Here is a 144,179-nt window from a genome sequence, read left to right as displayed (position 1 = left end):
TAGGGCCGCACCTGCGGACAGGGTTCCGCTTCTGCGATCCCGCTCCTGCGGAGAAAAGTCCGCATCTGCGGAAAAATGAAGTCCAGGCCTGGGTCGCATCTGCGGGGCTTTCGCTCTCACCTGTGACCAAAGGCTCGCAGGTGCAGGCACACAGATTTGGTGCATCAGCAACCTTGTTGAGGTTTGAACTCAACTCGCGCATCGCCCGAATGGCACCCGAGCCCTCGGGGCTCCAAACCAAACATGCACGCAAGTTTAAAAACATCATACGGACCTGCTCGCGCGATCAAATCGCCAAAATAACACTTAGAACTCTGAATTTACCACCAAATCAAATAAAATTCTCAAGAACACTTTAAAATTTCTATTTTCTCAACTGGACGTCCGAATCACGTCAAATAAACTCCGTTTCTCACCAAATTACACAGACATATCTTAAATATCATAATGAACCTGTACCGGGCTCCGGAACCAAAATACGGACCCGGTACTAACAATGCCAAACATCAATCAATTCTTAAAAATAATTAATTTTCAGATTTTTAATTTTCATCAAAAATTCATAACTTGAGCTAAGGACCTCCGGATTCGATTCCGGGTATACGCCCAAGTCCCATAATTCGATACGAATCTACCGGGAACGTCAAAGCATGGATCCGGGCATGTTTACCAAAAATGTTGACCAAAGTTAACTAAAATTAACTTTTAAGGAAACAATTATTATTTTTATCAGTTTTCAACATAAAAGCTTTCCGGAAACCTGCCCGAACTGCGTACGCAAATTGAGGAGGGTAAAAATGAGATTTTAAGGCTTAAGAGCACAGATTCGAGTTCTAAAACATTAGATGACCCTTTTGGGTCATCATATTCTCCACCTCTAAAATAACCGTTCGTCCTCGAACGGACATAGAAAAATACCTGGGCTGGTGAAAAGGTAGGGATATCTACTCCGCATATCGGACTCGGACTCCCAAGTAGCTGCCTCAATAGGCTGACCTCTCCACTTCACTCGAACTGAAGGGTAACTCTTTGACCTCAACTGACGAACCTGCTGGTCTAGAATGGCCACCGGCTCCTCCTCGTAAGTCAAATCCTTGTCCAACTGGACAGAGCTGAAATCTAACACGTGGGATGGGTCACCATGATATTTTCGGAGCATAGACACATGGAATACCGGATGAACTGAGGATAAACCTGGAGGCAACGCAAGTCTATAAGCTACCTCCCCCACTCTCTCGAGGATCTCAAATGGCCCGATATACCTAGGGCTCAACTTGCCCTTCTTCCCAAATCTCATAACACCCTTCATGGGCGATACCCGAAGCAATATTCTTTCTCCAACCATGAATGCAATATCACGAACTTTACGGTCAGCATAACTCTTTTGCCTGGATTGAGCTATGTGAAGCCGATCCTGAATAATCTTGACTTTATCTAAGGCATCCTGTACTAAATCTGTACCCAATAGTCGAGCCTCCCCCGGCTCAAACCACCAAACTGGCGACCTACACCGTCTACCATATAATGCCTCATAGGGAGCCATTTGAATGCTTGATTGGTAGCTGTTATTGTAGGCAAACTCCGCTAACGGCAAAAACTGATCCCAAGAACCTCTGAAGTCAATAACACAGGCGCAGAGCATATCCTCCAAGATCTGAATAGTACGCTCGGATTGCCCGTCCGTCTGAGGATTAAATGTTGTGCTCAACTCAACCTGCATACCCAACTCACGTTGAACTGCCCTCCAAAAGTGCGAGGTAAACTACGTACCTCGATCAGAAATGATAGACATGGGCACACCGTGAAGATGGAAGATCTCACGAATATAAATCTATGCCAACCGCTCCAAGGAATAGGTAACTGCCACGGGAGTGAAATGGCTGACTTAGTCAGCCTGTCCACAATGACCCAAACTGCATCGAATTTCCTCTGAGTCCGTGGGAGTCCAACAACAAAGTTCATAGTGATACGCTCCCACTTCCACTCAGGAATATCTAACCTCTGAAGTAAACCACTAGGTCTCTGATGCTCGCACTTTACCTGCTGGCAATATAGGAACCGAGCTACATAGGCAACTATGTCCTTCTTCATTCGCCTCCACCAATAATGCTACCTCAAGTCCTGATACATCTTGGCGGCGCTCGGATGAATAGAATACTGGGAACTGTGGGACTCCTCAAGGATCAACTCACGAAGTCCATCCATATTAGGCATACAAATACGACCCTGCATCCTCAAAACTCCGTCATCTCCAACAGTAACCTGCTTGGCACCCCTGTGCCGCATTGTGTCTCTAAGGACAAGTAAATGAGGATCGTCATCCTGCCGATCTCTGATGCGCTCAAACAAAGAAGGCCGAGCAACTGTACAAGCTAGAACACGGCTGGGCTAAGAAACATCTAACCTCACGAACTGGTTGGCCAAGGCCTGAACATCCAATGCAAGCGGTCTCTCCCCAACTGGAATATATGTAAGGCTTCCCAAACTGACTGACTTCCTACTCAAAGCGTCGGCCACCACGTTGGCCTTCCCGGGATGATATAATATGGTGATATCATAGTCTTTAAATAGCTCCAGCCACCTCCTCTTCCTCAACTTGAGTTCCTTCTACTTGAACAAATACTGTAAGCTCCGATGATCAGTGAATACCTCACATGGCACGCCGTAAAGATAGTGCCTCCAAATCTTCAGCGCGTGAACAATGGCTACCAGCTCTAGATCATGAACATGTTAATTCTTCTCGTGAACCTCCACCTGCCGCGAAGCATATACAATAACCTTGCCACCCTGCATCAATACCGCACCCAGACCAATACGGGATGCGTCACAATATACTGTATAAGATCATGAACCTGTGGGTAACACTAATACTGGTGCCGTAGTCAAAGCTGTCTTTATCTTCTGAAAGCTCGCTTCACACTCGTCTGACCACCTAAACGGGGCACCCTTCTGGGTCAATCTGGTCAACGCGACTGCTATGGATGAAAACCCCTCCATAAATCGACAATAATAGCCTGCCAAACCCAGGAAACTACGGATCTCTATAGCTGATGTGGGTCTAGGCCAGTTCTGAACTGCTTTAATCTTCTTAGGATCCACCTTAACACCCTCTGCTGATACAACGTGACCCAAGAAAGCAACTGAACTCAACCAAAACTCGCATTTTGAGAACTTAGCATATAATTGGCTGCCTTTCAGAGTCTGAAGAACGATCCGAAGGTGCTGCTCATGCTCCTCTCGACTGTGGGAGTAGATCAAGATATCATCAATACACACAACCACAAAGGAATCCAGGTAGGGTTTGAACACCCGGTTCATCAAATCCATGAATGCTGCTGGGGCATTTGTCAGCCCAAATGACATCACTAGAAACTCATAATGCCCATACTGAGTCCGAAAAACTGTCTTAGGAACATCGGATGCCCTAATCCTCAACTGATGGTAGCCAGATCTCAAATCAATCTTTGAAAATACCTTGGCACCCTGAAGCTTATCAAATAAATCATCAATCCTCGGCAATGGATATGTGTTCTTGGTGATGACCTTGTTTAACTGCAATAATCTATACACATCTTTATCAATCCATCTTTCTTCTTCACAAACAACACCGATGCACCCCAGGGCGAGACACTAGGTCTAATGAAGCCCTTATAAAGCAAATCTTGCAACTGCTCTTTCAATTCTTTCAACTCTGGCGAGGCCATGCGGTATGCCGGAATGGAAATGGGCTGAGTGCCCGGAGCCAAATTAATGCAGAAATAAATATCCCTGTCGGGTGGAATCCCCGACAGGTTTGCAGGAAACACCTCTGGAAACTCACGAACAACCGGCACTGAATCCATGGAAGGAACCTCCGCACTAGAATCGTGGACATAAGCCAAATAAACTAGACACCCCTTCTCGACCATATGCCGAGCCTTCACATAAGAGATAACCCTATTGGTAGAATGGCCAAGATTCCCTCTCCACTCTAATCGAGGTAACCCCTGCAAGGCTAAGGTCACCGTCTTGGCGTGACAATCTAATATAGCATGATAAGGTGATAGCCAATCCATACCCAGTATGACATCAAAATCAACCATATCGAGAAGTAGAAGATCTACACGAGTCTCAAGACTCCTAATGGTGACCACACACAAACGATAAACACGATCTACAATAATAACATCTCCCACTAGTGTGGACACATACACAAGAGCACTCAAAGAATCACGGGGCATAACCAGTTAGGTAGCAAAATAGGATGACATATAGGAGTAAGTATATCCCGGATCAAATAGAACTGAAGCATCTTTACTGCAAACTGAAACAGTACATGTGATAACAGTGTCAGATGTCTCAGCCTCAGGCCTGGCTGGGAAAGCATAACACCGGGGCTGGGCCCCACCACCCTGAACTACGTCCCTGGGACGGCCTCTAGCTGGCTGGTCTCCACCTTTAACGGCCCGACCTCCACCTCTAACTGTCTGGCTACTACCTCTGACTGTCTGACCCCTGCCTCTGGCTGGCTGAGCAGGTGGTGCAACAATTGGTGCCAGAACCATGGCACGAGAACTCTGATGCTGTGAGCTGCCCGTTGCCCGAGGGCAAAATCTAGCAATGTGCCTCGGATCACCATAAGTATAACATAACCTCGGCTGCTGTGACTGCTGACCTTGAAACTGACCCTGTCAACCTGAATGACCACCCTGATAACTCTGGTGTGGAGGTGCACTAATAGGAGCTGGTGGTGCACTGTAGGCTAGCTGATCGGAATAATGCATCTGAGGGCCACGACCACCTGAGGCACCGTGGGATGCCTGAAGTGCTGAATGAAATGGCCTGGGAGGATGGCCTCTACCAAAAGTACTCCTGCCTCTAGTTGAGGCACCGCTGAACTCACCGGAATAACGAGGCCTCTTGTCAGACCCCTGACCTCCTTGAGTAAGAACCATCTCGACTCGTTTGGCGACATTAGCAGCTGCCTGAAAAGAAATCTCACTCCCAGTTTCCTTAGCCATCTGTAATCTGATAGGCTGAGCAAATCCATCAATAAACCTCCTCATCCTCTCTCTCTCTCGGTGGGAAGCAGGAGAATGGCATGACAGGCCAAATCCACAAAACGGGTCTCATACTGAGTAACAGTCATACCGCCCTACTGGAGACGCTCAAAATGACGGCGACGCTCCTCTCTCAATGTGATAGGCAGAAACTTCTCTATGAAGAGCTGAGAGAACTGGTCCCAAGTAAGAGCAGGCGACCCAGCTGGTCTGGTCAACAAGTAATCTCTCCACCATTTTTTGGCAGAACCAGTCATCTGAAATGTAGCTAAATTGACCCTATTAGTCTCCACTATACCCATGTTTCGTAGAACCTCGTAACAGCTGTCAAGATACTCCTGGGGATCCTCTGAAGGAGTATCACTGAAGTGAACCGGAAAGAGCTTGGTAAACTTGTCCAATCTCCGTAAAGCCTCAAAAGACATAGCTGGCCCATCTCCAACCTGTGCCGCAATAACCGGCTGAGCTGCTGGAGCCTGATACTGGGGAGCTATCTGCTCCAGAGCGGGAGTGGTAGGAGTCTGGGCTCCTCATCCAGCCTGAGAGACTGCTGGTTCCATGGGTAATGCGCCAGTCTGGGCCACACTCTCCATAAGGCCCACCAAACGGATCAAAGCGTACTGAAGTACTAGGGTAGCAATGAACCCTTCCGAAACCTGAGCTGGTCCGGCAGGAACAGTCTGGGCTGGAATCTCCTCGTCAAGCTCTATATGAGGCTCCACTGCTGGGGCTGCTGCTAGGGCTCTAGGCTGCGCCCTACCCCTGCCTCTGGCACGGCCTCGCCCTCGGCCTCGGCCCCGCGTAGGAGCTGCCACTGATGGCTCTGGCTGCTGCTCAGCTGAGGAAGCGGTACGTGTTCTCGCCATCTCCGAGAGAATAAGAGTAGAAGAGTTCAATCGGCATTGAGAAAGCAAAATTGCACGACAGAGAAGAAAAGAAGTGAAACTTGTTCCTAAACTTCATAGCCTCTGGAAGATAAGCACAGACGTCTCCGTACCGATCATCCAGACTCAACTAAGCTTGCTCGTGAATTGTGAGACCTAAGTAACCTAGTGCTCTGATACCAACTGTCACAACCTGAAATTTCCCACCGATGGGACCGTGACGACGCCTAACATTTCATTTGCTAGGCAAGCCAACATTAGAGAATCATTTACCAATTCCTTATTTCCATTCAGTAATTAATATTAATTAACTACAATGAAATATAACAAGTGCGAAATATCATAAATCTGTATTAACTACTACCACCCGGATCTGGAGTCACAATTCACGAGCATTCTAGAATTTACAACAAGTAATAGTCTGAAAGAAATACAACTGTCTGAATAAAAGAAAACAGTAGGACATAAAGGATAGACAAGGACTTCAAGTTCTGTGAATGCCGACAGATCTACCTTGAGTCTCTGGATAGCGGACCAGTAGCAAATCTCGATCAACCTGAGCCGGTATCAAAATCTGCACAGAAAGTGCACAGTGCAACATCAGTACAACCGACCCCATGTACTGGTAAGTGTCGAACCTAACCTCGATGAAGTAGTGACGAGGCTAAGGCAAGGCACCTACAATCAACTTGTACAATTTAACAGTGTATACGCAAATAAAAGGAATGAAGAACTAAACAGGAAATGTCGGGAAGGGAGACATACTGAGGGGAATACAAGATAAAGAACTACAACAAAATGATCACCGGAGCAGTCGATATACCATGAATCAACAGGAATAGTGAATTCAGTAAAGAAGAATGCACGGCATCACCCTTCGTGCTTTTACTCTCAATCTCACCATAAAATTAATAGGAACGGCACGACATCACCCTTCATGCTTTTACTCTTATATCATGGCACGACATCACCCTTCGTGCATTAACACTCACAATATGGCACATGATCACCCTTCGTGCATTAACACTCACAATATGGCACGGCATCACCCTTCGTGCATTAACACTCACAATATGACACAGCATCACCCTTCATGCATTAATACTCACAATACGGCACGGCATCACCCTTCGTGCATTAACACTCACAATATGGCTCGTCATCACCCTTTGTGCATTAACACTCACAATATGGCACGGCATCACCCTTCGTGCATTAATACTCACAATACGGCACAGCATCACCCTTCGTGTATTAACACTCTCCCTTACCATAATGCAATGCATAAATAATAACAGGGAGAGAGAATAATAAGTACAAACCTTACTTCAACATTTGGTTCCATAATATCAATCTTAACTTTGAAATAAAAACTCAATTATCACCAGAAAATTCCGTAAACATGATAAGAACGATAATTTGAACAACACTAGTATAACAAGTAGCAATTTGGCATAGGAATGAGACAATATCAGAAGAACAGAGAAAAATGGAAAAACAGGTAAATTGGCGGCGCATAGGTACTCGTCACCTCACATATACGCCGCTCACATGAATTTCACTTAGCAAATAATCTAAGGTTACTAATTCCCTCAAGTCAGGGTTAGACACAACACTTACCTTGCTCCAAAGGCCACTTAATTCTCAATCACAGCTTTTTCTTTGGAATTCACCTCCAAACCACTCGTATCTATTCAAAAATGACTCAATAATATCAAATATTCTTAAAGGAATCAATTATATTGTATAAATTAAATTTTCCAAATTTTCCTCCAAAAAAGTCAAACAATCGACCCCGGGCTCGCTTGGTCAAAACCCGAGGTTCGAACCAAAATTTTTTAACCCATTCACCCCCAAGCCCGAATATGTAATTAGTTTTGGAATCCGACCTCAAATTGAGGTCTAAATCCCTAAATTTCCGAAATTCCTATTTTCTACCCTAACCCTTAATTCTACCATGAAACTCTAGATTTTTAGGTTGAATTCTAGTGAAATGAAGTAAAAGATTGAATGAAACGAGTTAAGGAATACTTACCTATGATTTGGGGAAGAAAATGTCTTTGAAAAATCGCCCTAGGCCTCCTATCCTTTTGAAAACGAGAAGAAAAAAATGGATGGAGTCCGAATTAAATGCTCACTGCCCAGCGACCTTCACACCTGTGGTGCTTTGGTCACACCTGTGCATCCGCATGTGCGGACGGGGTGTGCGCTTCTACGAAAAAGGGCTGGGCCAACTAGGGCCGCACCTGCGGACAGGGTTCCACTTCTGCGGAGAAAAGTTCACATCTGCGGAAAAACGAAGTCCAGGCCTGGGTCGCATCTGTGGGGCTTTCGCTCGCACCTGCGACCAAAGGCTCGCAAGTGCGGGCACACCCGATTTGGTGTACCAGCAGCCTTGTTGAGGTTTGAACTCAACTCGCGCATCGCCCGAATGGCACTTGAGCCCTCGGGGCTCCAAACCAAACATGCAGGCAAGTCTAAAAATATCATACGGACTTGCTCGCACGATCAAATCGCCAAAATAACACCTAGTATCATAATGAACCTGTACCGGGCTCCGAAACTAAAATACGGACCCGGTACTAACAATGCCAAACATCAATCAATTCTTAAAAATAATTAATTTTCAGACTTTTAATTTTCATAAAAAATTCATAACTTGAGCTAGGGACCTCCGAATTCGATTTCGGACATGCGCTCAGGTGCCATAATTCGATACGGACCTACCGGGACCGTCAAAGCACGGATCTGGACCCGTTTACCAAAAATATTTACCGAAGTCGACTAAAATCAACTTTTAATGCAAAAATTCTTATTTTTATCAGTTTTCAATATAAAAACTTTTCGGAAACCTGCCCGGACTGTGCACACAAATCGAGGAGGGTAAAAATAAGATTTTAAGGCTTAAGAGCACAAATTCGAGTTTTAAAACATAAGATGACCCTTTTGGGTCATCACAGTACATGGGCTATTTCTCGTAAAACTCCGTCCTTCACTAAGTACTAACCTGTTTTCTCCTTATTTGAGCTACACTAGCATATGTAACTATCATGTTTAGTTTAGAATAACATGCCTACGTATCTTAACTGTCTATCTGAACTCTGTGGAGCATGTTTAGTGAAATTTTCTGTTTTTCCTTGACTTGAACTTAGTCTCAATTACAGTTTTTCTTGCTGTAACTATTATTTCCGTTGGTTGTACTGCATATTTACTTTGGGACTACGGAACGGTATTCAGGGAGATCCCCCTGTACTGCATATTTACTTTGGGACTACGGACCGGTATCTGGGAGATCCCCCTGTACTGCACATTTACGTTTGGGACTACGAGACAGTATCTCCAGAAAACCTCTATTGTTATCTTTGTGTATTGAGTTGTTGTCTTCTATAATTTTATTTTTTTAAATTCAGTCTATATTTTACTGCGGTATTTCATTCTATCTTGTGTTTTTATATATATATATATATATATATATATATATATATATATATATATATATATATATATACCGATTGTGGTGTACTCATGCTACTCTCTGTACATATTTTTCATGTGCAGATCCAGGTGCTCCTTATCAGCCGCACTATTAGTGAGTCGGGACAGCTTTGGAGACTTCAAGGTATATTTGCCGCGTTCGCAGACCTCGGAGTCCCGTTCTACTCTTCCCCATGTTCATTATCTTGTGTATTTTCTTTTGATGGACTCTGATATATAGAGACACCAGATATTTATACTGGTTGTTGAGGTCAAAATTATGATACTTGTCCCTTTGTTGGTGGTCATCCTTGGTTGAAATGTCAAAACACTTATACAAGTTGTGCTATCTAAATAATACTATGTTATTTAAAGTGGATATCTCATGTATCATGTTAAAGGTTTTACCTGTCTTCTTAGAGGGCTGGTTCTGTTGTTTTTCTTGTTCAAAGTCAGTATACTTTGGATCTCCATTTAGTAACGCTCTCTTTTTGTTTCTTTTGCGGCAAAATTGTGAGTCTTTTCCTACGATCTCTAGGGCTTAATCAGTTTTTCATTTAAACTCTACTCACTGTTTTACTGATTGTTTTATTCTGATTTTGTTCTTAATATCAGGGGAATATTCCAAAACAGCTTGTTATATCTTTTATAACAATATGAGGCTTTTCAGTATGTTTTGGAAATCTTCTTCTTATTGTCCCTTGTTTATACATCAGAATATACCTTTAATTTTAGTTGATAGTGCTTACAGGTTGCTGCTGGTTTATTTGCTGTTTTTATTCTTTTTTATATTTATTTGCAGCTTCTCATACAATGTTGCGGTTTCATCCCTTCGCCCTTTATTCCATTTACTCTAATCAAAGAACTGATACATAAACACAACAATTGATGTCTCCTGAATTTTATCAACCTGTCAACTGCACTTTACAGACTTTCGTGCCTTTGGCATTGTTACAACTATAGCTCTATTAAAGATACTTATTTTCTACCTTAAATTTGTTTTCTCTTCTACAGTTGAGGAAATTACCAGCCTTTTCTGAGTTGATGGGTTACTATGCGCAGCGTGGTTATAGTTAAGTGCTCAGTATTGTCATGCCTTGCTGAAGTGAGACTGTTCCTGGGACTCGTTTGTCTATTTATTTGTACTCAGTTATTATCTCACAGGGATATTGTGATCATAATGTTATCTGAAGTAAACTGTTATGGATTTGTAGCAATCTGTTACTCAAAGAGTTCGGGCAGAATGTCATTGGTGTAGTAGTTAATTATATGTGTGTGATTATATTTCACGGCCCAAAAGTCTACTAAGGTCGTGATGACACCTAACCCAGCCCACTAAGCGAACCAACCAACATTCTAAACCAAGGAACAAGATAAAGTATAACAAAGTCTCACGAATTGTCACAAATAGATCAATTTAAGTGCGGAAATACAACAAACAACCTCGGAACTAGTTGACCACGTTATGATCAACTACAATTGAATAATAAGACAACCGTATTGTGACATCATATATTATTATCTGAATAGATAATAACTAGATTATTATCTGAAAGAAAACAACATTAATAACTAGATAAGAGAGAAGGTGGCTCTAAAGCTACGAATCCAAGTAAGACAGCTCACCGCGAAGTTTTCAAGTACCATCTCAACACTATCCTCTAGGCCCTGCGAGTACTAGAACTGAGTCTACACAATAATATGCACAAGTATAATATGAGTACGATAATCAACATGTATTTAGTAACTATCAAGTCTAATCCCAACGTAGTGGTGACGGTTTGACAAAAGATATTTACTTCTCATAGCCTGTGCAGTTCATAAGTATATAAAATATCATAGAAACAACCAAGGTACAACTGATATATATATAAGGTGCAAAATCAAAGAAGAAGATAATTAGCATGCTTTTTGAGATGACATGATCAAAGCATATATCAATACACCAAATTCGCATATAAAGGAGATATACACCAAGAAGCATTTATTCTAATGCTTCTCCATGAGTCTAGAATATCTATGCATGATAAAGACTCAAACTATACGTCAATCCGACACCCTCCAAGTGTCCAACAAACATGCTAACAAGTATCATGCATGTGTGAAATGCACCAAATAACACATGTAAATGATATGCACGAGTATATCATGTAAAAATGTATGAATAGGCATAGAGGATTCACTTAAACAGATAAAGCTTTTACCTTTATGCTCAAACCCATCAACCGGTATCATAAATAAACCAGAAACCCGTCGGTTTCTCACGAACCCGCGTATACGCACCAAGAGAAAGATGGGAGGGCAACTCTAGAGGGATGGATCCTTATCCACATGCAAAACTGGAGCGCAAATCTACATGCCCTAACTGATACCTCAACAAGAACGTGAATCCACACTCCCCAATTGATATCTCAAAACAGGAACGCGCGCGAATCCACACGCCCTAATTGATACCTCAAAATAGGAATATGAATACACACGCACTAACAGCTCAATAACTCACAAGTCTCAAATAAGTAATATATATATATATATATATGCATGCTAACAAGGTGCATATATGAAGTAGTGTATGACTACACAGTTTCTACTATGTAAAACAGGTAAATGAAATTCATATGTTAAACGAGCATGTGAAGAATGCATATAACATTATTCTAGCACAAACAAGAGATTCAAGTAGCCACACCACAAATATAACATGCAAGGACAAAAGCATGTAGCAAAACAAGGCATAATTAAGCCTAAGATTTTACCCCGAGCATGAAAAGCATATGGTGTCCGCATATATGCTCGTCACCTTGTATATACATCACCTCTAAACACGTAGCATATAACACGTAAGTCTATTTTCGGAAAACTTCCCTCAAGTCGAGGTTAGCTAGGATACTTACCTTCTTCGGAATAGACTCTAAACTTCAAGAACGCTATTTCTTTTCTCTATGGCTCCAAACGTCCACAGTCTAGTCAAATAATGCTTAACGAGGTTAAATAAGGCTATACAAATTGATCCCATGTGAAAAAGATTCAATTTTATCAAAATCTCAAAAGACAACAAAAAGTCAACCCAAGCCCACATGGTATAACCCGAATCAAAATCAAATCGCGGTGACCCATAACCTCCCGAGTTCAAATATGTATTTTGTTTTCAAATTCAGGACTAAATCCGTGTTCAAAACCTCAAAACTCACTTTCTTAAGTTTTGGTTCAAAATCTCTTTTTCCCTCCTTGAAATCCTTGATTCTAAGGCAAAATCGAAGATAAATTCATGTAATTTTCATAGATTCAAGTTAAAATAATTTACTCCAATGAAGTATATGAAAATTCCCTAAAAAATCACCTCAATCCGAACTCCCTAGCTCCCAAAATATTGAAATGAACTCTAAGTATAAAATGAGGTTATTTATACAAATGCTGAAAAGTGGCTGAATTTGCAGAAAAGGGCTGAAATGACTGCTGCTGCAATTTGCTGGTTTTTGCCTTAAAAACCTTCCCGGAATCCCCGAAACTCACACGGCCCCCCTCGTACCACCTCTAAATCATCCCGACAAGTCCCAATACCCTATATGTACTTGGCCAAGGGCTCAAAACACATGGAAACATCACAACTAAGATCCAAGGTGCAAATTGAACTTATGAATTTTAAGAAACCTTCAAGTTTCAACTTTCTCATAATAGTGCCGAATCACATCCGAGCCCCTCGGGTGCTAAACCTAACATACGTATAAGTCCATAATCATCATACGACCCTAAAGGAACCTTCAAATCATGAATCTAAATCCGTTTACTCAAAATGTTGACTTTGATTAACTCTAGGCATTTCAAGCTTCTAATGAAAGTGTTCCAAAACGCTCTGGAATCACTCGGGACCTATGCCATCCATGCCCGCAAGTCATATATCACCAAATGAACCTACAAAATGTTCGGGGTACTAGAATTCAACACGACCAGTTGGGTCGTTACATTATAGAACCTAAATATAGAGGCAATTGAAAATGCAAAAGTATTTTATATATATATATATTCAGTGGAACAATATAGAATGCAAGACTTAAATCTTTCTTCCTTGTATTCCGTTTTCTTCTAGTGGAGGAAATGAATTGGATGACTTAATTCTCAATGATCTATTCTATTATCTTCAAGGAGAGCTTGAAGGTAGACAGATCATTCAAGGAGCTGTACGTCACAATATCTGCTAGAGTCAGATTTTTTGCAAACATATCACGATGAGGACATTTTCCCTCAAACTGATGGTGTCTAATATTTTGTCTCCTACATATATTTAAGTCATTTGACCTTGCTGATTCTCATTCATATATATATGTGCTTTTGTCTTAAAAAAGCGTCGGCAACAATGTTATCCATGGTGATGCTGTTAGCTCCAAATTTAGTTGCATGTTCAGTTTTGTCGTTCTTGCTCTAGATCTCGGTCATTTACCTTACTGTGGGTTACGTTTTTAAATCCTATAATTAAGCTCTATAACATTGTATTTGTATGTACTTAGATGGTTGTTAGGAATTAATTATAAGTTTCATCATCGAGTTCATGTTCATTCAACTCGTTTACAAACTTTGGTGAGATATCATGGTTGGTGAAGCGGAAAAAAATGGCAAATACCCATTTTTAACACCTGCTACCAAGCATTAGCCACAATTTTAGAAGCTATTACCATTTAGCCACTTCTTTCACTCAAAAAATATTGTACAAACAATTCCCCCGACTACTATTTTGACAAGTGGAACGCCAATAAAATGTGTTGCAAGTTTAAAATAATTTCGGTTCAAACCCCATGATTGGTTCTTGGAGTTCAAAACTCAAGAATAAAATTTTCACAATCTAAGCGTGAACTATTGCTGGAGTTTCAAACCCCATGAACGATTCATGGATTCAAAACTTTATAATATCAAACTCCAGTAACGATGCATGGAGTTCAAATTGAAAACAAAATAAATATACATAAATGATTTATTGGTTGGTTTGAACTGCTGTAATGAACCAAATAGCTGAAAGGAAACAACAAAGAAACAAGCAAACAGAAAAATAATAGGTTTGATGGGTTGAAAATGCCTAAGATACAACAACGACAAACCCAATTTTATGTGGTCTGGGGAGGGTAGTGTGTACGCAGACCTTATTCCTACCTCTATCCGGTTAAAAATGCCTAAGATGTTAAAGGGAAAAAGACTGGGTTTTGTGGAGGGTTCTTTGAACAGGAACATATGGGAATCGTTGGTTTGTGCCTTGAGGAAACTCACTCAGTGACAAGAGCAGAGTGTATGAAGTTCAATTGCTTTCGGAAATTGTTGGGAAATTGAAATGAAAGTGAAGGTAGTGTCGTGATTTTGCACCAGATTTTGACGGCAACCTGGAGAAATTTGGGTGCTGGTTTGGATGATTTACTGCCAAGTTCAGCAATTTTGTCGTTGAACATCAGCTGAAAAAGATTTTATTGGGTCTAAGAGCTAATGTCGAAGAAGGGAAAGCATTGTTATTTTGTGAATATTTGAACCTATGAATCGCTCATGGTGTTTGAACCCATCAACTGCATGTGGTCTTTACTCACAAATCTAATAGCGTATTAAAATTGCAATTTGATGTTAATATATATTGTCATCAAGTAAGATTTTCAAAGGTATATTTACTTTTGTTTAAGAGGACTCAGATTTCAATAATTAACAAGTTATATATGTAGATAAGAGTTTCAGGATGATCTCAATGCTCACTTTTAATTTTTTTTTTTTGAAGATAATCACTTCAATAGTTAAATATCACCTTTATAAATTCTCACCAACAATATGGTTGAAGAATAATAAGAAGGACATCAACATCGATGATAAGAGCTCAACAAGATAAGCAGAAGCTAAAGATGATTCGTCACCTGAATGATACAAAGTAAGGAATTTGTCTTCTCTATTTTGACCAAAATAGTTGTGTCCTTGTAATGATGATACTTCTACGCACTCCAAACGAGTCCTTGAAATGCTAGGGTAAGTGCATCATAAGCTAGCCAGTGTAATTAACTCCAGAAATAATATTTTTTCTTTAAAAGAACCCCCGTCTACTTCTTAGTACTAAAGAACCATTTTTATCATGCTCTTGGACTAGATTTGTCATATTCTCAACAACAAACTTAGATAGTTAACTGAATTGCACACTGAGTTGTGTGTAGAATTCCAGAATACTTAAATTTACTTGGAAAACAGAATGTAAATAATAGCATGTTTGGCCAAGCTTCTAAAATCAGCTTATTTTGAGAAGTACTTTTTTCAAAAGTACTTTTCAAAAAAGTACTTTTGGTGAGAAGCAGTTTGTGTTTGGCTAATTAATTTAAAAAATACTTTTGAGCAGTAATTAGTGTTTGGCCAAACTTTTGAAAACTGCTTCTAAGTATATTTTTCTCAAAAGTGTTTCTCAGAAAAGTATTTTTGAAAAGAAGTTGAGGGCATTGCCAAGGTGAGGAAACAAATTCGAGGAAATAATGAAGCTTTAGAATTGAGCGGATTTCCAAGTTGGAAGCTATCATCATTCTGAAAAGGGGTACGCCGAATGATCGGGGACCGTTGTAGTTTTTATAAGAGCACTCCCTGCTAAGCTCTGATACCAATTTATAACAGAGCACTCCCTGCTAAGCTCTGATACCAGTTTATCAGAGCATTCCCTGCTAAGCTCTGATACCTGTTTAATAGAGCACTTCTGCTTAAGCTCTGATACCAGTTTATCAGGGCACTCCTGCTTAACTCTAAGCTCTGATACCAATTTTTCAGTTACTTTTTTCTGATTCTCAAAAACTGCTTGTGCTTCTCCTTAAAAGTAATTTTCCATCTAAAAACTTGGCCAAATACTTTTGGCCCAAAAAAAGCTTGGCCAAACAAGCTATAAGACTCAAAACATGTGATTCTACATTGTCTCCTTGAGGACACCAAGAATGTCATTTACTGGAGATCCAGCATACACTTTCCTAGATACTTGTCCAATTTCCGTAAAAACTCACCAACATAGACTTGTATTTGCATAGGCAAACTGCTAGCGTGAATGTTTTTAATCTTATTTTCAATTCGGCGAGCATAATCAATAGACGGAGCATCTTTTGCCCCAACCTCCAATATTTTCTCTAATTTTTCAAGACTGTCCCTCATATATTTTTCACTACGGCATGCAACAATAATATCAAACATAACTTCTATGTAGGAGACATCCACAAGTACCTAAAGCCAAAAACACAAGTATACATAGAAATTTAGTAAAACTATCAGCAATGTTAGAGAGATCATCACCTCGAAAAAGAGGTTACATACTTGATATGAGCATCATTCCCACTGGAAATAACAATATTCATTGTTGCAGCAACAACATAAATGATTTTATCTACTCAAACAGGGTATGATTTACCAACCTTCAGAGTTTGAATCAAATTGACCCGACTTTCTATAAATCCAGCCGCAATCACAGTCTGCTCACAATTACAAAATATTCAGATAAATGGCTATGGTTTTCATCCAATGAAAAGTCTCACTAAAAGAAAAAGAAAGAGAAAATTTGGGGGCCATTTCTATTCGAAATACTACAACCAACTATTTCAATCTCATATTTACCTATTCAACTACCCCAAGATCTCCAAAATCTGTTAAGACCTTGGAAGACATGAAGATAATGTACCTAAGAGCTGAATATTTTAGCTGTCCTAAATATTGAAGACATACCTCTATATTCTCATGCTGAACAATGTTATACATAATGCTGCAAATGCTGGAGACCACCTCTGCATCCTCGTTGTGGTTATCAAGAAGCGTCACCAGGCAACCAAGGTCGGCACGATTGAACTTGGTTGTGAAGTTAGTTGACGTTAATAAAAATCAAAGCAATATGCATGCCTCACACAATTACATTTTAACAATAAAAAAAAGGAAGAAAAATATTCCAGCGGTCTTTGCATAATGCACTCATCCAACAATTTTGGCACATAGAAGTTTACATGATGATTTTGTTTAAAATCTTGTTTGGTGGGCAACTTTAATGAATGGGTGGGTTCTACGGAAACTATTAGAAATTAACATGAGTGTAACATGAGTGTCTCCACTGGGAGGTATAAGGATTTCTTTCCACATGAAGGGCATATGTGGATGGGAGTAAGTTTCATGAAGATGGAAAGGTGGGAGGAGGGGTAGGGGTGTGTCGATTCTAAGCACAAGATTCGATAGTCATTTTGATCATATGTCTTGTTGCACAGAAAAGTCAACACTAAGGCAACCACTGTCGATAACTGTAGAATTACATAGGTTGTTGACTACCAGTACAATAACTAAAATAAAAAACTACAAACTAAGAGTAGCTGTGTAGGAAATAAAAATGATAATTATGTAGCATGCTAGTAAATGGGTCCTATGTATAGAGAACCCAAACTAAATCCAGTAGCGAACATACCCCCAGTGCTGTAGAGTCAAGAAATGAACTAAAAAGAAAAAGATCAAATTTGAAGTTGATTCAAGAGCATGCCGAATTATCATCTGAATGCATATTGTTTATAATGTTTCAACCTTTCAATCATTTTATTTTGTTTTGTTTTATTTCGTTCCTATTTTCATTGGTTAATTCATCAAAGTGTTTGGATTCAAGAACGAAAGCTTCTAAAAGCTCATTAAGACCCATGTACCTTATTAGACTAACTCTTCTCTCTTCGAACAATACTTACAACTATATTGAGGTCGGGGATTATTACTGAACGAGACTCGTGCCTGAAATATCAATTGATATACATATTAGATTCAACCATAAGTTAGATATGAAAAAGTAGGTTAAATGAGGAAACTAAAAAATTTCACTCACCGGAGGAGTCCAACCAGCCGGTCATAAATATCCCAGTTATTGTGGTGCTGGATAATACCATGTATACCATCAATACGGTAAGAAAGTGTACAACATACATATTTAGCACCTCATCATCATATGAACGAAGAACCTCTAAAAGAGAACAGACTGCTGAAGTAACCTGACAAATAAATAGTAATCAATAATGTAAAGACCAATAAGTTCTTTCTTTAATTTTTACCAGATTAGAGGACCTTTGAGGATTTTTTCCAATTTCCGGGAATATGAAATTGGCTCTCCATTTGGAGCAAGCTACAAATAGAGTCTTGAAAAGCACTTAAAATTGACAGACCGAGAGATATTTAGATTCAAGAACTCCAACAATATAGGAGGAATATTGAGGAAAGATATGATATAGCTAGTGTTGTCTGCTCATTTAAAAAATAAATAAATTATTTCTTATAAAAATTTCAAATCCAATTTATTTGACGATGTTTGATAGGTCCTGAATTTAAGATGTTAAATTTGACTTATCTATTACTATTAGTTATAGTAAAAGAAGAAGTTAAGTAACGACTGAGTTTGATAAAGGAAACATTATATCAAAGTTTAAGATTTGAATTGTTTAAAAGTTGTGAAAATTGCATAGAAATTGAATGACGCCCAACATTTTATAATGTTTCAAAAATAGAAAAGGTGTCACATAAATTGAGTAAATTATTTTTTTAAGGTGATGGCAGATGGTACACCCCACAGTGGTGGTATTTTGAATGCTTAAGGAAAAGCAATATTTTGATTTAAATAATTGCAGGCATAAGAACTTTTCAACAGTCATTAACCAACTTGCTCAGATGGAAGATCAGACTTGCTTTTTAAAACGAGTGACAAAGTCCTCGTGGCTTTTCTCTGCATCGGAAAATTATTGTTAGCCTCCTTTAACTTTTCCATCAAAGGAGTCAAAGCGCCATGGTTAAGAATACAATAACAATCAACGGCAACAATTTCTCCCACTACCAGCACATCCTATAGTTGGAAAGAAAATAAATTAAGCCGGCTAATCGTTATACAACACGTGGGGACGGGGGACATGGGGGGCTCTTCCAATTATAAAACACACCTTCTCACAAAGACTTTTATCTGGAAAGTCCAGAAGCTTTACAAGAACTTCCACCATCCCATATTCAACCATATCAAATATATAGGCGAGGTGGAAAGAGAAAATGAGTACGAGAATCCAAGTAGAATCGTCCTATGAATGTAAAACCATAAGGATAAAGCAAGTGTGAAGTTAGAACCGTAAGACGCTAAAGAAGGTGCAGAAAGGTAATCAATAACACATCACTGTCTACCTTGAGCTGCTGCGGGAAATCTGGCATTTTTATAAACTGAGCAAATCGAAGAATAACACTAAACTTCATAGCTTTGCAAAGACCAAGTTTCTTATATGTGAAAATAAATTAGCAAAGTAAGTGATATGCAAATTGAATAAAAAAATTAGCAAAAGAGCACTCGGAGCAGACTTAGTAATAATGATAGAGAGCAGTGTTCGGAATTGTTTGGTTGGTATGCCCTGCAGAATTCTATGATCAGACAAAATACCAGCGACCACTAATTCAAGATTTTCCTATAAACCAACCATTCAGAAAATCACATATCAACCTATAGTTGGAAAAAAAAAATACAACATGTCGTAGGGGTCTAAAACACACATGATTGGAATACAGTTTTTGAAATATTGGCTCCAGCAAATGGTCAATCGCAGGAGTCGAGCCACCAAAATCACTGGTGAGAACCCAAGCAGCTTCAACCTATGAATGCAAAACCATAAGGATAAAGCAAGTATTCGTTAAAAAGCTAATAACACATCATTAATTCTCTACCTGGAGCTGCCAAGAATCATTATTGCTCAGAAACTTAACAAATCGAGCAACATGAAGCCTAACTGCTCCAACATGATAATTCCTTATGATATCAACCAAGTTCCGGAGTCGTGAGCCTGGATCATGATTAGTCATACTCGTATCAACCATATTCCGGACTCGTGAGGTCCCGGCCAGCTGCTGATTGATAATATCCGACCAAACATCCTTGAACCATGATGTCTTCTGTAAACCAACAATTCATTATTAAATCAGCATAAAGAGTGAAACAACTAATGAATTTATATATCAGAAAATAATTAAAATCAACTAGCAAAATTCAGCATTGCAGACAAAGTATGTAAGCGAACACAAGACTCTCCATTATAATTTCTTACTAATCAAAAATTGATGTGCACAATAAATTGATAAAACAAGACCCAACCAGAAAAAGAAAAAGGAAATAAAAGCCCACCGGATGCTTTGGAGTTTCTCGCTTCGTCTTCCGGATCTTTCGGATCTTAACAGCCACACTAACACTTCTTAGTTTATCAAAACGCATCTTCGTAAAAACCCTAGTTAGGGCAATCAATGCAGATAGTAGTTATATACTACTACTTTACCTTTCTTTATAAAAAAATATATATCTCATACTATATTTACAAAAAAAAACCATGAAATTCAAATTTATTCCTTTTTTGCCCCTAAAAGTACCATGAAGTTATATGTGTAGATAAGAGTTTTTGAGGATGATCTCAATGCTCACTTTCAATTTTTTTTTTTTGAAGATAATCACTTCAATAGTTAAATATCACCTTTGTAAATTTTCACCAACAATATGGTTGAGGAATAATAAGAGGTACATCGACAACGATGAGACGAGCTCAACAAGATAAGTAGAAGCTAAAGATGATTCATCACCTGAATGATACAAAGTAAGGAATTTGTCTTCTCTATTTTGACCAAAATAGTTGTGTCCTTGTAATGACGATACTTTTACGTACTCCAAACGAGTCCTTGTAATGTTAGGGTAAGTGCATCATGAGCTAGCCAGTGTAATTAACTCCGGAAATAATATTTTTTCTTTAAAAGAACCCTTGTCTACTTCTTAGTACTAAAGAACTATTTTTATCATGCTCTTGGATTGGATTTGTCATATTCTCAACAACAAACTTAGATAGTTAACTGAATTACACACTGAATTGTGCGTAGAATTTCAGGGTACTTAAATTTATTTGAAAACCAGAATGTAAATAATAGCCTGTTTGGCCAAGCTTCTAAAATCAGCTTATTTTGAGAAGTGTTTTTCTCAAAAATACTACTTTTTGGTGAGAAGCAGTTTGTGTTTGGCTAATTAATTTGAAAAACGCTTTTGAGCAGTAATTGGTGTTTGGCCAAGCTTTTGAAAACTGCTTCTAAGCTAGGAAATAGCGAAGCTTCAGAATTGAGCGGATTTCTAAGTTGAAAGATGTCATCATTCTGGAAAGGGGTACGCCGAATGATCGGGGACCGTTGTAGTTTATATTAGAGCACTCCGCGCTAAGCTCTGATACTAGTTTATATCAAAGCACTCCCTGCTAAGCTCTGATACCTGTTTATCAGAGCACCCCTGCTTAACACTAAGCTCTGATACCAGTTTTCGAGTTACTTTTTTTTTATTTTTGAACTGTTTCTGCTTTTTCTCAAATGCATTTTTCCATCTAAAAGCTTGGCCAAACACCTCAATTTTTGGCCAAAAAGCACTTTTGGCCCAAAAAAAGCTTGGCCAAACATACTATAAGACTCAAAACATGTGATTCTGCACTGTCTTTTTGAGGACACCAAGAATGTCATTCACTGGAGATCCAACCTACTCTTTCCCAGATACTTGTCCAATTTCCGCAAAAACTCACCAACATAGACCTGTATTTGCATAGGCAAACTGCTAGCGTGAATCCTTTTAATCTTTTTTTCAATTCGGCGAGCATAATCAATAGACAGAGCATCCTTTGCCCCAACCTCCAAGATTTTCTCTAATTTTTTCAAGACTGTCCCTCTAGTTTATCAGAGCACTTCCGCTTAAGCTCTGATACCAGTTTATCAGGGAATTCCTGCTTAACTCTAAGCTCTGATACCAGTTTTTCAGTTACTTTTTTCTGCTTTTCAAAAACTGCTTCTGCTTTTCCTCAAAAGTATTTTTTCCATCTAAAAGCTTGGCCAAACAGGCTATAAGACTCAAAACATATGATTCTTCACTGTCTCCTTGAGGACACCAAGAATGTCATTCACTGGAGATCCAGCCTACTCTTTTCCAGATAATTGTCCAATTTCCGCAAAAACTCACCAACAAAGACCTATATTTGCATGGACAAATCGTGAATGCTTTTAATCTTCTTTTCAATTCGGCGAGCATAATCAATAGACGGAGCATCTTTTGCCCCAAACGGAGTCCGATTTTGATGAATTTTATATGGTTAGACTCGGGAGAGGACGAGGTTTATTATTCTGCTATTTTTGACTGATTTTGAGATGTGGGCCCGGGGATCGGGTTTTTACCGGTTTCAGATTTTTGGCATATTTTGTAGTTTTTATTGTGGAATTCGATTCGTTAGCCTATATTGATGGTATTAATCTGATTATGGTTGGATTTGGACCTTTTGGAGACCGAGTCCAGAGATGAGGGCATCCCGGAGTAGGATTTTACGTTGTTAAGGTAAGTAACAATTTTAACTCTGGCTTTGAGGGTATAAACCCGGAGAATTTGATATCGTGTGACTATTTGGAGGTGATACCCACGCTAGGTGACGGGCGTGTGGGTGTATACCTCGAGGGATTGAGACTTGGTCCGTTCCGTGACCATGACCATCATCTGTGTTTACGTAGTTACTTGTTGTTGAACTTGTCTGCCTTCATGTTAGAGATCATGCTTAGGCTTTATTCATGCTCACATTATTTGTACTCAGTCATAGAAATTATTGTACATGTTTACCTCAGTCTCTATTATTTGCTAATATGCTGTGATACTTGATGTGTGATGTGTTCCCTTATTTGTTGATGATGGCGAGGCTAGTAAGGTACATGATTGAGTGAGGCCGAAGGCCTGGTTGTGAGGATATTAATACCATAGCGCGTGAGTTATCCGCATAGCACATGAGTTAACCGTGCGGGTCCAGGTATTGATACCATAGCGCGTGAGTTGTTCGCGTAGCACATGAGTTGATCGTGCGGATCCAGGTATTGATGTAATGGCACGTGAGTTGTCCGTGCTTAGCGCTTGGGCTTTCGGAGCCCCTTCGGAGTCTGTACACACCCCTAGTGAGCGCAGAGTGTTGAGTGTTTTGAGTCTGCACTTTATTTGCAGATCCTGGTGAGTTAGAGCACGACGATCGTTGAGTTCATGCCAGCTATTTGTGGAGATGGCAAGGTAGATGCTAGCGTCCACAGGACCTTGTTACTCATTTTGTCATTTCTTCTTTTGGACAGTTAGACAGTTTATATATCTTAGTTTATAGTTTTAGACACTCATGACTTAGTGACACCCCAATATTTGGGGCTCATTTCCGTATTTTTCTATATTATATTTAGAGTTGATTTGGTTTATGAAAAATTTAAATGTTGAAATGTTTTATTAAATTCTTATAATCGGTTTAGTAGTAATATTTTGGGAAGTAGGCTTGCCTCGTAACACGATAGGTGCCAGCATGACCATGGTTAGATTTGGGTCGTGACAAGTTAGTATCAGAGCCTAGATTACATAGGTCTCACGAGTTATGAGCGGGTTTAGTAGAGTCTTACGGATCAGTACGAAGACGTCTGCACTTATCTTCGAGAGGCTGTAGAACCCTTAGGAAATTTCACATTCTTGGATTCTTTTCGTGCAGTATTGATTCAACTTGAAGTGTAACTCTTTGAATTCCTTCCATGCATTCGTATGCGCACATGAGCGCTCAATATCAGTTATGCCTCGACGTCTTGTGATTCCCTGGATTAGGTGCGAGATGTGATTTCTGTGTGTTGATATTGGGCCAGTTTGGAGGACTTGAGGCCGGGGTTTGACTGTAGCTTGAGCACTGAGGTATTGATTGTGTGAGCGCGTGCTTGTGGTACTTTTGGGGATATTTAAAAGAGTATTCAGCGGCTTATGAGCCTTAGGGCGGTGCGGTTTTATGCTTGGGTCTCGTGTGGTGAGTCTGGGTTGAGGATTGTGGTGTTATGGCGGGGAAAAGTATCAATTTGAAGGTAATTCAGAAGGAACTCGGATAGATAGGACATTTTGGTAGTAGGTTGGATCGGCATGGTAATGGGTATGATTAGTTCTTTGGATGTGTATGAGGTAATGAGTTCTACAGGTGTTTTGTGGCAATGTTCTTGGGTTTTTGGTGGTCTGCGTAGCTTGGTCGAGGACGAACGTTTGTTTAAGAGCGAGATGATGTAATGACCCGGCCAGTCGTTCCGAGAGTTATAGCCCTGTTTCCCCATTCCTAGTTCCTTATGTGTTGTTCAGCGGTGTTGAGTTGTATCTAATTGGTAGGTTTGGGTCTGGAGTAGTTTTGGAGTGAAATGAAAGCTGTCTCTTAGTTAGAAAGCTAAGTTAGAAAAGTCAACTGGAAGTTTACTTATGAGTAAACGAATTCGGATTTGGATTTTTATGATTCGATTAGCTTCGTTGGATGAGTTTAGACTTAGAAGTGTGTCCGGAATATAATTTGGTGGTCCGTGGTAGAATTAGGCTTGAATTGGTGAAAGTTGGAAGTTTAGAAGTTCTTAGGCTTGAATCCGAGGTTGATTTGGTGTTTTGGTGTTTTCGACGCCGTTTCTTCAAGCATAAATGATATCATATTGAACGAATGAGCTCCGATTTCTTTTTTGATTGAAGTATTAGATCTGTATTGTAATTACGGACCCGTAGCAAAAGAATCGTCGAATTTGGACATCGTATGAGGAGTTTATGGTAATTTTACTAAGAATTAGGTTGCCAGCTTTGTCAGTGTAATTATGAAATTGCCACTGACGGTGTATTTAAAAATCTATACGATTTGCAAATATTAAAACCTACATATCTCCTTCATTATAAGGTCAAATCGAGTGATTCAAAAGCCTAACTTGACTAAAATTTCACAAAAAATCCATTGGAGGCATAAAAAGTGAGTTTCGGGATCATTTGTCATGAGAAACGAGGCAGAATAGCTGGCAAAAAAATATATAAAATGAGGGTTTGTTCATTCGGTCATATTTTGAGTTGGGGAGCTCGGATTTGGGCGATTTTGGGGGTGATTTTCACTATATGGATTGGGGTAAGTGTTCTCTACTCAGTTTTGGTTATATTTCATGAATTAATCTTCGTTTTTGGGATTTGATTGATGATTTTAAAGTGAAATTGAGGGAGTTTGGGTTTGAGTTTTGGAGAGTTTAAGTGAGGATTTGAGGGACCAAAATGAGTCCGATTTTGATAAATTTTATATGGTTAGACTCGGGAGAGAACGAGGTTTATTATTCTGCCCCTTTTTTTTTTTTTACTGATTTTGAGACATGGGCTCGGGGTTCGGGTTTTGGCCGGTTTCAGATTTTTGGCATATTTTGTAGTTTTTATTATGGAATTCGATTCGTTAGCCTATGTTGATGGTATTAATCTGATTATGGTTAGATTTGGAGATTTTGGAGACCGAGTCCAGAGACGAGGGCATCCCGGAGTAGATTTTTACGCTGTTAAGGTAAGTAACAGTTTTAACTCTGGCTTTGAGGGTATAAACCCGGAGAATTTGATATCGTGTGACTGTTTGGAGGTGATACCGACGCTAGGTGACGGGCGTGTGGGTGTATATCTCGAGGGATTGAGACTTGGTCCGTCCCGTGAGGCCTCATGACCATCATCTGTGTTTACGTAGTTACTTGTTGTTGAACTTGTCTGCCTTCATCTTAGAGATCCAGCTTAGGCTTTATTCATGCTCACATTATTTGTACTCAGTCATAGAAATTATTGTACATGTTTACCTCAGTCTCTATTATTTGCTAATATGCTGTGATACTTGATGTAGGCTACGTTCCCATATTTGTTGATGATGGTGAGTCTAGTGAGATACATGATTGAGTGAGGCCGAAGGCCTGGTTGTGAGGATATTAATACCATAGCACGTGAGTTGTCCGCGTAGCACGTGAGTTGACCGTGCAGGTCTAGGTATTGATACCATAGCGCGTGAGTTGTCCGCATAGCACGTGAGTTGATCGTGCAGATCCAGGTATTGATATGATGGAATGTGAGTTGTCCGTGCTTAGCGCTTGGGCTTTGGGAGCCCCTCCGAAGTCTGTACACACCCCAAGTGAGCGCAAAGTGTTGAGTGTTTTGAGTGTTGAGTGTTGAGTGCGAGTGATTAGTGATGAAGTGATACTGCTGTGAGGTTGTATTTATTTGTGTTGTTGCTGCATTTATCAGTTAAACTTCTTTGTGGCATTTACTGAGTTATGAAATTTACCTGTTTATTTTTGTTTATATTTAAATTGTGAAAATAAATAATTGGACTGTTTTACTTAGCTCGTCACTACTGCTAAGTTCTTTAGTTATTTTTGTTACTACTCAGTCGGTTGTACTCATACTACAACCTGCACTTTATGTGCAGATCCAGGTGAGTTAGAGCGCGGTGATCGTTGAGTTCAGGATGGCTATTTGTGGAGATTGCAAGGTAGCTGCTAGCGTCCACAAGACCTTGTTACTCCTTTTGTCAATTCTTCTTTTGGACAGTTAGACAATTTATATATCTTAGTTTATTATTTTAGACGCTCATGACTTAGTGACACCCCGATGTTTGGGGCTCGTTTCCGTATTTTTCTATATTATATTTAGAATTGATTTAGTTTATAAAAAATTTAAATGTTAAAATATTTTATTAAATTCTTATAAACGGTTTAGTAGTAAAATTTTGGGAAGTAGGCTTGCCTTATAATACGATAGGCGCCATCATGACCATGGTTAGATTTTGGGTCGTGACATTGTGGTACTGGATAATGCCATGTATACCATCAATACGGTAAAAAAGTGCACAACATACATTTTTAGCACCTCATCATCATCTGAACGAAGATTCTCTAAAAGAGAACAGACTACTGAAGTAACCTGACAAATGAATAGTAATCAGTAATGTAAAGACCAATAAGTTCTTTCTTTCATTTTTACCAGATTAGAGGACCTTTGAGGATTTATTCCAATTTCGTGCAATATGAAATTGGCTCTCCATTTGGAGCAAGCTACAAATAGAGTCTTGAAAAGCAATTAAAATTGACAGACCGAGATATATTTAGATTCAAGAACTCCAATAATATAGGAGGAATATTGAGGAAAGGCATGATATAGCTAGTGTTGTCTGCTCATTTAAAAAATAAATAAATTATTTCTTATAAAGATTTCAAATCCAATTTATTTGACGATGTTTGATAGGTCCTGAATTTAAGATGTTAAATTTGACTTATCTATTACTATTAGTTATGGTAAAAGAAGAAGTTAAGCAATGACTTAGTTTGATAGAGGAAACATTACATCAAAGTTTAAGATCTGAATCGTTTAAAAGTTGTGAAAATTGCATAGAAATTGAATGACGCCCAACATTTGATAATGTTTCAAAAATAGAAAAGGTGTCACATAAATTCAGTAAATCATTTTTTTAAGGTGATGGCAGATGGTACACCCCACGGTGATGGTATTTTGAATGCTTAAGGAAAAGTAATATTTTGAATTAAATAATTGGAGGCGTAAGAACTTTTCAACAGTCATTAACCAACTTGCTCAGATGGAAGATTCGACTTGCTTTTAAAAATGAGTGACAAAGTCCTCGTGGCTTTTCTCTGCATAGGAAAATTGTTGTTAGCCTCCTTTAACTTGTTCATCAAAGGAGTCAAAGCGCCATGGTTAAGAACACAATAACAATCACCGGCAACAATTTTTCCCACTACCAGCACATCCTATAGTTGGAAAGAAAATACATTAAGAAGGCTAATTGTTATACAACATGTGGGGACGAGGGACATGGGGGGCTCTTCCAATTATAAAACACACCTTCTCGCAAAGACTTTCATCTGGAAAGTCCAGAAGATTTACAAGAACTTCCACCAGCCCATATTCAACCATACCAAATATATCGGCGAGGTGGAAAGAGAAAATGAGTACGAGAATCCAAGCAGAATCGTCCTATGAATGTAAAACCATAAGGATAAAGCAAGTGTGAAGCTAGAACCGCAAGATGCTAAAGAAGGTGCAAAATGGTAATCAACAACACATCACTTTCTACCTTGAGCTGCTGCGGGAAATCTGGCGTCTTTATAAACTGAGCAAATCGAAGATTAACACTAAACTTCATAGCTTCGCAAAGACCAAGTTTCTTATCTATGAAAAAAAATTAGCAAAGTAAGTGATATGCAAATTGAATAAAAAAATTAGCAAAAGAGCACCTGGAGCAGACTTAGTCATACTAATAGAGAGCAGTGTTCGGAATTGTTTGGTTGGTATGCCCTGCAGAATTCTATGATCGAACAAAATACTAGCGACCGCTAATTCAAGACTTTCCTTTAAACTAACCATTCAGAAAACTACATATCAGCCTATAGTTGGAAAAATATACAACATGTCGTAGGGGTCTAAAACACACCTGATTGTAATACAGTTTTTGAAATATTGGCTCTAGCAAATTGTCAATCGCAGGAGTCGAGCCACCAAAAGCACTGGTGAGAACCCAAGCAGCTTCAACCTATGAATGCAAAACCATAAGGATAAAGCAAGTGTTCATTATAAAGCTAATAACACATCATTAATTCTCTACCTGGAGCTGCCAAGAATCATTATTGCTCAGAAACTCAACAAATCGAGCAACATGACACCTAACTGCTCCAACATGAAGACTCCTTCTGATATCAACCAAGTTCCGGAGTCGTGAGCCTGGATCATGATTAGTCATCCTCGTATCAACCATATTCCGGACTCGTGAGGTCCCCGCCAGCTGCTGATTGATATCATCCGACCAAACATCCTTGAACCATGATGTCTTCTGTAAACCAATAATTCATTATTAAATCAGCATAAAGAGTGGAACAACTAATGGATTTATATATCAGAAAATAATTAAAATCAACTAGCAAAATTCAGCATTGCAGACAAAGTATGTAAGCGAACACAAGACTCTCCATTATTAATTCTTACTAATTAAAAATTGATGTGCATAATATATTGATAAAACAAGACCCAACCAGAAAAAGAAAAAGGAAATAAAAGCCCACAGGACGCTTTGGAGTTTCTCGCTTGGTCTTTCGGATCTTAACAGCCACAGTAGCACTTCTTAGTTTATCAAGAGGCATCTTCGTAAAAACCCTAGTTAGGGCAATCGCTGCGGATAGTAGTTATATACTACTACTTTACCTTTCGTTAAAAAAAAAAATCTCATACTATATTTACAAAAAAAATCATGAAATTCAAATTTGTTCCTTTTTTGCCCCTAAAAAAACCACGAAGTTATATATGTAGCTAAGAGTTTCAGGATGATCTCAATGCTCACTTTCAATTTTCTTTTTTGAAGATAATCACTTCAATAATTAAATGTCACCTTTGTAAATTCTCACCAACAATATGGTTGAAGAATAATAAGAGGGACATCAACAGCGATGATAAGAGCTCAACAAGATAAGCAAAAGCTAAAGATGATTCATCACTTGAATGATACACAGTAAGGAATTTGTCTTCTCTATTTTGACCAAAATAGTTGTGTCCTTGTAATGACGATACTTTTACGTACTCCAAACGAGTCCTTGTAATGCTAGGGTAAGTGCATCATGAGCTAGCCAGTGTCATTAACTCCGAAAATAATATTTTTTTTTTAAAAGAACCCTTGTCTACTTCTTAGTACTAAAGAACCATTTTTATCATGTTCTTAGACTGGATTTGTCATATTCTCAACAACAAACATAGATAGTTAACTGAATTATACACTGAATTATGCGTAGAATTTCAGGGTACTTAAATTTACTTGGAAAACAGAATGTAAATAATAGCCTGTTTGGCCAAGCTTCTAAAATAATCTTATTTTGAGAAGTGATTTTCTCAAAAGTACTTTTCAAAAAAGTGCTTTTGGTGAGAAGCAGTTTGTGTTTGGCTAATTAATTTAAAAATCACTTTTGAGCATTAATTAGTGTTTGGCTAAACTTTTGAAAACTGTTTCTAAGTGTATTCTTCTCAAAAGTGCTTCTCAGAAAAGTTCTTTTTGAAAGAAGCTGAGGGCATCGCCAAGGTGAGAAAACGAATTCGAGGAAATAGCGAAGTTTCAAAATTGAGCGGATTTCTAAGATAGAAGATGTCATCATTCTGGAAAGGGGTACGCCGAATGATCGGGGACCGTTGTAGTTTATATCAGAGCACTCCCCGCTAAGTCTGATTCCAGTTTATATTAGAGCACTCCCTGCTAAGCTCTGATACCAATTTATCAGAGCACTCCCTGCTAAGCTCTGGTACTTGTTTATCAGAGTTCTTCTGCTTAAGCTCTGATACCAGTTTATCAGAGCACTCCTGCTTAACTTTAAGCTCTAATACCAGTTTCCCAGTTACTTTTTTCTCCTTCTCAAAAAGTGCTTCTGCTTCTCCTCAAAAGCATTTTTTCCATCTAAAAGCTAGGCCAAACACCTCAATTTTGGGCAAAAAAGCATTTTTGGCAAATAAAAAGCTTGGCCAAACAGGCTATAAGACTCAAAACATGTGATTCTGCACTGTCTTCTTGAGGACACCAAGAATATCATACACTGGAGATCTAGCCTACACTTTCCCAGATACTTGTCCAATTGCCGCAAAACCTCACCAACATAGACCTGTATTTGTATAGGCAAAGCGTGAATGCTTTTAATTTTCTTTTCAATTCGGCGAGCATAATCAATAGACGGAGCATCTTTTCCCCCAACCTCCAAGATTTTCTCTAATTTTTCATGACTGTCCCTCATATATTGTTCACTACGGCATGCAACAATAATATCACACATAACCTCTATGCAGGAGACATCCACCAAGTACCTAAATCCAAAATCACAAGTATACATAGAAATTTAGTAAAAATATCACCGATGGTAGAGAGATCATCACCCCCAAAAAGAGGTTAAATACTTGATATGAGCATCATTCCCACTGGCAATAACAATATTAATTGTTGCGACAATAACATAAATGATTTTTTCTACTCGAACAGGGTATGACTTACCAATCACAGTCTGCTCACAATTACAAACTATTTAGATAAATATATATGGTTTCATCCAATGAAAAGTCTCACTAAAAGAAAAGGAAAGAGAAAATTTGGGGGCCATTTTTATTCGAAATACTACAACCAACTATTTCAATCTCATATTCACCTATTCAACTACTCCAAGATCTGTAAAATCTGTTAAGACCTTGGAAGGCATGAAGATAATGTACCCAAGAGCTGAATATTTTAGTTGTCCTGAATATTGAAGACATACCTCTATATCCCAAGCTGGACAATGTTATACATAATGCTGCAAATGCTGGAGACCACCTTTACATCCTCGTTGTGGTTATCAAGAAATGTCACCAGGCAACCAAGGTCGGCACGATTGAACTTGGTTGTGAAGTTAGTTGACGTTAGTAAAAATCAAAGAAATATGCATGCCTTACATAATTACATTTTAACAATTAAAAAAAGGAAGAAAAATATTCCAGTGGTCTTTGCATAATGCACTCATCCAATAATTTTGGCACATAGAAGGTTACATGAGGATTTTGTTTAAAATCTTGTTTGGTGGGAAGCTTTAATGAATGGGTAGGTTCTAAGAAAACTATTAGAAATTAGGCGTTTGAAGCTTTGGGGTGGTATTTGTAACAGGAGTGTCTCCACTGGGAGGTACTAGGATTTCTTTCCACATGAAAGGCATAAGTGGATGGGAGTAAGTTTCATGAAGATGGAAAGGTGGGAAGAGTGGTAGGGGTGTGTCGATCCTAAGTACAAGATTCGATAGTCATTTTGATCATATGTCTTGTTGTACAGAAAAGTCAACGCCAAGGCAACCACTGTCGATAACTGTAGATTTACATAGGTTGCTGACTACTAGTACAATAACTAAAACTAAAAACTAAGAGTAGATGTGTAGGAAATAAAAATGATAGCTATGTAGCATACTAGTAAGTGGGTCCTATATATAGAGAACCCAGACTAAATCCAGTAGCGAACATACTCCCAGTGTTGTAGAGTCAAGAAATGAACTGAAAAGAAAAAGATCAATTTTGAAGTTGATTCAGGAACATGCCGAATTATCATCTGAATGCATACTGTTTATGATGTTTCCACCTTTCAATCATTTTGTTTTGTTTTGTTTTATTTCGTTCCTATTTTCATTGGTTAATTCATCAAAATGTTTGGATTCAAGAACGAAAGCTTTTAAAAGCTCATTAAGACCCATGTACCTTATTAGAACAGCTCTTCTCTCTTCGAATAATACTTATAACTATTTTGAGGATGGGGATTATTACTGAACGAGACTCGTGCCTGAAACATCAATTGATATACATATTATATTCAACCATAAGTTAGATATGAAAAGGTAGGTTAAATGAGAAAACTAAAATATTCCACTCACCGGAGGAGTCCAACCAGCCGGTCATAAATATCCCAGTTATTGTAGTGCTGGATAATGCCATGTATACCATCAATAGGTAAGAAAGTGCACAACATACATTTTTAGCACCTCATCATCATCTGAATGAAGAAGCTCTAAAAGAGAACAGACTACTGAAGTAACCTGACAAATGAATGGTAATCAGCAATGTAAAGACCAATAAGTTCTTTCTTTCATTTTTACCAGATTAGAGGACGTTTGAGGATTTATTCCAATTTCCAGCAATATGAAACTGGCTCTCCATTTGGAGCAAGCTACAAATAGAGTCTTGAAAAACACTTAAAATTGACAGACCGAGAGATATTTAGATTCAAGAACTCCAATAATATAGGAGGACTATTGAGGAAAGGCATGATATAGCTAGTGTTGTCTGCTCATTTAAAAAATAATCAAATTATTTCTTATAAAAATTTCAAATCCAATTTATTTGACGATGTTTGATAGGTCCTGAATTTAAGATATTAAATTTGACTTATCTATTACTATTAGTTATAGTAAAAGAAGAAGTTAAGCAATGACTTAGTTTGATAGAGGAAACATTACATCAAAGTTTAAGATCTGAATAGTTTAAAAGTTGTGAAAATTGCATAGAAATTGAATGACGCCCAACATTTTATAATGTTTCAAAAATAGAAAAAAGTATCATATAAATTGAGTAAATCATTTTTTTAAGGTGATGGCAGATGGTACACCCCACGGTGATGGTATTTTGAATGCTTAAGGAAAAGTAATATTTTGAATTAAATAATTGCAGGCGTAAGAACTTTTCAACAGTCATTAACCAACTTGCTTAGATGGAAGAATCGACTTGCTTTTAAAAATGAGTGACAAAGTCCTTGTGGCTTTTCTCTGCATCGAAAAATTGTTGTTAGCCTCCTTTAACTTGTCCATCAAAGTAGTCAAAGCGCCATGGTTAAGAACACAATAACAATCATCGGCAACAATTTCTCCCACTACCAGCACATCCTATAGTTGGAAAGAAAATACATTAAGCCGGCTAATCGTTATACAACACGTGGGAACGAGGGACATGGGGGGCTCTTCCAATTATAAAACACACCTTCTCACAAAGACTTTCATCTCGAAAGTCCAAAAGCTTTACAAGAACTTTCACCAGCCAATATTTAACTATATCAAATATATCGGCGAGGTGGAAAGAGAAAATGTGTACGAGAATCCAAGCAGAATCGTCCTATGAATGTAAAACCATAAGGATAAAGCAAGTGTGAAGATAGAACCGCAAGACGCTAAAGAAGGTGCAAAACGGTAATCAACAACACATCACTATCTACCTTGAGCTACTGCGGGAAATCTGGCGTCTTTATAAACTGAGCAAATCGAAGAATAACACTAAACTTCATAGCTTCGCAAAGACCAAGTTTCTTATCTATGAAAAAAAAAATAGCAAAGTAAGTGATAGGCAAATTGAATAAAAAAAATTAGCAAAAGAGCACCCGGAGCAGACTTAGTCATACTAATAGATAGCAGTGTTCGGAATTATTTGATTGATATGCCCTGCAGAATTCTATGATCGGACAAAATACTAGCGACCACTAATTCAAGACTTTCCTGTAAACCAACCATTCAGAAAATCACATATCAGCATATAGTTGGAAAAATAATACAACATATCGTAGGGGTCTAAAACACACATGATTGGAATACAATTTTTGAAATATTGGCTCCAGCAAATGGTCAATCGCAGGAGTCGAGCCACCAAAAGCACTGGTGAGAACCCAAGCTGCTTCAACCTATGAATGCAAAACCATAAGGATAAAGCAAGCGTTCGTTAAAAAGCTAATAACTCATCATTAATTCTCTACCTGGAGCTGCCAAGAATCATTATTGCTCAGAAACTCAACAAATCGAGTAACATGACACCTAACTGCTCCAACATGAAGACTCCTTCTGATATCAACCAAGTTCCACAGCCGTGAGCCTGGATCATGATTAGTCATACTCGTATAAACCAATTTCCGGACTCTTGAGGTCCCCGCCAGCTGCCGATTGATATCATCCGACCAAACATCCTTGAATCGTGTTGTCTTCTGTAAACCAACAATTCATTATTAAATCAGCATAAAGAGTATGTAAGCGAACACAAGACTCTCCATTATCATTTATTACTAATTAAAAATTGATGTGCACAATATATTGATAAAATAAGACCTAACCAGAAAAAGAAAAAGGAAATAAAAGCCCATCGGACACTTTGGAGTTTCTCGCTTCATCTTTCGGATCTTTCGGATCTTAACAGCCACAATAGCACTTCTTAGTTTATCAAGAGACATCTTCGTAAAAACCATAGTTAGGGCAATCGCTTCAGATAGTAGTTATATACTACTACTTTACTGTTCTTTTTAAAAAATAAATATATATCTCATATTATATTTACAAAAAAAATCGTGAAATTTAAATTTGTTCCTTTTTTACCCCTAATATTGCGCTATCCCCACCCATCTTGCCGACAAAGCCCCTCAATTTGTTTAAAATATTATATTCCAAAGTAGTGACTAGTTAGTCATCAAATCGAAAACACAAGAAGAGAAAAGAAGAAATCAAGAAAGGAACATGTCTACTTTTTACTATATAATACTACTAGATGAGGAATGTATGTGCTAAGCACGGTCCCAATAGAGTCACTACAGAAATCAATGAATAACGTATAATAGAAACACATGTATTATAATCATGTTTACACTTTACACCATAAACAAACAAACTTAAATGTATGACTCTCATATATTGTATTGCAATTACTTTGCACCACTAAAAAATGCCACCTTCCTGTCACGACCCAAATCCTAACCTGTCGTGATGACGCCTATCGATGGTACTAGGCAAGCCGACAATATCCAAAGTGCTACCAAAATTTAACAGAAAACAAATCAAGAAAATTTGAAATAAGTAAGGTTTTCATAAACAGGGGTGAAACCCAAAACACAGTGCCGAAAATAACTCCCAATATCGGTGTGTCACTAAGTCATGAGCGTCTATACATAGTCAGTCTAGAAATGAAATGACTATAACAGCTTGGATCTAAATACAACGAAAGAAATAGATGAGGAAGGAGAAAACAAGGTCCACGAACGCCAGGCAACAACTACCTCACAATCTCCAATGGTCAGCTACAAGAACTATCAACACCCTTCGCGTCCGGAAACTCCTGGATCTGCACATGAAGTGCAGTGTGTAGCGTGAGTACAGCCAAATAAGTAAGTAACAATAATAAATAAGGAACTGAAAGATAGTGACGAGCTACACAGTTATAGTTCATTTTCAATAATCTCAGCAAGAAGTAGACATGCTTTCAAATTCGGCAATTTAAGTCAAATCAGTTTTATACAGTTTCAAGTTCAAGTAAAAATCGGATATAAAATCTTTCAGAAATTTCAAAACAATGATAGATAACAACTAACTGCAACAACAAATGAAAGCAAGTACAACCTCTTAGGGAAAAAGTCACTCAACTCTTCTCAACAACTCAATCACTCGGCTCTCAGCCCTCAGCACTCAATAGGTACATGCGCTCACTGGGGGTGTACAAACTCTGGAGGGGCTCCTATAGCCCAAGCGTTATAATCCGCACGGACAACTCACATGCTATAATATCATATCAAGATCCGCACGGACAACTCACATGCTACAATATAAATGTCTGGATCCGCACGGACAACTCACGTGCTATGGTATCAATATCTCACCATCAGTTCCTCGGCCTCACTCAGTCATCAACCTCTCTAGTCTCTCGGGCTCTCAGAAATAAGGAAAATTAGCCCAAATAGCAATAACATGATGTATTAATAAGAATAACAGAGACTGAGAAAGAAGTTTCAGTCAGATTGTTCATGTTTATGTTGCTCGTCCAACTAATACACGAGTAGATGCCACGATTGGACAAAGGATACTTGTTTTTGATTGTGATTTTGTTCAACTGCCTACAATCAATGCACATCCTCATAGAGCCATCCTTTTTCTTCACAAACAGAACCGATGCACCCCAAGGTGACACACTAGTCCTAATAAACCCCTTCTCATGGAGTTCCTGAAGTTGCTCCTTCAACTGCGCCGACGCCATACGGTACAGAGGAATAGAAATGGGCTGAGTGCCCGACACCAAGTCAATACCAAAGTCTATATCCCAGTCGGGCGGCATGCCCGGCAGGTCTGCATGAAATACATCCGCAATCTCTCGCACCGCTGGAATAGAATCAATAGTAAGGTTCTCTGCTCTAACATCCCTCACAAAGGCCAAATAAGACAGACAACCCTTTCCAACCATCCGTTGGGCCTTTAAGTATGAAATCACCCTACTGGGAACATAGTCTAGAGAACCTCTCCACTCAATCATAGGCAACCCCAGCATCGCCAGTGTCACGGTCTTAGTGTGAAAATCTAGAACAACATGACATGGAGACAACCGGTCCATACCCAAGATCACATCGAAATCAACTATACTAAGCAACAATAGATCAACCCTAGTCTCCAATCCCCCAACAGTCACCACACACGACCGATATACACGGTCCACAACAATAGTATCGCCCACCGGTGTAGATACATGAATAGATAAAACTAGAGACTCACGAGGCATATCCAAATAAAGAGCAAAATACGATGACACATATGAATAAATGGAACCAGGATCAAATAATACATAGGCATCCCTTTGGTAAACTGAGACAATACCTGTGATCACTGCATCTGTAGCAATGACATCTGGTCTGGAGGGAAGAGCATAGAATCGAGCCTGACCGCCACCTGATCGGCCTCCCCCCTAGGGCGACCTTTAGCTGACTGGGCTGGTGCCATCGGCCGAGAACTCTGATGTGGAGTCCCACTCAACAACCTAGGGCAATCTCTCTTGATATGACCAAGATCCCCGCACTCAAAACAACCCACCCTAGGGAGGAACTGTTGCTCCTGATACCCCGAGGAACTACCCGTAGAAACCTGAATAAATGAGGCATAGTGAGAACTCTACGCTGGTAGTGCAATGAATGAAGACTGGCCTGAGCGAGCAATGTGAGAACCGTGGCTGACTGATGCACCACGATGAGTTGGTCGAGTCGTCTGAGCATGCCTATAAGGATGACCCCTGTCGTGGTGGAACTGACCCCCGGAAGGAACACCACTAAAACCACCTGATCCCCGAGACCTCTTGGCCTCCCTCTCAACCCGCTCCTGGCTACGGACCAGCTCTATTTGCCGAGCAATGTCAACAACCTCCTCAAATGTAGCACCAGACACTCTATCTCTAGTCATAAGCACCCGCAGCTGAAATGTGAGGCCATCAATGAACCTCCTGATCCTCTCCCTATTAGTGGGAACCAACCAAACCGCATGATGGGCCAACTCATAAAATCTCATCTCGTACTGTGTCACAGTCATATCATCCTGACGTAACTGCCCAAACTGCCTGTGCAACTCCTCTCTGCGGGATTGCAGCATGTACTTCTCCAAGAAGAGAACGGAGAACTCCTGCCACGTATGTGGCGCTGCCCACCAGGTGAAGGCAGCCCCAGTAAACTGAAAAGTAGTGAACAAGACCCCACTGGTCTCTAGAATACCTGATGTACGGAGAATTCTATGACATCTGTCCAAGAAACCCTGGACATCCTCCGACTCTGCCCCGCTGAAAGATGGAGGCTGAAGTCTACCAAACCTCTCTAGCCTCCGATGCTCATCATCAATCATAACAAGGACCACATGGGCCTGAGCAGCTGCCACCAGCTGGACTGGTAGTGCCCAAGGTGTCTGGAGTCCCTGCATCACCTGCTCGGGTGTGCGGGTGGCGGGAGTCTGAGTACCTCCCTCAGCTTGAAAGGTGGCTGCTGTGACCGGAACTACGACCGCCTGAGCAAGACTGTGCACACGGTCAGAATCTGAGCTAAGGCCTCCTGAAGGCCTGGAATCACGATGGGCACAGGCGGTGCCTTAGCTGGCCCCACTTGCGCATCCACAACTGGACATGCTCCTGAACTGGGGCAACTGGTGGATCTGCAGGTGCTGCTCTAGCTGCTGTACGAGATGCACCTCTGCCCTTACCGTGGCCTCTACCTCTCACGACCCTGACTGGTGGTACTGGTGACTGTCCGTCCTGCCCAATAGTATGTATCCTCACCATGTGTGAGAGAATAGAACAACAGAAGTTTAGTTACCAGAATCAACAGATTCGCACGACAAGAATTCAAGAATGTGAAATTTCCTAAGGGTTCGGCAGCCTCTCGAAAATAAATACAGACGTCTCCGTATCGATCCGCAAAACTCTACTAAACCTGCTCATGACTCGTGAGACCTATGTAACTTAGGCTCTGATACCAACTTGTGATAACCCAAAACCTAACATGTCGTGATGGCACCTATTGATGGTACTAGGCAAGGCAACAATTTCCAAAGTGCTAACAAAATTTAACAGAAAACAAATCAAGAAAATTTGAAATAAGCAAGGTTTTCATAAACATGGGTGAAACCCAAAACACAGTGTAGAAAATAACTCCCAATATCGGGGTGTCACTAAGTCATGAGCGTCTATACATAGTCAGTCTATAAATGAAACGACTATAACAGCTTGGTTCTAAATACAACGAAAGAAATAGATGAGGAAGGAGAAAACAAGGTCCACGAACGCCAGGCAACAACTACCTCACAATCTCCAATGGTCAGCTACAAGAATTATCAACACCCTCCGCGTCCAAAAACTCCTGGATCTGCACATGAAGTGCAGTGTGTAGCGTGAGTACAACCGACTCAGTAAGTAACAATAATAAATAAGGATATGAAAGATAGTGACGAGCTACACAGTTATAGTTCATTTTCAGTAATCTCAGCAAAAAGTAGACATGCTTTCAAATCTAACAATTTAAGTCAAATCAGTTTTATACAGTTTCAAGTTCAAGTAAAAATCGGATATAAAATCTTCCAGAAATTTCAAAACAATGATAGACAACAACTAAGTGCAATAACAAATGAAAGCAAGTACAACCTCTTAGGGAAACAGTCACTCAACTCTTCTCAACAACTCAATCACTCGGCTCTCAACCCTCAGCACTCAATAGGTACATGTGCTCACTGGGGGTGTACAAACTCTGGAGGGGCTCCTACAGCCCAATCGTTATAATCCGCACGGACAACTCACGTGCTATAATATCATATCAATATCGGCACGAACAACTCACATGCTACAGTATAAATGTCTGGATCCGCACGGACAACTCACGTGCTATGGTATCAATATCTCACCATCAGTCCCTCGGCCTCACTCAGTCATCAACCTCCGGGCTCTCAGAAATCAGGAAAATCAGCCCAAACAGCAATAACATGATGTATTAATAAGAAAAACAAAGACTAAGATACGATATGCGAGTAAAAACTGAGACCGAGTACAAATAGCATTTAGCAGGCAATTCAACATGTTATGCGGCCTCTGTGTGTACCAACAGTACCAACACATAGCCTAAACATGGTTTCTAACATGATTTGCAGTCAAATTTCTATAACACATAGAGAGCATATGACTAACAAAAAGTTATTCAACTTAATAGTTTCACGGAACGGACCAAGTCACAATTCCCACGGTGTACACCCACACGTCCATCACCTAGCATGTGCGTCACCTCCAAAATAATCACATGACATAAAATCCAGGGTTTCATACCCTCAGGACCAGATTTATAACTGTTACTTACCTCAATCCGAGCAAAACTCTACTCCAAAATGTCTTTGCCTCTCAAATCAGTCTCCAAACGTCCTGAATCTACCCAAAAGCAGTACAATACAATTAATATAGGCTAAAGGGATCAATTCCACAAAAAACACACTAAATAATAGCCAAAAATCCGAATTCGGCTCAAATTCGGCCCCCGGGCCCACGTCTCGAATTCAGACAAAAATCACAAAACCTGAAAATCCATTCACTCACGAGTCTAACCATACCAAATTTACTCAAATCCGAAAACAAAATCCCATTCAAAACCTCAAAAATCTAACTCAAGAACTCTTCCTCTTTTTTCCCAATTTTCCACCCCAAATCACAAATTAGATGATGTAATTAAAGGCATTATCATGGAATTTAGCCAAAATCAAGTAAGAATAACTTACCCCAATCAACTCCTTGAAAATCCCTTCAAGAATCTCTGAAATCCGTGGTCTCTAGCTCAAAATAAAAAAAATGGGTTCAAACCCTCGTTTTTTGAAATTTAATATTGTTGCCCAGATTTTCCTTCATCGCGAACGCGGCCTCTCCCTCACGTTCGCGTAGCACAATAAATTCTGCCACCCAAAAACCTCCTTCGCGAACGCGTTCAACCAATTGCGAACGCGATGTTTCGCTGACCCCTCACTTCGCGAACGCGATTTCCCTTCCGCGAACGCATAGACCAAAAAGGCCGGGGTACCCAACTGCCTCACTCCTCTTCGCGAACGCGTTACACTTTTCGCATTCGCGATGCCTCCACTGACCACAACTTCGCAAATGCGGGCTCCTCTTCACGAACGCGAAGAACAAACTTACATCAGCCTCCAAGTAAACTCCGCGAACACGAGATCTCCTTTGCGAACGCATAAGAGGAAACCAGATGAGCCAAAACCCAGTAACTTCAGCTATAACACCAACTCAAAACCAATCCCGTTAACCACTCGACACTCACCCAAAGTCCCCGGGACCTCAACCAAACATACCGACCAGTCCTAAAACACGATATGAACTTACTCAAATCCTCAAATCATCTCAAACACGAATTTACACACGGATTCAAGCTTAATGAACTTCGAAATTTCCAAATTCTACAAATGACGTCAAAAGCTATCAAATCACGTCCGATTGACCTCAAATTTTGCAAACAAGTCATAAATGACACCACGAACCTACTCCAACTTCCAGAAATCCAATCCGACCCCGATATCAAAAAGTCCACTCTCGGTCAAACTTTTCAAAATCCAACTTTCGCCAATTCAAGCCTAATTATACTACGGACCTCCAAACACAATTCGGACGCGCTCCTAAGTCCTAAATCACCTAACGGAGCTAACAAAACCATCAAAATTCAAATCCGAGGTCGTTTATATATAAGTCAACATCCGTTCGAGTTTTCCAATTTAAGCTTTTAACTAATAGACTAAGTGTCTCAATTCACTCTGAAATCTCTCCGGACCCGAACTAACTAACCCGATAAGTTTTATAACAGCTGTATAATACAAAGGGAGCAGAAAATAGGGTAACAGGGCTACAACTTTCAAAACGGCCGGTCGGGTGGTTACATCCTCCCCCTCTTAAGCAAATGTTCATTCTCGAACGGGTCTAGAAACATGCCTGGAGTCTCAAATAGGTGTGGATATCTGATCCGCATCTCTCGCTCGGTGTCCCAAGTAGCCCCCTCCATGGGCTGACCTCTCTACTGCACCTTCACTAAAGCTATATCTTTTGACCTCAACTTTCGAACATGCCGCTCCAAAATAGCCACTAGCTCCACATCATAAGTCAAATCACCATCCAACTGAACCGTGCTGAAATCCATAACATGAAACGAATCACTGATATACTTCGGGAGAATAGAAACATGAAATACTGGATGCACACTCGACAAGCTAGGTGGCAAGGCAAGCTTGTAAGCCACCTCTCCAATCCTTTGAAGTACCTCAAAAGGCCCAACGAACTGAAGGCTCAACTTGCCCTTCTTCCCGAACATCATAACACCCTTCATGGGTGAAACCTTCAGAAGAACCTTCTCCCCAACCATATAAGACACATCACGGACCTTCCTGTCGGCATAACTCTTCTGTCTCGACTACACCGTGCGAAGCCACTCCTGAATTAATTTAACCTTCTCCAAAGCATCCTGAACCAAGTAAGTACCCAATAGCCTAGCCTTGCCCGGCTCAAACCAATCCACCGGAGATCTACACCGCCTCCCACACAAAGCCTCATACTGAGCTATCTGAATGCTCGACTGATAAATGTTGTTGTAAGCAAACTACGCGAGCGGCAAAAACTGGTCCCATGAACCCCAAAATTAATGACACAAGCGCATAACATGTCCTCCAATATTTGAATAGTGCGCTCGGACTGTCCGTCCGTTTAAGGGTGAAATGTTGTGCTCAATTCAACCTGGGTGCCCAACTCTCACTGTACAGCTCTCCAAAACTACGATGTAAACTGCGTGCCTCTATTTGAAATGATGGAATCTGGCACACCGTGAAGGCGAACAATCTCTCTGATGTAAATCTCAGCCAACTGATCTGAAGAATAGTACTCACTAGAATTAAGTGCGCGAACTTGGTCAACCGATCCACAATCACCCAAATAGCATCGAACTTTCTTGAAGTCTGTGGGAGCCCAACTACGAAATCCATGGTGATCCGCTCCCACTTCCACTCCGGAATCTCTATCCTCTGAAGCAATCCACCCGGTCTCTGATGCTCATATTTTACCTGCTGACAGTTGAGGCACCGAGCAACAAATCCAACTATATCCTTCTTCATTCTCATCCACCAATAGTGCAGCCTTAGGTCCTGGCACATCTTTGCGGTACCCGGATGGATAGAATACCACGAGCTGTGGGCCTCCTCAAGAATCAACTCCCATAGCCCATCTACATTGGGCACACATATCCGACCATGCATCCTCAACACCCCATTATCTCGAATAGGCACATCTCTGGCATCATCGTGATGGACCTTGTCCTTGAGGACAAGCAAATGAGGATCATCATACTAGCGCTCTCTGATGCGATCAAATAAAGAAGACTGAGAAACCACACAAACTAGAACCCGACTGGGCTCCGAAATATCCAATCTCACGAACTGGTTGGCCAAGGCCTGAAATCAACTACAAGAGGTCTCTCACCAACAGGAATGAATGCAAGACTACCCATACTCATTGCATTTCTACTCAAAGCATCGGCCACCACATGGCCTTTCCCGGATGATACAAAATGGTAATATCATAGTCCTTTAACAGCTCCAACCATCTCCACTGCCTCAAATTGTGAACCTTCTGTTTGAACAAGTGCTGGAGGCTATGATGATCAGTAAATACTTCATAAGACACACCATAAAGATAGTGCCTCCAAATCTTTAATGCATGAACAATGGCAGCCAACTCCAAATCATGAACGTGGTAGTTCTTATGGGGCTTCAACTGACGCAAAGCATAAGCAATCACTCTACCCTCCTGCATCAAAACACACACAAAACCGATCCGAGACGCGTCACAATATACTGTATAAGAACCAGAAGCTGATGGTAGAACTAGAACTGGAGTTGTGGTCAAGGCAGTCTTGAGCTTCTGAAAGCTCTCCTCACACTCGTCCAACCACCTGAAAGGAGCACCCTTTTGGGTCAATTTGGTCAAGGGCGATGCAATAGATGAGAAACCCTACACGAACCGACGATAATAACCAGCCAAACTAAGAAAGCTCCGAATCTCTGTAGCTGAGGACGGTCTGGGCCAACTCTGAACCGCCTCTATCTTCTTCAGATCCACCTGAATACCCTCACTGGACACCACGTGTCCCAAGAACCCCATTGAACTGATCCAGAACTCACACTTGGAGAACTTGGCATAAAGCTTCTCCTCCCTCAACCGCTGCAACACAACCCGCAAATGTTGGGCATGCTCCTCATGGCTACGAGAGTACACTAGGATATCATTAATGAACACAATAACAAACGAGTCGAGATAAGGCTTAAATCCACTGTTCGTCAGATGCATGAACGCTGCTGGGCATTGGTCAGCTCAAAAGACATCACAAGGAACTCACAATGACCATAACGAGTCCTAAAAGTTGTCTTAAGAATGTCCGAGTCCCGAATCTTCAACTGGTGATACCCTAACCTCAAATCAATCTTGGAGAATATCCTCGCTCCCTGAAGTTGGTCAAATAAATCATTAATACGCGACAAAGGATACTTGTTTTTGATTGTGACTTTGTTCAACTGCCTATAATCAATGCACATCCTCATAGAGCCATCCTTTTTCTTCACAAACATAATCGGTGCACCCCAAGGTGACACACTAGTCCTAATAAACCCCTTCTCAAGGAGTTCCTGAAGTTACTCCTTCAACTCCACCGACGCCATATGGTACAGAGGAATAGAAATGGGCTGAGCGCCCGGCACCAAGTCAATACCAAAGTTAATATCTCTGTCGGGCGGCATGCCCGGCAGGTCTGCAGAAAATACATCTGGAAACTCTCGCATCGCTGGAATTGAATCAATAGTAGGGTTCTCTGCACTAACATCCCTCACAAAGGCCAAATAAGATAGACAACCCTTTCCAACCATCCGTTTGGCCTTCAAGTATGAAATTACCCTACTGGGAACATAGTCTAGAGAACCTCGCCACTCAATCCGTGGCAACCCCGGCATCGCCAGTGTCACGGTCTTAGTGTGACAATCTAGAACAACATGACATAGAGACAACCGGTCCATACCCAAGATCACATCGAAATCAACTATACTAAGCGACAATAGATCAACCCTAGTCTCCAATCCCCCAACAGTCACCACACACGACCGATATACACGGTCCACAACAATAGTATCGCCCACCGGTGTAGATACATGAATAGATGAAACTAGAGACTCACGAGGCATATCCAAATAAAGAGCAAAATACGATGACACATATGAATAAATGGAACCAGGATCAAATAATACATAGGCATCCCTGTGGTAAACTGAGACAATACCTGTGATCACTGCATCTGTAGCAATGACATCTGGTCTGGAGGGAAGAGCATAGAATCGAGCCTGACCGCCACCTGATCGGCCTCCCCCTCTAGGGCGACCTCTAGCTGACTGGGCTGGTGCCATCGGCCAAGAACTCTGATGTGGAGTCCCACTCAACAACCTAGGGCAATCTCTCTTGATATGACCAAGATCCCCGCACTCAAAACAACCCACCCTATGGAGGAACTGTTGCTCCTGATACCCCGAGGAACTACCCGTAGAAACCTGAATAAATGAGGCATAGTGAGAACTCTACGCTGGTAGTGCAATGAATGAAGACTGGCCTGAACGAGCAATGTGAGAACCGTGGCTGACTGATGCACCACGATGAGTTGGTCGAGTCGTCTGAGCATGCCTGTAAGGATGACCCCTGTCGTGGTGGAACTGACCCCCTGAAGGAACACCACTAAAACCACCTGATCCTCGAGACCTCTTGGCCTCCCTCTCAACCCGCTCCTGGCTACGGACCAGCTCTATCTGCCGAGCAATGTCAACAACCTCCTCAAAGGTAGCACCAGACACTCTATCTCTAGTCATAAACACCCGCAGCTGAAATGTGAGGCCATCAATGAACCTCCTGATTCTCTCCCTATTAGTGGGAACCAACCAAACTGCATAACGGGCCAACTCAGAAAATCTCATCTCGTACTGCGTCACAGTCATATCATCCTGACGTAACTTCTCAAACTGCCTACGCAACTCCTCTCTGCGGGACTGCAACATGTACTTCTCCAAGAAGAGAACAGAGAACTCATGCCACGTATGTGGCGCTGCACCGACCGGCCTACGCCTCTCATAAGCCTCCCACCAGGTCAAGGCAGCCCCAGTAAACTGCAAAGTAGTGAACAAGACCCCACTGGTCTGTAGAATACCTGATGTACGGAAAATCCTCTGACATCTGTCCAAGAAACCCTGGACATCCTCCGACTTTGCCCCGCTGAAAGATGGAGGCTGAAGTCTACCAAAACTCTCTAGCCTCCGATGCTCATCATCAATCATAACAAGGACCACATGGGCCTGAGCAGCTGTCACCGGCTGGGCTGGTAGTGCCCACGGTGTCTGGAGTCCCTGCATCACCTGCTCGGGTGTGCGGGCGGCGGGAGTCTAAGTACCTCCCTCGCTTGAAAAGTGGCTGCTGCGGCCGGAACTGCGACCGCCTGAGCAAGACTGGTGCACACAATCAGAATATGAGTTAAGGCCTCCTGAAGGCCTGGAATCACGATGGGCACGGGCGGTGCCTTAGCTGGCCCCACTGGCGCATCCACAACTGGACCTGCTCCTGAACTGGGGCAACTGGTGGATCTGCAGGTGCTGCTCTAGCTGTTGTACGAGCTGCACCTCTGCCCCTTCCACGGCCTCTACCTCTCGCGGCCCTGACTGGTGGTACTGGTGACTGTCCGTCCTGCCCAGTAGTACGTATCCTCACCATGCATGAGAGAATAGAATAACAGAAGTTTAGTTACCAGAATCAACAGATTCACATGACAAGAATTCAAGAATGTGAAATTTCCTAAGGGTTCGGCAGCCTCTCGAAAATAAATACAGACGTCTCCGTATCGATCCGCAACTCTACTAAAGCTGCTCATGACTCGTGAGACCTATATAACCTAGGCTCTGATACCAACTTGTAATGACCCAAATCCTAACCTGTCGTGATGGTACCTATTGATGGTGCTAGGCAAGGCAACAATTTCCAAAGTGCTACCAAAATTTAACAGAAAACAAATCAAGAAAATTTGAAATAAGCAAGGTTTTCATAAACAGGGGTGAAACCCAAAACACAATGCAGAAAATAACTCCCAATATCGGGGTGTCACTATGTCATGAGCGTCTATACATAGTCAGTCTAGAAATGAAACGACTATAACAACTTGGATCTAAATACAACGAAAGAAATAGATGAGGAAGGAGAAAACAAGGTCCGCGAACGCCAGGCAACAGCTACCTCACAATCTCCAATGGTCAGCTACAAGAACTATCAACACCCTCCGCGTCCAGAAACTCCTGGATCTGCACATGAAGTGCAGTGTGTAGCGTGAGTACAACCAACTAAGTAAGTAACAATAATAAATAAGGAACTGAAAGTTAGTGACGAGCTACACAGTTATAGTTCATTTTCAGTAATCTCAGCAAGAAGTAGACATGCTTTCAAATCCGGCAATTTAAGTCAAATCAGTTTTATACATTTTCAAGTTCAAGTAAAAATCGGATATAAAATCTTTCAGAAATTTCAAAACAATGATAGATAACAACTAAGTGCAACAACAAATGAAAGCAAGTACAACCTCTTAGGGAAACAGTCACTCAACTCTTCTCAACAACTCAATCACTCGGCTCTCAGCCCTCAGCCCTCAGCACTCAATAGGTACATGCGCTCACTGGGGTGTACAAACTCTGGAGGGGCTCCTACAGCCCAAGCGTTATAATCCGCACGGACAACTCACGTGCTATAATATCATATCAAGATCCGCACGGACAACTCACATGCTACAATATAAATGTCTGGATCCGCACGGACAACTCACGTGCTATGGTATCAATATCTCACCATCAGTCCCTCGGCCTCACTCAGTCATCAACCTCTCTAGTCTTTCGGGCTCTCAGAAATCTGAAAAATCAGCCCAAACAGCAATAACATGATGTATTAATAAGAATAACAGAGACTGAGAAAGAAGTTTCAGTCAGATTGTTCATGTTTATGTTGCTGGTCCAACTAATACAAGAGTAGATGCCACGATTGGATAAAATTAAATTTTAACGCCTGTAGTTGAATATACATATTCCATCTGGAAATCCATTGGGAAAAGAAGAAGAAGAAAACCAAGCTAATCATAAGATAGAACACCAAGCTAAATATAGGATGATAAATGCCAAAGCAAAAGAGAGAGAGGGGGCTAGCCTGAAAATCAAACCAGCATGGAAAGAGTTCTAATTGTATAGAATGGTACTATGTCTAATAAATAAGAGTAGAAGAAGGCAAACATTCTTAAAGCACTTTGTATTAATTATCCCAAACGTTAAATATATGTAGAATAGATTATTTGTACTCTGTGACAGTAATTTTCAAAATATTACAGAAAGTAAGAAGCTCATACTACTAACCGCTCATAAATTATTTAGATGATCCAGATTTTCTAGAGCTGAGCTGCACCATTGCATCTCTAAGAAAAATTAGAGCTGCACCATTTTGCACTCTAAGAAAAATTAGATCGTCCAAACTTGAAGCGAGAAAATGACAGAGACATTCTCAAAAAGTATATTAATATCCGCACATCCAAGTAACATCAAATGAACAGAGGGCTAATTTCACCATAATTTTTGATAAATAAATAATCCTGTAAGAGTTTCATTATTCTTCAATCACTTGAGGACAAAAAACAGAAAAGGAGTTATCACTTATCACATGCCATTTATCCTTCAGATTAGACTATGATATACTTTTCTTCGTTTCAGTTTGCAGGTAAACTTTTACCTTAAAAAATAGTCATCTCCCTTTTAAGTTCTGTTTTTTGCTAATCTCTAGGATAATATGTACCCACGAACTTCTATTACCAAAACCTCAAGGGTAATATATCCAAAACCTAACTACAGGAATCCAAAAGACATGAAAATCTATTAAGTGATCAAAAACATAAGAGCCAGCAAAGCTGATAAGTTCAGCTTTATACTAATTATAAATGATAAATAAAAGCATTGGAAGCAATTCTACTTCACATAAAACCATGAATCAACCAGTCAGGTTCCTTATATCGTTGTGTATTTAGCCAAATTTAGGGAACTAAACAACAGTTTGCTTCTCTACGATCATCAACCTTGTCGTAGAAACATCATAAGAAAATTTTGTTAAGGGTTCACCAAATGAAGCCTTTCTGCTGTGGATCGTTGATTTCATTGAATTGCTCTTTGTTTCTGGGAAAATGATATGTTAACCTGAATATAAGCTATTACAATGGAACATAAGACTTTTTCTTTTGCTTAGGTCAAGAACATTAGAATAAAACTTTAGTCCGTAGTCTTATATATTCTACAATGTCTAAAAAAATCAGATAACATGATAAGTACCACAATCTGGCTGATAACTGAAAAAAACAACATAATATAATTTGAATTATCGTAATCCCACGAGCACAGTAGCTAGAAAAAAAGATGTATGTAGAGGTGACAAACACAAAAACAAGTTTTAGTGTAAAGTTTTTTCAGGTGAATATTTTTTCCAGATAAGACAATGCAATAAAGTTGTTTTTAAATGTTATGCCGGATACAAAGAGTACTTGTATACTGGTTATGACTGCTTAAATACATAACCGAGAAGTAATGAGATTATCGCTAAAAATACACTCAAGGATCCTTGAACCACTAATCATCATTGCAAGAACCTAGGGAGTTCCTACTCGAAGAGCAATCACATTGAAGAAAACCAAATTAATAAGGCAACCAATTGTGCTCATCTTTAAAGTATTCTAAAAAAAATAATGACAGAGAGCAACATACTTAAAGAGATGTCCAAGAAAACAAAATCATCAAAGACATAAAAGCATGATTGGAGGAGACCAGAGAATAATGTCAGCTGTGGACGGAAAAAATATAGAAAAGCAATTTGGTATTTGGTTTTCCATATGCCCATTTCCTCTTCCAGAGGATTATGAGACATTTGTGCAAGAATTCCAGTAAAGCGTTTCTAATTTTGGGTTTGATTCTTTTGACTTGTTTGAGATAATTCTTTATTTCTTTTTCCTCATTTGAATCTCACTGAATTTGAAATCTAATTAAGCTCTAATTCGTTAACATGTATATCTTCAATCCATCAAGCATCAAGTGGTAAGAAGTGCAACGTATTTTTAGAAATTATATCCAAGCAAAATTTAAGAATTCAAATTCTAGAGTTAGCCATATAGATCAAATAGTAGGAAGCCATATTTGAAGAGCTCTGTTTCTTAAAAAGTATAGTCAAGGAGAAAAATATTTGACCAACTATATATTAAAATACAGAAAAGACTTCTCAAACATTCAAGATAAGCAACACCACGTGAAAGTGTTCCTGTGGCATCAAGAAAATGAAGCCCGACATTAAGGTCCGCTTGGACCTCCAAAAATTTTCCCTCTTCTCAAAATCAAAAATTTAGTTTTCATTTCACCAAAATAACCTGTGAGTAAATCAGGCAAGTGGCATCATCGTCCAAATGGATAGTTGTAAAGAAACAATCTAATTCAGCAACTCAAGAAAATATGATTAGGATCTGCATTTTGTTTAACAATATGAAAAAAAAGAAGAAGGAATCATGTGCTGATTGAATTGAAAATAAAAATATCTAATGAGCATGAAGTTAGACATAGCACACAGTGTGCTCTGACCTTCAATCATGTTTGGCAACTTCTTATATCTCTAAAAAAACATATGTATTTGTGCATCTACAAATGTTAAATTTCATAAAATCATATACACATTAAAAAGATACATGTAGAAATGTAATTCAATATCAATTAAAATTTACTAAGCGCTAACTGACAAAAAAATGAGGAGCATACTATGTGGAAACTGCCATCACCTTGGCAATCAAACTACTATTTTTTTTCTGGGAAAACATCTAAGGTGTAATAGTACCAAAAACACCAAGATGAATCACAAAAGATCATAAAATGGTACATTACTCATATAAAGGATAAGCATAACAGTGTCTATGTGTGAGATGACCTCTTACTCTCTTAGCAAGAGCAATTGTAAGTCGATATGGTAAAACAACTTGGCGACACACTTATAAAAACAACTGTCTGTGTAAGAAGCACTTGCCCGGATCCACCTCAATACTTCAACAGATGAATCTCTCTGCATTTAAATGCTTCCTGAAATGTCCAGAAATTTTCCTACAAAAACAAATGATGGCATCATCCCTAATTCCAAGGCCATTAGACAATCTCCAATGCAAAGAAAATGGAGAGAAATCCGAACATATTGCACGAAAAGAGCAAGAAACCAAAAGAACCCACCAAAAGTTTTCCTACAACATAGACACAGAAGTAAGCACATATAAAGTCAACAAAACATAATGCACAATATATTGTTCAATAATTCTGTTACTGGAAAAAAGTAATGTACTACTGAATGAAGATTGTTTATATTATAGAACCCCTACAGAAGAAGAATAGAGTATAAAATTATTCAGCACTTTCAGGCATATAGTCAAACACCATTGCTGCATTAAAGTTCTTCACCTTCCATTACTCTATTTGTTTCTGATAGCAATTCAAAATCTAGAATGAAAAAGTAACCACATGCATGTTCAAAGTCCACCTAGAAAGCATGGAGAAAGAGGAAAACCAAACATATAAATATAAATCAATTCAAAATCATACATGTTGTACCAAAAAGAAAAATAAAGAAAAAAATACAAAAAGAATTTCATTGGCAAATGAAGATTAATAGTCTTTAAAAATAGAATCAAAGATTTACATACTTACCACGAAAGAATAGAGGAAAACTAAGCAGAACTCAGAAATTTCTCTTGCACCGTGTTTAGGCTCTCTGATTGTATCTCGCTAATCAGAAATTCAGGATGCGCGTGTGTTTTGGAGAGAGAACACTACACAAAGAACATGGAACACGGATTACAAGCAAATCCAATAAGAAATACATAAACTCAGAGGAATAATTGAACAACATAAGCTAAACAAGATATTCACCGGAACGCTATTGAACTTAACTCAAAATATAAGTTTCAACTGTAGAGACACCAGAAGAGTAATTAAACTCAAATAAAATTAAAAAAAGAACAAGAGCTCCTTAGGATGACAAATGGGCAGTGAGATGTATCACTCTAAACTACGTGGCGAATCTAATTGAACACGTATAGGCTGTTTGGCAGCTATCGAAATCAGAGTTTAGTTTGAGAGCTGATTTTGAAAAAAAGTACTTTTCAAAAATAAGAAGTGTTTTTGAAAAAGGTATTTTTGGAGAGAAGCATATTGTTTTTGGTTAAACACTCTGAAAAGTATTTTTGAGCAATAATTTTTATTTGATCAAGTTTTTAAGAAAGTACTTTTAAGTATCAAATTACGAATAAGGACATGAGTAGATTTACTTAATAGTTAATATTATAATTAAGTAAATAATCTTAAAAATCTGTTATTACAAGTAATAATTATTTTTATTTTATTTTATTTAAGTAAAATATGAAAATAAAATTTAAAAGTATTTAATTCTTTTAATATAAGTTAAATATATTAAAAATCATTCAACAAATATAAAAGCATTCACCCCTAAAGTCACTATATATTATAAAGCTATCCTAAAAATAATAAGAAATATTTATACATTAATATCCTAAGTATTAAGTTTAACAGTTATTTTGGTATATACTATATTTTGTTAAGAGTATTTTTGGTAAGAAGAAAAGTCAAAACTGCTTTTGCTTATGCTTTTGAGAAGAATCTACTTTTTTCTGCTTCTTAGAAACTGCTTCTGCTTCTTTCCAAAAGCATTTTTTTTTCCAAAAAAAGCTTGGCCAAACACCTTAAGCTAGAAAAAAAAAGTGCTTTTGAGAAAAAAAAAATACTTTTGGCCTCTTGAGAAGTTTGACCAAACAGAGTAGTCTAGCTTTGTAAGTTGAGGAAAGACACGTTTACAATTTACCCATAAAGTAGTTTCTATATTACGAAACTGTCCTTCGTCGTACTCAAAGGTTTCACTTATTATATAGATAAAATAGAAAATGGTCAAAATTGCCCCTGAACTATGCATTATGGAACACATTTGCCCTCTGTTTAAAGTTGGGGCCATTTATACCCTTCTCGATAATGAAAAGGCCTAAAAATGCCCTTATTGGCTAACGATTCTCACTGGAAAATTAATTTGGATTTTAATTAGCCTTATTAGCATAGAATTGCGACACGTTTCCTAATTAAAACCCCCCAAATCCCCAACCAGGGCCCATCTATTTTACCCACTCCCCTTTTATTTTTTACTACCTTTTAATCTAGTGAATAAAATAAAATCCTCCTCATTTGTATGACACAACCTAACCTCCTATTTCTTATTCCCTCAAAAATTACGCTGCCACTAGGATTTCAAATAAGAGGAGATTCCATTCGAAGAAAGGTTTTTCGATCGGGAATTAGTTTTTGTTCAAAGTTGTTGGGTTAAACCAATTAGTTTTTGTGGTTGGGTTGGGTTAGACAATTAATTTTGTGGTTAGGTAAACACCTGAATGTTATGATGGTTTTAACAATATTTTTTGTGGTTAGTTAAAGTGTTAACTAACTTTTTGTGGTTAGTTAAGGTACTAACCAGTAGTAATATTGGTTATGAATGCTAGTAAATGCAGTTTAGGAATGTCAATAGTTATGTAGTTTATGAATATCCTAAGAAGTGTAGATTTTTGTGAATGTAATTGTCGACGAAAGTGCAGAGTTTTGCCAATGTGAAGGTCATATTTTAGAGCTACTTGAGATGAGAAAATAGAATAGCAAATAGCTTAATGGTTCACCCTGTGCTCGTGAACCTATGTCTTCATATTCTAGGTGGTGTTGTAGTAATTAGCTCTACTATAAATATATTGCTTGCTAGAAGACAAGTTTATCTAATACCTTGCACAAGATAAAGAAATATGCTTCCCACTTCAACTTTAAGGGTCAAGAAGGTTTACCAATTCAATTAAATGTGCATATCAGTTAAAAATGCTAATTTTTGTCAGTTAAACGTGCAGTTTTTTGTTTCTGTTGCAAAGGTGCAGATTCTTTTATCCATACCTCTATGTTACTTGTTTATTGGTTAACAAGAAAAAATTCAATAATACAATCTTGAAGTACCAATCTCAAGAAAATGGTATTTTATTCACAACAATACAAGGAAAACTTAAGTTTAATATAACGTTATAAACTGAGTACAATCAAAATCACCCTTCTTCAGGATTACATAAGTTGCAAAGAAAATTACGTAAACTTAAAAATGAAAAGATGGTCATTTTATAGCCCAAGCTGCCATGAAAGACACGCAGCAACACACAAGACACCACAATTAATTTTAATTCTTTTTGACAATCTCCCTCTACTTAGCTCTGGCTTCGATCACTTGTAAAAACGTCTTCCGGCATTCGGTGGTGTATAAGCTATGAAATGGTGCGCAACTTCTCCTGTCACGACCTAAAAACAAACCGTCGTGATGACGCCTATCGTGGAACTAGGCAAGCTACTACTTAACCATTTCAACACAGTGAAAAGCTTGAGAATTTTATGAAAGCAGTTAATATTTATGAAACCTTTTAAAAACAGAAATAAATCCACAACGTAATACAAATTTCTCCCAAAATCGGGGTGTCACCGAGTACATGAGCATCTATACCAGGAACAATATACTACAATGTCTAAGGAATAAGAACTGAAATACAAATAAAGATAATGAAGGAGAGTCAAGGCCTGCGAACGCAATGCAGTTACCTCGATAGTCTCCGAAATCAGCTGCACAAATATCAACACCCGTTATGACCGGGAACACCTGGATCTGCACACGAAGTGCAGGGTGTAGCATGAGTACAACCAACTCAGTAAGTAACAATACTAAATAAGGACTGGAGATAGTGACGAGCTACACAATTATAGTTCATTTCCAGTAGTTTCAACAAGGGAAGATAGACATGCTTTCGAATCCAGCAATTTAAGTCAAAGCAGTTTATAAAAGCCAAATTCAGGTAAAAACGGGATATAATATCTTTCAGAAGTTCAAACAGTGATATATGGCAGTTATGTGCAACAACAATGAAAGCAAATATAACCTCTCAGGGCAACAATCACTCAGACTTCCTCAATAGCTCATCACTCGACACTCAGCCCTCAACACTCGCACTCAATAGGTACTTGCGCTCATTGGGGGTGTACAGACTCCGGAGGGGCTCCTACAACCCAAGCGCTATAATCTGCATGGACAACTCACGTGTTATAGTATCATATCAGGATCTGCAAGGACAACTCACGTGCTACAGTATCATATCAGAATCTGCACGGACAACTCACGTGCTATAGTATAAATATCTGGATCCGCATGGATAACTCACGTGCTATGGTATCAATACCTCACAAATAGGCCCTCGGCCTCACTCAGTCATCAACCTCTCTAGTCTCACGGGCTCTGAGTAATCAAGAAAAATCAGCCCAAAACAGAAATGATATAATATATCAACAAGGAATAACAAAGATTGAGGTATAATATGGAAGTAGGACTACGACTGAGTACAAATAGCAATAAGCAGGAAGATTTAACAGGTAACACGACCTCTGTGGGTCCCTACAATACCAACACATAACCTAAGCATGATTAATAGCATAATTTACAGTTAAATTTCTATAACACACGGAGAGTAGATAGCTGACAACAAGTTATTCAATTTTACAGTTCTACGAAATAGACCAAGTCACAATTCCCACGGTGCACGCCCAGACGCCCGTCACCTAACATGTGCGTTACCTCCAAAACAATCACATAACATATAATCCGGGGTTTCATACCCTCAGAACCAGATTTAGAACTGTTACTTACCTCAATCCGAGCCAAACTCTACTCCAATACGCATTTGCCTGACGAATCGGCCTCCAAACGCCACGAATCTAGCCACAACCAGTACAATACAATTAATACAGGCTAAAGGAATCAATTCCACAAGAAAGATATGAAATTATAAGCCAAAATCCGAAATTGGCCAAAAGCCGGCCCCTGGGACCACGTCTCGAAATCCAACAAAAGTCACAAAATCCGAAATCCCATTCGACCACGAGTCTAACCATACTAAATTTGTCTAAATCCGACATCAAATTGCCACTCAAACCCCCAAAATCAATTCTCCAAATCCCTAGCCTCAAACCCCCAAATTTTACTTTAAAAAACACCAACTATGTGGTAAAATCAATGGGGAACCAAATATATTGAATAAAAGTGAACACTAGGAACTTACCTCCAGAATCTCGTCAAAAACCTTCTAAAACATCTCCAAAATCCGAGCTCAAAATGTTAGAAATGATAAAAATTTTGAACCATTCGCTTATATAGGTTCTACCTAGGCTTTTCGCACTTGTGGCCACTTATCCGCACCTGCAGAACCGCTTCTGCGGTTAAACCTCCGCTTCTGCGGAATCCACTTAACTAGTTGCCTCCTCTTCTGTGAGCCATGGACTGCATCTGCACAATCGCAGGTGTGAAAAATTCCATCGCACCTGCACGCCAGCCCGCACCTGCGCCCATCCTCCCGCTTCTGCGCCAACGTGTCCGCATCTGCGGCCTCTACCCAAATCCTTCCTAGCCGTTTCTGCGAGCTCGCACCTGCGGTGCCCACTCCGCAGGTGCGATTACACCAGCAACAATAGAACTTTAGCTACTTCTCAACTTACTTCCAAGTCCGTTAACTACCCAAAATCAACCCGAGGCCCTCAGGACCTCAACCAAACATACCAACACGTGTTTAAAACATCATACGAACTTAGTCGAATCTTCAAATCACCTCAAACGACATCAAAAACATGAATCGCTCCACAATTCAAGCCTAATGAACTTTGAAACTTCCAAATTTTACAAACGATAAACGTATCAAACCACGTCCGATTGACCTCAAAATTTTCACACAAGTCACAATTGACACTACGAACCTACTCAAATGTTCGGAATCAGAATCCGACCTCGATATCAAAAAGTCTCCCCCCCCCCGGTCAAACTTTCAAAATTCCAACTTTCACCATTTCAAGATTAATTCTACTACGGGCATTCAAATCATAATCCGGACATGCTCCTAAGTCCAAAATCACTCAACGGAGCTAACAGAACCATCAAAACTCAAATTCGAGGTTGTTTACACATAAATCAATATCCGGTCAATTTTTCTTGCTTAAGCTTTCCATTATGAGACTAAGTATTTTAATTCATTCCGAAATCCTTCCGGACCTGAACCAACTACCCCGATAAGTCATAAAACAACAGTAAAGAACAAAATGAGAATAAAATGGGGAAACAGGGCTACAACTCTAGAAACGACCAGCCGGGCCGTTACATCCTCCCCCTCTTAAACAAATATTCGTGCTCGAGCGGGTCTAGAAACATACTTGGAGTCTCAAACAGGTGTGGATATTTGCTTCGCATCTCCCCCTCGGTCTCCCAAGTAGCCTCCTCAACTAGCTGGCCTCTCCACTACACCTTCACTGAATCTATATCCTTTGACCTCAACTTCTGGAATCGGAATCCGACCCCGATAACAAAAATTTTACCCCCCGGTCAAACTTCCAAAATTTCAACTTTCGCCATTTCAAGCCTAATTCTACTACGGACCTCCAAATCACAATCTGGGTACGCTCCTAAGTCCAAAATCACTCAACGGAGCTAACGGAACCATCAAAACTCGAATCCGAGGTCATGTACACATAAGGCAACATCCGGTCAACTTTTCCAACTTAAGTTTTCCATTATGAGACTAAGTATCTCAATTCATTCCGAAATCCTTTTGGACCTGAACCAACTACCCAGATAAGTCATAAAATAACAGTAAAGCACAAAATAAGATGAAAATGGGGGAACCGAGCTACAACTCTCGAAATGACCGGCCGAGCCGTTACATCTCCACATCGACATGTCATTTTTGACCCGTAAGAAATGTTACTCGAACACTCACTCATCCGTTCTTCTTTGGTTTTGAAATTGAACCGAAAACTAAAACCTAAAACTAATTCTAAACTTGAATTTGGAAAGTAACTATAATTGATGTCCCAATCAGAAACCTAGCCAAAGTTTTTGGAGAAGATGAGACGGCTTTAGAAGAGGCCTTGCTGATGAGGGGATCTGATTTTGTTCACTAGGTAGGGGAGTGGATAAAATAAATGGGCCCTGGTTGGGGGGTTAGGGGATTTTAACTACGACACCAGTCACAATTCTATGCTTATAAGGCTAATTAAATGCAAATTAATTTTTAAGTGAGAGTCGTTAGTCAATAAGGGCATTTTTACGCCTTTTCATTAACGGGAAGGATATAAACGACCCCAATTATAAACGGAGGGCAAATATGTTCCATAACGCATAGATGGTGGACAATTTTAAATGAACGCGCCTTTGGATGACGAAGGGTAACTTCGTAATTTCGAAAATATAAACCCACCTTTAAAATTTCAATACGTGTAGTTCTTAGTTACACCTGTGTTTGCACCTTTCTTCCTTTTTATTCATACCCATACGTGCTCCAGTCTTCCAGAACCTCTCTCTCCGTCTCTTTGCCTCACTTCTTGTTTTTCTATTCAGAATTTTTCAATTTCGTTCGACTTTTGCTCTGGCGTTGAGGTTTTTATTTATGAATGGTAACTGGTAAGTGTTCTTACTTTGGGATTTTTCTTAGTCGTCCACAATCGCTGGTCCAATTGAAAAAAGAATCAAATTTATTGCAGGCTATTTTAGAATATCTTAAGCCTTTGGCTCTTTTCTTAACTAATTTTGCACATGCATGAACTTATTATAATTTGTCTTGAGGCTTATAGATTCTCGTGAAGAGAATTTTGATTTCTTGTGTATAAGGCATTGGCACCGAAGCTACAAAATCTGACATTGACGCAAGTGTTAACTATACTCTTTTCTCATGAGAAAAAACCCGCATATTAATGAAGACACAAAGAAGACGGCGTTGAGTAAAACTGGGTACACCGGGCTACACTTCAGCAATTACCATTTGTTTCTAAAGGTCTTTGTGATAGTAAGTTGTATTTGTAAAATAATTTTAGAGAAGATAAAATAACATATAAATAAAAATATAAAAGAAACAAAATTTAATCCGAGCCCACTGAATTTATAGTTTTTCCTTAAGGAATTTAATCCCCTCCTAGTACCCAAGGCTGTGGATTATTTTACCCCGGGATAAAACGAATTACACACTGGTGTAGCGGTACTTCAAACTCCAGTGTTTCAACGAACACAAAGATAGGTAAAAAATCACACTTACTGTTGCTTTCTTTGTAGTTAAAACAATACGGAAGAAATGAGGAGAACTCAGAAATTCGTATTTAAAGATCTCAGAGAATAGACTAGTATTTATAGCCAATGTTGAGCTTAAACTGAAGAGGTGCAACTCTTCAAAACTGAAGAGGTGCAACTCTTCAGAAGGACTGTTTGTGTAAAACGGCCATAACGAAAACGACTTTTACAAAAATCGAAGAGCATATAATGTTCCATTGGATTTAATATTAATTTTCCGTTTACAAGAAAAATGGATATTTAATAACATTTATGTTAATATTTACTATTAACAAATAAATTTGGTCCAAAAAATTAATCAATCAATCGATCATTTGACCAAATCCAAATCCAAATCCAAATCTGAATCTGAATCCGAAGCCGAGACGAGCGAGCGACGAAGACGACATCGCAAGTCTTGCCTTCTTCTTAACTCTTTAAGAATTAGAAGAAGAGAAATTGTATATATACCCATCAAAAACTTTTTCCCTTCCAATATGGGACAATGTCCCTTTGTCAAGGAGGAAAACTCAAATATTTTCAATTTCCCTCCATTTTCCATTTACCCTCTTTTAAGCTAAATTTAAGCTTAAAAATCCAAAAATCCCCCACATGAATGGGGAATGGCTATATCACAAAAATATGCATGAAAACCTGTGTGATTCGCAAGCAAGTATTAATTGCATCTGGATAAGTAGGTTTCCCTTTGACAATTCCGTAGTGAACTTATGTCGGATATACTCGGTCAATCGGTAGATTTGATATCTTTGAACCGTCGAACTTTGGTGTATACCTATACAACCATAATTCACACAACCAACCCTTAACCGTCTTTGGCTCTCATTGTTGTGTTCGTTTCAGCCATGAACACCGCCTAATTTCATAAGTGCGTAGAGAACTGGCCTTACAAAATTCTCCTTGAAGTGGCTAACACTTCACACTTACATAGGTGATTCCTAAACGTGTCATCCCGTAGATACACTATTTGATGTACCCCGTATCAAATTTAGAAATCATTAAAAAGCCTTAATGCTTTATCCTTGGTACTGACCATTGTCTCATCACGAGAATGGACCAAAATATTAGTTGAAAATGTTGAACCGCCATTAATGACTTTGTTTGATCCCCTTGAACCTAGATCTTGGGATCTCCAGTCTTCTATGTAGAGTTACCGCCACAATGGCTTCTTCTCGTCCATAGTCCCATTCCCCTCGATGATTTCTTAACTACCTCTCTAGCTAGACATTTTGTAAGTGGATCCAACACATTATCGCTTGACTTTACATAGTCAATCGTGATAATTCCTCTAGAGAGTAATTGCCTAACAATTTTATGTCTTCGTCGTATATGACGAGATTTACCGTTATACATCACGCTCTCAGCCCTTCCAATTGCCGCTTGACTATCTCAATGTATGCATATTGGTGCCAAAGATTTGTACAAAAATGGAATATGCTACAAGAAATTCCGGAGCCATTCAGCTTCTTTACCGGCTTTATCTAAGGCTATGAATCCAGCCTCCATTGTAGAGCGGGAAATACAAGTTTGCTTGGACGACTTTCAAGATACCGCTCCTTTACCTATAGTGAATACATATCCACTTGTGGACTTAGAATCAGTTGAACCGGTGATCCAATTTGCACCACAGTATCCCTCAATCACCGCAGGATATTTACTGTAGTGCAAAGCAAAGTCCTGGGTATGTTCTAAATATCCCAAAACGCGTTTCATTTACATCCAATGATATTGACCTGGATTGCTCGTGTATCGACTCAATTTACTTATAGCACAAGCTATATCGGGTCGTGTACAATTCATGATATACATTAAGCATCCTAACACACGAGCATAATCCAATTGTGATATGCTTTGGCCTTTGTTCTTTGCTAGTGCAAGATTCACGTCAATTGGAGTCTTTGCAACTTTAAACCCTACGTTCTTGAATTTTTCAAGTACTGTCTTAATATAATGAGATTGTGACAATGCCAGACTTTCAGGAGTCTTATGGATCTTAATCCCCGGAATTAAATCAGCAACTCCCAAGTCCTTCATATCAAACTTGCTAGTTAGCATACGCTTAGTCGCATTTATGTTGGCAATGTCATTACTCCTTATCAGCATATCATCCACATATAAGCAAACAATGACTATGAAATTTTGAACATTTTTAATGTACACACATTTATCACATTCATTTATCTTAAAACCATTTGACAACATTGTTTGGTCAAATTTCACATGCTATTGTTTGGGTGCTTGTTTTAGTCCGTAAAGGGACTTAACAAGTCTACATACCTTCTTTTCTTTACCTGAAACCACAAACCCTTTAGGTTGTTCCATGTAGATTTCTTCCTCCAAAACTCCATTTAAGAAGGCCGTCTTAACGTCCAATTTGATGAATTTCAATACCATAAACTGCTGCTAATGCTACTAACATTCGTATGGACGTAATTCTTGTAACTGGAGAGTATGTATCAAAATAATCAAGACCTTCTCGTTATCTATACCCTTTGACTACAAGTCTTGCCTTATATTTATCAATAGTGCCATAATATTTCATTTTCCTCTTAAAAATCCATTTAGAACCCAAATGTTTATTTCCAGGATGAAGATCAACCAATTTCCATGTATAGTTGTTCAATATGGATTCTATTTCACTATTGACTTCCTCTTTCCAAAACAATGATTCCGAAGAAGACATAGCTTCTTTAAATGTTCGATGCTCGTTTTCCAATAAGAAAGTCAAAAAATCTGGTCCAAATGAAGTAGACGTTCTTTGACATGTACTACGTCTTAGATCCTCCTGATTAAATGTACTTTCTTTTATTTCTTCCCGAGGTCATTTAGACCCTTCACCAATCGACTCACATTCCTTTTTATACGGATATATATTTTCAAAGAATTCAGCATTATCTGATTCTATAACCTTATTATTATGAATGTCGGGATTTTCTGATTTATGAACCAGAAATGGATATGCTTTAATATTGATCGCATATCCTATGAAAACACAATCAACGGTTTTTGGTCCTATTTTTACTCTTTTGGGTTTAGGAACTTGTACTTTTGCCAAATACCCCCACACTTTAAAATAATTCAAGTTGGGCTTTCTTCCTTTCCATTTTTCATATGGAATGGATTGTGTTTTGATATGGGATACTCGATTTAGTATCCGTTTAGCCGTAAGAACGGCTCCCCCCCCCCCCCCCCGTTCTGTGGCAAACCAAATTTTATCAACAATGCATTCATCATCTCCTTTAATAACGATTCTTTCTTTCCGCAATCACATTGGATTGGGACGTGTAAGGGGACGTTGTTTGATGAATAATTCCATATTCTAAACTCATTTCTTAAAAAGGAGATTCATATTCACCACCCCTATCACTTCTTATCATTTTGATTTTCTTGTTAAGTTGTGTTTCAACTTCATTTTTGTATTGCCTGAATGCGTCTATTGCTTCATCTTTACTATTAAGTAAGTAAACATAGCAATATCGAGTACTGTCGTCAATAAAAGTTTGGAAATACTTCTTTCCACCGCGAGATGGAATTGACTTCATGTCGCAAATATCTGTGTAAATTAAGTCTAAAGGATTTGAATTCCTTTCAACTGACTTATAAGGATGTTTAACATACTTAGATTCCACACATATTTGATATTTTGATTTGTCGCATTCAAACATAGGCAATACTTCCAAATTAATCATTTTTCGCAAGGTTTTATAATTGACATGACCCAAACGTATATGCCATAATTCATTTGATTCAAGTAAGTAAGAAGAAGCTGAAATTTTATTATTACTCTCTATTATTCGGATACAAAAACACACATAAATCCGTTCTTAACAAGAAGTCCAGCAAAGACTAAGTTCTTTCTAATCTCTGGAACATGAAGGACGTTGTTCAAAGTCACCACCTTACCAGAAGTCATTTTCAGAAATATCTTTCCACATCCTTCAATTTTGGCTGTTGTAGAATTTCCCAAAGAAAGCGTGTCTTCGGGTCCAACAGGAGCATATATAGCAAATACTTCTCTAACAGCACAAACATGGCGAGTGGCTCCAGAATCAATCCACCACTCCTTAGGATTTCCCACCAGGTTGCATTCAGAAAGCATAGCACACAAGTCATCAACATCTTCGTGATTTTCAACCATGTTTGCTTGACCCTTCTTCTTGTCTTTCTTTGGAGCACGATAATCTGCAGATCTGTGTCCAGCTTTTCCACAGTTGTAGCAATTTCCGTTGAACCACTTCTTGCTTGGGTTGCGTTTAGGTCCAGAAGCCTTCTTCCTCCTTCTATTATTTTGAGGAGTATCTTCAACAATATTTGCTCCCATTATTGTTGAGATTCCACGGCCTTTCTTTTCAGCAGCTTTGTTGTCCTCTTCGATTTTCAACCGAACAATGAGATCTTCAAGGTGCATCCCCTTGCGTTTGTGTTTCAAGTAGTTTTTGAAGTTCTTCCACAAAGGAGACAACTTCTCAATCATCGCTGTAACTTGGAATGCTTCATTGATGACAAGACCTTTAGTGAAAATTCTGTTAGTAAAAATAATATAATTAATACTTTTAGTATTAATTTGACTTATACCTTCAGCAAGGAGATCGTGAATAATCACATGCAATTCCTGGACTTGGATAATAATAGACTTGCTATCTGCCATTTTGTAGTTCATAAATTTAGTTGCAACATATTTCTTTAACCCGACATCTTCCATTTTGTATTTCCTTTCAAGCGCTATCCACAGTTGTTTTGACGTCTCCACATTACTATAGACGTTATACAGATCGTCCTCCAGTCCGTTAAGAATGTAATTCTTGCATAGAAAATCAGAATGCTTCCACGCCTCAGTCACGAGAAAGCGTTCATTTTCTGGAGTTTCGTCGGGCAGAACAGGAACATCTTCCTTAATGAACTTCTGCAGACTTAAAGTCGTCAAGTAGAAGAACATCTTCTGCTGCCATCGCTTGAAATCAATCTCGGATCATTTTTTGGGTTTTTCTGCCGGTGCCAATGCCGGTGTTGTTTGGCTTGTCGATGCATTGGCAGTCACCATAGGAACAGTCCGGTTCCCGTTGTCATTCGTCATTTCTGTAAAAGAATGACACAAACAAACATTAAAATTATGTAGATGTTTTTCTCCAATGGAGTAGAAACCACAAATGTTTTAGTCTCCAGAACAATGAGTATAATACAAATATAGAAAATTTAAAACTCCTTAAGCTTGATAGTAAGCTGTATTTGTAAAATAATTCTGGAGAAGATAAAAAATAACATATAATCAGAAATGTAAAAGAAACAGAATTTAATCCGAGCCCATTGAATTCACAGTGTTTCCTTAAGGAATTTAATCCCCTCCTAGTACCAAAGGTTGTGGATTATTTTCTCCCAGGATAGAACGAATTGCACACTGCTTTAGCGATACTTCAAACCCCAGTATTTCAGCGAACACAAAGATCGGTAGCAAATCACACTTACTGTTGTTTTGTTTGTAGTTAAAACAATGCAGAAGAAAGGAGGAGAACTCAGAAATTCGTATTAATAATCTGAGAGAATGGACTGGTATTTATAGCCAATGTTGAGCTTAAACTGAAGAGGTGCGACTCTTCAAAACTGAAGAGGTGCAACTCTTCAGAAGGGATGTTTGTTTAAAACGACCATAACGTAAATGGCTTTTACCAAAACTGAAGGGAATATAATATTTCGTTGGATGTAATATTAATTTTCCATTTACAAGAAAAACGGATATTTAATAACATTTATGTTAATATTTACTATTAACAAATAAATTTGATCCAAAAAATTAATCAATCAATCATTTAACCAAATCCAAAACCAAATCTGAATCTGAATCCGAAGACAAAGCCGAGCCGAGCGAGCAACGACGACGACGGCGCGAGGCTTGCCTTCTTCTTAACTCTTTAAGAGCTAGAAGAAGAGCAATTGTATATATACCTATCAAAACCTTTTTCTCTTCCAATATGGGATAATGTCCCTTTGTCAAGGATGGAAACTCAAATATTTTCAATTTCCCTCCATTTCCCATTCACCCTCTTTTAAGCTACATTTAAGCTTAAAAATCCAACAATCCCCCACATGAATGGGGAATGGCTATATCACAGAAATATGCATGAAATATTGTGTGATTCGCAAGCAGGGATTAATTGCATATGGATAAGTAGGTTTTCCTTTGAACTTTCCATAGTGAACTTATGTCGGATATACTCGGTCAATCGGTAGATTTGATATCTTTGAACCGTCGAACTTTGGTGTATATCTAGACAACCATAAGTCACACAACCAACCCTTAACTATCTTTGGCTCTCATTGTTGTGTTCGTTTCAACCATGAACACTGCCTGGATTCATAAGTGCGTAGAGAACCGGCCTTACAAAATTCTCCTTGAAGCGGCGAACACTTCACACTTACATAGGTGATTCCTAAATGTGTCATCCCGTAGAGACACTATTTGATATACCCCGTATATAATTTAGAAATCATTAAAAAGCCTTAATACTTTATCCTTGGTACTGAACATTGTCTCATCACGAGAATGGACCAAACGTTTAGTTGACTATGTTGAACCGTCATTAATGACTTTGTTTGATCTCCTTGAACCTAGATCTAGGGATCTCCAGTCTTCTAGGTAGAGTTACCGCCACAATGGCCTGTTCTCGGCCATAGTCCCATTCCCCTCGATGATTTCTCAACTACATCTCTAGTTAGGCCTTTTGTAAGTGGATCCGACACATTATCGCTTGACTTTACATAGTCAATAGTGATAATTCCTCTAGAGAGTAATTGCCTAACGATTTTATGTCTTCATCGTATATGACGAGATTTACCGTTATACATCACGCTCCCAGCGCTTCCTATTGTCGCTTGACTATCGCAATGTATGCTTATTGGTGCCAACGGTTTGGGCCAAAATGGAATGTCTTCCAAGAAATTCCCGAGCCATTCAGTTTCTTCCCTGGCTTTATCTAAGGCTATGAACTCAGCCTCCATTGTAAAGTGGGCAATACAAGTTTGCTTGGACGACTTCCAAGATACCGTTCCTTCACCAATAGTGAATACATATCAACTTGTGGACTTAGAATCAGTTGAACCGGTGATCCAATTTGCATCATAGTATCCCTCAATCACCGCAGGATATTTACTGTAGTGCAAAGCAAAGTCCTGGGTATGTTTTAAATATCCCAAAACTCGTTTTATTGCCATCCAATGAGATTGACCTGGATTGCTCGTGTATCGACTCAATTTACTTATAGTACAAGCTATATCTGGTTGTGTACAATTCATGATATACATTAAGCATCCCAACACACGAGCATAATCCAATTGTGATATGCTTTGGCCTTTATTCTTTGCTAATGCAAGATTCACGTCAATTGGAGTCTTTGCAACTTTAAACCCTAAGTGCTTGAATTTTTCAAGTACTGTCTTAATATAATGAGATTGTGACAATGCCTGACCTTGAGGAGTCTTATGGATCTTAATCCCCATAATTAAATCATCAACTACCAAGCCCTTCATATCAAACTTGCTAGTTAGCATACACTTAGTCGCATTTATGTTGGCAATGTCATTACTCATTATCAGCATATCATCCACATATAAGCAAACAATGACTATGTGATTTGTAGTATTTTTAATGTACACACATTTATCACATTCATTTATCTTAAAACCATTTGACAACATTGTTTGGTCAAATTTCGCATGCCATTGTTTGGGTGTTGGTATTTATATCCAATGTTGAGCTTAAACTAAAGAGGTGTGACTCTTCAAAACTGAAGAGGTGCAACTCTTTAGAAGGGTTGTTTGTGTAAAACGGCCATAACATTAATGGCTTTTACAAAATCGAAGGGCATATAATGTTCCGTTGGATTTAATATTAATTTTTCGTTTACAAGAAAAACGAATATTTAATAACATTTCTGTTAATATTTACTATTAACAAATAAATTTGGTCCAAAAAATTAATCAATCAATCGATCATTGACCAAAATCCGAATCCGAAGCCGAAATTTGCCTTCTTCTTAACTCTTTAAGAGCTAGAAGAAGAGCAATTGTATATATATCCATCAAAACGTTTTCCTTTTCCAATATGGGACATTGTCCCTTGGTCAAACAGGGAAACTCAAATATTTTCAATTTCCTTGCATGTCCCATTCACCTTGTTTTAAGCTACATTTAAGCTTAAAAACCCATCACTTGGAATATTCATTGTTTTTGAACTTCTTTAGTTCATTGAAAGGTTTTTAAGTTTTTAAAATATTGAAATAAAATGCCATCTAAACGTCCCAACTAAAAAGAATAACTTTATACATTCCTTTGCAAGCAGTTTGAGATTTGTTTCTGTTCACAAAGTTTAGAAGAAATATGGTGTTAGATTGTACACTGAAAAACCAGCTATAGCTTATTAGCTTAAGCTTACGGAGCTCTTATACCCAGTTAACTTGCCTGACAAAAAGTCCTTTGAAATTGCATGTCGTTGCTCTTTATGTTTTGCTTACAGTTATAAGGTGAGTTTTGGTTTCTTTTTTTCCTGTTCGAAATTTCTGCTGGGTAGAAATTTTTCGAATTGGGTAAATTGTTGGTTCGAACGGTTTGTGGAACTATATACAGTTTTATTTTCATTGGCCTTGCTCCATCATCTTTGTAATTTGTTTTTACTGTAATAAGCTTATGGGTTTTGTTAAGGCTAATCAATACTTTCTAGCTTTTTCTCCTTTTAATAGCTCTGTTTGATTTAGTAGTTCACATTAATTCTTTGCAAAGTTTGGTGGCATAGTACATGCTTAAAATGGTTTTAAAGTTCTTGTGAAACATCACGTTCCTTATCTTGATGAAGCACACGGTAGTCTCCCTCTTATTTTATTTGTGCGCTTCTGCTTACAAATTTAATCTTCATACATCTCACTTCTGCACATTTACCAGTGGTTTTACTATTTTAATAGTTCGCCTAACAGTGTTGTCAAGCTTGCTATTGTTATTGTTTTGGCACTGAAGCTCCTTCAGGTAACGAGTTCGACCACCTGGGGTGCATAGCAAAACGAAGTAGGAAACTAAATAGAAAATCATGCTTGGATAAATCTATAAAATTGGACTACGTCTAAAAAGAATTTAAAGAGTGTAACGCAAGTCCTTTATATACAGTTGTATGCACTTAGTTCCCATGTCAATTACATGTCAAAAGAGTAGAAACTATTGTATCAGAGAATCTAGGATACTCATTGAAAATCTTCCGATGTAGGAAATTTTTTCTCCAAAAGAAGAATGTATTTGTATCGGTATGATTTTGTCCTTTTCAATCTTTGTTTAAAGATTTGTCTACATTAAATTCATTGTGCTTTATTAGGATCCTGTTATTCATCCCTTGGGTGAGCGAGACTCACAAAGCTAGGAGCAATTACTTTATGAAACTCCCGTTTGGTTAAATATCCGGATTATGACCGTGTATGTATTCAGTTACATGTTTAACCTGTCTTTAAATTTGCTTAGTTCTGTATATATAATTGTTTTCTTTATGTGTTACTGAAGGTGAACTGGCTCAATAAATTTCTCTGAGCACATATGGCCTTATTTGGATAAGCCAATAAGGTACTCTCCATTTCTTAATATAGTGTTTTGAAGTTTTTCCTCATAAAGATCTTAGGTAACTAGCATGTGCTGAACTATTTTGTATAAACAGACTATTTGCAGGGCTGCAGAAAATGTTGTTGCACCTATAATTGCAGGGAAAATTCCAAAGCATAAAATTAACTCTATTGAATTTGAGACACCGATTTTGGGGTCCTTACAACCTAATTTCTAAGGTTAGTAATTTTTTAATGGTCACAAATAAACGTAGTTGGTACGTTTATTTTCAGATAGTATTGCGGCTTGCTAGAAATTAAAATTTTGCATAAGATATAGAAGATGCATAGACTTTACATTTGTGTTGTTGACAAACATTAGATAAGAATTGTTAAGTGGTCTTGATGTTTTAGTTTGGCTACGTACGTAAGAAAGCATATAAGTTATGTAGGGTATTAACAATATTGTTAATGCCATTGGAGAATACAATGCATACTTTGTAGTTGTTCCATTTGTTAGCTGAAGTTCACACTTACGTATATTTGTGAAGGAGTTAACCTTCAAACTAGCAGTTGTTGTTTCGACACATAACAAGAGTTCTTTTTTCTTTACTATGGTACGATATTTTAGTCATTGTTTTACTGTAGCTGTTATTTTATAGTTTGAATTTCTCTTTAGTTGCCTTCTTTTTGTTTTCTTGGACTTCTTTAATTAAGAAATTTAACTTTTAGGTTGATAGCCATCTGAATATAAATGTTAGAGTATTTGGTGGCATCACTAATGATGTAGGAGATAAGTTCCACTGGTTTATTATGACTGAGTAATGACAATTAATCTAGCTAACGTGTTCAATTTTCTTGAATTATTTATAACAATAGTACAAAAAGGAATGGTGTATTTAGAATTTAGAAACTCTGTCACTAACCTAACGTCTATTGTACAAAAACTTGGATTTAACTGCAATATAATGTCAAAGATAGCTTGTTCTTTCTTTTAAACAAATGTCGTTTGGCTTAATGTAGATAAACAATTGCTTATAATTGCATCCGCAGATGCCAACATGCTTCAGGTATTGAACCCTTTTCTTTTGGGGTTTCAGTTAAGTTCATTTTTTGTTTATTTTTATAAGATTTTACTGAGAAAGATCTTCTTCTATTCAGGTGGACATTGATAATTTGAGGATATCACAATAAGATGGTTGCATATTTTGGCTTTCGATATGTCAATTCAAGCTATATTGCTGCTCTCTAGCAAGCATGAGTATGTTCATAGGCTTCTCTTCTATCTATACTTCAGATTGGATGTCAATTTTAACTGAAAGATAGCCCGATATAGCTTGTTCTTTCGTCGCAAATGTTATTTGGCTCAATATAGATGTTCATTCTTTTGAAGGTATTTTTTCCTTAGCTGCAAGTCTGAGCTACTGCCAGTTGAAGACATGTTACATAAATACAATATGTGAGATGCACTATTGGTATGTATATATTGTCCACTTTGTTATTTGAAAAAATAAATAAAAATTATTATTGCATAAAAAGATCAAAATGATTTCTTGGTTTATTCTGATACGAGTTTCAGTGGTCTATTATTTTCCTTCGCTCTATCATTGATTTGAGGGTGTGTTGCGATTTGGGTTTTGTGGTCTAATTTGTGCATCAGTTTAGGATCCCCTATTCACGTTGGGGTATTCACCTCTAAACAAAGGTTTTTAAAAATTACTGCATTTAGAGACATCAGAAACATGTCATAATCACCAAGTTACACTTAAACCTATAAGAGTTGATAAGAATTGTAAAAGGCTTGTATATATTGAGTACAATAGAGAAGTTTATATATAAGTACAACAGGAGAAGGGAGAGAGGAGACAAAGTTCTATGTACATAAGACTATTGTGGAGATAAGAAAGAATATCATAAGATACAACTTAAACTAGGAGTCCTGGATAGGATAGGAGTGTCTATCCTTATCATGCCCCCTCAAGATGGGTTCAATCTCCTTGAGACCAATCTTGTTGACAAAGTGTGTAAATGATCGTTTAGGCAAGGCTTTTGTGAAGGCATCAGCAAGTTGATCGCCAGTGGGTATGTGATTAACAGAGAGCTCATTGCGTTCCACTTGATCTCGAACAAAGTAAAAATCGATAGCTACATGTTTCATACGACTGTGAAAAATTGGGTTGCAACTAAGGTAAGTGGCACCAATGTTGTCACAAAAAACCATAGGAGGATTGGATAATGGAATGTGAAGCTCCTTCAGCAAGTTGGTTATCCAATTAAGCTCAGCAACAACTGAAGCAACAACTCAATATTCAGCTTTTGTGAAGGATCTAACAACTGTCCGTTACTTTTTGGAGCACCAACTTATGGGATTGTTTCCAAGAAGGATAACATATGTTGAAGTCGAATGCCTTGTATCAAGAAGTCCACCCCAGTCAACATTAGAGTATGCTTGAAGTTTGAGTGAGCTACTGGGATGAAAATGGAGACCATATGTTATAGTGCCCTTCAGGTAGCGTAGAAGTCGTTTTGCAGCCTGCTAGTGCTTCCAACTAGGTACATGCAGAAATTGAGCAAGTTTGTTTACTTCAAAGAAGCTGTCCGATCGAGTAAAGGTTAGGTATTGTAGGGAATCAATAACTTGTCTATATGGTTTGGCATCAATAGGTGTGGAATTACCATTCAGTCAGAGTGCTTCACCGACTGACATCGGCATGCCAACACTGTTGGAGTTTAGCATGCTAAACTTTTCTAGGATATCAATAATAAAGCCACTTTGAGTGAGAATTAAACTATGTGCATTTCGTAGAACTTCGACTCCAAGAAAGAAACGCAAGGGACCAAGGTCTTTAATGGAGAACCTATCACCTAGGAGTTGAATGGTGGTTTGGACTTGAGAGGAATTGGAACCAATGACCACAATATCATCAATATAGATCATGACAAAGAGAAGCGAGTTAGGAAAGCATTTTATAAACAGAGAATCATCAGATTTTGCTCTAAGGAACCCACAGGAAAGAAGAAAGGTTTTGAGCTCGTTGTACCAAGCTCTAGGAGCTTGACGAAGGCCATAAATGGATTTGTGAAGCTTGCAAACATGTTGTGGAAAGTTGTGGTTGACAAAACCCGGTAGCTGTTGCATATAGACAACCTTATTGAGAGTTCCTTGCAATAAGGCATTGTTTATGTCTAGTTGACGTAAAGGCCACTTGAATGACAATGCTGGAAAAGGAGCATACGAGTTGGAAACTATTGATGAAAAATTACTACCATCAAACTGGAACGCAGTTCATTTGAAGAAGTATTACTTCTAGACGAGGAAAATACCCATGTCAAGTATCACGCAAGTTCAATTTTATTTTGTTCTTTTGAATTTTACTAACCATTTTAGATGATAGGCAAAACTTTAGCCCGTACCAAATGATAATATTAAACCCGAAAGGCACTCCCCATATTTGTTTTTACTGTTTTATAACTTGCGGGGATGGTTAGTTCGAGTTTGGGAGGGTTCGGGTTGAAATCGGAACACTTAGTTCCTTAACATTGGCCTTAAAGGGGTAAGTTTGACTTTGGTCAACATTTCTACTAAACGACCTTGAAATTGGTATTTGACGGTTCCAATAGGTTCGTATGATGATTTTATACTTGGGCGTGTGTCTGGATCGAGTTTTGGACGATCCGGGAGCGTTCGCTGCCTAAAGTAGAAAGTTGGCTTATTGAAGGTTTAAAAGTTCTTTAAATTTGGTTTGGAGTAGATTTTGGTGTTATCGAGGTCCGTTTGGGATTCCGAGCCTAGGAATAGATCCGTAAGGTGATTTAAGACTTGCACGCAAAATTTGGTACCATTCCGGGTAGTTTAGGTATGATTCGACGCGTTTGGAGCAAGTTGGAAGAACTTGAAGTTCATAAGCTGATTCGATGTGGTTTGGGGTGTGATACCTAGTTTTGGTATTGTTTTCCACATTCTGAGGGTTCAAGCAAGTTTGTCTCATGTTTACAAACTTGTTGGTGTATTTGGGTGAGGCCCCGGGGGCCTCAGGTGTCAATCAGACGATGTGCACACAAAGTTGGACTTAGAGAAAGCTGTTGATGCAGCTGGGCTTCTGGTGCATTCGCACCTGTGAAGCGACTGGTTGGCCGCAGGTGCACATTTAGGCTGCGTGGGCTGAGTCCGCATATGCGGACATGGAGGGCGCAAATGCGCGATTGCAGAAGCGGTCAGCGGTCCGCAGAAGCGGGAATGGACGCAAGTGCGACTCGTACGCCGCAAGAGCGGGCTCGCAGAAACGAGCCATTTTCCGCAAATACGAATTTAGGCCAGCTAAGGGAGGACCGCATCAGCAATGAACCTTTCTCAAATGTGGAGCCGCAGATGCGGCCAAGGAACTGCAAAAGCATAGAAATCACTGGGCAGAAGGGTTTCATTTAAGTAGAGATTTAGGCTCATTTCTTCATTTCTCTCACTTGTTGGTCGAATATATAGCTCTTGGAAGAGGGATTTTCACCTAGCACTTTGAGGTAAGTAATTTCTATCTAATATAAGCTAAATGCATAGATTATGGGTAGATTTTAACATGTAAAATTATAAAAATTATGGGTTTAGATGAAAAACCTAGGTTTTGATAAAAATGGAATTTAACCAAGAAAATGATTATGGAATGGGATGAAAATTATATATTTGAGTTCGTAAGGTTATGGGTAACAATTATCTTCGAAAATTTATGGAATCCGGGCATGTGGGCCTGGGGATAAATTTTAGGAATCTTTCAATTTGGGTTGGGTAATTACTCTGATAGTTAAATTATGAACTTTTGAACATGTATTGATTAATTTATACAATATTTGGCTAGTTTCGGATTGTTCGGCACCGAGTTGAGGATTTAGAGTGAATTTGAGGCTGGAAAGTGAGCTTTAAGACAAGGTAAGTCTCTTGCCTAACCTTGTAAGAGAAAATTTATCCCATAGGTGATTTGAATTACTATTTACTCCTAATTGTGGGGGTTACATACGCACGAGGTGACGAGAGTCAGTGTATAGCTACTAATTATGTCTATGTCCGGGTAGTTTATGTAACGAACCGACCGGTCGTTTTGAGAATTTAAGTCTCGTTCGACGGCATAAAGCCATAAAAAGCTTCGTATTATGTGTATTGACTCGCGTGCGTGGTTGAATTCAATTACCGGATAATTCAGAGTGATTTGGGACACTTAGTACCTAAAACAGAAGCTTAAGCCTTAGAATTTTAACCGTAGTCGGAACTATGTGAAGAAGACTCCGTAATGGAGTTTCTCGGTCCCGTTAGCTCCGTTGGGTGATTTTGGACTTAAGAGCGTGTCCGGACTGTGAATTTGAAGTCTGTAGCTGATTTAGGCTTGAAATGGTGAAACTCGAAATTTTGGAGATTTTGACCGGAAGTGGACTTTTTGATATCGGGGTTGGATTACGATTCCGAAAGTTGTAGTAGGTCCGTAATGTTGAATATGACTTGCCTGCAAAATTTGACGTCATTCCGGGTTGATTTGATAGGTTTCAGCATCGGTTGTAGAAATTTGAAGTTTCAAGTTCATTAAGTTTGAATTGGAGGGTGATTCGTATTTTTAGCATTGTTTGATGTGAGTTGAGTGCTCGACTAAGTCCGTATGGTGATGTCCCGGGGGGCCTCGGGTGTGTTTCGGATGCTTAACGGATTGAGATTTGGACTTGTGTAGTTGCTGAAGCTTTCAAGCTTCTGGTGTAATCGTACCTGCGGTGGGGTGGCCGCAGGTGCTGACTCGCATATGCAGAAAGAGGAGCGCATGTGCGGTTTGGTCAAGCTTGGTTTGTGGGCGTAGGTGCGAGATTGGCCCGCAGAAGTGGAGCCGCATCCACGGAAGATGTAGCACAGGAGCGGACGGGGCCTGGAGCGTGAGGATCGTAGAAGCAGAAGATATCCGCAGGAGCGGGCGCGCAGGTACGGCCCCTTGCTCGCAGTTGCGGACCAACCTCCTTAAGTCATTTCCGCACCTGCAAGGGGTAATTCCGCAGGTGCGGCATCGCCAGTGCGACCGGTGGTCCGCAGATGCGGTAATGCCTGGGCAGAACCCATTTAAGCGAGGCTTCGAGATTTTTGGCCATTTTCTTCATTTTTGAGCTCGGGTTGGCGATTTCTTGAAAGCATTTTCGAGGGATTTCGTGAGGTAAGTTCCTTGTGCTTATTTTTTGATCAATAATCTTGCTTCCCCAATTATTTTTCTGCCTAGCTAGTGTGTATTTAAGGTAGAATTTGGAAGTTTGAGGCTAGGGATTTAAAGAGTTTGATTTTGGGTTTTGAGTGGTTATTTGAGGTCGGATTTTGATAAATTTGGTATGGTTGGTGTCACGACCCAAAATCCGTCTAGTCGTGATGGCAGCTAACCCAACCCGTTAGGTAAGCCAATTAACCACTAACCAATTCCTATAATAATTATTAAAGAAAAGAAAAATCTTAATCTTATACATTCCCCAAGAACTGGTAGTACAAATCATGAGCTTCTAAGAATAGAGTATACAAAGCTGGTATGAAGTAAATACATCATATGTTTGAAAAGTACATAAACAGAGCTTTATGAATCTAAGGCTACCATCAACAAGAGGCAGCTACAACCGGAACGCAGGTATATCTTCAGATTCAGCTCCCAACAAACACATCAACAATATTAGCCAACATCCGCACGCAAGGTGCAGAAGTGTAGTATGAGTACAACCGACCCCATGTATTCAATAAGTAACAAACCTAACCTTATGTTGAAAAATAGTGACGAGCTTTTACCAAGGTCGGGTCCCAACTTCAATAACCAACAATAGTTCATAACAATATGAAACAAGTAATACTAGAAGTAACTCCACAATCAAATGCTCAACAAAAACAATGATTTCTGAAAATAGATTTGCCTTTCAAGTATAAATCATGAGCTTCTAAGAATAGAGTATACAAAGCTGGTATGAAGTAAATACATCATATGTTTGAAAAGTACATAAACAGAGTTTTATGAATTTAAGGCTACCATGAACAAGAGGCAGCTACAACCGGAACGCAGGTAGTACAAATCATGAGCTTCTAAGAATAGAGTATACAAAGCTGGTATGAAGTAAATACATCATATATTTGAAAAGTACATAAACAGAGTTTTTTGAATCTAAGGCTACCATGAACAAGAGGCAGCTACAACCGGAACGCAGGTACATCTTCAGATCCAGCTCCCAATGAACACAACAACAACAACAGCCAACATCTGCACGCAAGGTGCAGAAGTGTAGTATAAGTACAACCGATCCCATGTATTCAATAAGTAACAAACCTAACCTTAGGTTGAAAAATAGTGACGAGCTTTTACCAAGGTTTGGTCCCAACTTCAATAACCAACAATAGTTCATAACAACATAAAATAAGTAATACCAGAAGTAACTCCACAATCAAATGCTCAACAAAAAAAAATGATTTCTGAAAATAGTTCTGCCTTTCAAGTACATCAATGAAAACCCAAATCATTTACCGGAGTTGCCAAAAATATGAATGAGTTTGAAAATAATAATTTTCTTAAAAGTATTTCAATAATAAATAAGATGTTTTATTTTCTTTCCGGGTAATCAATGTAAAACAAATGAATCACTATGCCCATCTGCCAGCATGTGTGAGAAATCATGAATGATGTGATACCGTACAACATGAGAAAAATATATCTCTATGCCTGTATGTCATGTGTACATGTTAATGCAATGTATCTCAGAGATGAACTCGTGTACTCACACTCTCAGAGTATTCAATATCACTTTCTCACACATTCCACTCATCATGCCCAATCACTCGGTACTGTATATGGCCAATTCAGCCCGTGGAGAAGATCCATCTCCAGGTATATAATACTTCGGACAAGATCCATGTCCAGGAAAGATCCATCCCTCAATAATATCAACCGCGCTCACTGGGGGTGTGCAGACTCCGGAGGGACTCCTTCAGCCCAAGCGCTATAAACTGCACGGACAACTCATGTGTTGCACGGACAACTCACATGCTATAGTATCAATATCTGGATCCACACGGACAACTCACGTGTTGCACGGTCAACTCATGTGCCATAGTATCAATATCAGAATCAATCAGGCCCTCGGCCTCACTCAGTCATCAATCTCTCCAGTCTCTCTCTCACGGGCTCACAATGTCATGAAACTAACCCGAAATGGTGATATGATGGATCAATAATTAACAATAGAGACTGAGATATGATATGCAATGAAATAAATATGACTGAGTATGAAATTTCAATTTAAAGATATAGTTCGTAGCAATATGACCTCTGTGGGTCTCAATAATACTGGCACATAGCCTCAGCATGCTTTTTAGTATGATTCTCAGCTCAATTTCTTTAACACATAAAACTGCATGGAAAATGCCAAGATTATTTGACTACAGAATTCCACGGAAACAATTACGTCACAATTTCTATGGTGCACGCCCACACGCCCGTCACCTAGCATGTGCGGCACCTACAAACAATTCACATAATACGTATATTCAGGGTTCATAGCCTCAACTCCATGATTAGAAGAGTTACTTACCTCGAACAAGACGAATCCAATGCCGAGCAAGCTAAAGAATGCTCTAAAAATCCCATTTTACGCGTATCAACTCCTGAATGGCTCGAATCTAGCCACAATAAATTTGATTCAGTCCACACAATTTATAGAAATTAATTCCATATCAAAATACTAATATCTTACCACAAAATTCGACATTACACTCCAAAAATCGTCTGTGGGGCCCACGTCTCGGAACTCGACAAAAGATACAAAATCCGAAAGCACGTTCAACCACGAGTCTAACCATACCAATTTTACCAAAATCCGATCTCATCTCGACCCTCAAATTTTCAAATTAAACCAAGAGGGTTTTCTAAACTTTTCAACTTAATTCACCCATTAAATGATGGATTCAAAGGCATAATCATCGAAATTAATCAAAATTGGATAAGAATCACTTACCCCAAATACCCACGCAAGAATCTCTCCAAAAATCGCCTTCTGCCATAGTTTCGCATTCGCGAAGCACAAAAATGTGCTGCCAAGATTATTCGCGATATCCTCATCGCGTTCGCGATGCCTTCCGACCTCTTCCCTTCACGTTCTCGAGACACGAGCCGCGTTCGCAAAGGCTTAACGCCAGGCAGGCCTCAGCTTCCTTTCCTCTACGTGTTCGCGTCTCTTTCATCGCGTTCGCGATTGGAAAATCCCAGCAGTCCAAAATCCTTCTTCGCGAACGCGTGAGACCCTTCGCGTTCGCCAAGAACAACACCAGACACCAGTTCCAGCAGTTGCAAAAGAAGGAAAGATGATCTGAAACCATCTCAGAACTCACCCGCGCCCTCAACTAAACATACCATCAAGTCCCAACACATCATACAAACTTAGTCGAACCCTCAAATCACCTCAAACAACACTGAAATCACGAATCATACCCCAATTCAAGCCTAATGAACTTTGAAATTTCAAATTTCAGCAAACGACGCCGTAACCTATCAAATCAAGTCCGATTGACCTCAAATTGTGCACACAAGTCATAAATGAAATAACAGACCTATTAAAATTTCCTGAATCGAATTCTGACCCCGATATCAAAAAGTCAACCCCCGGTCAAACTCCCCAAAATTTAACTTTCGCCATTTCAAGCTTAATTCCACTACAGACCTCAAAAAACTTTTTTAGACACGCTCCTAAGTCCAAAAGCACCATACGGAGCTAACGAAATCATCAGAATTCGAATCCGAGGTCGTTTACATATAGATCAACATTCGGTCGACTTTTCCAAATTAAGCTTTCCATTTAAGAGACTAAGTGTCTCATTTCACTCTGAATTCTCTCCGGACCCGAACTAACTAACCCGATAAGTCATACAACAGCTATAACGCACAAATGGAGTAGTAAATGGGGGGAACGTGGCTGTAATTCTCAAAACGGTCGGTCGGGTCGTTACATTCTCCCCCACTTAAACATATGTTCGTCCTCGAACGTGCCAAGAGTTGTTTCCAAGCCATCAAATCACTATTCCATATTACCATGCACATACCCGGGGGTGATCCCATGTCACCCTATTCTATATAGGCCTGGCAACACAACATAATTGAAAATCATTAATTTAATCTTAGCCTATGAACCTTGGAATTCAATTTCCAACCTTCAGAATTTCTTTTCAAGACACGAATCTTACATTTACACACTGCATAAGTTTGAACGAGCTGCATCGAGCCATAACTATAACCATAGATATAATTACCTAACATATTATACAACTCGCATGCTCGTAGCACCATTCCTGATCACATCAACTACTCCAAAACTAACCAAGTACTAGTATTAAGCCCCATATCAAACAAAACCTCATCCCAAAACCTTCGCATACTGCTGATAATGAAAGAGACACGCATAAATTCATAACCATTCATCAGATCAACAAGTCATTGATCTCTCTCACTCCAACCAGAACCATGATCACTTTCTAAGCCGACTTTCAATGTTGTCATCCAGAATATACTGTAATCAAACCTGATAGTACTCATTCTAGGTCCAATGACCTTATATTATTAAACACAACTATCCCACAGACATGCCACACCAATATAACTTAAAGCCACAAACTGTGCCATCTGTGCGCCAATACGCGACAATTCAAATGTACTCAGTCATGGAAAATAACTCAAATGAGAGAACTGCCCCGCCAGATTAACAAGTACCGCCACAAAGAAATGCTGAAAATCCATCACACACCGTAGAACCATCACACAATTCTAACACAAGGTTCATACCTTAACATAATTCCGCTGCTATGCGTGACCCCATCCAAACACTGGTCCACATTATCTACCTCGAGTTACCTTGCTCAAAATCAATAACGACGGAGAGGCAAATGACAAAAATGCCACAAGAAACCTGAAAGAACATAACCATTATGTAATCGATCATGCAATACCCAAATACTCATCTCGCTCGAATTCTGCCATGAGGCCCCCAATAGAACTGCACCATGTGTGCATATAACCAATGAATCACAACTCCTCGTAGCAAAAAGTAGTAACTCACAGATCATTTCAGAACACGAATAAGCTCAACATCAACCAAATGGCATATTCTTCGACAATAGTAGTATGGAGTCAACCAATCCGACTCGGTGTAGAATATACCTCCTAATTGGGCCTACCAATGGACCCACAAACCAACTCTGGTCACCCACAAATAGATAAATAACCCTCCGAAAATCCACAATGACTGAGTCATAATACATACTATCATCTGGCTAGCTTCGGCCATGACTTCAAAGTCCACAACCATGAAACAATCTGCTCTTGTAAACTCCCAATCTCCAAATCCATAGAACACACGAATCACTATTTCTGATTCCATCTCCACCGCCCGAACGTCTTAACACATCTTTTATATATGATCATCCCACGAGGAATATTTCTCCCATTCTTTCATGCCACATAGCAGCGTCTTAAAATTAGTAATCGATCAACCAAGAAAATGCTGCAATACCTATGAAATATCCATAATTCAAAACATAGTGTGCCTTTTGAAATGTACACTCTACTCACGCAATACAAAATAGTTATAGCATTCATCTAAACATCGAAAACTGTCCATGCCCTCTAAGAATTTATGACCTCCCTTTCAAAACTAAATTGTGACCTTGCACACGCAAACCTTAATCCCACACAACACACCGCATCTGTCATGCCATCATATGAAAAATACGAGAACCTCATAATCATTCTGAGTCACAAGTAGAATACATATCCGATCAGCCAGAAGCATTCCATTTGATCCTATCCGGTAGAAAATCACAATACTCAACATGCTTCTCAGGTCGGTAGGAAATATCCATCGCAAACCGTGGTAGAAATCCTCGAGAATGCCTTGGAATCTATTTGTACATAATCAAGTTGTCATAACTGAATTTCCTTTAACTCGACCAAGCCACACATGTCGCCAAACCCAAGAGTATTGCCACAAAGCACCTGTAGAAAACCCCCACATAATAATACCCAAAGAATCGATCATATCTATTACCATACTGATCCAACCTACTACCAAGCTGTCCTATTTCTCCAAGTCCCTTCCGAATTTGTCTTCAGATTGATACTTCTCACTGCTAAAATGCCACGATCTTTAACCACAACTCACCCCACAAAACCTTAACATAGAAACACAACGCCCTACGGCCCATAAACAACTGTATTCTTCTTAAGCACCTTCATAAATACCATAGCTGTAATACTCACTCTGAAAATACATTATGTGAATTTGAAATTGTTCTTCTTACCTTCCTTATACTAAAATGTAGAATCCATAGTCATATAGAATTTTCGCAAGTCTAGGCACCATCAAATGCGAATCTCAGATTTTATCCATATACAAGTCCGGAGAAATTCTCAATTGCTATATATAAACCTCGAACCTATTGGAACTTTCTCAAGAGTCACCCACTTTGTTCAAATCCAAATTACACCACCGAAATGGGCCAAAAGATATGTGCCCCATTAGCACAACAACACTCAAAGAAGTAACCTTACTTTAATATCACCTATTAAATTCATACTCCGTGCGCACTACATCATTCACAAATAACAGCTCATTTATCCCACGATTTTCATATACTCATAAAGCGTAATATAACCCGTATCCAAAAATTTCCTTACTCGAGTCATTCTCGAACTCCACCTCTGCAAGTCATCACTGATTCCCAAGTATACTTCAGACCAAAACAAAATTTGACACATAACCATGAATTGAATTGTCAATAGCAGGCTCCCCCACTTGGCTCAAAGCCATCAATTAAAATACTCGATAATTCGCAGTACCCATATTCTATTACTGCCATAAAACCGTGGTCAGTTCAACGAAAATTCTTCTCAAGCTCATACCACGCCAATCATAAAAATACCTCAATCGTCTGCTAAGCTCGCATCCATTCCTTTAACACTCAAGTCAACTTTCTCAACCAGATTCAAATTCAAGTCTCAACACATACGCCCCGCTGGCAGAAAAGAAACTCTCTATTCACATCATAAGGAACACACCTACATAGATTACTCCGCAGGAGATAACCCACCTGCTTAGTCTCAAATTGGCATCTTGTTATACCCTTTCGTAGCCACAATTACTATGAAATCACTTCATCTTTCTGAGTCCAAACTCATTAACCAGACATGAGAATTTAATTTGCCCCAAAATTAAATAACGTGAAAGATCTTTCAAAACATTCACAGTCGAGACTGTACGTCACATCAAAATGAAAATCAAGCACCCAATGGCCTTCCTTTACACTTCAAGGAAACACTTCTCGCCACATTCAAATCGTCTTAACACATCCCGCAGTTACATCATACTCATCACAAAGACATGTCACTGCTCATCGAGCCACAAGTTCTTCTCGCAGGGACATTACCGGACATATGAGTCCAAATGTATAAGTAATAACTAAAGCTACCGAGCTTAAGCTGTGGTCTAAACCTGGCCTCAAGTCCTCCAGAATAGCTTATCACCAAAACATAGAATACACATCTCGAACCCCGTTCATAGAATCACAAGCCAACGATACACAGCTGATACCGAGAGCTCATGTGCGCATACGAATGCGTGGAAGGAATTCAAAGAGTTATGTCTCAAGCTGAATCAATTTCGCACGATAAGGAAAGAAAGATGGGAAGTATATATCCTAAATGTCCTGTAGCCTCTCGAAGATAAGTATGGACGTCATCATACCGATCCGCAAGACTCTACTAGACACTCGCTCATGACTTGTAGAACCTATGAACCTAGAGCTCTGATACCACCTTGTCACAACCCAAAATCCATCTAGTCGTGATGGCACCTAACCCAACCCGCTAGGTAAGTCAATTAACCACTAACCAATTCCAATAACAATTATTAAAGCAATTTAAGTAAAGAAAAATCATAATCTTATACATTCCCCAAGAACTGGTAGCACAAATCATGAGCTTCTAAGAATAGAGTATACAAAGCTGGTATGAAGTAAATACATCATATGTTTGAAAAGTACATAAACAGAGTTTTATGAATCTAAGGCTACCATGAACAAGAGGCAGCTACAACCAGAATGCAGGTACATCTTCAGATCCAGCTCCCAATGAACATAACAACAACAACAACCAATATCTGCACGCAAGGTGCAGAAGTGTAGTATGAGTACAACCGACCCCATGTACTCAATAAGTAACAAACCTAACCTTAGGTTGAAAGTAGTGACGAGCTTGTACCAAGGTCGGGTCCCAACTTCAATAACCAACAATAGTTCATAACAACATAAAACAAGTAATACCAAAAGTAACTCCATAATAAAATGCTCAACCAAAAAAAACATGATTTCTGAAAATAGTTCTGCCTTTCAAGTACATCAATGAAAACCCAAATCGTTTACCGGAGTTTCCAAAGACATGAATAAGTTTGAAAATAATGTTTTCCCAAAAGTCTTTCAATAATAAATAAAATGTTTCATTTTCTTTCCGGATAACCAATGTAAAACAAATGAATCACTATGCCCATCTGCCAACATGTGTGAGAAATCATGAATGATGTGATACCGTACAGCATGAGGAAAATACATCTCTATGTATGTATGTCATGTGTGCATATCAATGAAATGTATCTTAGAGATGAACTCGTGTACTCACACTCTCAAAGTACTCAATCTCATTTTCTCACACATTCCACTCATCATGCCCAATCACTCGGTACTGTATATAGCCAATCTGGCCCAAGGAAGATCCATCCCGGAATATACACATCAACTGATCATCAGTCACTCAGTACCGAGTAGGGCCAATCCAGCCCGTGGAGAAGATCCATCTCCAGGTATATAATACTTCGGACAAGATCCATGTTCAAGGAAGCTCCATCCCTCAATAATATCAACCGCGCTCACTGGGGGTGTGCAGAATCCGGAGGGACTCCTTCAGCTCAAGCGCTATAAACCGCACAGACAACTCACATGCTGCACGGACAACTCACGCGCAATAGTATCAATATTTGGATCTGCACGGACAACTCACGTGTTGCACGGACAACTCATGTGCCATAGTATCAATATCAGAATCAATCAGGCCCTCGGCCTCACTCAGTCATCAATCTCTCCAGTCTCTCTCTCACGGGCTCACAATGTCATGAAACTAACCCGAAATGGTGATATGATGGATCAATAATTAACAATAGAGACTGAGATATGATATGCAATGAAATAAATATGACTGAGTATGAAATTTCAATTTAAATATATAGTTCGTAGCAATATGACCTCTGTGGGTCTCAATAATACTGGCACATAGCCTCAGCATGCTTTTTAGTATGATTCTCAGCTCAATTTCTTTAACACATAAAACTGCATGGAAAATGCCAAGATTATTTGACTACAGAATTCCACGGAAACAATTACGTCACAATTTCTATGGTGCACGCCCACACGCCCATCACCTAGCATGTGCGGCACCTACAAACAATTCACATAATACGTATATTCAGGGTTCATAGCCTCAACTCCATGATTAGAAGAGTTACTTACCTCGAACAAGACGAATCCAATGCCGAGCAAGCTAAAGAGTGCTCTAAAAATCCCATTTTACGCGTATCAACTCCTGAATGGCTCGAATCTAGCCACAATAAATTTGATTCAGTCCACACAATTTATAGAAATTAATACCATAACAAAATACTAATATCTTACCACAAAATTTGACATTACACTCCAAAAATCGTCTGTGGGGCCCACGTCTCGGAACCCGACAAAAGATACAAAATCCGAAAGCCCGTTCAACCACGAGTCTAACCATACCAATTTTATCAAAATCCGACATCATCTTTACTCTCAAATCTTCAAATTAAACCAAGAGGATTTTCTAAATTTTTCAACTTAATTCACCCATTTAATGATGGATTCAAAGGCATAATCATAGAAATTAATCAAAACTAGATAAGAATCACTTAACCCAAACACCCACACAAGAATCACTCCAAAAATCGCCTTCTACCATAGTTTCGCGTTCGCGAAGCACAAAAATGTGCTGCCAAGATTCCTTCTTCACGTTTGCGATATCCTCATCGCGTTCGCGATGCCTGCCAACCTTTTCCCATCGTGTTCGCGAGACACGAGCCGCGTTTGCAAAGGCTTAACGCCAGGCAGGCCCCCAACTCCCTTTCCTCTTCGCGTTCGCGTCTCCTTCATCGCGTTCGCGATTGGAAAATCCCAGTAGTCCAAAATCCTTCTTCGCGAACGCGTGAGACCCTTCGCGTTCGCCAAGAACAACACCAGACACCAGTTCCAGCAGTTACAAAACAAGGAAAAATGATCTGAAACCATCCCGGAACTCACCCGAGCCCTCAACCAAACATACCATCAAGTCCCAACACATCATACAATCTTAGTCGAACCCTCAAATCACCTCAAACAACACTAAAACCATGAATCATATCCCAATTCAAGCCTAATGAACGTTGAAATTTCGAATTTCAACAAACGGCACCGGAACCTATCAAATCAAGTTCGATTGACCTCAAATTTTGCACACAAGTAATAAATGATATAACAGACCTATTAAAATTTCCAGAATCAAATTCAGACTCCGATATCAAAAAGTCAACCCCCCGATCAAACTTCCCAAAAAATCAACTTTCGCCATTTCAAGCCTAATTCTACTACGGACTTTAAAATAATTTTTCGGACACGTTTCTAAGTCTAAATCACTATACGGAGCTAGTGAAATCATTAGAATTCAAATTCGAGTTTGTTTACACATAGATCAATATCCGATCGACTTTTCAACTTAAGCTTTCTATTTAAGAGACTAAGTGTCTCATTTCACTCTGAATTCTCTCCGGACCCGAACTAACTAACCCGATAAGTCATACAACAGCTATAAAGCTCAAACAGAGCAATAAATAGGGGAATGGGGCTGTAATGCTCAAAACGACCGGCCAGGTCGTTACAATTGGACTCGTGAGTGAATGTGCTTTCAGATTTTGTGATTTTTTGCCCGATTCCGAGACGTGGGCCCAGGTCAACTTTTTAGGACGGATTTTGGAATTTTTGTTAAAGCCTTGATTTCATTAATTAGATTAGTCTATTATAGTTGTACTTATGATATGTAATTATTTCTGTCTAGATTTGGGCCATTCTGAGTCGGATATTCGTGGAAAGGCATGGTTACCGATTGATTGAGCTTGGTTCGAGGTAAGTATCTTGTCTAACTTCGTGGGGGAAAACTACCCCTTAGGATTTGAGTCTTCTATGCTAATTGTAGTTCGTGTATGCGAGGTGACAAGTACGTGCTCAGACTTATTTGTGGAAAGTTGGCCTTTTAGGGTTCTTAGGTCCTTGTATTCACTGATTATGCAGTTGTAATGTTATGAATACGTCTCTTAATTACTAGTTTCACCTCTACCTACTTTAATTAGAATTAAATTGCTTCATGATCCGCCCTTGATGCTTATTTGAGTCATCTGTGCCTTAACTGAATATTGTTATCTCTTCTATTGTCATGTTATCTTTCCCCTAACTGCTTATCTTTATTTGAAGTTATAATTATCTCTTTTGTAATTGTTCATCCTTAATTGAGACTATGATTATCTTTCTCCTGCTTATCCTTAATTGAATTTGTTGTGTCTCTTTCATAATTGCCCGATCTTAAAAGAAGTTTAGATATCATATATCTTAGTTGACTTATCCTTATTTGGAATCATTCGACTTGTGTTAGCTCCCTTGTTGTTGAACTGTACATTACAGGCCGTTGTTACATATTACTTCCTTTCTTATTGATTTGTTCTTATTATGACTAGTATTCTCTATTGTGGCCACTCTTTGTGGATTTATTTCCTTTGTTCCCTTAAGTTCTGGAATTTCTGAGTTGATTTATTTGTCGTACCTTTGTATTAGTGTTATTGTTGATGTTGTACTTGTTGTTCTTGCATATTTACTTTGGGACTACGAGGCGGTATCTCAGGAGATCCCCCTGTCTTGCATATTTACTTTGGGACTACGAGGCGGTACCTCGGGAGATCCCCCTGTCTTGCATATTTACTTTGGTACTACGAGACGGTACCTCGGGAGATCCCCCTGCCTTGCATATTTACTTTGGGACTACGAGGCGGTACCTCAGAAGATCCCCCTATTTTGCACATTTACTTTTGGGATTACAAGACGGTATCTCGGGAGTGCCTTTTGTTCACATCTCTTTGTTATGGGTTGCACGAGATTTCTGTCGTGCTATTGTTACTATTGATATTTGCACATGCGGCGTGACAAGGCAGGATATATATATATATATATATATATATATATATATATATATATATATATGGGTTGCACGTGTGGCAAGACAAGGCGGGCATTTACTTTACTATTGCACACGTGGCGAGACAAGGTGGGCTATGTCAGGGATTGATTTGTGATGATTTGTGATGGCCTGGGAGAATTCTTGTTGTTGATATTTGTGTAGTGGTACACTTACCTGTGTGAGCTTTATCTTGTGAAAGTTGTGAGAAAAACATTCTACGTGTTGTCCGTTCTTTTCCTTATGCTCACTAGCTGTATGAACCATGTTAGGGCACTTGCACAAGGATACACATAGTTAAGCACTCTTATCGGATAAGAGGTTTTCTTGATATTGTTGAGTATAAATGCACACCCTTACTTACTTGCCTTCTATGTGAGAATGACTCTAGTTGGCACGCGAGTCGTCAATGCGGTTATGAGGTGTAATGAGGGCACAAGATGCCAAGTGTTAGGATTTAGATATTGAGACCCGTGAGTTGCGATTTGTCCGAGGTTCGGTACCTCGTGGAGTTTGTTGACTAAAACCTGATGTGAAAGCGGTCGTTGTTGCTGAGTTATTATTTTTTCTTGCTGTACGTGTGATTTCGGATTTAGGTTGTGTTTACGTTCACCCTTCTGTGTCATTATTATGGTATTCCGCTGATACTTATTGTTGTCCTTTCCTATCGCAATTATTATATTGTTAGTCGTATCGCGTAGTCTTTATGTAGATATTATACTCTGTTATTTCTATACTTATACTTGGTTCAGGTTATTTGGTCCAATAGGTGTCTTGACTATTCCTCGTCACTACTCCACTGAGGTTAGTCTTGATACTTGTTGGGTACCGCCGTGGTGTACTCATAGTATACTTCTGCACATTTCTATGTAGATCCAGGTATTTCAAAGTTAGTTGATCATTAGCTAGCTATGCGGATTGTTGTTGTGGAGACTCAAGGTAAACCTGTTGTTACGTTCGCAGGCTTTGGAGTCAACTTCTGATTCGTACTCATATTGTTACTTTATTCCAAACAATTGTATTTAGAAGAATTGTAGCAAACTCTGTAGATCTTATGACTTGTACTACAGGTTTTGGGAATTGTAAATTTTATAGAGATTTCTATTTTTACAAAAATTGTTAGATGTTATTTATTACTGTTGTTATTCAGTAAATGTTAGGCTTACCTAGTCCCTAAGACTAGGTGCCATCACGATACCCAACGGAGGGGAAATTGGGTCGTGACAAGTTGGTATCAGAGCTCTAGGTTCATAGGTGCTACGAGTTATAAGCGAGTTTAATAGAGTCTTGTGGATCGGTACGGAGACGTTTGTACTTATCTTCGAGAGGCTATGAAACTATTAGGACAGTTTCACTTCCTTTATTCCTATCGTGCGAGTTCATTGGTCTCGAAGTTTGAACTTTTATCATTTCATTCTCTCACAGATGGTGAGGACACGAGCTGCAGTTGCTGATGACGTTATCCCGGAGCAGATGTCGCTAGGGGCAGAGGTAAAGGACGATGAGGAGCATGTGCCACAGCTAGGGCACCTACTAGAGCAGCAGTTGAGGAGCCGCCAGTAGCTCCGATTGGGGGACAGGTACCCGAGGCGCCTGTTGTTACCCCCGGACTTCAGGAGACCTTAGCACAGTTCCTGAGCATGCTTGGTACATTGGCTCAGGCGGGATTGATTCCGGTTACACCAGCTATTTCACAGACTGGGGGAAGAGCTCAGACTCCTGCCGCCCACACTCTAGAGCAGTGAGTTCATGTTGGTCAGGTCCCAAGTATCATGGCGACACAGCCTGTGGTCCTAGTTTAGCCCGTGGTTAGGGCAGCAACATATGAGGAAGAACAACTTAGACTTGAGAGGCACAAGAAGTACCGCCCTCCTACCTTCAGTGGATTAGCGACAGATGATGACCAGGGTTTTCTGGAGGAGTGTCACCGCATTCTCCGTACTATGGGCATTGTGGAGATGAATATGGTTGCTTTTACTACGTTCCAGCTCAGGGGAGCGGCTTATCACTGGTGGCGGGTGTATGAGTTGGGAAGCCCGGTCGAGTCAGCTTCACTTACATGGGTGTAGTTTTCATAGCTGTTCTTGAGAGAGTTTGCACCTCAGTCCCTTCTAGATGCATGGCGCGCGGGGTTTGAGCAGCTACGCCAAGTCACTATGTCAGTGTCATAATATGCCGTTAGATTAAGTGATTTGGCCGGACATGCGCCTGCTTTGGTTGCTACAGTTAGAGAGCATGTCCGTAGATTTACTGAGGGGCTCAGGCATGATATTCGGTTAAGCATGGCTAGGGAGTTGGAGTCGGATATTTCGTTTCAATAGGTGGTAGGGATCGCTCGCTAAGAGAGGATAGGCGTTTATTCAGGAGAGAGAGGACAGGGAGGCGAGGAGGCCTCGTACACCGGAGAGATCTACTGGTCCTTATTTTGGAGGTAGGGTACGACATGGTAGAGGTTTTGTGGGTCATCTAGTTTAGTTTGCACTTCAGGCTTCACACAGTATTTCAGGTGCTCATGGGTCTCAGAGTACCCGTACCGCACAATTCCCACAGCCACGTCAGCAAAAGGGTTGCTTTGAGTTTGGAGATACCAAACACAGGGTGAGAGATTGTCCTAGACTCCGGACAAGTGTGTCACAGCGGAGTATTCGAGCGAGTAGAGAGCTCCCAAGAGGGGAAGGCCCGACCCGTTGATGTGTTTTATATAGTAGGCTTGAGGTTACTGCGCCAGATGATGTCATACAGGTATGCCTTTGATTTGTTACAGAGGGACACCATTCGTATTTTTTATTCGGTTCTGCTTATCGGGGCGAGTTCCTCTATTTGTTGTCCTACCTATGGGTGAGTTCATGACCAAGTATTGTGTTTATGTGTTTACCACCTATGATTGATAGCCGTGTCTATCGTTGTCTTAATTCATTATTGAAAGTTACGAGACTAAAAATGAATTCATGTTGTCTATTATGACATGTTTGATGTGATTCCTGAGTAATTTGGTTACGATTTGTGATTTGATACTCTATCGGGGTGAGAGTTCAGTAAGTGTTGTGACTTTATTGGCAGAATTGAGTTAGTGGAATATTTCAATTGGTATGATGTGTATTCGGCTTGTGACTCAGAGTTGAGGGTGAGACCCTCGCGATTCCATATGATTTGATATGTTTGAGCCGGGCTGCGTGCCGCGGTGGAAGTTATATCAGGATGAGATCCTTGTGATTTGTTCATATACTTCAATTTTTCCTTTTAAATTGATTTGTAGGATGGTACTCAGAGAGAGTTGTGCCTGTCGGGCATTGTTTGATATTTCTCTTATGTGTTTCTCTTTACATATTCAGTCATTTCCGTCTTGTGCTTATTTGAGTTTTAGCTTACGGGGTGTGTTCCTGGTGGAGTTAGATGTGACTTATTGATCCAGGTGTATAGTTATGAGATCTTCGTGCTTCTTTCATCATTGTCAGCGTTGTGGAGGTTTGAAACGGGTCTCTAACGGATATGAGGCTAATTGTCGGTGCTGGTTTTGATTACGGGTAGCTATTATGATCAGAAATGTTATTATGGGCCTATGTGTGGTGTGTCATGTTGGGTGGTCGTACCTTGTGGGTGTAGGCATGAGTTGTTATAGCTGGTTGAGATAAATACCGGGTATGGATTTAGAATCGGGTCGTTTGGAGATGAATAGAAGGTGAGAATTTCGACTCTAAGGCTTATCAATGTTGGTAGAAAGGATAAATTATAGTTAAGATGGTGTTGTCAGGCTTATGTGGATTGGGGTGACATGGGGTTACTCGCGGCTGTATGTTGGATATGTGCTTTCAGTGATTTGAAGACCTCGAGGCTATTCTTGGCACGTTCGGTGACGAACGTTTATTTAAGAGGGGAAGGATGTAATGACCCGGCCGGTCGTTTTGAGAATTTAAGTCCCGCTCGGTGGAATAAGGCCCTGAGCAGCTTTGTATTATATGTATTGACTTCTGTGTATGGTTGAATTCAGTTACCGGATGATTCGGAGTGATTTGGGACACTTAGTCCCTAAAATGGAAGCTTAAGCCTTAGGATTTTAACTATAGTCTGAACTGTGTGAAGACGACTCCGGAATGGAGTTTCGTCAGTTTCGTTAGCTCTGTTGGGTGATTTTGGACTTAGAAGCATGTCCGGACAGTGAATTTGAAGTCTGTAGCTAATTTAGGCTTGAAATGGCGAAAGTCGAATTTTTGGAGTTTTTGACCGGAAGTGGACTTTTTGATATCGGGGTCAAATTTTGATTCCGGAAGTTGGAGTAGGTCCGTAATGTTGAATATGACTTGCCTGCATAATTTGACGTCATTACGGGTTGATTTGATAGGTTTCGGCATCGGTTGTAGAAGTTTGAAGTTTCAAGTTTATTAATTTTGAATTGGAGGGTGATTCGTGTTTGTAGCGTTGTTTGATGTGAGTTGAGGGTTCGACTAAGTCCGTATGGTGATTAAGGACTAGTTGGTATGTTTAGTTGAGGTCCCGAGGGCCTCGGGTGTGTTTCAGATGCTTAACGGATTGAGATTTGGACTTGTGTACTTGCTGAAGCTTTCAAGCTTCTGGTGTAATCGCACCTGTGGTGGGGCCGCCGCAGGTGCGGACTCGCACATGCGGAAAGAGGAGCGCAGGTACGGTTTGGTCAAGCTTGGTCTGTGGACGCAAGTGCGAGATTAACCCGCAGAAGCGGAACCGCATCTGCGGAAGATGTAGCGCAGAAGCGGATGGGGCCTGGAGCGTGAGGATCGCAGAAGCAGAAGATATCCGCAGGAGCGAGCGCGCAGGTGCGGCTCCTTGCTCGCAGATGCGGACCAGCCTCCTTAAGTCATTTCCGCACCTGCGAGGGTAATTTCGCAGGTGCGGCGTCGCAGGTACGACCGGTGGTCCGCATATGCAGTAATGCCTGGGTAGAACCCTTTTAAGCGAGGCTTCGAGATTTTTGGCCATTTTCTTCATTTTTGAGCTCGAGTTGGCAATTCCTTGAGAGCATTTTCGATTTCATGAGGTAAGTTCCTTGTGCTTAGCATTTTGGAAGAATTTCATAAATTTGGGTTGAGGTGTATTTCAATGTTATCGATGTCTGTTTGGGATTCTGAGTCTGGGAATAGCTCTGTATGGTTATTCTAGTACCGAGAGCGCGCCCAGAAGTGGATTTGGAGGTCCATAGGTCATTTTGGGGTCATTTGGCAAAAGTTTGAAATTTCAATAATTTTGAGAAATTTGACCGGGAGTGGAATTTTTGATATCGAGGTCGGATTCCAATTTTGAAAGTTGGAGTAGGTGTGTAATGTCAATTATGAAGTATGTGAAAATTTTGAGTTCAATCGGACGTGATTGGATAGGTTTCGGCATCGATTGAAGAAGTTTGAAGTTTAAAGTTCATTAAGTCTGAATTGGAGGGTGATTCGTAGTTTCGATATTGTTTGGCTTGATTTGAGGCCTCGACTAAGTTCGTAACGTGTTTTGGGACGTGTTGGTATATTTAATTAAGGTCCCGAGAGCCTCGGGTGGATTCCGGTCGGTTAACAGATCAGATATGGAATTTGAGGAAGAGCTGAAGCAGCTGAGCATCTGGTGTAACCGCACCTGCGTGAAGAGGGCCACAGGTGCGAGCACCGCAGGTGCAGAGAATGGGTCACAGAAGCGGAAGGGGCCAAGACTGCTGAGAACCGCAGGAGTGGAAAGAGTTGCGCACATGCGATGTCGCAAGTGCGAGGTCAGTAGTCGAAGAAGCGAGAAGAGCCGCAGGTGCGGAAGAATTCCGCAGAAGCGAGAGCGCAGATGCGACCTATTGTACGCAGATGCGGAAGTCGCTGGGCAAAGCATAAATTCGGGGTTTTGCTATATTTAGTCATTTTCGGATTTTGGAGCTCGGTTTGGGCGATTTTGGAGAGAGTTTTCCACACAACTTGGGGTAAGTGTTCTTGACTCCCTTGTAATTATATTTCTTGAATTAATCTTCATTTTTGGTGTATGGTTATCGAATCTTCAAGAGAAATCGAAGGAAATTTCTATAAATTCATAAAAACGAATTTTCAAGGTTTGAATACCAATTCAGAGTCGGATTTGAGTGAAATTTGTATGGTTGAACTCGTAACTGGGTGGGTTGTCGGATTTTGTAAGTTTCTTTGGGTTCCGAAATATGGGCCCCGCTGTCAACTTTTCGAGTGGAATTGGAAGTTTGTTGAAATTGATTAATTATGGGTATTATAACACATTTTAATTGGTTTGCACCTTGGTTGCATAGTTTTAGATCGACAAGCATCTGTTTGAGGTATTAAAGTGGCGTTGGAGCCGGCTATGGAGCTTCGGAGAAAGGTAAGTCTCTTGTCTAATCTTGTGAGGGGGAAATTACCCCATAGGTGATTAAATTAATAATTATTTCTAATTGTGGAGGGCTACGTACGCACGAGGTGACGAGAGTCCGTGCGTAGCTACTATTTATGCTAAAGTTCGGGTAGTTTAGGACTCAAATCATAAATTACTTGTGTAAATTATATTCTTTATTTAATTAAATTATTTGAAATATATTGTGAATTGTTAGGGAAATATAGTAAAAGATGGAAATCTAATATATTTAATTTTTCTGTATAAATTATTTAATTGTTAAAAGAAATTGTGCATCCTCTCGGATTAATCTATTAATAAATAAACTCTCATTCCGGAGGTATATAAAAAAATGTCCTCCTTTCTTTGGAGCGGGCCGAATGCCTCGGCAGTATAGATGCATCTATGGATCACGACGCACGTCCCTCGGCAGTGTACACGACACTCTGGATCGGGTCGTACGACCTCGGCAGAAATCGTACCTAATAATAATAATTACACGATACTTTGATATTTTATTGCAACTTGTGAAGTTAATTAATAAATTGGAAATTTGTCGTATTTAAAGAATTAATTATTTCTGTTGGTTAAAGAAAATTATTGTCATTCCTATAAATCATGTTGATTTAAATATTTCTATTTCAATATCATTGACCTTTAGTGAGTGTCAAAGTCGACCTTTTGTCACTACTTCTTCGAGATTAGGCTTGATACTTATTGGGTACACGTTATTTTCGTACTCAAGCTACAATTACTGCACATTTTATTGTGCAGGTACAGATATGTCTAGCGGCCTTGTGGGTGCAGAGGTGTGGTTAAAATACGGGGACTTAGATGAGCTGCATTCTATGTTACGATCCATAGCCAACAGAGTCTCCTTCAGAGTATTTATGTGTTTTTCCTGTCTAATTTGTATTCCGGACAGATGTTGTAATTTTATTTTAACTCCCTAGTAAATGCTCATGCACTTGTGATACCTAGTTTTGGGAGTGGTTATGAGTTGTTTGGTATTTTAGTTTAGAAAATATTCATCACTTACTTTGTGAGTTCTATCTTTTACTATTTAAATCGAAGGAAATTACGATTTAAAATTTTTTAAAATGAGTGATTAAGTTAATCAATTATGGTTGGCTTGCCTGACAGTGGTGTTGGGCGCCATCACGACCTTTAATGGAAAAAGAGGTCGTGACAAAGGGTAAGACAACTACCTCCACTGGCTAGTCTGAGGAGCCAGCGGTAGTAGTTACTGATTCAGCTGCTGAGCCTTCCACAGCAGTCGAGCCTTCCACCGGGATAGCAGCCATGCCACTACTGTCATCTTCTAGACCACCAGCTTCATTATCAGTGCCATCTTCATCCACTTATCCACAGACTGCGCTGCGAGTCTCCCAGACATTGGCGAGTCTCAACAACTGGATGCAGGCAACTACTTCAAAGTTGTCTGACATATCCAGTGTTGTTGCAGCACAGTCAGCAACCCCAGCAGCACCACGGGTACCTCCGTCAGTGGAGGAAAAATTGAAGAAGATTCTGGATAACCAGAAGACCATTATGGAGACTCTAGTGGCGCATGGGTAGGTCAGTGGGGAGTTGGGAAAGCAAACAAAGAAGATGCAGAAGTCTCAGGAATCGAAGAAGTCAGTGGACAGGCTGAGCAAAGTGGTTTCCAAGATTGCATCTACCGGAGATCTACCACTGGACTTATTTATGGAGGGAGCACCTTCAGACCCAGCAGCATATGCAACACCACCATTAGCAGAGGCCTCACATATAGCAGTCGGCCAGTCTGAGGAGCCAGTTGCGACTGCCCACACTGCTGAGGAGATGATCCAGATGCTCAGCAACCCTGTTATCCCTCAGCCAGGTGATGATGAGATGCAGCTAGAGAAGACAGAGGGTGCTGCGGATCCCATGCAGACTGAGACCACATAGGGAGTTCTCTTAACTCTCTACCCCTTCTTGTTCTTATTTTTGATAAGCATTGGGGACAATGCTCACTTTTATTCGGGGGGTGGTGGTCGGGGGAGGGGTCTATTTTGATTGATTTGACATTGACATTTTTGGCATGTAATAACTCTTATACTACTTTTTTCGTTTATCTTTATTTTCTCCTTGGTATGTATATATTCTCCCCTTTCGTTTGATGTATATTCATTCTCCCTTATGTATATATTCATTTTACTTCGGTTTGTATATTCATTTATCTTGCTTTCCGTAGTTTATTTCGTAGCTTCTTTACTTTGTCTTTCTTAGTAGTAGAACTTCTTATTTACTTTAGTAGTTTCATTTTGATTTCTTAGCTTCTTTTTACTTTTGAGTGGTCAATAAGCCTTTGGTTTTCTTAATGCCACGATTTTTTCCAAAGGTGGATTTTGTGTGAACCGGATGGCTCTTCCCAATGATGGATGGCGTGACAACCTTCTTAAGGGATTGAGTCCGTTTTCTTTTATATTTAGGCAAATATAGTAATAATGAATAAAAGGGTCTCAAGCATGCTTCACTTGGTACCAACACATTTACCTCTGACCTTGTGGTTAAAAACAAAGTTGTTGGCATATAATAGCTCTAGTTGTGACCTTTAGACTTCTGTGTTGACTTAAACAGTCATCGAGTGGTTCAGTCGAGCCATTTGTGATTCTCAATCTTAACTAGGTTTGTTGTGGGCCCTCGACTCCGTTCTCTTTAGAAATCTAGCAGCGTTAGAGGTGAGGTATTGAATTGCAAGTCCAAGTTCTCGTGCTAATAGTCTAGAACTTGCCCCGAATGTTTTTCTAGGAAATATTCTAAGTGTAGCTTGGCTTGAGAAATGATTGTAGGATCTCCTTGATCTGATTTGAAGTTTGCAATATTCCATAGACTACTAATGTGATATCCCTAGTCAACCCATTTGAGCCTAAGCCCTTTTTTCTTTTAATAACTATGTTACAAGCCTTTATCCGTTTTGTAATGACCCTTTCTTGGCATCCAATCTTTCCTTAGCATTCTTGTGAAATAATTGGCAAAAATATAAGTTTGGGGGAGAGACGAGGAGTTTGAAAGTGATAAAAGGTACAAAGAAGAGAAAGAAAGAAAGAAAAGGGAAGGCAAAGAAAAGAAAGAAAGAACAAAAAGAAAAATGCCAAAAAGAAAGTGAATAAGGTAGAAAGTTGAAAGGATTCAAAGAAAACAATGATGAAAGGCATGGAGTAAATAGAAAAGGAGAAAAACGAATATCATGACGAAGAAAAAGTGACGTTACGTCTCTCTAGTTCCCCCGAGGAAAAAGAAATTGACTCAAAGAGTCAATAAAGTATGAGCCAAAAAGAGAAAATGGAATGCTTAAGCAAAGATGAACCCATTCTATTCCATCAAGTCGTACCTTGATCCAAAAAGCCGCCATTACATCCCGAAAAATCCCTACGTGATTTCAATTTGAGTGAGCTTACATTAGTGGTGATTTATATTAGGGGCAAGCTTATGGTACTTAGAGCCGGACTTGTGACATTCTTTTGAGAGAGATGAGCAAAGTTTTTCACAATCCTTGCATCGAGTGTTACATTCTAAAGTGAGATGTGCTAATGGAGAGTAGATGAGGAGGAGTTTAGGATCCACAATGACCTACGTGAAAGAGCGAGCTTCCTTGATGAATAGAGTCAACTATTGATGCTTTAGTGTCACATTAGAACTATTGTACTCAAAAATTCAAATCATTGCATTGTTGATAATTCATACGTGTTTTGGATAACTGTTGGTCCCAATTAATGTGTGATTGATTCACCTTAGGCCAGCTGAAATATCCCTTTTTCTAACAGAGGTAGGAATTGTCTTAATTGCTTGAGGACAAGCAAGAGCCTAAATTTGGGGAGTTGATAAGTCGGGATTTTGACCACTTATTTGCTCTCTTTTACTTGCGTTTTAGCTCAAAAATGCTTAAAGATATTCCCGAGAACTAATGAAATGTGCTTTCGTGCAGGAATATTGGGAAACGAGCCAAAGAAGTCAAAACCAACTCATAAAGGAGTCAAAATTGGACAAGGACCAAAACAAGGCTACAAGGGGCACAGAGCAGACCGCACAAAAGTGAGTGCAGCCGCAGAACCTAAGGGCGACCTCTGACAGAATTTCAAGGAAAAATGTGGACTGCACTATTCTAGTGCGGCCGCATAAGATGGAGTTCAGAGACTTGTACTTTTGGGCCATGAAGAAGTGTGGACCACACCATAATTATGCGGCCGCAGGATGTCAAGTGTGGCCACACTCATAATTGTGCGGACCGCAGAAGAGAAGAATCAGAGAGTTGTATGTTCAAGTGTTCGGCCGCACTCAGAATTATGTGGTCCGCACAATCAAATGGAGTGCGGCCGCATCCTACTTTTATGCGACCACAGAAGGCCAGTTGACCAGTCAAGCTCAAGTGTGCGAACCGCACACAGAATTGTGTGGCCGCATAACCTCCGTAAGGGCATTTTTGTCAGATATTTTCAGCTTAGTATAAATAAAACTTTTTGTCATTTTTAGGGAAAGTTTGTGTTTTGGAAGAGCACTTGAGCCATTTTTCTTAACTGTTTTGAGTAATATTGTATTAGATTAACTTCTAAGCATTAGATTTTCCTTTCTTAATCAATTATTATGCATTCTATCTTAATTTCTTCCTGTATTTCTTTATTTTTCATGAGTAGATAAATTTCTAACTAGGGTTGTGGCCCAACTCTAGTGTGGGTACTTAATGGGTGTTTGATTTAGGACTTGTTTGTGATTGGGTTAGTGATATTTAGCCTAGTTCTTGCTTGAATTCAAGAATTAATGGTTGCAAACATTGATTCATGCCTAGTTGACTTAGTCTCTACTTGAGAAAGAGAGATTAAGTCTAGGAAAATTTGGCTAACAAGAAATTGATAGCCCTAATTAAATTGTTGAATCTAGAGATAGTAAGACCCGACTTGAGCATTTATTAGACTTGAGAAAGCCAAATTGGGCAAAATCATTCAAACTACCGAGAGGTATAGAGTGGGTAATTATGTGTAATTGCTATATTATGACCCCGACCAATCAAACTTGTCCTAGAGTTTTCAACCCATTAGGTAACCACCTAAGTGGAAGTCACGACACTAGATCTTTTATCATTTGAAAAATATCCAAAACCAAAAATATTGTCTCCTAGTTTTATAATTGCAAACAATAGTTTAGAGTAGAAATAGAAACAACAACCAAGAATGTGAAAGTGTAATCTAAGGCATATCATACAATTGCACTGAATATATACCTAATCCCAATTCTAACTCCCTGAGGATTCGACCCCGACTTGCGTTGGGATTTATTATTGCTTCGACCGCCTCACTACGTATACTTGTGGTGTGATTTTGGACGACATCAGGTTGCACTCCGGTATTAGGGCTAATATGGCCCAGGAGGTTGAGATGAGGACTCCTTATCAGCTGGTAGTGGAGATTGCTCGGAGGATTGAGGGATATCGTCAGAAGGGTAGAGAGCAGATGCAGCAGGACAAGATGACCCATTTCTCCGAGAGTTTAGAGGTGCCCGGCTAGGGGCAGAGGTCAGTTTGGGAGGGGTCAGCCTAGCAGGCTCCCATATTCAGCACCACCACCTCCTAGGAGTGCTTCGACGCGACCCTATTTCAGTGCCATGCCAGAGAGTTTATACCTCCCACCAGCTATTCAGGCTTCTTCTAGTAGGTCTTCGGGCCATCAGGGTCAGACTTTAGGGTAGCAGATCACCACACTGAGGGGTTGTTTCGAGTGCAGAGATCTTAATCATCTGAGGAGATTCTGCCCCAGGCTTCGAGGCAAGGCAGTGCAGTAGGGCCAGCAGTCTATGATTACAGCACCAACTGTCCTACCACCTAGAGGCGGAGGGAAGGTTGGTAGGGGCCGTCTTAGAGGTGGAGGCTAGGCAGGGGGAGGTCAGCCAGCTACTATTCAGTCAGGCGGAGGCCAGCCAGCCGGCGCTCCAGCCAGATTCTATGCTTTTCCGGCCAGACCAGATAAATTGGCCTCAGATGTCGTGATCACAGGTATTATTTCCGTTTGCGGTAGGGATGCTTCAGTATTATTTGATCCAGGGTCTACCTATTCATATGTATCATCTTTGTTTTCTCATTTCCTAGATATTCCCCGTGAGTCCTTGGGAACTCATGTTTATGTGTCCACTCCTGTGGGCGATTCTGTGGTTATGGATCGGATCTATTGGTCCTGTGTGGTAACATTCTGTGGTTACGAAACTAGAGCGGACCTTCTGTTGCTTAATATGACTGACTTTGAGGTCATCTTGGGCATGGACTGGTTATCCCCATATCACGCCATCCTTTATTGCCATGCCAAGACTATTACTTTAGCGATGTCAGAGTTGCCGAGATTGGAGTGGAAAAGTTTCTCTGTTAGTACATCTAGTCGGGTTATCTCTTTCCTGAAGGCTCGACATATGGTCGAGAAGGGTTTTTTGGCTTACCTAGCCTATGTTCGAGATAATACAGTAGAGTCTCCGACGATTGATTCTATGCCAGTAGTCCGGGAGTTCGCCGATGTGTTTTCTTCTAACCTTCTAGGCATGCCACCAGATCGTGATATTGATTTTTGTATTGATTTGGCTCCAGGTACTCAACCTATATCTATCCCACCGTCCTGTATGGCTTCGAAGGAGTTGAAGGAGCAGCTCGAGGAGTTGCTAGCAAACGGGTTCGTCAGACTAAGTGTATCACCTTGGGGTGCACTAGTGTTATTTGTGAAGAAGAAAGACGGGACTATGCGGATGTGCATTGATTACCGTCAGTTGAACAAAGTTACCATCAAGAACAAGTACTTGTTATTGCATATTGATGATTTGTTTGACCTGTTGCAGGGTGCTAGGGTGTTCTCTAAGATCGACTTGAGATCAGGTAATCATCAGTTGAAGATTCGGGACTCGGATGTTCCGAAGACTGCTTTCCATACTAGATATGGCCATTATGAGTTTCTGGTGATGTCCTTCGGCTTGACCAATGTCCTAGTGGCATTTATGGATTTGATGAATAGGGTGTTCAGGCCTTATATTAATGTGTTTGTCATTGTCTTCACTGATGACATTTTGATCTACTCACGTTGCCTGGGGGAGCACGAGCAGCATTTGAGAGTGGTGCTTCAGACATTGCGAGAACAGAAGCTATATGCTAAGTTCTCCAAGTGTGAGTTTTGTCTAGAGTCTGTGGCATTCTTGGGGCATGTTGTATCAGGAGACAGTATTAAGGTAGATCCCAAGAAGATTGAGGTAGTTCAGAGTTGGCCTCGTCCCACTTCGGCGACTGAGATCAGGAGTTTCTTGGGGTTTGCAGGTTATTATCGCCAGTTTGTGGAGGGTTTTTCATCCATTGCAGCACCTTTGACCAGATCGACCCAGAAGGGTGATCCACTACACTGGTCCGATGATTGTGAGGCGAGCTTTCTGAAGCTCAAGACGGACTTGAATACAGCACCAGTTCTAGTGTTGCCTTCTGGTTCGGGGATGTATATGGTTTATTGCGACGCCACACGCGTCGGTTTGGGATGTGTACTGATGCAGGAGGGGCGAGTTATTGTATATGCTTCACGTCAGTTGAAGATTCATGAGAAGAATTACCCTGTGCACGGTCTAGAATTAGCCGCGATTGTCCATGCTCTTAAGATCTGGAGGCATTATATATATGGGGTGCCTTGTGAGGTTTACACTGATTACCGTAGTTTGCAGCACTTGTTCAAGCAAAGGGATCTCAATCTGAGGCAGCGTAGATGGCTTGAGTTACTGAAGGACTATGACATCACTATTCTTTATCATCCGGGCAAGGCGAATGTAGTCACGGATGCCTTGAGCAGGAAGGCAGAGAGTATGGGTAGCTTGGCATTCATTTCAGCGGAAGAGAGGCCACTAGCCTTGGACATTCAGTCCTTGGCTAACAGACTTGTGAGGTTGGATATTTTAGAGCCTAGCCGAGTTCTTGCATGTGTTGTTGCCCAGTCTTCACAATTGGAGCAGATCAAGGCTCGACAGTTTGATGATTCGCACTTGGCAGTCCTTAGAGAGACAATACTTTAGGGTGGTGCAAAAGAGGTTTCTATCGGCGAGGATAGTGTTCTGCAACTCTAGGGTCGTCTATGTGTTCCTAATGTCGATGGATTGAGAGGGAGGATTCTAGAGGAGGCATATAGCTCTCGGTTTCCATTCACCCAGGTGCTACGAAGATGTATCGTGACCTGAAGTAGCATTATTGGTGGCGGCGGATAAAGAAAGACATAGTTGAGTATGTAGCTAGCTACCTAAATTGCCAGCAGGTCAAGTATGAGCACTAGAGGCCAGGTGGCCTACTTCAGCAGATGACTATACCTGAGTGGAAATGGGAGCACATTACTATAGTCTTCGTAGTTGGTTTGTCGCGGAAGTTTGATGCAGTTTGGGTCATTGTTGACAGGTTGACCAAGTCAGCACACTTCATTCCTATTGCAACTACTTATACTTCAGAGAGGTTGGCCCAGATTTATATTCAGGAGATAGTTCGGTTGCACTGTGTGCCTGTTTCCATCATATCAGATAGAGGCCCTCAGTTCACTTCACATTTTTGGAGAGCCGTACAGAGTGAGTTGGGAACCTGTTTAGAGCTCAGCACAGCATTTCATCCACAGACCGACGGGCAGTCAGAGCGGACAGTTCAGATCTTGGAGGACATGCTTAGAGCATGTGTGATTGACTTTGGAGGACAGTGGAATCAGTTCTTGCCTTTCGCTGAGTTTGCTTACAACAACAATTATCAGTCCAGCATTGAGATGGATCCATTTGAGGCTTTGTATGGTCGGTGATGTCGTTCTCCCATCGGGTGGTTTGAGCCCGGCGAAGCTAAGTTATATGGTACTGATTTTGTAAAGGCTGCCTTGGAAAAGGTAAAGTTGATTCTGGAGCGACTTCGCACAGCACAGTCCAGACAAAAGAGTTACACATATCAGAAGGCGCGTGATGTATCATTTATGGTAGGCGAGAAGTTCTCTTGAAAGTCTCGCCGATGAAGTGTATTATGAGATTCGGGAAGAACGGCAAGCGGAGCCCAAGGTTTATAGGCACATTTGAGGTGTTGAGGCGAGTTGGAGAGGTTGCTTATGAGCTTGCTTTACCTCCCAGCCTATCAGGAGTTCATCCGATTTTTCATGCGTCTATGCTCCGGAGGTATCACGCCGACTTGTCACATGTGTTAGACTTTAGCACTATTCAATTAGATAAGAGCAATGGTTATGAGGAGGAGCCAGTTGCCATTGTTGTTAGACAGGATCGCCAGTTGAGATCCAAGAGGATTTCTGCGGTAAAGGTCCAGTGGAGGGGCCAACCAGTCAAGGAGGCGACCTGGGAGTCCGAGGAGGACATGCGGAGCATATATCCACACTTATTCAGCACTACATGTATGAATCTAAACTCGTTCGAGGACTAACGTTTGTTTAATAGGTGGAGAATGTAACGACCCGACCGGTCGTTTTGCTTTCTAGAATCTCGCTCCCCTAAATAAGACTTCCCATACATGTTTTTACTGTTTTATGACTTGCGGGGATGGTTAGTTCTAGATTTGGAAGGGTTCGGATTGAAATCAGAACACTTGGTTCCTTAAGGTTGGCTTAAAAGGCCAAGTTTGACTTCGATCAATATTTTAAGTAAACGACCTCGGAATCGAGATTTGATGGTTCAAATAGGTTCGTATGATAAATTTGGACTTGGGCGCATGCTCGGTTCGGGTTTTGGATGACTCGAGAGCGTTTCGGCGCCTAATATCAAAAATTAGTTCTTGAAGCTCTTTAAAATTTGGTTCGGAATGGGGTTTGGTTATATCGAGGTCCAAACGGAATTCCGAGACCATAAATAGTTCTGTAATGTCATTTAAGACTTGCACGCAAAATTTGGTATCATTCCGAATTGATTTGATAGGAATCGGATGAGTGGAAGTCTTTTTGGAAGTTTTTGAATTTCATGAATCAATTCGTGAGTTTTGGCGTCCGATTCGTAGTTTTTGAAGTTATTTTCATGTTTTGATCGCTCGAGCGAGTTTGTATGAGGTTATTAGACTTAGGTGGGTAGTTGGTGTGGACCCCGAGGGCTCGGGTGAGTTTCGGACGTGTGAATCAATTGAAAACACTCTAGTTTTCTAGTGTTCTTGGCAGCTGCTGCAGGTCACGCAAATGCGAGAATATGTTTGCATTTGCGAGTCTCGCATTTGCGAGAAAGGCTTCGCATTTGTGATGAAGCCTGGTCGGGGCCTAGCTCGCAATTGCGAGAGAAACAGTCGCATTTGCGACCCTAGCGTTGATCGCATTTGCGATTCCCTTGTCGTATTTGCGATTTGGACAGGGGGAAAGCCCAGTTCGCATTTGCAATGATTTTTTCGCATTTGCGACCATCGCATTTGTGAACCAGTGCGACATCTGAGACTTGTGCACAGCTCATTTAATGCGGGACTTAGGCCATTTATCTCATTTCACTTCATCTCTTGGGCAATTTTTGAAGCTTTTGGAAGAGGGTTTTCACCTAGAACTTTGAGGTAAGTAATTTCTATACAACATGAGTTAAATACATAGATTACGGGAAGATTAACATGTAAAAATAAGTGAAAATCAAGGGTTTAGATGAAAACCTAGGTTTTTGATAAAAATAAGATTTGACCACGAATTTGGCTATGGAACTTAGTAAAAATCATATATTTATGTTCCTAAGGTTATGGGTAACAACTTTCTACAAATATTTTTGGAATCCGGGCACGTGGGCCCGGGGATGAATTTTAGGAATCTTACATTTAGGGTTGGGTAATCACTTTAGTGGTTGGGTTATGAACTTTTAAACATATATTGACTAGTTCTTACACTATTTGAATAGTTTTGGATTGTTCGGCACCGAATTGAGAGTTTGGGGCATAATCTTGGACCGAAAAGTAGGCCTTGAGTCGAGGTAAGTCTCCTTTATAGCCTTGTAAGAGGGAATTAACTCCATAGGTGAATTCAATAAATGTGTGTACCTATTTGTGGGGGCTACGTACGTGGTGACGAGAGTCTATACATAGCTACTATTATGCTATTGTCCGGGTAGTTTAGGACCCGTATCATGCTTTATTTGAAGTGTTTGTGCCCTTACATGCTAATTTAATTACTTGAGTCATGTTAGAATTTGATAAAAAAAGAATTGTAAAAGGTTAAATTCACTTACTTGAAGATTGAATGGAATACTTGACTGTAAATGAGAACTTTGTGTTTTCCTTAAAAATAATTTCTATTTGTGGATCTGGTCAAACGCCTCGGTAGTAAATAGATGCATCTATGGTTCGTGTCGTTTGACCCTCCGGCAGTGCATAGTTTAAATATTATGTTGGATCGGGTCGTACGACCTCAACATAATTTGTGCACTCCATGATTGATATTGCTTAAATACCTTGAAATGTAAGTTGTTAAATGATAATACCGAATTTGGAATTAATCTTTGTGAAAGAAGGACTTATTATTTTCCTGTTTTTGAGCTTTCAGTATTATTCATGAAATCCATGCTTAGTATAACATTTTAATTTATTATTGTTAGCCCTAGTGAGTATCAAGTCGACCCCTCGTCACTACTTCTTCGAGGTTAGACTGGATACTTACTGGGTACATATTGTTTTTGTACTCATACTACACTTTTGTACAGGATCATAGGCTGGTGCATCTAGTTACCCATCCGGCGCGCATATTTGATCTTGGTTTGAGATTTCACGGTGAGCTCCCCCCCCTCCCCCCTTCCGAGTCGTTCAGCAACATGCCGAAGTCTCTCTTTTATTTGTTGATGTCTATTCTATTTCAGGCAGTAGGATAGCCATCTTTTGTATATTCTACTAGTTGCCCACATACTTGTGACACTAGATCTTGGCACATATTAGTTGACTTATAATTTTTGGGTTGTATTTCTACAGTTATGATTTCCTTTAGATGTTTCCGCTTTTGGCTGCTTTAAAAAATCCGTTATTTATCAAATGCTTTAAATTTAAGAAAAGTTAGCTATTGGAATCACTTAATAAAAAATGGGAAATCACTAAGTTATTCACTGTTGGCTTGTCTAACAATGGTGTTGGATGCCATCAGGCCTGACATGGAGTTTGGTCGTGACAGCAGCGCTCCACGCCACTTGTGGCGCTGGTGGCAGAAACTTTAATAAGCCTCAGGGCCAGCGTGGGGCACTGTGCTGGACGCTGGTGATGGAAAAGTATCCAAGTTTGCCAAGGACAAGGTTATTTCGGCCCTAGACCTACCCAACGCGTATAAAAGCAAGACTAAGCTTATTTTTGGAGGAGAGACGCCACTTTGAAGGAAAAATACACACGAGAAATATTCGGGAGCAAGGAAATCTCAGTTTTCTTCATCTTTTCTTAGTATTTTCAATTATCCAACACTTATGATTTTGTTTGTTACTATCATGAGTGGCTAAAACCCATAGTTCTGGGGTTATAATTTAGACGTGAATATTGTTGTTTAACGTTGACTTAACCTTGATTATAATTCACTAATATATGGTTGTTTCTTCAATTCTGTGATTAATTGCTTAATTGTCTGGCCAGCAGTTAGGTTCTATTTACTATCTATGCTATGCTTGGGAAAACCATATTTATATTAGAGAATAATTGAAGAGAGCACGATCTTAACTCTGAGGGGGGCGGATTTATGGTTAGGATAGGAATATACCTAGTCATCATGCTTATTTAAATATCATAATCTTAATGTGTTCTTAATAGATTGATTTCATAGGAATATAGGCGTTAATCTATTTTGAATAGGCAAGTAGTACTTCGGGAGAAGGATATGAGAGTAATTATTCGATTAATTAGCAACCATGAGTGAATTGTATGAAAGGGAGAGTTAACTAGAACACAATAGGATTGGTGAATCAATCACAACCCTGGAATATTTGTCTCTATTGAATACACAACAATTATTTTGCTGCTTGATAATTTAGTTACTAGTTAGAATTATTATTTAGTATAATCACACTCTTGAACTCGAATTGGCTCGACTGAATAACAATCTTGGTGAATTTAGTGGGTAGTTGATACAAGTATTTGTGGGTTCGACACTCGACTTATTATTTTATTATTTGTACGACTACCACGTATACTTGCGTGTACGTTTGGGAGCAACAAGTTTTTGGCGCCGTTGCCAGGGACTTGAATATTGACTACTTTCTAGTTTATGCTTTCATTATTTATTTCTTCAAGTCTAACGTTCCTTGATTGTTGCTCTGATCACAGGATCTTTGATTGAATGTGCAGGGTCAGAAGCCAGGACAGACTTCAAGGCTTTGACCCCCCGAACTTGAGAACATTTCATAGGAGGTTGAGGGAAGTAAGGGACACAAAAAATCTTCAGGCACTTGTTCAATTTTTTTCCAAACTTGTGAGGTATATATGCTCATGTACTCTGTGACACCCCGATAGTTGGGAATTCTGCATTATGTTTTAGGTTTTCTATCCCGGTTATGAGAACTTTTACTATTAAAACTGCTTTAAATTCATTCTTGTTAAAAGTGTTGGAAATATTTGAGAGAAATCGGCTTGCCTAGTACCACGTTAGGCGCCATCACGACAGGTTAGAATTTTGGATCGTGACAGCTATGTTTGAGGTTTGGTCTGAATGTGAGACCAAAGTCTTTTATTTAATGTTAAGAAAGAGAGAGATGATGACACGTTGACATGATGAACGGCTCACAAAAGAAGCTCAAACCCAGTTCAATTATTTGAATGATTTAAAGGGCTGATTTCATTTATAGACAGGTTCCTTATAATTGGGTTTTCTCATTCTTACACGATTGGGCCCTGTTCAAACACACTAAAATTTGAAGGTTTTAGAAGAAGCATCTTGTATAGATGTTATACAAATTCTTTATTCTTTGTATTTATTTTTTTGTGTTAGTTATAGATATACAAATAGAATAGTGACACATGTACTGGTGGTTATTTTCTTAGATTCCTTTTAGCTGTAACTAGATTATAGACACATGCACTATACACAATTAACTCAATCAATACAGAAAATTTTCTCTAAGTCTCTTCACTCAATTTCTACAACTTCCTAGTAGCCACGTAGTAGGGAACTTAATAAAAGAAGAGAATTGGCGCAAATTGCCGCCACTCAACTCTTTAAATTAAAAATAACTGGTAAATATAATATATGTATAATTTATGTATAATATGTAGATAATTATGTATAATCCAAGTATAAAGAGAATTTACACCATCTAAAGCCAAGAAAGTCATTTATCTTTTTCCTCAATATTTTGGCTTTTCCTCCTATTTCTTTCATTTATGTGCTATATATTAAAAAATCCAAAACACATGTCTCTTCATTAACCATCATAATTTCATATCAGTAATGTGCGATATTAATAACCCAAAAGGCATGACTATTCATTAAACATTACAATTATTTCATATCGGTTACAAATCTTTACACCTCCCCTAACTTCTCCTATTCTCATCCTATAGATTCACCTTTGTTTGTGTCTATTTTTCAGTTCATGTGCTGAAAAAAATATAAGTTTGTCTTCTATTTTTCTTTTTTCTTTTACTCTCATTTTTTAATATTCTTTTTTTTCTTGCTGTCTTTTGTTTTTGGCTATGCTAATTTTATTTCTTCTTTAATGATTCTAATGTGAAAATCTTTTCAGCTTGAAGCTTCATCCCTTTTGGATTTTCTTCCTCCATTTTTTATGTTTGCAAATTGCAATGAATTTATACGTAGGAGAAACGTTAAGAAAAAATGTGTGCAATTTTCGGGGATTTTCGCAAATTTAGAATAATTTAATGATGTTGAGGATGAAAGAAAATTATTTTAAGGTAGAAGGGTGGCTGGCTACGGAAGTCAAAATAAAGGGAAAAAATAAGCTACATGCAGTTTTGATTTGTGAATTTGGGGGCGTATGAATTCAGTTTTGTGCTTTTTAAAAAAACCATTATTTCATTCTCTATAACTAGTAAAATTTAATTCTGTAATGAAAGGGAAAAAAGGGTTAGTAATACTACTTGTATACGCAAATCAAGTGTAGAAAGTAAAAGACTATGTTTTCAAAATTTAGGAATTCTTACATGAATTATAGCTTGTCGGATTTAGTATTGACTTTTTATAGTCGGTATATACAAATTATATTCTTCTTATATACTTATTATGTACATATTAGACAAGAAACTATTTGGATTAATTTTACTTAAATAATTTATGCACATATATGCACATAAAGATAAATCAAAATTATTGATATTTTGTTTACATGCTTTTTTCCCCAAAAAATAAAAAAGTTTCACCTATATTAATTAATATTTTATAATTTGGAGATTAAAGGGAATATTAAAAAAATTTAGTTTTAACATATTTTAATGTTTGTCTATTATATAAGATCGGTCAGTAAATTCAACATCTTTTACTGCCATGCAAAAAGCGGACAAATTAACTAATTAAGTAAAGAGTAATTTCCTTAGATAATCACCAAACTTATAAACACATACTATCAAATTCACTTTTGTTTCTTTTAGAATAATAAAGTCACCCAACTATTGTCTTTTGACTCACAAAATAAATACAGTATTACATATGCCATTTCATATTAAACCCTTTTTTTTAAATAAAAAAGGGCCAAAAATGCCCTTAAGGTATTGAAAATGGCTCAATTTTTTTCTCCTTCCACTTATTGGGCCATAAATGCCCTTAACGTTAGTTTTTGGGCTCAAACTTACCCCTATATCTAACAAAAGGGCCAACAATACTCCTAACGTATTGAAAATGGCTCAGAAATACCCTCTGTTAACCTTTTGGTCCGTAAATAACCCTAATGTTTGTTTTTAGGCTCAAACTTACCCCTACATATAACAGAACTAACATGGTCAAATTTTTGACTTTAACTTCGCCATGTGACATTTTCTTAATCCGTCACATGTATTATTTGTATTAAATAAACCCACCTGTATCTTTTAAAATATCCAACGACACTGACCCGCTCCTATATATTTGGACGGTCAGCTAAAAATAATTACATTCGCTAGTGAAATATATAAAAAATATACATTGATTATATATAAAAATGTGTATATTATACATTAATATTTTTATATATATTTTATATGATATTATTTTTAGGAGAAATTATACAGTGTAGTTTTTCTTTCAAATTTTGCATAAGCATAAGCTTCTTTGCAAAGTTTAGACTTTGTTGGCAATATTCTTTTGACCCCAAAAATATTGCATTGTGTGGTGGACATCATTTGCACAAGTTGTATCTCTTCTTTTACACCTAAGAGGCCAAGACTTTTTGCCTATAAAAGGGAAGGCCATTAGGTCATTTTAGACACACCAACAAAACTTGAGTCTTCATTTTTTGTTTCTTCCTTTCCTCCTTTATTAAGAGAATTTTGTATGAGAGTTAGTGTTGGGAAGCACTTGTGTGAACCCTTTCTTTGGAGTGATCTTGTGAGGTTATTCTCTTAGATTATTTGGGATTAATTAGAGTGTTTATTCTAATTTTGTACTCTCTTTCTTACTCTTATTGGTAAAGTAAAATTGCTCCTCTCTGCTTGTGGATGTAGGTCACACTGACCGAACCACGTTAAATTGGTATCTTCTTTATCTACTTTAATTGCCGTTATTATCAACTTGCATTGTCTTTACTATTGTCATTATAACTGTTAAACCCCCTATTTTCGTATGTGGAAGTATGCCATAAATAAATTAATGAAAGCTCGAAAATAAGATGTTACATCCCGCATTTGTTTTACGTTAAAATTTCGTCGTAAGTTAATCGATGTAAGCTCGGGAATAAGATTATTTTGGGATTATAAGTATTATGTTATTTCAAACAAGGGATAAGTAAATTCGTGGAGGTAAGAGGGTAAGCGAATCGAAACAAATGAATTTCGTCGAAGTTTGACATTTTGGAGTAAAATACGGCCCGAGCTAAAATACTCAGTATTTATGGACTAGTGTCATACAAGGTACCACATGACCATGATAGTGAGGTATATAAGGTATGTTAAAAGTGAGTAGCATTTTAAGAAAATTGAGATAATTCTTAATTATGTGGGCAATTGATTAATTATTGGGTAGTGAAATATTACCTAATTAATTAGGGAATTATTGGATAAGGTTTAAAATATAACTATGTGGCAGCCCACCATTCAAACTAATGACTCATACATCAAATTGAAAGGTGGCAACTAAGTGATAAACACAAAGTGACTACATTCTTTATCACGTATAAAAATCATTTAGAAGATTTTCATCTTTACTTCATTTGGCCTTAGATGTTCAAGTGATTAACTTTATAATGTCCTTTCCATTACAAACACTCGTTAGAAGGTATTAAGAAAGTTCAGCCAAGCTTTTCAATTACATAGTAACGTTAGTTCTAACCTCTTAAGAAACATTTCAGCTAAGCTTTCAATTGAATAGTAACATTAATACTAAATCTCTTGAGAAAGAGTTTCAACAGAGATGATTTTGCAATAGCAACGTTATTTCTTTGAGCATTTCATACAGATTGTTTCCTATTTGATTTCGGTGGTACGTGTTTTGTCGCAATTAACGGGTGTTAGAGGGATTGTCAAGAGAATCAACTCAGGTATGTTAAGGCTAAACCCTTTCTTCATTTTGGCATGATCTCGTAATTACACGAGTTTGATAACGAGGCATAAAGAAAAATTTATATCCCGAAATTTACGTACATTTTCCTAGTCTTGTAAGTTACAATATTCTCCTTATCGAGACTTCATATTCAATTGAGTATTTTCTTTTTTCATATCATGAGAGCAAAGAACCTATATATACAGTATTACAGTATTTTCATTACCATCGAGCTATAATCGATGGGCAGGCCCCTATTGGGCAACCTCTGATCAGATGGTAAGTTATATACCGAGCCTATTGTGGCCGAGCGCCTATGAGCGAGCCTAGTTGGCCGAGATACAGAGCTTAGTATGGCCGAGCGCCTATGAGTGAGCCTACTACGGCAGAGCAGTTATATATATACCAAGCCTTATAAGGCCGGACAGCTATTTTACTTAATATATTGAGAGAATTGAGTCAGTATCATAAGATAAGCATATCTTCAGATTATCTTTGACTCCCAGTTACGTTCAGTTATTATATTAATGGTAGAGGAGCAACATATGGCTGTTCAGGAGGTGGCGATGCCCAACATTGCTAATGTCATATCTAGCATTGTGAAGCCCAGAATCACTGGGCACTTTGAGCTAAAATAGAGCATGATCCAGCTACTACATGCGAATGGGCATTTTATGGGTCTTCCACACGAGGATCCACAACAGCATATCCTGAACTTCTTGGAGATTAGTGATACTAATATCTCTAACGGAGTCATTTCAGACTATGTGAGGCTTACACTTTTCCCGTTTTCTCTGTTGGGCGAAGCAAAGCAGTGGATGAAGGCAGAACCAGCTAATTTTATTACATCATGGAATGATCTGGCAAGGAAATTTTTGACAAGGTTCTTCCCTTCAGGCAAAACTGCAAAGATCAGAAGTGAGATAGTCGCCATCAAACAGAAGGCCGGGGACTCTTTATACTCAGCTTGGGAGAGGTTTAAGGGGCTGCTCAGAGACTGTCCTCATCACAATCAGACAAATGAAGTGTTAGCTCACACTTTCATAGAAGGGCTACATCTTGAGACAAAGATTGTAGTAGATGCTGCAGCTAGAGGTCAAGTGTTGCAGAAAAGCTTTGATGAGATATATGTGTTATGAACAAATTCTCCAAAAGCAATTCTGATTGGCAAGGAGAGATGGGCAAACACACAGTGCAAAAATCTACAGGGGTTCTCGAGTTAGATGTCATCTCTGCATTATCAACACAAATTTCCACATTGACCAACCAAGTCAATCAGATGACCATGGTTATTAACAAGCAACAAGCCCAGCCAGTGCAACGGGTTCAAATATTTTGTAAAGACTGTGGAAAAGGTCACATAAGCAATTTATACCCAGCAAATCCAGAGTCTGTATATTTTGTGGGTAATGCAAATCGAGGCTAGAAAAATCAGTATGGGAACATTTACCATCATAACTGGAGGAACCATCCAAACTTCTCTTGGGGTGGAAACCCAGATGCTCAGAATCAGTACAGGCCACAAGCACCTCAACAACAATATAGACCACGTCAGGCTGAACAACATGCAAACTCGACGAGTCACTTTGAGGAGATGATGAAGAAATTAATGGCTGACCAGTAGGCCCAAACAACAGAGATGATGAAGAAATTAATGGCTGACCAGCAGGCCCAAGCAGCAGCGATGAGAAATTTGGAGCGACAAATGGGACAACTTGCCAATTCCCAATTATCGACTAATTGGGGCTCTTTCCAGTGATACTGAGCCTAATCCTAAAGCTCAAGTCAATGTGGTTACCTTGAGAAATGGAAGAGTATTAGAAGAATTTCCAAAGAAAAAGAAGTATACAGCTAGTCCTGAAGGAGAATTAATTCCCAAGCCAGTTGAGGAGAATGAGAAAGATAACAAAGGATCAAAGCCAGTAATTGTGACAAGGCCACCACCTCCGTCTCCACAAAGACTTCAGAAGCAAAAAGATGAAGCTAAGTACAAGAAATTCTTAGATATATTGAGCCAAATTCATGTGAATTTGCCTTTTGTGGAAATTTTGCAGGAAGTGCCTAAGTATGCAAGGTATCTCAGAGATATTGTGGCAAACAAGCGAAGACATACATAGTTTGAAACAGTTGCACTTACTGAGTGTAGTTATAGAGTTCAGAGTAAACTTTCTCCTAAGTTGAAGAATCCTGGGAGTTTCACAATTCCTCTGTCTCTTGGAAAATAAGAAGTTGGTAGAGCCCTGTGTGATTTAGGAGCTAGTATAAATTTGATGCCATCCTCTTTGTTCAAGCAACTCGGATTGGGGGTGCTTAAACCTACTACAATCGCTTTACAGTTAGCAGATAAGTCACTAGCTATGCCAGAAGGAATTATTGAGGATGTGTTAGTTCGAGTGGGAAAGTTTATTCTTCCTGCTGATTTTATTGTTCTTGACTACGAGGCAGATGAGGAAGTACCCATTATCTTGGGGCGACCATTCTTAGCTACTGGTGGAGCGATTATTGATATGAGGGAAGGAAAGTTGAAGATGAGAGTTGACGATGAGGAAATTACTTTTAATGTGTACAAGGCACTTAAGCTCCCTAAGCATTATAAAGACTTGTGCATGATTATTGTGGTAGAATTGAAGGGGATAGAGCATAGTCCTTACATGAATTGTAGTGATCCAGATGGGACAACTGAGTTAGAGAAGGTGGTATTGCAAGCTAAGTGTGTAAAGATTATTGAGAAAAGAGCCAGAGATGAAAGGAGAGACCTTTTGAGAGCGTGAAAAAAGGATAGACTTCATGGGAGAAAGAAGAACAGAAAGCGCCCAGCCTGAGCAGAATAGCAGAGTCGCGCCATGACTATAAATAAGGCGCTTGTTGGGAGGCAACACATCCTGTATTCTAATCTTTTTTTATATAGTGTCAAGTTTTGTGTTGTTTTTGTTTTGCAGAGTAGGGGAAGTCTGAGTACCTGAAGTTGAAGTTGATGAGCATGTTTGAGCTTAAGTGTAGGGTTGCCCCGATCCTTAATATTGAGGATCATGTGCAAGCTAGTCCCAAGAGGGTCTTAGGGAGTATATTCTCACCCTTGTTTTAATATTTTTATCTATGATCATGCATCGAGGACTATGCGTAAAATAAGTGTGGGGTGGGAGGACTACTAATTGCGATGTACTTAGTATAAATTGTATCACTTTGTTTCTTTTATTAGTTTTACTTAGTCTAGTTTTTTGTCTAGTTTGTTTTGGAAATAAATGAAAAGAAAAAAAATACAAAAATGCAAAAAGAAAAAAAAATGTATCATAAAAGCTCAGACTTTTCTCGACGATGGATCTGTTGGACAATTTTCTTGAGGGATAAAGTCCGATTAAAAATGCCAAAAAGATTTTTTTTAGGATAGTTAGGTAGTATCCCTTGGTTTTTCTTTGGGCGCCAGTCCTTTTCCAAGGGTGTAGATCGAACCGGGTACTTTATTATTTTTTAGGAGTAAGTTAGGAAGAAACTGAGTTGCTCTGAGATACCTAGTGAGATGTTTGGTGCTGGCACATTAGGCTATGACATACATTCTACCTTCCTATGCATTTGGTTTGAATTGTGACGTCTAAGTTAAGTAAATAGCCTATTTTGTGATACTTTTTCTCAGTTGTTCGACTTGTATGCCACATGGTGCATGATTAAATTTCTCAATTATATGTACTTGCTTGACTTGAGAGTTGAACAAGACCGTCTTAATTGAGTCATGTGCAATGTGTGTGAGGAATTGTAATTCTCTGTGCTATCTTGTGTAGTCTAGAACTTTCCCCATGTATTAATCAAAGCAAAATTGTTAAATTGTGCTAATCTAGGAGATGACGTAGGCGTTTCTTGCTAGAGCATAGATATGCTTGTCACTTGGAGATAAAATTTTCTATTGCTAGCCCCTTTGAGCCTATAGACCTTTCTTTTGGCACCCACATTACAAGCCGTCCCCCTATTTTATTCTTAATTTTAGATTGTTGAACCTTTACCTCCTAAGGCTCTTAGTCGCTAAAAAGAAGTAAGATGAGAGATTGGGGAGTCCCTTTTGAGTGGAACCATGGAAGGGCCCTTTGCTGCACTAAAGTTGAAATCAAAAGTCACTAGCCGATGAACTTTAATGTATGGAGTGTGTGTAGAAATAAAAAAAAACAAAAAAATAGAGAAAGAAAAAGAAGAATTTCAAGAAGATAAAAAAAATGATAGTCAAAGTATGTAGAAAACAATGCACATCTCCTAATCTTACTAATTTGTGCTAGTGGGAGTATAGAAGTGCTTAACGAAAATAAGGGCTATGTTGTATATGGTTTGTGGAAAGTGAATTGGTTGAGAAGAATATGTGCAATTGTGAGTATAGTGTATTAAAGTGCTTAGGAGGGTTAGTCACTATTCCTAAATGTATCATACACATCCTTTAGCCTACATTACAACCTTAAAGTCCTAGTTGATCCTAAATTTGGCTAGCTTAGATTAGTAGAGATGTACATTATGGAAAAGCTTATGGTACGACCACGAGATGCGTATGAATTCTTTGCGAGAGTGAGCAAATTTTGTTCAATTGTATGATGTCCTTAATTTATATTCAAAAGCATAATTGAATTTGTGGACTATTTTATATTCAATCTTTCGTTTGTTGGTGAGGGCACATGATCTCATGAATGATTGGTAATGTTGTAAACTTCTCTTGTTGGGTAAGTGCACTAGTTGAGAGTGCTTAGTGGTCACGAGTCGACTTTTGAGGTTGGGTGGTTACGGATAGGTTGTTTGAATTGAAATGTTATACTTGAGCATGTTTAAAACGGGAAGAATGTGAATTTTGTATGTTCATCCTTGATTGTCGGTATCGATCATAGTCAAGGGTAAAGTGTATGGTTAAAAATTGAAGTGCTCCTCTATATTTGAGATTTGTATGTAGTTGGGATAGAGTTGTTAGTCCCATTGCTCGAAGACAAGCAAGAGTCTAAGTGTGGGGTGTTGATATTTAGCTTAAAGTATATATATTTATATGTATATTGCCTCATATTTTGCTCGTGTTTCATGGATTTCGAATGTAAAATATGTTGATTTATATTGATTTGGGGTATTTTTATGTGTAGGAATCATCCGAAAATAATTGGGGACGAAAAGTACGAGATTAGAGCCAAAACGGAGGAAAACGGAAAAAGTTGGATTTTCAGCGCACAGGCAGCCCTCCACGCCACATGTGACGCTAGTGGCAGAAACATCAATAAGCCAGCGCTAGGGCCAGCGTGGGGCACTGGGCTGGACGCTGGTGACGGGAAAGTTATCCAAGTTTGCCTGGGACAAGGTTATTTCAGCCCTACACCTACCCAACGCGTATAAAAGCAAGACTAAGTTTATTTTTGGAGGAGAGACGCCACTTTGAAGGAAAAATACACACGAGAAACATTTGGGAGCGAGGAGTTCTCAGTTTTCTTCATCTTTTCTTAGTATTTTCAATTATCCAACACTTATGAATTTGTTTGATACTATCATGAGTGGCTAAAACCCATAGTTTTGCGGTTGTGATTTAGCCGTGAATATTGTTGTTTAACATTGACTTAACCTTGATTATAATTCACCAATATACGATTGTTTCTTCAATTATGTGATTAATTGCTTAATTTTCTGGCCAGCAGATAGGTTCTATTTACTATCTATGCTATGCTTGGGAAAGTCATGTTTAGATTAGAGAAAAATTGAAGAGAGCACGATCTTAACTCTAAGAGGGGGCGGATTTGTGGTTAGGATAGGAGTATACCTAGTCACCATACTTAATTAAATATTGTAATCTTAATGCATTCTTAATAGATTGATTTCATAAGAATATAGGCATTAATCTATTTTGAATAGGCGAGTAGTACTTCAGGAGAAGGCTATGAGAGCAATTGTTCGATTAATTAGCAACCATGAGTGAATTGTATGAAAGGGAGAGTTAACTAGAACACAATAGGATTGATGAATCGATCACAACCCTAGAATATTTGTCACTACAGAAAACACAACAATTATTTTGCTGCTTGATAATTTAGTTACTAGTTAGAATTATTGTTTAGTATAATCACACTCTTGAACTCGAATCGGCTTGACTAAATAACAATCTTGGTGAATTTAATGGATAGTTATTACAAGTCTCTGTGGGTTCGACACTCGACTTATCATTTTATTACTCTTACGACCATGTATACTTGCGTGTGCGTTTGGGAGCAACACTCAACATTTTCTCTTTTTTCTTGGTCTCAAAACGTTACTTGGTCCGGATTCGTTGTTTAGCCGTGCCCAATCCCGGATGCACCGTTCATGCTCTTAACCATTTCAAATCTTCATACATTGTTCTTCAAATCCTCATAGCTTCATCTTCCCATCTTTAAATCGTTATACTTCATCCTTGAATAATCAATTTTGACCTTCAAACCTTCATCCTCATCTTCAAATCTTCATACCCGCCTTCATACGTTCATATTTCCCATAACTCGATGGCGAAGACTTCGAATTTTGTGCCCTAACAGTCTGTCCCTTCAACTTCTAACCTAGTCATGGATGCTGAGGTGGTCGTACTTGAAGTGGACCGGAAACCTTCTCTAAAGAATTTCATCCCCAGAGGCTGCTCTATAGAAAATGACTTCAAGGTCGAAAAAGCTTCCAGACAAGGGGATCGAGGCGAGGAGGTGTGGAGGTACATATGCTCTATCACCGAGGATATGCTCTCTACGGTTCGGGAGGACTGCAAGTGGGAGGGCAAAAAAGTGCTCATCTCTGGTCCTGATGAGGACATCACCAAACATGTGGAGGAGTATCTAAGTATTTATACATACTCATTCACACTTGGCCCGGTATATACCATAGTCCTCGACTTTTGCAAAAGGTACGAGAGTCTGCCTCGGGCAGATTCAGCTGTCTTTTTGGAGGATCGTGATCCTCCTCCGCCACTCCTTCAATAACACTAAGGCACCCCAATTTACCTTTAACCATCTGCTTCGTCTCTACAGTCCCTGAATCTTTCAAAGGGGATTAATCAAGCTCGTTCGTCGGGTAAAGAAAACTCTATATCGAGCATCAACGAAGATAGGGATCGAGGCTGGCAGGGGAGATTCATTTGGGTGAAAACCGAGGATCTCATTCTCCCCAAGTTCCAACAGTTCCCTAAAAAGTGGAATCTAGCCTGTAAGTTCCTCTCCTTTTTGAGTATTTAGAATTCTTTTTGGATTTTTGTTCTCCTTTCTCATCGCCTGGTTCTATCATCGTGCAGTGGTTGCCCGAGTCCCTAATGCAGTTCCCCGCTTCAAATAGTGGTTCGAGGGGATTTGCAAACAGATATCGTACTTCGAGCGTGAATGGCGCAAACTCCCGAATGGCAATTGGGAGGCCCGTTCCCATGGTGAGTGCTCTCCCCCCAACCAAGTTTCCTTTTATATTCAATTGCCAATTTCACTAAGTCCTTCATTTCCTTTAACAGGTTTGCCAAAGACCACTGAGCTCTGGGCAGTGGACTAGGATGAGGCTTCGTCCTCACCCGATAACCTTCCGCTTTGGGACAGCCAGAAGCCGCTGCGAAGATGGAGGAGAAAAGGTGAAGAAAGAGAAAGTCTTCGGGTTCACCGAATGCGGACGCCAAGGCCAAGAAGAAGAGAATAGCAGTCCGGGTCCAAAAGAGCAACAAGAAAAGTATCAGAGAAAGGGTACCAGACCCCGAATCCTTTTACCGGCTTAGGGACTACCCTGAAGATGACGATTTCGAGTTCGTTTCCCATTGGCTGGCCGTTGATGAAGAAGATCGGGAAGAATCAGGGGGAAGTGACCGGGAGGTCGAACCCTCTTTGGCTCGGAAGCCCGAAGGAAAGCTAGTGTCTACGGCCTCCCGAGAAGCCACTCCTACTCCAAGAGAAGTTTTCAGTGTCCTTGACATCACGAAGTCGCCGTCTCACACATAGTCTTTATTTGACGAGGCTCAAGCCATCAAAGAGAAACCAAACGAGACATCACGGGCCGCAGACGAGGCCCTCAACCTGTTCATTTGATGGCATGGACATCGGTGCATTGGAGGACTACTCCGAGTTCGGTCACCTGGAGATCCCAAAAAAAGATGTGTCGTAGGAGTGAGGCGGGCCGTGCTCAAGCCGGAGCTGGTGAAGTAGTTCCCCGCCCTGATCTTGGATCCCGACAGCAAAAGAACGGTCGTGTTTACGATTTCGGCGGATACTCGGGTGCTGTTCGTACCTGTTGGTGTTGCCAGCTATCTTCGATGCTTGGTGACCGAAGAGGATCAGGCAAAGATGAACGAGGTGAGTGCACCGAGCCTCTTCAACGAGGCACAACAGGCACTGAACCGGGTATGCTTCTCTTTCTCTGTGTCCTTCGTGTAGCTCATTTAACCTTAGCGTATCTTCACGATCTCATCAATTTGTTTCTCAGGCCTCGGTGCTTCAACATGAAAGCTTTCATTGGTTTTGGATAGAGGTGATCCAGCTCGAGTTTGAGCTTAAGGAGCAGATTCAGCAGAAGGACATGTACAAATCTCTCAGTAAGCAAAGGGACGAGGCCCTCAAGGACCTGCCCATTCTCCAAGCAGAGCTGGAAAAATCTCAAATGGAGGCCTCGTCGATGAAATGGGAGCATGCCGTACTAGTCGAGAAAGTAAGGATATTTGAGATTAATAACGAGAGGTTAAGCGTAATAGCTAACGCCGCAACCTTGCAGGTCCAAGAGATGATAGACCTAATCGACCAGCTCCGGGCCTAGATGAACGAGCTCAAAGCTTTGGTCGAGGCGTTGAGGAGCAGGATGGATCTTTTGGCCTTGGAAAAGGAGGCTACCAAAGAGGAGTTGGCATCGGTCAAGGACCAGGTTAGGGTGATGAAGGATAAGGCCGACAAATGGTCTCGACTGAATGATAAGCTCCAAGCACAACTGGGTTCGGCTATCTCAGAATGGGATGCCCTCGGCCGGGAGTATACCGCGTTGAAGTCCAAGTTAGTGGCAGCTTTAACCAATTCCTCTGAGGTCCAGGATATGCTCGCCCAATAGAAGAACGACATGGAGATAACCGAGGCCCACTTAATAACAAAAGGCCGAATATATAAAGTGGTTATCCCTGAGGGATACCCTCGAGGAGATTCACGCCTAGAGGTTTGATCTATCGGTCGAGATTGAAGAGGCTAAGAAGGCTCGAGGCCGAGGCTAAAGAGATATATGAGCCCGAGGGTTTCGCCAGTGAATCGGGCTCTGGCGAAGACTAGGCAGAGATACCTTAGTTTATTTTTTGTTTATTTTGAGGCCGTTTTATCGTGCCTTTGTAAATATTTTTGGAATATATATAAAAAATTCCTTTCGTCTATACTGTGTCTTTTACTTTCAGTATCCGTTTGCAACTCTTTATTTGAAGAATGTCATTAATTCCTTAGCATAAAATTGGACATAATTTAGAGTGCTCATTATCCCAAAGCCCGAATTAGGCCTGGTTTCAATGACAACTCTGAGTTGCTTAGGCTTCGAAATATCTAATAAAAAACGAAGACTTTAAGATACTTGAATATTTCAATCGGACACAATGGTGTTTTGCCGAGGATGGCCTTTTTAAATATGTTTTAATCATGTGTAAGGACCTTACTTTCTAAGTACGGACTCGGACGTCTCCGAGCCGTTTTAAGTTGGTCGTGGGCGGCTTTCCAGCCATGCCCCATGATCCCTTGGACGCGCCCCGTGGCATCCTGGCCAGCCTCCCAACGCCCGTCGCCACGGTCGGCCCCGTGGTCTCGGCAGCTCCAAGTGACAAGCGCGCATATGCCTCTGTCACCCCACCGATAGCCATCGCCAGTGCCCAGCCACAGGCAAAAGCCAACAGCGCCGCGCGCGCAGCCCCTGATGCTAAAGACAAAGTTGCTGCCAACGGACTTGCTGCTGCTTTGTAGAAGACTAAGTCCTTTTCATTGTAAATATAGAGTAGTTTTGCTGCATTTTTCTTTAAGTATGATTTTCCAGCTTTCATAGGTCTAGTCATGTAACTTTGGTTTATTTTTTTTAAGCATTATTAAGGGGGACCAAGCAATCAAAACTTTCAAGCAAGCAAACAATTCTCTGTACTGGTGTCTCTCCCCCGACACCGTCTTGTTTTCTGTAATAGCTTTCATTCAATGCAATCAAACTTTCTTTCATTCTCAATTCTCTTTTCTGCTCTCTTTCAATTGCTCATGACATTGGTTTTCCCGTACGGCACTGACAATCTAGTCTAGCGTACGAAGGGGACCTCAGTTGGCGGACAGCAACCGTACTGACATCGGTTGCCTAGCCTTACGTCGCCCTTCCAAGGAACTTCAGGAAGGTGCCGTGTAACAGTTGGTATCAGAGCCTAGGCTCGACATCGGACGAGGGATTACATTGCAATTACCACCATTTCTGACCATGGTGAATTATGGGGATCGCATCGCGACCCTTGAGGGAACAGTTGACGCATTACGGCCCATCGTGGAAATGGTGCCCGATCTAAAGACCAGCCTAGTGCAAAGGTTGGACGACCTGGACCGCAGACTCATCCAGGCCGAAGTTGACATAGAAAACATCAGCCGCGACTCTGAAGGAGACCGGCAAACAGCAGCCACAGAGGCAGCTGAAATTTTTGGTAAATTTGAGGTCCTCCAGCAGGAGCGTGCCGAGGATTTAGCCAACAGGGAACAAGAGGCAGACAGGGTGACTGCCATGCAACAAACCATTGACAACTTGACAGGCCAGCTCAATGTTGTCAATGCTGCTTTACAAGGCCTACTTCGAGGAGGCGGAAACCAATTTGGGGGTGGTGTGAACCTCGCCCCCATGGCACAAAAGCTGAAAATTCCTGAGCCAAAGCCATACAGTGGAGCTCGGAATGCCAAAGAAGTGGAAAATTTCCTTTTCGACATCGAGCAATACTTCGATTTCGTGGGAAGCCTGGAAGAAGCTAAGAAGGTAGCAACTGCTGCCATGTATCTTCAGGGTGATGCCAAACTCTGGTGGCGGGTGAAGTACGAAGCCATCAAGGCAGGTGAAGATGCCCTCGACACATGGGCGGAACTGAAGGCAGCCATACGCCTACAGTTCTTCCCCGAAAATGTTGAGTACAATGCCAGGAGAAAGTTGCGGGAGCTCCGCCAGACCAAATCAGTGCGAGATTACGTGCGGGAATTCTCCGCGCTCATGCTGAACATCCGTGACATGGGGGACAAAGACAAACTCTTCACCTTCCTGGAAGGGTTGAAACCTTATGCCCGGATGGAGTTGCAGAGACAAAGGGTAGACACGTTGCCTAAGGCAATCCAAGCAGCAGAGTGCCTTGGGGATTACCAAGTGGAAGCCCGGAAGGATAGGCCTCAACAGCCTGTCCGAGGAGGATACAAAGGGGGCCAACCAAACACTAGTGGCCCTAGCAGAAGTGGAGGAGACCGGAGTGCACCCAAATCCAAGACTCCCTCTTCCGGCAGTACTAGTGCTGCATCTAACAACAATGATCGGGGGAGGAAGCCCCCCTCAGGATGTCGCCATTGCGGCGGACCACATTGGAATAATGAATGTCCACATGCACAGATGAATGCCCATCAAGCTTTTGAGGATGGGACGGATGACGACGCCGATGATGCGGACCAGACCGAGCCAGTAGGTGCATTCAATGCAATTGTTGGCTCCATTTCTGAGCCCTTAGCGGGTACCAGTGCCGGTATCCGCAAGAAGAAGGACCCCTGTCCAATTGCCAGGAAAGGAAATAAGAAGGCGAATTTGAGGACTCCTCCTCATCAAGAGAGGACCCTAATGTTCGTTGACATGAAGGTAAATGGCAAGCCCATTCGGGCAATGATAGACACAGGTGCCACCCACAACTACTTAGCCTCGACTCAGGTGGAGCGTCTTGGACTAGTCGTAGGAAAGGGCAAAGGTCGTGTGAAGGCTATCAACTCACCACCTCAACCAGTGGGTGGAATAGCCAAAGAAGTACCAGTGAAGCTTGGCCCTTATGAAGGAAAGTTCAACCTGCGCGTAGTGATCATAGATGACTTTGAGTTAATCGTGGGGTTGGAATTCCTGAGACAGACCAATACCATGCCCGCACCGTATGCAGACATGCTGCTGATGATGGGGGCAAATGGGGCCAAGCCCTGCATTATTCCGTGCATTCCCATGAAGATGGCAGCCGAGAACATCTCGGCCTTGCAGTTGAAGAAGGGGGTAAAAAGACATGAACCCACGTTCCTGGCTACCCTCTGCATGGAAGATATAGAACGCTCCTCGGGTCCCATTCCTGCACCCGTGAAGGAGTTACTTCTGGAATTTGAAGACATCATGCCACAAGACATGCCAAAGCGTCTTCCGCCTAGGCGAACTGTGGACCATGAGATTGAGTTGGTGCCGGGTGCGAAGCCACCTGCCCGGGCGCCATACAGAATGTCACAACCCGAACTCGCCGAGCTTCGGAGACAATTGACGGAAATGCTAGACACAGGGATCATTGTGCCCTCTAAGTCCCCATACGGGTCCCCTGTGCTATTCCAAAAGAAACATGATGGTAGTTTGCGACTCTGCGTGGATTACCGGGCTCTAAACAAAATCACCGTGAAAAACAAGTACCCTATTCCGCTAATGGCAGACTTGTTTGATAGACTGGGTGGTGCGACGGTATTCACCAAAATAGACCTGAGGACAGGTTATTGGCAAGTTCGGATTGCCGATGGTGATGAGCACAAGACGACCTGTGTGACAAGATATGGGTCGTACGACTTCCTGGTTATGCCCTTTGGCTTGACTAACGCGCCAGCCACATTTTGCACCTTGATGAACCAAGTCTTCCGAGAATACATTGATGAATTCGTCGTGGTTTATTTGGATGACATTGTGGTATATAGCCAGACACTAGAAGAACACCTGGAGCATTTGCGGAAGGTCCTAGCCCGATTGCGGGAGCACGAATTATATGCGAAGCTATCCAAGTGCTCCTTTGCTCAGAAACAAATTGACTTCCTCGGACATGTCATCGAGGAAGGGAGGATCAAGATGGACCAGCAGAAGATTCAGGCCATTACAGAATGGCCGCCTCCTAAGGATATACATGCCTTGAGGTCGTTCCTTGGCCTATGCAACTTCTATCGGCGGTTTGTGAAAAGTTACTCCCTCATTGCAGTGCCGCTGACAGAACTTCTCAAGAAGGCCACCCCGTGGGATTGGGGCCCCAAGCGGGCAAAGGCCTTCGACGCATTGAAGATGGCTATGTCTAGTAGCCCAGTCTTGGCCCTCCCTGACTTGGCCAAGCCATTCAAAGTGCAAACGGATGCCTCCGACTATGCACTTGGTGGAGTATTGTTACAAGAAGGGCATCCCGTAGCGTACGAGAGCCGGAAACTGAAGGATGCAGAGCGGCGCTATGCCGCCCATGAGAAAGAATTATTGGCTGTCGTTCATTGCTTACGCCTTTGGAGGCATTATCTACTGGGAGCCCCATTCGTGGTCAAGACAGACAACACAGCCGTTAGCCATTTCATGACCCAGCCAAAGCTGAATGGACGACAGGCTAGGTGGCAGGAACTCCTAGCGGAATTTCACTTCAACCTGGAGTACCGAAGTGGAAAGACCAATCATGTTGCTGATGCACTCAGTCGGAGAGCTGATCTAGCATCGATGTGTGTACTCGCCGCCCTAAAGGGAAGCGAAGTAACCACCACCATAAAAGACCAGATACAGGATCTACTCATCAAGGATCCTGCTGCACAGTATTTGGTTGATTTGGTAGGACAGGGCAAGACTCGCCAGTTCTACACCGAAGATGGGTTCCTGAAGGTGAAAGGGAACCGACTTTATGTTCCTAAAGGAGGAGATCTGCGACGGACTCTTCTTGCAGAATGCCACGATACTTTGTGGGCCGGTCATCCCGGCGAGGAACGCACCATGGCATTACTTCGCCGTGCATATTATTGGCCTCAAATGGTCGATGACGTCGCTCAGTATGTGAAGACTTGTCTAGTATGCCAGAAAGATAAGTCAGACCGCTTGACGCAGGCAGGGCTCTTGGAACCACTAGCTGTACCAAAAAGACCTTGGGAAAGCGTTTCCCTGGACTTCATCACCGGATTGCCCAAGGTCGGAGATCTCACAACTATCTTGGTTGTGGTGGATCGGTTTTCCAAGTATGCTACCTTTATAGCAGCCCCACAATATATATCAGCAGAAGATACAGCTCGACTATTCTTCTCTCATGTCGTCAAGTATTGGGGCTTACCTAAAGACATTGTTAGTGATCGCGACTCACGCTTCACTAGCAATTTTTGGACCCAACTCTTTAAGTGCCTCGGGTCAAAATTGAGTCATAGCTCAAGTTTTCATCCGCAATCTGATGGCCAGACGGAGCGATTCAATGGCATGCTAGAGGAATATCTCCGGCACTTTGTGACCGGATCGCAGAAGAATTGGGTGAAGCTTCTGGATGCTGCTCAACTGTGTTTCAATTCACAAAAGAGCTCAAGTACCAACAAAAGCGCTTTTGAAATTGTTACCGGACAGCAACCGCTACTCCCACACACAGTGAACGCACCAAACATGTCAAAATCTCCTCGGGCTGCTAGCTTCTCAAAAGAATGGAAGCAAAATTTGGAGATAGTGCAGAGCTATCTTGTCAAAGCCCAAAAGCGGATGAAGAGGCATGCTGATCAGAATCGCCGCTTTGTGGAATACCAGGTGGGAGACAAAGTGATGGTCAAAATCCCAAAGCGGTACTTGTTTGCAGGGGTCCATGACCCTCGCCTATTGCAAAAATATATTGGACCCTTGTCCATTGAAAGGCGCATTGGGAAAGTTGCATACCGGGTGGATACCCCAGCTTGGTGGAAAATCCATCCTGTTTTCCATGTCAGTCTCCTGAAACCTTTTCGGGAAGATATGGAGGATCCTTCACGAAGCCAACTCACAATACCAAGTATTCGAGGCCCCAATTCAACCGGGAAAAGGCGTGCTGAAGCAATTCTTGATGATCGAGTGATTCACGCCTCAAGAAAAGATCACCAGGAGTTCTTGGTGAAATGGCAGGGATGTGATGCAGAGGAGAATACTTGGGAGAGGGAACAAACCTCAAAGCCTACAAGAGCCTGATTGATGATTACCTTGCAAGGAAGGCGCCGAGGACGTCGCCAACTCAGGTGGGGGAGAATGTCATGGGCGGCTTTCCATCCATGCCCCATGATCCCTTGGACGCGCCCCGTGGCGTCCTGGCCAGCCTCCCAACGCCCGCCGCCACGATCGGCCCCGTGGTCTCGGCAGCTCCAAGTGATAAGCGCGCATATGCCTCTGTCACCCCACCGATAGCCATCGCCAGCGCCCAGCCACAGGCAAAAGCCAACAGCGCCGCGCGCGTAGACAATGCCGCGCGCGCAGCCCCTGATGCTAAAGACAAAGTTGCTGCCAACGGACTTGCTGCTGCTTTGTAGAAGACTAAGTCCTTTTCATTGTAAATATAGAGTAGTTTTGCTGCATTTTTCTTTAAGTATGATTTTCCAGCTTTCATAGGTCTAGTCATGTAACTTTGGTTTATTTTTTTTAAGCATTATTAAGGGGGACCAAGCAATCAAAACTTTCAAGCAAGCAAACAATTCTCTGTACTGGTGTCTCTCCCCCCTGACACCGTCTTGTTTTCTATAATAGCTTTCATTCAATGCAATCAAGCTTTCTTTCATTCTCAATTCTCTTTTCTGCTCTCTTTCAATTTCTCATGACATTGGTTTTCCCGTACGGCACTGACAATCTAGTCTAGCGTACGAAGGGGACCTCAGTTGGCGGACAGCAACCGTACTGACATCGGTTGCCTAGCCTTACGTCGCCCTTCCAAGGAACTTCAGGAAGGTGCCGCGTAACAGTAAGGACCTTACTTTCTAAGTACGGACTCGGACGTCTCCGAGCCATTTTAAGTTGGTCGTAGCCTTTCATGTTTGGCTCCTGACTAATAAGCTCGATGCCTCCGGGATTCGATAGCCCGAACTGTCCGATCTTATTATCGGACAACAGTCCCCGACTTGGGGAGGTCCGTGGGCTCTAGGATTTTGGACCCATTATTTGTTCTAAATAACTTAACGAATTGATTCGATGGTGCAAATGCAAATTGATGAAATATAGAGGGTAAATTTCTTTCATTACTTTGCATGTAGAGTTCATGATCGAAGGCGCAGAAGCTTTCTGCCATGGCAAGAATGAGCTACACGGGTACGGTTTGTATAACCGTTTTTCCCTTACAATGAATTCTAATACTCAAGCCTTGGCTCATAATATCAAATAAGAATGCCTTCTAATAAATATTCGAGACTGAGCTTGTGAGGGCTCAAATACTATCGGTCCAGTATGGGTGGTCAGCAATTCCGTCCTCAGGCCAGTCTTCAAAACTAAGGTAGGACATTTTACTGTTTCCTCATTAAAAATCCTTCCATAAAACCCACTTCAGGAAAAATCGGTCCAAGGGAAAAAGAATACAACACGTGCTTTCAGACCTAATTTTCAAATTTGTCCTCGACTGGATACCTACATGAGTTAGTCCAAAGCATAAAAAATTTCAAAGGAAATTGTACTCGTACCCTAGCAGTGGTACTGATTTAAGTGTGCCACTAGTTGTTCGGTAGATGTATACCGTTCCTTGATTCGAGCTTATATGAACCTTTCCCGGTTATACCGGCAATTCTATATGGACCTTCCCAGTTCGAGCCTAGTTTCTCGTCGTTTGGGTTCTTGGTGTGTAGTGTAACTTTCCTTAATACCAAGTCCCCGACTTGGAAATGTCGAAGGTTAGCCTTCAGTTGTATTATCTCCCCATTCGCTGCTTTTGGGTAGCTAATCGGACGAGGGCGGCTTTTCGCTTTCATCCGATAAGTCCAAGCTCGCATCCATGGCCTCACCATTTGATGCCTCGGTAGCGTACTGGAACCTTACGTTTGGTTCTCTTACTTCGACTAGGATTAGAGCTTCTACATCGTAGACTAAAGAGAATGAGGTTGCATCGGTGCTTGACTTTAAAGTCATTCGATATGCCTATAAGACTTCTGGAAAGATTTCTTTCCACTTTCCCTTCGAATCGGTCAATCTCTTCTTCATGTTTTGGAGTATAGTTTTGTTTGTTGACTCCGCTTGACCGTTCCCACTAGGGTTGTAAGGTGTTGACAAGATCCTTTTAATTTTGTGGTCTTCGAGAAACTTACTTACCTTGTTATAGATGAACTGCTTCCCATTGTCGCAAGAGATCTCGGCCAGTATCCCGAATCGACATACTATATGATCCCATATAAAGTTGATGACCTATTTTTTCCGAACCTATTCGAACGCCTATGCTTAGACCCACTTGGAGAAATAATTGGTCATGAGTAGTATGTATTGGGCTTTACTAGGTTCCCATAGCAAGGCACCGAAGATGTCCATCCCCGATTTCATAAAAGTCCAAGGCGATTGGACCGGGTGAAACATTTTCCTGGTTGATAAATCATCGGGGTGTGCCTTTGGCATTCGTTACACTTTCAAACGAAGTCTTTTGAATCCTTCTCCATCTCGTTCCAATAATAACCAGCTCTGATCAATTCTTGAACCAAGGATTCCGCTCCCAAATAGTTCCCACAAGTACCCTCGCGTAATTCTCTCATGGCATAGTCGGTCTCTTCTGGACCAAGCACCTAACTAGTGGCCCGAAAAAGGATTCTTTGTACAATTTTCCCTCGAGTATGTAGGGCCCTTGACTCCTTGGGGTCCGATGGAAATTTCCCTTTCTCCAGGTAGTCTATGTATTTTTTCCTCCAGTCCCAAGTCAAGCTTGTCGAGTTCACCTCGGTGTGTCCTTCTTCTACCACCGATTTCATCAACTGTACTACTGCTCCAGAGTGGAATTCATCGAACTCGACTAACGACCCTAAATTCGCCAATGCATCGGCCTTGTTATTTTGATCCCGAGGTATGTGTTGTAAAGTCCATTCCTTGAATTAGTGTAATGTTACCTGCAACTTATCCGAGTATCTCAACATTTGTTCCCCTTTTAATTCAAATGCTCGTTAACTTGGTTGACGGCAAGGAGGGAGTCACATTTGGCCTCGATCACCTCGGCCCTCAGGCTCTTAGCCAGTTCTAGACCTGTAATCATAGCCTCATATTCGGCTTCGTTGTTAGTCAATTTATAGTTCTAATAGACTTCCTTATTACGTTACCCGTATGTTGTTTTAGTATGATGCCTAGCCCGGACCCCTTTGCGATGGAAGCACTGTCCGTGAATAGGGTCTAGATCCTCGAGCTAGTCCCCGAAGTGAGTAGTAATTCCTTCTCAAACTCGAGGATCAAGGCCACGAAAAGTCGGCCATGAAATCTACCAAAATTTGAGATTTTATGGCGGTTTGGGATTTGTACTCGATATCATACCCGCTAATTACTATGGACTATTTGGACAATCGGCCTGAGAGCTCGGGTTGTGCATAACGTTCCTCAGCGGGTACGAGGTAACGAAACATATAGGGTGACATAGAAAGTATGGTTTAAATTTCTTAGATATGCTTAATAAGGTGAGCACTAATTTTTCTGAGTGTGGATACCTTTTTGGCGTCGCATAGTGCTCTACTAACATAATAAATAGGAAATTGCGCACCCTCTTCTACCCGGACCAGGACACCACTTACCGCCACCTCGAAAACTACCAAGTAGAGATATAAAAATTTGTCCGCCTTCGGAGTAAGCAGCAAGGGAGGGCTTGATAGGTATCTCTTGAGTTCTTCTGAAGCTCGCTGGCACTCCGGGGTCCAAGAGAATTTGTTCTTCTTTTTCAATAATAAGAAAAACCGGTGGCTCTTATCTGACAATCTCAAAATAAACCGGCCCAACGTGGCTATCCGCTCGATCAGTCTTTGTACTGCCTTAACGTTGTCAACTACGGTGATATCTTCTATAGCTTTTATTTTGTTCAGGTTGATCTCTATTCCCCGGTTAGATACCATGAACCTGAGGAACTTTCCCGAGTTAACCCCGAAAGCACACTTCTTTGGATTTAGCTTTATGTTGTACTTCCTCAATATGTCGAAGGTTTCCTGCAAATGTTTCAAATGGTCCTCTAATTGCAGGGACTTAACCAACATATCGTCAATATAAACCTCCATTGATTTCCCTATTTGTTCTTCGAACATCCGGTTAACTAGGCGTTGATACGTGGCACCGGCATTCTTTAACCCAAACGGCATCACGTTATAATAGTAGGTTCCGAATTTGGTTATGAAAGAAGTCTTTTCTCGATCACCCTGGTCCATTTGAATTTTGTTGTACCAGGACTAAGCGTCGAGGAAACTCAGTATCTCGTGTCTGGCCATCGCGCCGATCATTCGATTGATGTTAGGCAAAGGGAATAAATCTTTTGGGCACGCCTTGTTTAGAACCTTATAATCTACACATTATAAGCTTGTTTCCTTGTTTAGGTACGACTACTACGTTAGCTAACCAATCTGGGTATTTAACTTCCCGGATGGAACCTATTTTCAAAAGTTTAGATACCTCATCTTTGATGAACGCGTGTTTGATCTCGGACTGCGGCCTTTTCTTTTTTGTCTTACTGGGTGAAACTTTGGATCCAGGCTCAATTTGTGAGTTGTTACCTCCGGTGGGATCCCTGTCATATATAAATGGAACCAGGCAAAACAATCAGCATTAGCTTTAAGAAAATCAATAAGTTTTTTCCTGAGCTCGGGAGTTAATCTTGTGCCTAGGTATAACTTTTGATCCGGTAGGTACTCGATCAGTATAACCTACTCCAATTCCTCGATTGTTGACTTAGTGGCATTGGTGTCATCGGGTGCTATAAAAGATCTTGGGATGCCATAATCATCCTCTCCGTCCGCTATGTGCTCCTCCTATGTTTCCGGTGCGGTTGAGGTCGGTATCATTGATAGCTATTTGGTTTCCTTTTCTTCAGCTAGTTCCCTGCTTTTTGATGTCGAAACCGCGAAAACTGGGATTACTTCATCGATAGTGAACATCTCCTTTGCAGCCGGCTGTTCTACGTAGACTGTTTTGACTCCTCCTGGAGTGGGAAATTTCAACGCTCGATGTAAGGTTGAAGGCACCGCTCTCATGTTGTGAACCCATGGCCTTCCGAACAAGGCATTGTACCTCATATCCCCCTTGATTATATAGAACTTTGTTTCCTGGGTGGTCCCGGCAGTGTTTACCGGTAAATTTATTTCACCCTTCGTCGTCTCGCACGCTGTGTTGAATCAGTTTAATACCCGGACCGCTGCTACGATTTGGTCTAACAATCCCAGTTGTTCTACGACCCTCCATCGGGTGATGTTGACCAGGCTACCTGGAACAATCAACACACGTTTAAGTCGAGATCTATTGATATGTATGGATATTACTAGTGCATCGTTGTGAGGGTGGATGATTCCCTCGGCGTGTTCATCGCTGAACGAGATGGCCCCTTCCGAGACATAATCCGGGGTGCATTTTTCCCTTGTGATAGAAACTTTTGTGCGTTTTATCATTGGCCCTTGGGGAACATCCGCTCCCCCAATGATCATGTTGATCATGTGTTGGGGCTCCTCTTATTCGGCCTGTTTGTTGGCGTTCCTATTTCTGAAATAATTTTTGACCCGTTAGCTTAGGAATTCTCGAAGGTGCCCATTGTTGAATAATCGAGCTACTTCTTCCCTTAACTGTCGAAAATCTTCGGTCATACAACCATGAGTACCGTGATACTTACACACCAAGTTATGGTCCATCTGGGAGGGATCGAACTACAATGGTCTAGGCCACTTGGTCTCTTTGATGTGCCTTATAGCCGACACTATACTTGCAGCATCCAGGTTGAAACTGTACTCTGGCCTTGGCTCCTGGTCAATGATTCTCTTAGATCTATTATTCGCTCTGTTGGGGTAAACAGACCCCGAGGGGGTCCCCCAATGACCGTCGGGTACTCCACCAAGTTTTGCTTCAATTGTTGAGAAGCCACAGAACTTCGGGGGTTGAGCCCTTGAGTAAACGCCTGAACATCCCAATCATCCACGACCATGGGTAGGTCCATGTGTTCCATCTAGAACCTCGACACGAATTCCCTAAGTATCTAGTTATCTCTTTGATTGACTTTGAAAAGGTCTGACTACCTCGTCTCGACCTTGATGGCGCCGGCATGGGCCTTTACGCGGGCATAGCAAAAGAATCAATAAAATTCAGAGGCAAGTTGTGATACCATATCATTGCTCTTTTGGACAAGGTTTTCCCAAATTTCTTCAACAACACTGGTTTGATCTCGTCGTCTTCCAGGTCATTACCCTTGATTGCGCATGTATAGGAGGTTACATGCTCTTTTGGATTTGTGGTCCCATTATACTTGGGAATGTCGGGCATTCGGAATCGCTTCAGGATTGGCTTCGGCGCTGCACTCGGTGGAAAGGCTACTGAATAAATTTTTTAGAATCCGGCCTCTTCAATATCAGAGGCGCTCTGGGATCTGATCGACCTTGGAATTATAAGCTTCCACCTTCTTGTCGTTGGCCTCTTAAATTAAAGAAAGAATAAACGATCAAACCAATCGCGATGGAACAATCAAGCCTGGTTTTAAGTTGAACACTGAAAACTAGCTCTGATCGAGCCCGTGATATGAGCTCCGTTGCAATTAAAAAAGAGAATAACTGAAGAACACTTTGAATAATAGCTAGAAGACACAATTGAACTTGTATTGCTTTGATATGCGTGTCAACAGTGGTTTAAAATTAAAAAAGTTCTCCCCTTTAAATAGTAGGGAAATTTCAATCCTACTACAAGTCAAAATAAGGTAAAAAAAACCTTTTTCGGTAAATGTCGATCTGCAGTTGATATCGGACGGGATTTGTGCTGTAATTTCCGGTTGAGGACGAGTATTACGGCTCCCTGCTCGTCATGCTCAACCGTTTCTCTTTTTCCTTGGGTCTCAAAAATTTACTTGGTCCGGATCCGTTGTTTAGCCGTGCCCAATCCCGGATGCACCGTTCATCCCCCCGGGCTCCGAAAAGAGGGATCCTTCGGCTTCGCTCGAGGTTGCGTCAGATCATGCTTCCCTCTCGTTTCTTTATTGGGAATCGGGGGTAATATTATCCCCATTTTACCCGTACACAAATTCTTCCATAATTAATTGGGCACATTTGAACACCATAGGCATCATTACAAGAAAAGACTTGAACCAAGGAAAATTAGCTAATAACAGCCGAAACAATTGAAGTCATCAGCGATCACTAATAGCCTAGCCGTATGACCAGATTTCAATCCAATCGTTAAAATACTTTTAGTTACTAAATGTCATTCCGGTCGTTACAAACTTTAGATTGTTAAAAGTGCTTTCAGTTTTACTTTGCTAATTGTTTGTTAACTTTAAACAACCAAAAAACTTTATCATTGTATGTTATTATTGGAAAGATATAAAACTCACTATATCTATATATACAAATACACACCCAAAAACATACAAAATAATCAATATTCATATAAAATTTAATAATTAATTGCAGAGAACAAAAGCAGCCGAATATCACAAATATAGTTCTAAGTTCTAAAATTGTACTCTATTCGTCGCATTTGTCAACTCCTATCAAAAGAGAAAATAGGATTGTAACATGTACAAACGGAACTTCTTTAAATAACTACACCAACAAAACAGAAAAGAGGTTCCTTTGGTGCTTCAGTTGCACTTTTCGAGGACGAATTTCTTCAAACTTCAAATCCTTCTGTTAAAAGAACAAATTCATATTAGTTTAGTAAAACAACTACTAAAGTCGGCAAGCAAAATTTAAATGGACTTTCCAAAGAAAGCATCAGAATTTATTCGACAAGATAACTCCAGGAACTGTGAACATAAAATCACGGAATAAGAATAAAGGTGGAAATCAAGGTTAAGAACAAACATCATTCCTTCAACCCAATAATTTAAAATATTTTCCTACAGTTATTTTTTTTATAACCGTAATATCCGGGCCAGCTTGTGCTCGTCTCGACTAATTCCGCAGGGTACTTGCTACTTCCTAATCTCCCATCAGCACAAGTACTTTGGCAAGTTCCCACATTGATAACAGCTTGATTCACTGTATTCCAACATGCAACATCTCTGTAAGGCAATTTGTCAGAAACCTCTGAGCATTATCTCAGCTGGACGCTGGTCTCATGGTTTTCACCAACTTCATGATCACTAGGTCACACGCTTGGGTGCATGATTGATCTGCAATATACTTAATTCATTTCCGTAAGTTACATTTTCCTGGTTAGGGCTGTCAGCATAGACGCCATCATAATTTTCGATTTTTCACAAAGCAGTGATGGATATCAAAGGTATTTCATATTGATTTATATAAAGTATGGTAAAATACACCCTGGATGTTCTAATCCATCACAGCAAAATTTTGTCCGGAACGTTAGCTCGTATCATTAGGAACGGAAGAATCGGGCTGCTGGAGCATAAAAGGGCAGCCCGGTGCATTAAGCTCCTGCTATGCGCGAAGTCTAGAGAGGGGCCCGACCACAAGGGTCTAATATACATTATACACAGCCTTATCTGCAAGAGGTTGTTTCCACAGCTCGAGCCCGTGACCTTCCTGCTGAAGTCCAGCATACAGATATCATGTCTCTTCTGTTCAATCTATTGGTATATGGATTTTAGGCTCCCTACTCTTCCTGTTCACTGCTTAACATATGCAATTCCATCACGTTGGAAAGATATGAGCCCCCATGTTTTGTCATCGCAGTTCTAAATCATATGGTATTTTTTTAGAAAAGGAGAAAGAATAAAACCTGTCCTCAGATGTCATGAAGGACTGCCGGAACCTTCAGTTCAGCAGGAGCTTATCAAAAGGTTGGTTGGGATATAAAATGCTCACCAGTTCCCTCTGTAATAGAATCCCGCTATCATGTATGCCTGATGCCTAACTCATTGTTGTGTACTCCTTATGATCCTTCTTCCTCAAGCTCATAAGTGATACGAGAGGTTGAGAAATCGAGAAAGAGAAGAATGCCAGCACAAGGAGACTTGTCTGTTGAAATAACGAGAGAAATACTGTAGGCAATCAGCAAAAAGATTCTGATGCCCACATATTACCAAAATAGCACAAGATCAGGAAATTTGTACCATAACCAATAACAAAAATCTAGAGGCAATTTCTAGCCATGATATATCCTCATGAACCTCATTCATAACATAAGCAACCCATAACAAACAGGATTTTATTTGTAACAAATTGGATATGTACGTTTTCTATTATCCAAATAGAGAGGAGCACTTGAAAAAGTACTTTAGATTGGTGTCTCAGTCATGACAGTCAAGCCCATTGATGGCATCACGTTAGTCACTTTACCTAAAAAATTTCTCCAGTTATTTTTCCTTGACAGAAATTACAAATATTTCACACAGCATTATGACGGACTGCCTGTGCTTCCGATATGTGAGAACAATGTTTAGATGCTTGGACCATAGAGGGAAAAAATGGGTATTCGAGACTACTTTAGTCTTTTTAACTTTTATACCTTAATCAGTTGTTCCACCTAGCTGAGCACACAGATGAAGGAACATAATGGAAACATGCCACAAAAGAGGCAAAACAAAGAAAATGGACAAAATAATGGAAGCTGCAGAGACAAGAATTCATCTCCAAAGCTCTTTGAGTTCATGAAATCTGAATTCCACACGATGCAATGCCCCAGTAAAAGAAATCAAAGCTAAAACATATAATGCATGAAGACCATAACAGATATGATCCACGCAGTCCCCATGTGGCATAGGTAATTTAGAGGCTTTATTATATAAATAACTACATCAAACAAACCTTGTATTAATCTCACAAAGGCTTTCTTACATAAATATGTGTAGCAAAGCTTATAATATCAATAGTGGGGATTACTGCAAATGAAAGTAACATAAATTAATTCACATGCCAAGGAGACATTTTGAAAAGAGAAGAAGAAAAACAATCAACAATTGAAAATCAAAATCGTTCTGCAATTTTCTAACAATTATAAAAGCCAATTATCCAAATTTAGATTGAGTTAACATCATTGAGCCAAGGGTCTAACGGAAACAGCCTCTCTAAAGTCTGCGTTGACACTATCCTCCCCATACCCCACGTACTGGGTTTGTCGTTATTGTAGATTGAGTTAAAATTAGTAAGTTCTCACTTGGTAATGAAAGTCAAATAATTTGTTCATACACTTGCACAAAGTTTGGCCATGACTCAACTGAAAGATAGACTAACCAAATAGTAAAACACAAAATTAAAATGCTTAAAGTATTACAACTGAAAAAGTGTAGGTTTACAAGGCATACTTCCCATATGTTTTCATTTTTCATTATCTTTAAACAAAATATTAATATTTCAAGAAGAAACTCAAAAGGATACTTGTTTATAAAACTCAAGTTGAAGATTCTTACAGGCAACACCAGCTATCCAGGCCAAGAGAATCAGTGAAAGAAAAATATAGGATTTAATTGTTGGCAGACGTCTCCAGAAACATCATACAAAACAAAAAAATGAGGTTTTCAATGTGACCTGCATCAATAATAGCACAAAGAAAAAGACCCTCTGAATGCTAGTTTTTCAATATCTCCTAAGATAAAAAAGTAGAAAGGAGAGAGAGAGAGTAAGAGAGAGAGAGAGAGAGAGAGAGAGAGAGAAGGAGGCAAAGAAAGAGAAGTACAGAAAAGACACAGTAGATGAGTTTTTTCTTTTTATTTCAGCTGCCACACATCATTAGGAGGGTCAAGCGACCAGGCAGTTTTAGTTATACCTTATCTCAAGGTCGGTGTACTATTCAAAGACAGTCCAATATTTTATTTTCCTCTGGAGATCTGCAGGTGTTTTCTATTCCATTACTTTCTTCCAGGAAATGGGTGTTGGGGTGAGGAGGCTGCATAATTCTACAGCTTCTCAATTAAATATTGATCAGGCTAATTGTTACATAATCATCTCATCAATCAGAAAGAACAAAAGTTTCTGATGATTTCTTAAAGAGATTAAACTTACTTCACAAATATATAATAGAGTTGGAACACTTGTGTAATATGGCAGCTCAACAGCAAACAAAATAAAATGGACCTTCACTCCATTCTGGAAGCGAGGAAAACTGTATATATTGTAGAATAAAAAATCAAGTAAACACCAGATAAAGGCAAAAGCAAGAAGTTTGAAGACCAATTCATATTCGGTTTATGGATTGAAGAGTAAATAACCTGCCCATAGATAGCAAGACCTCCACCAATGCCTCTTTCTGAACTTCGGAAAATTGAGGAAGATCTGCAGAAGCCAATATGAATATTACATGGAAAATTAAAATCTAGTCCCCTTAGGGTTGTTTGGTTCAGACACAAGTTACTGGGATTGTGATACATGGATTAATAATGCAGGTGATTGTAATGTAAAGATAATTTTTTATCGGGCACTTGGTTCATTGTATTATAAATTGGATATACAGTGTATAACTTAAACTTGTGTTTGGTTTAAAACTGAATAAGGGTTTAGAAAAGGGTTTGAGGAGATCCACAAGGGTAGTTTTGACATTTTGAATGCTTTATCAATGTATACCGTAATCATGGTATTGTTAAACATGAATTGGTGTATAAGTTATACATGGATTGGATACGTTGAGACTGAAATTAGTAACCAAACAATGGATAAAACAATGCAAGTTTTTATACCATGACTATTTGAGCTAATACATCAAACCAAACAACTTCTTAATGTTTTGGGATATTAAACTGGAGTCTGAAGTATAACACCTATAAGGGAAAGGAAATAGTAACTACCACAGTGGACAACAAAAGATTGAAGCTTCGCAATAACTTGAATTGCCACAAGCCAAAAGCTACTGTCTTTAGGCCTAGGAATCTTGTGAATCAGGTAAGATAATGTCGCTTTCAGGAAAAGTGAGGAAACTCAAGTGGTTAATGTCAACATCTTATGTAACCTGAAAGGAAGTAAAAGCTAAAGCATTGAATGGATATACATACTAATGAAACTTTAAACAATAACAGGGAAAATTAATCATAAAAAGCTCCAGCACAAGAAAAATTGAAATTGGCTTTACTTGATGAATAAATAAACGACAAGCATTCAGTGAGCATCTCATTATTGTAATGGCACACATGTATATTAAAAGTTGCGTTAAATGTTAATAGTATAACACAATCACACACCTAGACATGCAAAAAGCATAACAACAACAACAACTATTACCACTACGCCTCGGTCCCAAACAAGTTGAGGTCGGCGAAAAGCACTAAGCCAAAAAGCATTAAGCATGAGGGAAAATAACCAACGGAATGAACTACAAAACCGTAAGACACTCCCAACCTACCAAGCCTCCTCTTGTATCACCCTTTACAGTTTTCAAAAGATGGAGCACATTCCTATTATTTTGCTCTCTCCCTCGCTTACATCCTACCCTCTATCACCATCATGCCTCTGGATATGCTATAAGTCTTTGAACCCATACCACCCTATTAAGTAAAGAAAGGGACAAGACAACAAAATTTTGGCAGCTTCGTCCTTGCAAATAGGAGCAAGTTTAAGAAGAAAAAATGTTAGGGATGTCGATGGGAAGGGATAGGTATGATTTCACCAGACACATCTCACCTTACCCCATCCCATTATGTTATATTCTACTATGCCATATTAAGCTTTCTTCTTTCATTAGTTTTTGTTGTTTTTTTTTATCATTACTAATTCTTTTACTAGCCCAGACCCCACACTGAGGGAATACACGGGGTATGATGTTGTTGCAATTCTTTTATTACGTAAAATTCCTTTTGATGTATCACCATTCAATAATATCATTTTTCTATAACACATTTTCTTTATCATTTAAGGGAGATAAGCAAAATATCAATTTATTAAAGATGCTAGTTTTACATCCACTATTAGCATAAACCAAAAGAATTGGAAACTTTAAAAGGAATCAAATCAGGAAAAACTTAAGTTAAAAACCTTAAAGTTCATAATTTTTAACGCCCATCTTGCCCCGTCCTGCTAAGACTTCCCCCGCCTTGCCCCATTGGCATACTCAAAGTGGGAAGAAGACAGGTGGAAGCTAGCTCTACTTATGTATTTTCCTCCCACCTCCATTTTATCCATCTAGTCAGAAGCAATAGATGTTGTAAACACACAAAAATCATAAAATGCACCTTCTTCATCCTGCTCTGTCAAATGATCGAAAGAAAAGGAAGCTAGGTTCATATTCCCGAGCTTGATCACTTCCATCTCAACCAGACTCGTTGTAACCATTAGAGGAGCAAGGAGTTCACATAAGAGGATTCAAAAAAAGACTAGAATCACATCTAAGATTTGAACCTATAATCCAAAGCAACTTTTGAATTTCCTTTTATCACTAAATTAGGATCTTTCCTTATGTCAAGGAGTTATATATAACCAAAAAATCGTTTTTGCCCATATCGCACAATATAATTTCCGGCACAAAGGAATCAATTGAACCCCCTTGCCTCCACCTAGCACTGCCGCTAGTTATAACTAGGGGCGAAACTAAGGGGCGCAAGGGAGTTCAATTTCATCCCCTTCGTCGGGAAATTATACAATGCAAATAGGGCAAATATGAATTTTTTGCTTATACATAATAAATTGTTGAATCTAGCATAAGGAAAAATTATAGTGAAATGGCAAAAAGGGTTAGAAAATTGTTTTAGGTTATATGTTCAGAGCAGAAGTGTAACATTCTTATTTTTTTCAATCCCCTTCTTCAATTCCTAGCTCTGCCACTGGTTATAACTCATATTAAGGGGAAAAAGTTTCCAGCAAGATCCGATGTTTTCTTGAATTCAGCAGAAATATAAAAAACAAAAAAATACCTTCAGTTTGTCAAAGATTCCATCTTCATCAATCAGATAAAGCAAGGTAACAATTAAAGCTAAAATCTATTTAAAGGGAGCAAAACAGGAGATAAACTACACCACAATATATTGATTACATCTATTTAGTGAGAAGCAAATATTTTTAGTATATGCAGCCTTATAAACTTAGAGGCTGGTGGATTTAGCTGAAAACATAGAAGATCAACGACACTACCAAAATTGAAAGTGCTATATAGTGCATAATCACTTGGGCACCCTCCTTTGCTAGAACAAGCTGCCATATTTACTCTCCTGTTGTTTGGTTGCTGCTTCTGTAATGGCCATCAAGTGTTTGTGGAAATGTCTACGGGAAGAAAGGATTTAGTTTCTGTGGAATCTGTGTCCCAGTTTGTCACAAGCTACTCTTGGAAAGCACCTGTTTAATTTTTACCCAAATGCTTGATTAGTATCAAGGAAAAGCCATGATCAATAACATCACATTTAATCAGAAAGTGACTCTCCAACCTTACAATTCATGCATAATTTCATTGCCAGAGGGACTTATTTAGATTCACCATTTTTTTCCAACATGATTTTCACAAATAGAATCAACTAGTGCGTGCTCGTATCATTCCTTTTGATTGACAACAAGTAAAGAATCATTAAGTTCACAAGAATCATGACTTTCACCTAAAAGTTTCCGTCAAGCTCATTCAAAGAAAAGAGAGTATTAAAGGTTAGCCATTTTACCTTGATTTGCGTCCAAATAATCTTCCTTACCTTTTTTGAGATTGAATAATCTACCTTACTTTATCAATATCATATATTACCACTTGCTCTTTTGACAATGAAGTTTCAGATTTGGTGTTTTGCAACAAAAGATATATATAAGGGTATCGATCACTCCTTATAGAAAACGCCTCATAGTCAAACTAATCATTGAAGCCTTCACTCTTTCCTCATCAATCAAGCATCTACTAAACTCTTCATTTGTTTGTTCTCATCTATCATCCAAGAATTTTTCACAAGAAAATAGATGGCTAAACTTTCCCAACTCACCTCTAACACACTCCAAGCGACCTTCTGCATTTTGCTCCTAGCCCTCAGCTTTGGCTGTGTCAACTCAGCAAGAATCCTTGATGATGTACGCCCGGTGTCTAATCCATCACGAATGGTTGATCCTGTTGTGGCTACTGTGGTGGCACCAATTGCCACATTTCCAAGTAACCAGTTACCAACTACTGTCACTACTTCTGATACCAACGTAGCACCTGTTGCTGATCCCTCCGTCCCTGCTTCCACATGGCTCCTCCAGCAGATTTACTGGCTGAATCAGGTTCGTCGGTGCAGTGCCAGTAGCTACCTCCATCACTGAAACACACTACTTTCCGCCAAAGTGCATTCTCTTCCCTTGCTATATTTCCATAGTCATTTCATCAATAAGCTATTGTAGTGCCATGTTAAATAATCCACTCTTTTTAGGCCTCAATTAGCAACAAGCTAACACTGTCCTACAAAAGAATGTGGCAACAACAACGTAGTCAATGGGTGGAAACTAACAACCAACCTTTTGTAACAGCTGGACGGCTTCCTGCTGGCTTGTCCCTTCGCCAGCTCACCTTTGGCTCAATCTGTTGTTGACAATGAAATAACTGAGGTGCATGAACTGGGATCATCTGTTCTTTGCAAGGCACAAGGATTTTACTCCATGAGATCTTCGAATGGCACCAGCTACACTTGAGCCTCGACAGCACATTTTGGAGTTCACAGGACAGCCTCACCTATTTCTCACATTGCCATCATTGGAGGGACTGGCAAGTATGAGAATGCTAAAGGATATGCCACTGTTGAGACTCTTCCTCATGTAGATTAACATACAACAGATGGAGTAGAAACAATAGTCACTTCACTGTCTACATCACCCTTTAATGAGTGCCTCTTATAGCTACGGTGGTATTTCACCCTGTTTTATTTCTGAATGCACATAAAGGTGGTATTTCACCCTGTTTTATTTCTGAATATATATACATTATGTACCTTGAAGCATGTAATTGAATGGTTAATTGTGTCGGTGATACTATGATCCTTATCAGAACTATTAAACTCAGTCCAAAAATGGTGTATCCAATTTGGATTTTCATTTTGCCATCACAATGTCGATGGTTATGAAATATATAAATAAACAGTGAAGGGATAAAGCAGTCACAAGGCAAGTAGTTTGTAGCATTCACTGTGGTTGCTACAAATAGAAGAAGAAAAACTATAATAGTTAATAAAAAGCAGGAATTAAAAGCACAATCTCCTCATAATTAAAAAAAAAAATTGTATCTAGCCTCTGCCTTCAAAAATATTGTACAACTGTAAATATCTCGTTATTTACATCAGTTCTTTCTGCATACATCAGCTCCGGATATTCTACACGAAAAAATGCAATCCTTCAAAAAATTTGCACCGAGTGTCTCAACAGTATGAATGGAAATCCTTCAAATTCTCTTTGTTTTATCGAAATTGAACGAACACATAACAAGATCCCATACTTACACAACAAAACTGCCATTGGAAAACACTACAGCTACCTGCTCCGATATTGTGCTAACGATTGGAAGAGGTTCAAGGAGGAAGTTGTTGCTGCTAGTGAGGAAGAAAGGAACAATATACAGTGGAATGCATCCACTTCCGCTTCTGCAGCTTATCTCACAATGACAATGCGTACCATAAACCTAAAATTAGAACAGCAACAAACCCAGTATATTACACAGGATAAACCTTAAATTAGAAGACCGGTTTAATTGTTGTTAAGGCAATTGTCAAAGATCGATTAATGAAGTGTACTTAACACGACAGTTACCATTACTTTTGCCAATTTTTACCTTTATTTAATGTGTGTGTGTGTGTGTGTATATATATGGTATAGGTAATTAAGAGTTGTGCTTCATTGAATCAGTCACCACCTGAAATTAATCAAGTGATTATCTTGCTCAAATTAAATGCAAATCAACAAATTATTAACTTAAAATAGGGAGTAAATGCATACACAAACTAGCTCTCTTAGCATAGAAAAGATGAGCAAAGGAGTATATTCAATTAATTGACGATCAAATAATGTTAGTCGAAAACCAAGAACCAACATTAAAAAATCTGGATGAGGAACCAGAATTATAGAATATCCAAGTCTAACATGCAATTCAGATAGATAAATATAGGGTCCCCTACACTAGTCACTAAGGAACCAGAAATATAAATATCCAAGGTTAACATGCAATTCAAGATAAATAATATAGGATCCTCTACACTAGTCACTCGTACAGACAAGAGACAAGATGATGATAAAGAGTGAGAAAGGGGGTCCGGCCATCTCAATAAAGCACTTCCTTGCCTATTTTTGATGGTTTACATATTATTCCCAATTTAGGAGATGCCCGAGGGAACCCCACCAACTCCTTTAAGATCTCCAAGCATTGGCTTTCATGAACTCTTTCTGCATCTTCCAGAAGGATGGCCTCCTGGAGTAAAGGTGCAGATGCAAGTATAAACCTTACAAAGAGCATTTTGGTTCTTGAACCATGGAAGTTTTCTATTTTAAATTTTTGAAGCTTGTTGAGTCCTAGTGTCCTGTAGGCTGGTCGTTCAAAATGATTTACTTCGACTTCCATGCCTCCTTTCTTCTTCCAGGTCAACAAAATTAGAAGGTCCTCCAAATTGGGAGAACTTCCAAACAATCTTAGAAGAGAAAATAATTGATCTTCATCATTAAAATTGAAGTTAAATAAAGAAAGTGCCTTCAACCTATTGAGGCATGTGGGTAGCCTCTCTTCTTCAGTACCATAAGCCAAAGACTTGAGGTAGTAACCGTCCAAAGAAAGACGCTTTATCATAGGCCAGCAGTTGAGAAGATAAGTCAAGTTCATCGGTTTATCTTGATTTTTTTCTGATTTTGCAAGTATAACTGTTTTCAGCTTCCGACAGTCCATGAAATGATCCAACATAAGGGTTTTGATGCTCCTGGTAAAGAAAAATATATGCAAAAGCTCTGGAGCATATATTTTTGGAAGACCACCGCACACCCTAACCTTCAGACTGAAAAGGTTTGGCATCCACAAGCAAGAAGTTGAAACGTCAAATTCTAAGGCGACTTCAAGTAGTGAAAG

The 144,179-nt window shown here is 40.0% G+C and overlaps 4 protein-coding genes and 4 long non-coding RNA genes across 18 annotated transcripts in view; 1 reads left to right on the top strand and 7 right to left on the bottom strand.

Moving 5' to 3' along the window:
- Window positions 1-19,084: 19,084 nt before the first annotated feature.
- LOC138900743 (uncharacterized) lies at window positions 19,085-20,187 on the bottom strand. Of its 2 annotated transcripts, XR_011411985.1 has the most exons (4): window positions 20,084-20,098; window positions 19,913-20,011; window positions 19,553-19,827; window positions 19,085-19,452 (listed from the first exon to the last, which is right to left on the bottom strand). It is a non-coding gene; the product is annotated as an uncharacterized lncRNA (long non-coding RNA). The 2 variants fall into 2 exon arrangements; XR_011411984.1 differs by having other exon boundaries at window positions 19,913-20,187.
- Window positions 20,188-28,072: 7,885 nt separating this feature from the next.
- On the bottom strand, window positions 28,073-28,995 carry LOC104103598 (importin subunit alpha-2-like). Of its 2 annotated transcripts, XM_070188583.1 has the most exons (4): window positions 28,846-28,995; window positions 28,675-28,773; window positions 28,318-28,412; window positions 28,073-28,217 (listed from the first exon to the last, which is right to left on the bottom strand). In XM_070188583.1, the coding sequence occupies exons 1-3, from the start codon at window positions 28,993-28,995 to the stop codon at window positions 28,383-28,385; spliced, it is 279 nt and encodes a 92-aa protein (XP_070044684.1). In that variant the 3' UTR covers window positions 28,073-28,217; window positions 28,318-28,382. The 2 variants fall into 2 exon arrangements, 1 of the variants encoding a protein (XP_070044684.1); XR_011412275.1 differs by lacking the exons at window positions 28,675-28,773; window positions 28,846-28,995 and adding an exon at window positions 28,499-28,612 and having other exon boundaries at window positions 28,074-28,217.
- Window positions 28,996-33,323: 4,328 nt separating this feature from the next.
- LOC138900925 (uncharacterized) lies at window positions 33,324-34,840 on the bottom strand. Of its 2 annotated transcripts, XR_011412277.1 has the most exons (5): window positions 34,513-34,840; window positions 34,342-34,440; window positions 34,165-34,258; window positions 33,982-34,076; window positions 33,325-33,881 (listed from the first exon to the last, which is right to left on the bottom strand). It is a non-coding gene; the product is annotated as an uncharacterized lncRNA (long non-coding RNA). The 2 variants fall into 2 exon arrangements; XR_011412276.1 differs by having other exon boundaries at window positions 33,324-33,881; window positions 34,342-34,837.
- Window positions 34,841-37,669: 2,829 nt separating this feature from the next.
- On the bottom strand, window positions 37,670-38,461 carry LOC138901053 (uncharacterized). Its single transcript, XM_070188779.1, has one exon. It carries the CDS (start codon window positions 38,459-38,461, stop codon window positions 37,670-37,672), a length of 792 nt encoding a protein of 263 aa, XP_070044880.1.
- A 6,279-nt stretch (window positions 38,462-44,740) lies between these two features.
- LOC138901052 (uncharacterized) lies at window positions 44,741-46,492 on the bottom strand. Its single transcript, XM_070188778.1, has 3 exons — window positions 45,887-46,492; window positions 45,379-45,643; window positions 44,741-45,084 (listed from the first exon to the last, which is right to left on the bottom strand). Exons 1-3 carry the CDS (start codon window positions 46,490-46,492, stop codon window positions 44,741-44,743), a joined length of 1,215 nt encoding a protein of 404 aa, XP_070044879.1.
- Window positions 46,493-47,204: 712 nt separating this feature from the next.
- On the bottom strand, window positions 47,205-52,231 carry LOC104103578 (uncharacterized). 4 transcript variants are annotated; one of them, XR_011412144.1, is made up of 3 exons: window positions 52,097-52,231; window positions 51,875-51,996; window positions 47,205-51,280 (listed from the first exon to the last, which is right to left on the bottom strand). It is a non-coding gene; the product is annotated as an uncharacterized lncRNA (long non-coding RNA). The 4 variants fall into 4 exon arrangements; XR_011412145.1 differs by lacking the exon at window positions 52,097-52,231 and having other exon boundaries at window positions 47,205-47,428; window positions 47,704-51,280; window positions 51,875-52,090; XR_011412146.1 differs by lacking the exon at window positions 52,097-52,231 and having other exon boundaries at window positions 47,205-48,026; window positions 48,521-51,280; window positions 51,875-52,090.
- A 6,356-nt stretch (window positions 52,232-58,587) lies between these two features.
- LOC104103566 (uncharacterized) lies at window positions 58,588-70,492 on the top strand. 3 transcript variants are annotated; one of them, XR_011412166.1, is made up of 6 exons: window positions 58,588-58,739; window positions 68,746-68,843; window positions 68,928-68,987; window positions 69,079-69,202; window positions 69,986-70,032; window positions 70,124-70,492. It is a non-coding gene; the product is annotated as an uncharacterized lncRNA (long non-coding RNA). The 3 variants fall into 3 exon arrangements; XR_011412165.1 differs by lacking the exon at window positions 68,746-68,843; XR_011412164.1 differs by having other exon boundaries at window positions 68,746-68,987.
- Window positions 70,493-133,631: 63,139 nt separating this feature from the next.
- LOC104094277 (F-box/FBD/LRR-repeat protein At1g13570-like) overlaps window positions 133,632-144,179 on the bottom strand; it is an 11,872-nt gene continuing 1,324 nt past the window's right edge. For 2 of the 3 annotated variants that reach the window (XM_070188636.1, XM_070188635.1), the window contains exon 2: window positions 143,095-144,179. This exon is cut by the window's right edge. In XM_070188636.1, the coding sequence (XP_070044737.1) occupies window positions 143,388-144,179 (792 nt within the window). In that variant the 3' untranslated portion in view covers window positions 143,095-143,387. Of the gene's footprint in view, window positions 134,884-134,993; window positions 135,280-136,623; window positions 137,110-137,215; window positions 137,316-137,421; window positions 137,486-137,994; window positions 140,468-141,090; window positions 141,446-141,598; window positions 142,752-143,094 lie in introns of those variants that run through there. The other variant, XM_009600181.4, reaches the window with a different exon arrangement.

This window comes from Nicotiana tomentosiformis, chromosome 11 (assembly GCF_000390325.3).
Source record: "Nicotiana tomentosiformis chromosome 11, ASM39032v3, whole genome shotgun sequence".
Taxonomy (NCBI): domain Eukaryota; kingdom Viridiplantae; phylum Streptophyta; class Magnoliopsida; order Solanales; family Solanaceae; genus Nicotiana; species Nicotiana tomentosiformis.
This window is presented reverse-complemented; position numbering and strand designations above follow the sequence as displayed.

Bases quoted from the DNA above. Each gene is read 5' to 3' on its own strand.
- LOC138901053 (XM_070188779.1), bottom strand. From the start codon at position 38,461: ATGCAGGGACTCCAGACACCTTGGGCACTACCAGTCCAGCTGGTGGCA.
- LOC138901052 (XM_070188778.1), bottom strand. From the start codon at position 46,492: ATGCAGGGACTCCAGACACCGTGGGCACTACCAGCCCAGCCGGTGACA. The intron at 45,644-45,886 runs GTCCGTAGCCAG...TCATTTATTCAG, and splicing joins TTGCTCGGCAGATAGAGCTG to GTTTCTACGGGTAGTTCCTC. The intron at 45,085-45,378 runs GTATTGTCTCAG...ATGTTGTTCTAG, and splicing joins TACAGATGCAGTGATCACAG to ATTGTCACACTAAGACCGTG.
- LOC104103598 (XM_070188583.1), bottom strand. From the start codon at position 28,995: ATGGTTGATACGAGGATGACTAATCATGATCCAGGCTCACGACTCCGG. The intron at 28,774-28,845 runs GTAGAGAATTAA...TTGCATTCATAG, and splicing joins ATGATTCTTGGCAGCTCCAG to GTTGAAGCTGCTTGGGTTCT. The intron at 28,413-28,674 runs GTGTGTTTTAGA...TTTTTTTCATAG, and splicing joins AAAAACTGTATTACAATCAG to ATAAGAAACTTGGTCTTTGC.